The 107,414-nt window shown below is 45.2% G+C and overlaps 2 protein-coding genes across 4 annotated transcripts; one reads left to right on the top strand and one right to left on the bottom strand.

Moving 5' to 3' along the window:
* Positions 1-1,350: 1,350 nt before the first annotated feature.
* On the bottom strand, positions 1,351-28,347 carry LOC129716478 (calcium-activated chloride channel regulator 1-like). Its single transcript, XM_055666342.1, has 14 exons — positions 28,171-28,347; positions 27,504-27,641; positions 24,688-24,838; positions 20,626-20,731; positions 19,318-19,483; positions 15,613-15,834; positions 14,201-14,425; positions 13,935-14,112; positions 11,270-11,376; positions 10,960-11,181; positions 8,966-9,236; positions 6,610-6,777; positions 3,077-3,313; positions 1,351-2,417 (listed from the first exon to the last, which is right to left on the bottom strand). Exons 1-14 carry the CDS (start codon positions 28,330-28,332, stop codon positions 1,927-1,929), a joined length of 2,844 nt encoding a protein of 947 aa, XP_055522317.1. The 5' UTR covers positions 28,333-28,347; the 3' UTR covers positions 1,351-1,926.
* A 3,739-nt stretch (positions 28,348-32,086) lies between these two features.
* Positions 32,087-96,801, top strand: LOC129716479 (protein BCAP-like). Of its 3 annotated transcripts, none has more exons than XM_055666344.1 (19): positions 32,087-32,244; positions 36,012-36,117; positions 37,682-37,795; positions 39,909-40,081; positions 43,076-43,202; positions 53,005-53,079; positions 54,407-54,478; positions 54,836-54,952; positions 56,089-56,274; positions 63,200-63,309; positions 64,865-65,000; positions 67,294-67,404; positions 68,876-68,959; positions 76,225-76,341; positions 77,447-77,530; positions 82,855-82,955; positions 90,554-90,716; positions 93,073-93,198; positions 93,636-96,801. In XM_055666344.1, exons 2-19 carry the CDS (start codon positions 36,013-36,015, stop codon positions 93,936-93,938), a joined length of 2,304 nt encoding a protein of 767 aa, XP_055522319.1. In that variant the 5' UTR covers positions 32,087-32,244; position 36,012; the 3' UTR covers positions 93,939-96,801. The 3 variants fall into 3 exon arrangements, with proteins under 3 accessions (XP_055522319.1, XP_055522318.1, XP_055522320.1); XM_055666343.1 differs by lacking the exon at positions 32,087-32,244 and adding an exon at positions 33,341-33,587; XM_055666345.1 differs by lacking the exons at positions 32,087-32,244; positions 77,447-77,530 and adding an exon at positions 33,341-33,587.
* The last annotated feature ends 10,613 nt before the right edge of the window (positions 96,802-107,414 follow it).

The following is a 107,414-nucleotide window of genomic DNA, read 5'->3' as shown; positions in this document are numbered from 1 at the left end:
ATTTTGTGATGTGTACATGCCGAGATTTAATGTTCTTTCCAGTAATCCACTTGGCAATGATTAAGTAGCTGTGAACTCTGCATCCCACTGCCATTTGGAGCCCAGGAGATAATGTACTTTTATCAATAGTCTGTTAGGGCGGCACAGAGGCTCAGATGTAGTTGCTGCCCTACAGCACCAGAAAACCAGGTTCGATCCTGACTACAGGTGCTGTCTGTACAGAGTTTGTATGTTCTCCCTGTGACCATGCGGGTTTTCTCCGGGTTCTCTGGTTTCCTTTCACACTCCAAAGACGTACAGGTTTTCAGGTAAATTGGCTTTGGTAACATTGTAAAATTATCCCTAGTGTGTAGGATAGTGTTAGTGTACGGGGATCGCTGGTCGGCAGAGACTAAGTGGGCTGAAGGGCTCGTTCCCACGCTGTATCTCTAATGTCTAAAGTCTGTGTGAAAAGCATACTAACGGGAAATATTTTACCGCAATTATGCCCAATCTGTGATTCCATTTGTAGGCCACCCGATTAGCTATCAGTCCTCACACACACACCCTATTTTCTACACTAATAAGTTCATAAATGATAGGAACAGAATAAGACCATTCGTCCAATCAAGTCTACTCCGCAATTCAATCATGGCTGATCTATCTTTCCCTTCTAACCCCATTCTCCTGCCTTCTCCCCATAACCTCTGACACCCCTACTAATCAAGGACTAATAAGGACAAAATCTAATTCCTGGGCTTCATTGTCAAAGGTAAAATGTTGGACAAAGATTACTACAGTGAAGTTGACAGAAGGGAAGTGGAGACATTTTGACTTGGAATGCTTTGATACAGTTGATTATTCAAGGAAATAATATGTGTTGCCAGATTCGGAAAAAAAGTAGAGGCTTGTTCTGGCAAAGAGCCTGTCGTACCTGACAGGCAGATAGTCCACCTTTCTTGTTAGAAACTTCATTGGCAACAGGAATGAGAAGTGTAGTTAGAAATTAACCAATTGTTAGTCTATCTTGCAATTGAGGCACAATTAGATGTGAATGAGTGGCGGGCATATTTGTTTCTTTAAAAACCATAGAATGATAATTACACAGTCATGTTCAGGTTTTGCAAATAAAAAGAGTGTAGCTACATCCCAAAGATAAAGCCCAATCATAGTAAAAACCATTAGCTTACTTTAAGAAGTTTGAAGAAGAGTCTCGATCCGAACATCACCTATCCATGTTCATCTTAGATATTGCCTGACCCACTGAGTTACTCCAACATTTTGTGTCCGTTTATGATCATTTCATACACCGTTTACCACATAGCATTGGTATACTGATAGCAGGACTATAACAATACAGACATTCTGATGATGCGCATTTATTATCAATTGCCAATTTTGCAATTAACTCAGAATTGTTCACAGAGTGCAGAATATAGTTCTCAAATCAGGGCCCCAAAACTGCAGGTAATGGCTTAAACCCGGTGTTACAAGGAAAATTCTAGGACACATAGTTTGTACCCAATTTAAGGAATCAGTTGTTGTAAAATGTCAGCCCAAAACACAAAAGAAAATTGGAGTCACATAGAAAACTTAGGGCTATTCTAACAAACCTTCAAAATACTTATTTAATCCAAATTGGCTTGAAGGCTTTTGATGTTGTCGTCTCTGCTCAAACTAATTGGAGATTTATTGAGAAAAACAATCATTTATTGAGAAACTAACTATTGAGAAATGTTGTAAAATAATAAAATGAACAATCGATTTTTGTTGCTTGTGATGAATACTTAAAATGAAGTCAAGGACGACCAATTCTAACTTATGGGGAGGAGAATGGGATTGAGAGTGCAAGATAGGTCAGCCATGACTGAATGGCGGAGTAGACTTGATGGGCTGAATGGTGTAATTCTGCTCCTGGAACTTATGCATTTACTGATGGCAAGTGTCTTAACTGGGTGAGACTCTCTTACGACCTCTGGTAGCCACAATGCACACGGTTATGGCAATGATCAGAGTTACGACAACAACAAGACAACAAACTACCAGAACAATTGCTGTAACATCAGTCACCAGAGAGTTATTAGGTTGGGACGATGAGCCAGGGTGCACGGATGTGGTTCGACGAGGTGAATGAGCTGTTGTCGGTGGCTGCGACTGGTTTGGTGGGCTGATCGAGTTAGGTGGAACTGGAGGCGCCGGTACCAAGGTAGCCGGTGCTATATTCGACAACGCTGAAGCTTGATTTGCCTTATCAAATGTAATGACACCAAAGTAGATTTCAGTCCAGTTTTTCAATTGAATATTCTCAGAGATTAAAAACGATTCCTTGGAGCTTGCAGTCTGAGGATTCAACCCAGTGGTGTTAATCTTGTGAGTCGATTGAAAATGATTTTTCAGCTGTGTGAAGTTCTTGCTCATCCTTATTTCATAATGGGATGCTAAATGAAAATAAAAAAAGAAGAGAAAAAAACATGAAAGCAAGTTAATTCACAAAAGAAAGACCACTCAAACTTTGTTATTGTAACATGCTAATAAAATATTCACTCAGTTTTTGTTAGGGAAGAACCGGGTCAAGATCATAAGATCATAAGTAATTGGAGCAGAATTAGGCCTTTCGGCCCATCAAGTCTACCCCGCCATTCAGTCATGGCTGATCTATCTCTCCCTCCTAACCCCATTCTCCTGCCTTCTCCACATAACCCCTGACACCTGTACTAAGCAAGAATCTATCCATCTCGGCCTTAAATATATAGATTGGCATGACCTCCACAGCTTTCTGTGGCTAAAGAATTCTACAGAGTCACCACCCTCTGTCTAAAGAAATTCCTCCTCATCTTCCTTAAGGAACGTCCTTTAATTCTAAGACTATAACCTCTAGTCCTAGACTCTCCCATTTGTGGAAACATCCTCTCCACATCCAAGGTGCAATATATCCCCACAGTACAGAGGTACATGTGATAATAAACTAAACTCAAACGCAGGATTGTCACTGAACAGTATGCAAAAAAAAGAGTTCCAATGCACATAGGTACATCTGACAATAAAGTACCATTGAACGATTGAATAATTTATACATTAAATAATAATTTTGAATTACCATTTCCTTGATCCAGATCATCTCCTGGCGCTGTCCAGTTCAGTTGTATGTTATCGTGGACTATTGTTGCTTTAAGATCCATGATTTTACTCGGGGGGAACACGTCAGGAATAGATCCTGTAGGAGGTACTTTACTTACTAAACAGGTGCCACCTGATTTAACTCTCTGAAAACTTCCCAGTTTCTGAGTGTTGTCACCAATGGACGGTGGCCGAGATGGGTTTTGTTGAATTTGTCCTAAAAGAAAAAGAAAAGGCCACGTTTTGGAAAAAGGATCAAGATATCTAAAATCTATTGTGAAATGACACCACAGGCTGCAAGATGAAAGAACGAGTTATCGACGATTAGGAAGCAATGTGGAGTACATGCCCCAGTCGGCATCAATGGTGCCGAGGTGGAAATGGTTGAGAGCTTCAATGATCTGTCGTTGATCAACCACACTGATGTGACAGTCAAGATGCCTCTACTTCCTGAAGAGACTGAGGACATTTGGCATGTCTCCAATGACTCTCACAAATATCTACAGATGCACTGTAGAAAGCGTACTGTCGGGTTGCATCACAGCTTGGTTTTGAAACAGCTCTGTCCAAGACCATGAGAAATTGAAGAGAGTTGTAGATGTAGCCCAATCCATCTCACAAACACTGTTGACTCCATCTGGGCCTTGGAAAAGCAGTCAACGCAATCAAAGTCTTGTCCCACCCTGGTTATTCCTTATTCTCCCTGTTCCCATCTGGCAGAAAGTATCGAGCTTGAAAGCATGCACTACCAGACTCAGGAACAGCTTATTTCCTTCTCTTTACATAAGCTAGGGTACAGTCTGATTCACCTCTACCTCATTGTGGGCATTAGACTTTGTCTGTAGAAGTGATTCACTACAATGCTGAGAACTGTATTATGCATTCCATATCTTCCCCCTTTGCTCTATAGACTATACTTGATTGTATTTATAGCACGCAATGAAAAAGCTTATCACTGTACCTTGGTACACATGAAATATTGTTGATATTAAGGGGTGATCCACCGTCTTAATGGAAAGGGGAACAGTGGGAGGAGGAACCCACAAACATTTTACGTCAGAGGCAGGCCAGAAAGAGATAAATGTATGAATGACCAGCACCACAGGACTTGAGAATTCGGGTGAAACTCTTGCCTTATAGAGGCAGGGTTTTGGGGGGGAGGGGGGGCTAAGAGTTAACAAGGATTTCATCACAAGTGTGGTATTTATTTTATATTGTGATTTTCCGAGTGTTATCATGCAGTGAGGACACTGGGCAATGGACAAGTGGACAATAGGGTACTGGATGTAGGATAAAGGAACTGCAGATGCTGCTTTACATTAAAAATTACACAAAATGCTGGAGTAACTCAGCAGGTCAGGCAGCATCCCTGGAGAACATGGATTGCGACGTTTCGGGTCGGGACCCTTCTATGGATTGATTGTAGGGAAGAGGATGAAGGCAGGAAGAGAAGAAGGAGCAGGACAAAGCGCGAACACAGTCAAGGGGGGATGGGTTGATAGGGGTTCATAGAAACATAGAAAATAGGTGCAGGTGTGGGCCACTTAGTACTTCGAGCCAGCACCACCATTCAATATGATCATGGCTGATCATCCAAAATCAGCACCCCGTTCTGGCTTTTCCCCCATACCCCTTTGCCCGTAGAGCTAAATAACTCTTGAAAACATCCAGTGAATTGGCCTCCGCTGCCTTCTGTGGCAGAGAATTCCACAGATTGACAACTCTCTGGGTGAAAAGGTTTTTCCTAATCTCAGTTCTAAATGGCCTACCCCTTATTCTTATGCTGTGACCTCTGGTTCTGGATCCCAACATTTTTCCTGCATCTACCCTGTCCAAGAATTTTATATGTTTCTATGAGATCCACTCTCATCATTCTAAATTCCATCAAATATAATCCCATTCGACCCATTCTTTCATCATATGTCAGTCCCACCATCCCAGGATTTAACCTGGTGAACCTACGCTGCACTCCCTCAATACCAGTAATGTCTTTCCTTAAATTAGGAGACCAAAATTGCACACAATACTCCACATGAGGTCTCACCAGGGCCCTGTACAACTGCAGTAGGACCTCCTTGCTCCTAAACCTAAATCCTCTCGCAATGAAGGCCAACATGCCATTAGCTTTCTTCACTGCCTGCTGTACCTTCATGCTTACTTTCAGTGACCAATGTACAAGCACACCCAGGTCTCGTTGCACCTCCCCTTCTCCTAATCTGACACCATTCAGATAATAATCTGCCTTCCTGTTCTTGCCACCAAAGTGGATAACTTCACATTTATCCACATTATACTGCATCTGCCATGCTTCTTCCCACTTACCTAACCTATCCAAGTCACCCTGCAGCCTCATAGCATCCTCCTTGCAGCTCACACTGCCACCCTGCTTTGTGTCATCCGCAAACTTAGAGATGTTACATTTAATTCCCTCGCCTTAATCGTTAATATATATTGTAAACAACTGGGGACTCAGCACCGAGCCTTGTGGGCACTGACCGGACAAAGGACAAAGATGAAAAAAACAGAATGTGTGAGACCAGAGGAAGGAATGTAGGTGGAAGCAGGATACTGGATGAGATGAGATGGGAATATGAAGGATGGGAGATTGTCCTTGAGACCATGGCATTTAGAGTCATTGAGTCTTACAGTGCGAAAACAGGACCCTCGGCCCAACCTGCTCACACTGGCCAACATGTCCCACTACACTAGTCCCACCTACCTGCGATTGGCCCATATCCCTTTAAACCGGTCTTATCCATGCACCTGTCTAAATGTTGCTATAAAGTCACGATAGCACCTGGCTGTATGTTCCGTACACCCTGGCAGCTTGTTCCGTACACCCACCACCCTTGTGTAAAAATGTTACCCCTCAGATTCACATCAAATCCTTCCCCCCCTCAGCTTAAACCTATGTCGTCTGGTTCTTGAAGTTTGTCAAGTCTAGGGATAGCAAGGTAATGGGCCTGTCCCACTAAGGCAATTTTTTAGGCAACTTCAGGCGACTAGGCTGTCACCACAAGGTCCCCGGTGGTCGCCGTGGTGTCGCCTGTATGGTCGTGAACAGTCTCCTCAGTAGCCCAAAGAGTCGTAGCGTCTTTCTGGTCGCCCCTGGATTTTCAACATGTTGAAAAATGTTCGGCAACAGTGGCGACCGTGGGTTTGACGCCCATGAGCGTAGCTTGACGTAGGTGCTGTCGTAGGTTGTCGCCAGGTTAAGTAAGGTTATCGCCAGGATGTCGTAGGTTGTTGCCAGGTGACGCAGGTTGTCACCGGTGCTGACTTCGGTGAATTCTATTGTCATATTCGTCGGCAGTCGCCTAAAAATTCACGTAAGTGGAACAGGCCCATTAGTCCAGTCGCCGGTTTTTCGGCGACCTGCTACGAATATGACAATAAGTGTCATATTTCCAACTTGCATAAGTGGGACAGGCCCATAAGAGTCCCAATGGCACTTGGGCTAAGGTGGTGATACTGTCAACATCAATGTGTAGCATTTATCTATTAATACATTACCATTCTGCACATATCCAGGGATGTACAGGGCACGGCCATGCCTTCTGGCCGATAATCTTGTCACTCCATCTTTTCCTTTAACATTTATTTTGAAGCTGTACCGTCCATTTCCACCAAATTTAACAAAGTATGTAGAATAAATGCCATCGTTTTCAACCGCGTCAACACCTGAAGACAACAAAGCAAATAAAGGGTATATAATGACGTGCACAGGAAATTACGATATGTTAATTTTGTTTAGAACATCCTTTAATACATTGCTATAGTAGCAATGTTACAAAATTTTGAGATTTTAAAAATCAAGTCTTTAATTTATCCCATCAGATAAAGCATAAAAAGAAGTTTAATTTGATACCTAATTCGCTTTTATATCTTCAGTATTAAAAAAAGTTATGGCCATTTTCATACTCGGAAATTGGCATATTGTTCCCTATTGCTTTTTCATTGACTTCAAAAGCTGTGATCGAGAACATTTAAAAGCCCATAACTTTCTTAAAATTTAAGAGAACTGAAAGAAATGTTCAGTTATTATAGATTGAAGCATTCTGAAACAAATATGAAACAATCTTACTTAGATGACTTGAAATTAAAGCATATAGTTAGTTAGTTACCTAATTGTAGCTAATTACAAAATTCAATTACTAGAACATCTATCCATTTCTTAAGAATAGATGAACATTTTTAAATAGCCTAAGTGTCCAAATAACATTCACGCAAGAATTCAGAATATAACATAATTTTAAAATCTCATTGTCATGGGTTTATAAGCCAAATGGAAGGAATTTAATGTTTAATACTTGTAAATTAATGGCCATTTAAATCAGCTTGCGAGTGGGATTTTCTGGAACGGGACCATTTGGAATGTTGAGGTTGCGGTGATTTAGTCCCCATATTGGCAGCAAATACACTGCCGGTTTGTTCGGGGACTAAATCACCATTTCGCAACTTAAAATGTGAATTAAATACATCTTAAGAAACACTTTTATACAAAAAAACCCCGACTTTCTTTTACCTGTCCCCTACATGAAATCCGGCCCCGTTGTCGGCATTGACGGCTTCAGAAGCTGATTTTAAAATCATTCCAGCGATTAACATGTCTGGCGAATTATTTTAAAAACACACAGAATGGCCGTCGGAACGATTCTTTAGCAACATCTTGCACTCCAACAAAATATAATTCAGAACCAGGTTGGAAAAAAAAATGCGTTTTAACCCCGCCCCCCTCCCCACCTCAAACGCGCCAAAATCGCGCTTACGGCCAGTGGCAGAATTGCAGTGCCGCCGAAGGTAAGTATTGTAACATACCTAGCTATAGCACTCAAACCTCTGATTATCTGACCATTATCACATTGCTGCAATCAAATGGGACTATAGAGCAATCTCCACAAATGCTGCTTCCCAAAGAATTTTCATTTCATAAGTGATATGAATCAGGTATCGGATCACTTTCTCCGGGCTCTGCGACCTACCATCGCTGGAGGCCTCTTCAGATTGTCGTGAGCCCCACCGCGGGCCGTGGACTTAACATCGGAGCGGATCACTTGCCTGGGATCGCTCCCACCGCGACCACCGTGGACTTACAATCAAGGGCTCGCAGTCTCGGGAGAGGCTAGTCGGGAGCTCCAATGCAGCGGAAGGCTCAACCAGCCCCGACGCGAGGTTCGATTGCCCGGCGCGGGGGAGCTGACATCCCCCCAGATGCAGGAGCTGATCGACTCGACGTGGAGGGCCTGAAAGCCGCCGGCTACGGGAGTCAAGATCGTCACGTCAACGGAGGGCTCGAGGCCCCCGACCGAGGAAGAACAAAAGGAAGGACTTTAACTTTTTTTCGCCTTCCATCACAGTGAGGAATGTGTAGGAGTCAATGTGGTGGATGTTCATGTTAAAATGTGTTTTTGAGTGATCTGTTGCTTTTAATTGTATGACTGACCTGGCCAATGAAATTCCTCGTATGTTGCAAAACACACTTGGTGAATAAAGTGTGATTCTGATTCTGATAGGAGCAGAACCGGCCCATCTGTGGAAGAGTCTAGCTCATACACCGGCCTTATCAGTCATCTCTGAGGCCTCAAAACCAGAGAGGAAGGAAGGAAGTCATCCTTAATCCTGACGGAAGCTGAAGCTCTTTTGTGGGAAAATGCCGCGCACAAAATGGTTGCCTCATTTACTGTATTGAACCATGTCTACACTTCAATTATACCTCAAGGTCTAGACCCTATTCCTTTTCACCAGAGGTGCTGAGTAACTCCAGCTTTTTGTCTCATACTTCAACGCCTGTTATGCTCTGTAGCTCTCGGAAAGGAACAGGCATGATTCGTTATAGTCGCTTCCTTCTCGTTCTTTCACGTGCGTTTACCTGCGCCATTGTCCAGAAGGTCAACGATGATAGACTTGCCATCTGCCCGCTCCACTGTGGCTGACACTTTAGCGTCAATGACTGGCAGAAAGCCGTGACTGACCTCTGCGAAAATGACCAGGGGGCTCGGCCACGTTGATGTACCCTGATTGATGTGAGCATTGACAGTGACAGGTGGAACACCAGCATCCGCTGCGCGGGACATCACAGTGATGCTCAGAACCTGGTTTGCAGCATCCACATTCTTCATCGAGTATCTCCATGATCCTGTCTGATAGAAAATCACGCCACTTTAATATGCAATACAGAGGGCAAAGCAAAATCAACAAAAAGAGAAAACATGAAATCCAATAAGAAACATGGGTATAAAATCATGAGACGAATAGTCAAGTCAAGTCACATTTATTTATATAGCACATTTAAACAACTCTCGTTGGCCAAAGTGCTTTACATTTGTTATAAGAATAGCACAACAAAATAAACTACATACATATATACATGTAGCCCTCACTCAGACGACGTCAGGAAAGGCTTGGGTGTATAGATAAGTCTTTAGTCTTGATTTAAAAGAGTCGATGGAGGGGGCAGTTCTGATGGGAAGGGGGTTCCACAGTCCAGGGGCTGCAACCGCAAAGGCGCGGTCGCCCCTGAGCTTATGCCTAGACCGTGGAATATTCAGTTGCAGGCGGGACAGGGAAGATTGGCTGATGCCAGTGTAAAGGGAGTTGCAGTAATCTAGGCGGGAGGAGATGAATGTGTGGATGATCTTTTCCAGGTCATCAAACTGGAGGATTTGTTTTATTTTAGCTATCGTCCGAAGATGAAAGAAGCTAGCTTTTACAACGGCATTGATTTGTTTGTCAAACTTCAATGCAGCATCAAATATCACGCCAAGGTTTTTGATGTGAATAGATCAGGTAGACATGATAATTGCTCGTTTCTAAGCTTCCCCCCAGTCTAGTTTCAGTAAAAACACCGAATCTAGCACTTGAAACTACATTTTATTTTACCAAAAGTGCGTCACAGATCACACTCTGTACCTATCCCACCGCGGGTTCGATCCTCGCGTCTGCCTGTTCAAGCCCTCTAGGCCTCGCTCAGACAGAGGCACTCCAGAGGCTCTTCCAGAAGATCGACGCTGGGCCTCGTGATCACGGACTTTTATGTGTCCCGGGACCTTGAGGGGCCGAACCACATGGGGGTGGTCTCTTAATCACCCAATTACAGATATCGATTAACCCCACACATAACAGGCATTTCCCTAACCCAATGATACATCAGTTCAATACATTGTATTCACAATGGACTTCGAGATGAAGTCAACTTGGAAACATTTACCCTGATTAACAAAAAACCCAGACAAGGCTCAACACCTCATCTAATCAACACTTGGCAAAGTCAAACTCTGCAACATTATTTACAACTATTTACAAGGTGTATGTCTGGTTTGCAGCCAGCCAATCCATTCTATGCTTTTTGCACCAGATTGGCAGGGTTTGTAGGGCTTCCCATTCTTTGCAAATTGTATCTAAGCTTCAGACACACTGGCACCTCTCCGCAGCCTGTCCCAGCTCTGCAGAGAGTAATTCCAATTTGACCAAATCTCCCAGCAACCCTGAAACTTAACCGCATTTTGAAGCCCTAGCTGGTCCAATTTAGCCAGGATTAACAGACGCCCAGAGTCTCTTGCCCAGAGTAGGGGAATCGAGGATCTGAGGACATACAATAGGTTTAGGGTGAAGGGGAAAAGAATTAATAGGAATCTGAGGGGTAACTTTTTCACACAAAGGGTGGTGGATGTATGGAACAAGGTTCCAGAGGAGGTAGTTGAGACAGGGACAATCCCAACGTTTAAGAGACAGTAAGACAGGTACATGGATAGGACATGTTTGGAGGGATATGGACCAAACACAGGCAGGTGGGACTGTTGCTAGGATATGTTGGGCAGAGGGGCCTGTTTTCACACTGTATGACTCTATGACACCATGACATACCTCTGCAGTGCCAGGAATAGCAAGTCGTCCTGTATGCAAAACGTTGTCTATTTCAAAGCTTGTATCATTGTAGATCTTTCCCCGAGGATCACGAACTAAGATGGATGGTGTACCTCCCACCCACGTCATTACAAAGAACGTGTCGTTCCCAACGGTTTTATCAATGAAAACTGTACCGTTTAACCAACTATTACTGCTGATGAGCTTTCCAGAACTTTCAAGCTGTAACCAAAGAGAAGAAATGTTTTTAATCCGGTGAGGCAGTTATTTCCAGCAAACATGGTCTGGAATGTTGCTCAATGAATCAAACCTGGATTGACTGCTGGTTAATGTCACCATTGCCTGATACTAATCCGGTGAATGCATCAACTAGTCCATTTTCATCCACGTTATCTGTGGCCAAAAACCGTAAGCCATCTGATAATTGAAGAACAAAAAATTGTAGTGTTAACATAGAGGTCATAAACAATTTCGTTAATCCATTTCGGTACATGTGACAATAAAACACTCTTGACTCTTGAAAGGGAAAATGTTTACACAAGATATCAATCATGTTATCTATACATAACTAAAACTGACCTTCTTATCTTCCGGTTTGTGCAAAAACGGTGCGCGATAGCTCTACGATTTTCCTCCAGTTTACTCAATGTTCTCCTATGCTGTGATAGCACCAAGTTTTGTTCCAATCGGTGGAAGTTGGGAAGAGTTATTGAGGTTTAAAAAAAATTTTAAACCGCGCGTGCGCAGATCAATTGTCTCTCCTGCCATTCAGCGGCACGTGGATTTGTCCCGTCTACTGTCACTCGACGGGAGGCTCTGGATGGCCGGTGGAGGTCTCCAACCGGACACAATTTTCGGAGGGAGGGAGGGACCGGAAATGGCCAGACCTGACCCAACCCAACCAGGCCCAGCCAAGAGTCGGAGATGGCGTCAATGTCACCAAATGGAAAGCGGAGATTCTGATCCCGGCGGAGGAGAACAACCCTGTGAGTCCCCATCGCAACCCTAACCCCTTCCCCTCTGGTCCCCCTCGCTGGCTCCTGCCCCCCTCCCCCATGCTACCGCACTCTTCCCCATGGCTCTACCTCCATCTTTTCTCCGAGCTCTCTCCCATCCCTTTCCCCACACCCCTGCCCCCACACCCCTCCCTCCTCACACCCCCCCTCCCCACGCCCCTTCCTCCCCACACACTCCTCCCTCCCACCCCCACAACCCCCCCCCCACACCCCTTCCTCCCACACACTCCTCCCTCCCACCCCCACAACCCCCCCCCACGCCCCTTCCTCCCACACCCTCCTCCCTCCCACCCCCACAACCCCCCCCCACGCCCCTTCCTCCCACACACTCCCTCCCTCCCACCCCCACAACCCCCCCCCCCCCCCCACACCCCCCTCCCCCCCCCACAACCCTCTGCCCACACATACCCCCTCACACCCCCCCCCCCCAATCCCCCACGCACACAGCCCCCTCGCCCACAACCTTCCTCCCCATCCCCCCACACAACACCCCCTCCCCCCCCACAAGCCCCTCTCCCCCTCACAACCCCCCATCACCCCCCACACACCTCTCCCCCACCCACAACCCCCATCACCCCCACACACCTCTCCCCCACCCACAACCCCCTCGCCGCCACAACCTCCCCGCCCACACACACACACCCCCCTCTCCTCCACACCCACCCACACACACCCCTCCCCCCAAACCACCCCCTCCCATATCGTCACACCCCGCTCCCCACACACCCACTCCCCCCCCTCATCTCTTCTCCCCCCGCACAAACCCCCTCCCGCCCACATACACACTCCCCCCCCCCCCCCCCCCCCCCGTGGTGACTGGGACCCAACAGGTCCCACTTAGTCCGGTTCAATAATAAAGCTGACGAGGGATGAACTGAATGCAACGAAGATGCCCGCAAGAAATTGTCGAGTATCGTGGGCACAGCCCAGAACATCACCCAAACCAATCTCCCTTCATGGACTCCGTTTGCATCCCACGCTAACTCGGTAAGGCCACCAGCGCAGTCAAGGACGAGTCCGCACCCTGGCCACTCACTCTTCACCTCTGTTCCATTGGCCAAAAGGCACAGAAGTGTGAGAACGCTCCAGATTCAGGGACAGTTTTTTTTCCCAGCTGTTATCGGGCAACTGAACCATCCTACCACAAGTAGAGAGCAGTCCTCAACTACTATCTACCTTGTGGGTGACCCTCGGACTATGTTTGATTGGAGTTTATTGGACTTTATCTTGCACTAAACGTTATTCACGTTATTCCCTTTATCATGCATCTGTGGATGGCTCGATTGTAATCATGTATAGTCTTCCCACTGACTGGTTAGCACGCAATAAAAGCTTTTCAATGTACCTCGTTAAACATGATAATAAACTAAACTCAAACTCAAATGTAGATTGGGCATCTTGGTCGGTATGGGCAAGTTGGGCCAAAGGGTCTGTTTCGGTGGTGTATGACTCTATGAGTCTAAATAGCGGACACATTGATGGGATAATCTTGTGTGCTAGAAACTTGTGGGCCGAAGTGTTCTTCAGGTTCATTTCCAAACAACGTTGGCCCCGTCCAGATGAAAGCCACCTGTACGATTCTCACCACATCCACAATCCCGTACCTCAGTTCCCTCCATCATCAGCACAAACAGTTGCACGGTGGCGCAGTGGTAGAGTTGCTGCCTCACAGCGCCAGAGACCGGTTTCAATCCTAACTACAGGTGCTGTCTACGGATTTTGTACGTTCTCCACATTACCTGCGTGGATTTTCCCCAGGTGCTCCAGTTTCTTTAAACATTGGACAGGTTTATAAACTAATCAGCTTGGTATAATAGCAAATTGTCCCGAGTGTGTGCAGGACAGTGTAAGTATGCAGGGATCGCTGACCAGCACAGACTCGGTGGGCCAAAGGGCCTGTTTCCGCACTGAAATATACACTAAACCAAACCAAACTAAACTTTGAAACCTATTTCTTGCCTGTCATAATTGATAGTTCTCCCAGTTCTTTGGCTGCGCTTAGTCCCAATGCGATGGTGTGGACAATAGCTCCACTTTGTTCCACTTCGTTGAAGCAAGTGTTTATAGAATAGTCCTCCCCATCGGTCAGCACAACTATTTCATCGCCGTTTGTAGCATTGTCATCTCCGCGAAGGACCTGGAAATCAATCATCGCTCCGTCAATGTTGGAAAACGATTGCATCGATTACCATGGAAAGTGAAATTAAAAGTCCTCTCGGACTTACCTGGAAAGCAGATCGAACCCCTGCACAAATATTTGTTCCACCAGATGCGCTTTGAGGCAGGAAGCCTATCAGTTCCTTCCGAACCGCTTCACTATCAACTGTTTTCAGATGTGTTTCAATAGTTGCCACGCCATTAAAAGTTACGATGCCAACCTGGGACCCTTCCTCAATGATCTGCAGCAGGAATATCGACGCTGCTTGTCGGAGCCTAGGAATACGATTTCCCTGTTTTCGGAAAGATTCAAAATTCAGACTTCTGCAGAAGCAGCCAACTACATGTTTCAACAATATGTTTAGTTTAGTTTTTTGTTTTGTTTAGAGATACAGCGCGGAAACAGGCGCTTTGGTCCACCCAGTCCGCGCCTACCAGCCGACCAGCGAACCCCGCACATTAACACGATCATACACACACTAGGGACAATTTTTACATTTATACCAAGCCAATTAACCTACAAACCTGTACGTCTTTGGACTGTGGGAGGATACCAAAGTTCTCGGAGAAAACCCACGCGATCACGGGGATAACGTACGAACTCCATACAGACAGCACCCGTAGTTGTGATCGAACCCGGTTCTCTGGCATTGTAAGGCAGCATCTCTACCTCTGCACCACCATGCCACCTCTATGCCTTATGACCTTAAGATCATCAGACATACGAGCAGAAATTCGGCCTGCCATGTCTGCTCTGCCATTCGATCATGGCAGATCTATTTTACCTCTCAACCCCATTCTCCTGCCAACTCCCCATAACATTTGATGCCCTTACCTGGCAATCTTCGCTTTGAAAACACCCAATGACTTGGCTTCCACCATCATCTGTGGCAATGAATTCCACAGATTCAGCACCCTAAATAAATTCCTCTTCATTACAGAAGCCAATTAACCTACAAATCTACATGTCTTTGGAATGTTGGAGGAAACTGGAGATCCTCTGGGCCTGTACTCGCTGGCGTTTAGAGGGACGAGGGGGGACCTCATCGAAACCAAATAGTGAAAGGCCTGCATAGAATGGATGTGGTGAGGATGTCTCCACTAGTGGGAGAGTCTAGGACTAGAGGTCACAGCCGCAGAATAAAAGGACATTTCTTTAGAAAGGAGATGTGGAGGTATTTCTTTAGTCAAAGGGCGGTGAATCGGTGGAATTCATTGCCACAGTAGTCTGTGCAAGCCGTCTATGGATATTTTTAAGGTGGAGATTGACAGATTCTTGATTAGAACGGGTATCAGGGGATATGGGGAGCAGGCAGGAGAAATGGGATTGACTGGGAAAGATAGATCAGCCACGATTGAATAGTAGACTTGATGGGCCGAATGCCCTAATTCTGCTGCTAGAACTTATGAACTTATGAAGGGGTATACTAATAGATATCCTTAACTTAAACCAACACTACTATTCCGTACTGGGACATACGCTGTTCATGCTACCAGAGTCATCGAGAACTAAGCACAGCACTCGGTCCTTGACATATAGCAGAGTTATTGTCGGCACGAGGGATGGAATGTTAGCCGGAGGGTTATTCTTGAAATCATCTGACTTGCTGATCACGTCCCAAGTGCTCCTGTAATTGCACATTTTGTTCTGCATGTTGGGTGCTTTAGCATTGTGAGTCTTGTTATCACAGAATTCAACCACCTGAAAGACGAATGCAAGACTCGGTGTGAGAAGTGTCGCAGAATCTATCCAGCGAGAGAACACGCGCTTTCTTGGCATTTGCGGATTTGTTTCCTACGTTCCACTTTCTAAATGTGTAGAAAGGAACTGCGGATGCTGGCTTCTACCGGAGATAGACAGCAAGTGCTGGAGTAACCCAGCCGGTCAGGCAGCATCTCTGGAGAAAAAGGTTGGGTGACGTTCTGGGTCAGGACCCTTCTCCAGACTCTGTAGAAGGGTCAGGTCCAGACCTGGAACATCATCCATCCTTTTTCTCCAGAGATGCTGCCTTACCTGCTGAGTCTATATCCTACTTCTAAATATCAGCTCAATGGAATCATTTTCCCTGAGCCAGCAGCTTTTAAGTACAACAAGGCTCTCCAGGTAATTTGGTTCTCCCCGTCTCTGTGACAGTCGCTAGCTTTGCAAAGCCTTTGCAAGCCTTTCTACCAAGGTGTAATCTGTGGAATTGAACCAGTGACTCCACTCCCAAGGAAGCAATGGGCAAGAACATGCTGCACTGTCAAGTACTATACATTTTTATTTATATTTGATGTCCATTGGGATCTTGTAGTCCAGCTCCATATCTCCCTGAAAGTGACCACACAAGCAGATAAGAGTGGTACAGAAGGCATATTGTATGCTTGCCTTCATCAGTCGGGACATTGAACAGTCAGGAAGTCATGTTACAACTTTATAGGAATTTGTTCATGCTGCATTTGGAGGATTGTGTGCAGTTCTGGTCGCCCCATTACAGGGAGAGTGAGGAAGCTTTGGAGAGGATGCAGATGAGGTTGACCAGAATGTTGCCTGGATTAGAGGGTATTAATTATAGGGAAAGATAGGACAAACTTGGATTGTTTTCTCTGGAGTTGGAGGTTGGGGGGAGACCTGATAGAAATTACAAGAGGCATGGATAGCATAGACAGTCAGAACCTTTTTCTCAGAATGGAAATGCCAAGATCTAGTGTGCGTAGCTTTAAGATGAGGTGGGCAAAATTTATAGGAGATGTTCTTGGTTCTTGGTTACTTGGTCCTCCAAAATATTCCAACTGGAATTTAAACTGGAGGTGGTGAAGGGAGGGATTAAGCCAGAAAGGGTTATTGGGAAGAAAGTGCTACTTTAAATTTAGTTGCATCTGGTTGGGTAACTATAGTTTGGTGGAGATTATTCCATGCTTTAATTGTGCGTGGGAAGAACGAATTGCTGTACACATCTGTCTTTGTAGCTGGGATCACAAATTGGATCGAATGCCCTCGTCTGCTCCTAATTGGTTTGGGGTTGGTGTAGGTCTTGTGATCTATGTCTAGCTGACCATTTAACATTTTGTAAAGACAAGTAAAACGGTGAGCTTCACGTCTCTTGGAGAGGGTTCCACCCCAGAGAATTCAGAAGTTTGGTGACACTCGCTTCTCTCTCATAGGTGTTAGTAACAAATCGAGCGGCCTGTCTTTGGACACGGATGTGCGTGGCAAGCACTTTAATACAGATATTGGTGGGTGCCTGGAACGTACTGCCAGGGGTAGTGATGGAGGCATTTAAGAGGTTTTTAGATAGGCACATGGATATTCAGGGAATGGGAGGATATGGATCATGTGCAGGCAAATTAGATAGATTTCATTTGGGATTATGTCAGCAGAGATCTAGGCCAAAGGACCTGTTCCTGTGTTGTTTGTACTATTCTATGTTGTACGTATTTACACCAACAGATACTCCAACGTTATATTAAGAATGAAATCAATTAGCTTTTGACGTGATTAAAGAAAGACATGCAAATGATATCAAAAGCATTGCCAGCTTCCTCTATGTGCACTGTTGTGCTACTATAATATCTACATTTGTGGAAATGTAAATATTATGTAAGATAAATCATACTGTTCTACCCTGTATTAGATAGAGTGAAATCTGACATGGGTTTTTAATGGGATACCTAAAATGAATAAGGATTTTGGTTTTGAAAGAGTTTATGAATGTTTCTTTGCTATTATATAGGATGTTATAGGAAAGATATTGTCAAGCTGGAAAGGGTACAGAGAAGATTTACGAGGATTTTGCGAGAACTAGAGGGTCTGAGCTGTAGGGACAGGTTGAGTAGGCTGGGACTCTATTCCCTGGAGCGCAGGGGGATAAGGGGTGATCTTGTTGAGGTGCATAAAATCATGAGAGGAATAGATTGGGTAGATGCACAATCTCTTGCCCAGAGTAGGTGAATCGAGGACCAGAGGACATAGGTTTAAGGTGAAAGGGAAAATATATAATAGGAATCTGAGGGGTAACCTTTTCACAGAAAGGGTGGTGGATGTATGGAACAAGCTGCCAGTGGAAGTAGATGAGCCTGGGACTATCCCAACATTTACGAAACAGTTAGACAGGTACATGAATAAGACAGGTTTGGCCAAGCATAGGTAAGGTGGGACTAGTGTAGCTGGGACATTGTTTACCGGTGTGGGCAAGTTGGGCCAAAGGCCATGTTTTCACACTGTATCACTCTACGACTCTATAAATCTATTACAGAAATTGTTAAAGTAAAATATTTAGTGGTTTAATTTAGAGATACGGAGCGGAAACCGAGTCCGTGCCCCATACACTAACACTATACTACACACTATGGACAATTTACAATTTTTACCGAAACCAATTAGCCTACAGACCTGTGCATCTTTGGAGTGTGAGAGGAAACCAGTGAGAACACGGAGAAACCCCACGCAGGTCACGGGGAGAGCGTACAAACTCCATATAATATGAGTATAGGAGCAGGGAGATTCTACTGCAGTTGTTCAGGGTCTTGGTGAGACCACACCTGGAGTATTGCGTACAGTTTTGGTCTCCAAATCTGAGGAAAGACATTCTTGCCATAGAGGGAGTACAGCGAAGGTTCACCAGACTGATTCCGGGGATGTCAGGACTTTCATATGAAGAAAGACTGGATAGACTCGGCTTGCACTCGCTAGAATTTAGAAGATTGAGGGGGGATCTTATAGAAACTTACAAAATTCTTAAGGGGTTGGACAGGCTAGATGCAGGAAGATTGTTCCCGATGTTGGGGAAGTCCAGGACAAGGAGTCACAGTTTAAGGATAAAGGGGAAATCCTTTAGGACCGAGATGAGAAAAATATTTTTCACACAGAGAGTGGTGAATCTCTGGAACTCCCTGCCACAGAATGTAGTTGATGCCAATTCATTGGCTACATTTAAGAGGGAGTTAGATGTGGCCCTTGTGGCTAAAGGGATCAGGGGGTATGGAGAGAAGACAGGTACAGGATACTGAGTTGGATGATTAGCCATGATCATATCAAATGGCAGTGCAGGCTCAAAGGGCCGAATGGCCCACTCCTGCACCTATTTTTTATGTTTCTATGTTTCTTTACAGACAGCACCCCTAGTCAGGATCGAACCCGGGTCTCTGGCATTGTAAGGCAGCAACTCTACCACCGTGCTGCCCCAATCTTGGCTGTTGAACTTACATCTTTCAATCCTTGGAGATACATTATTGAAGCCGCTGTCGTTTGCGCTTTGTCCGGAAAAAACATACAATCTCTGTTTGGGAGTCCTGTGTTGCTATCAATCCCGCAGGAATCACAGGATCCTCCCCTGCATTCCGCTTGCTTTCCCTTTATCTCTTTTGAACACCTAAAAGTGAAGACAAACCCCAACATTTTTATTATTATTTGCCTGCAGAGCTCTTTCTGCAACATTCAAAATAAATGAACACAAGACTTATTCAAGTTGCATCCTCCATGTTGAAGGTTCTTTTTAAAACATTGTCACTTCTTGTTTCTCCCACTGCACGTTTTATTTCAGTTTAGTTTATTGTCGCATGTACCGAGATACAGTGAAAAGCCATTTTGGTCCGTGCTATCCAGTCAGCAAAAAGATTATACATGATTGGAATCGAACCGTCCACAATGTATAGATACATGATAAAGGGGATAACATTTAGTGCAAAATAAAGTCCAGTAAAGTCTGATTGAAGATAGTCCAAGGATTTCCAATGAGGTAAATGGGAGGTCAGGACTGCTCTCTAGTAGGCGAGAGGACGGAGCAATAGCCTCATAACAGCTGGGAAGAAATTGTCCCGAATCTTGAGGTATGCATTTTAGTTTAGTTTAATTTAAGTTATTATAGTCACGTACACCAAGGTAACACAGAAAGCATTTTGTTGAATGTTATCCAGTCTGCATTTATAGTAAACATGATTACAATCGAGCTGTCCATAGTGTACAGATACAGGAGAAAGGGAATAACGTTTCACGCAAAATAAAGTCCAGTAACGTCCGATTAAAGAAAGTGCAAAGGGTCTCCAATGAGGTAGATAGTAGTTCAGCCCTGCTCTCTGGTTGTGGTAGGATGATTCAGTTGCCTGATAACAGCTGGGAAGAAACAGTCCCTGAATCTGGAGGTGTGCGCTTTCACACTTCTGTACCTCTTGCCTGATTGGAGAGAGGATCTTGCTGCAGATACACCTCCCCACCAAAATATATAATTAAATACTCGAGCAACAGAAGACTAGGTACGGGTGTAAGTGCGCTAACTACATCCATAGAAACATAGAAAATAGGTGCAGGAGTAGGCCATTCGGCCCTTCGGGCCAGCACCACCATTCAATGTGGCCATGGCTGATAATCCAAAATAAGTACCCCGTTCCTGCATTCTCCCCATATCTCTTGAGTAACTCTAAGAGCAAACTCCCTCCAAGCCTGGAAACAACAAAAACAAATCTTATTTTATTGTCTACCTACTAATCGTGTGATTTAGGTTGAAAGGCGACTCACCCTGTGGCCAGGATTTCATCGTTAGAGAAATAAAACGGCACCAAATCGTTGTATTCATCAAACACGCCCCACTGTAGATGAGCCCATTCATGGACAAATACCCGATCTGTAGAAGCAAAATAGGGTTGACTCAACCAAATATAAAACAAAAAGAGAGTCATAGCCTCAGAATTAAAGGACGTTCCTTTAGGGAGATGAGGAAGAATTTCTTTAGTTAGTGGGCGGTGAATCTGTGGAATTCATTGCTGCAGAAGACTGGAGGGCAAGTCATTGGGTATTGGGTATAGTCACATGTGTCAGGGGCTATGGGGTGCAGGCAGGAGAATGGGGTTAAGAGGAAACGATAGATCTGCCACAATTGAATGGTGGAGTAGACTTGATGGGCCAAATGGCCTAATTCTGCTCCTATCACATGAACTTATGAAAAGCATTGCTTCCATTGTTGGAACTGCTTTAACTCAACAAGACAAACTAATGAGCTTCATTGGAACGTTAGATAGACACAAAATGCTGGAGTAACTCAACGAGACAGGCAGCAACTCTGGAGAGAAGGAATGGGTGACGTTACACGTCGAGATCCTTCTTCAGACTGAGAGTCAGGTGAGGGAGACTGGAGATATGGAAGGGTACACAGAGAATGTACGGTGTGAAAATGACATATCAAAGTTGATAATGTTCAAGGAAATGTGGAGTGGTTCTTTGTTGGCCAAGGTGAAGGTGACAATGAGGCATACAAGCAGTAAAATTAATCAGGAGGACAGTGAAACAGGTCAGGGAACTAGGGTGGGGGAGGAACGTTATTCAATTATACAATGTGATGTTAGAACAGACGACCAAACGTTTGGCCAAAGGCACAGACTTTAGACTTTAGAGTTACAAGGCGGAAATTGGCGCTTCGGCCCAGCGGTTACCCTATACAATAGCAGTATCGTACAAACTAGGGACAATTTACTATTTTTACCAAAGCCAATTAACCTACAAACCTGTACGTCTTTGCAGTGTGGGACAAATGTGGAGCACCCAGAGAAAACCCACGTACAAGCCTGGGAGAACGTCCAGGCTCCGTACAGACGGCACTCGTTATCAAGAGTAAACCCGGGTCTCTGGCGCTGTAAGGCAGCAACTGGACCACTGTGAAACCCCCTTATAGCTTTGTAAGCAGCATCTTAAAGACTATAAGAGAGGGGAAGAGGCACACCTTGCACACATTCAGCCGACTAGTTCATTAAAGTGCAACATCGCTCTCATTATCAACCTCATTGGTGATCCTCGGAATATCTTTGATTGGACTTTACTGGCTTTATCCTGCAGCAAACGTTATTCCCTTATTCCCTTACCATGTATCTGTACACTGTGAATGGCTCGATTGCAATCATGTATTGTTTCTTTTCGTTTTTTTTAAATACATTTTTATGAGAGGCATCTGCATATCATAATCCAAACCAGGTCAGACTTTGTTTAACGGTTACATATTAAGTATCCAGGTTTCCGGGGACCCAGTTACCAAAGTAGCTGGGATCCTCCTTTATCGGTTACCTATTAACATTCCCTCTAATTATTTATTTATATTTATAGATAGGAAAAAGAAAGAAAGAAAGAAATTAGAAAAATAGGATAAACTATCAATAATACAACTTTGGAGATAGGTCTGTAGGTCAGAGAACATAACTATTCATCTACTCCAGGGTTCAGGCTTCAGTCCGGCCTCCGTGCTGGTTCAAACTACCCCTTCAAATAATCTATAAATGGAGACCATATTCTAATAAATAATTCTGGTTTGTCAATTAAGACATATCTAATTTTTTCCAAATGTAAGGTCTCCAACATCTCCATAATCCACATCTTGATTATGGGGGTTGTTGGGTTTTTCCAAAATTTTAATATCAATTTTTTCCCAATTATTATACTGTAATGAAGGAAATTTCTTTGGTTTATTGTGAGTTTTAGGTATTGTTCTGATATGCCCAATATTATTAATTTAGGGTCTGAGTCCATTTATATATTGACGACTACAGAGATTATTTTTAAAATATCCATCCAGTAATTTGTAATTTTTATACAGTTTACAAAAGTATGGGTTAAATTAGCAGTGTGGTATTGACATTTATCACAGATAGGAGAGATATTAGGAAACATTTTATTTAATTTTGTTTTAGAATAATGCAATCTATATAGTACTTTAAATTGTATTAAAGAATGTCTGGTATTTAACGAACATTGGTGTATATGTTGTAGGCTTTCGTCCCAAATATCTTTCGTTATAGGTTGAGCTAATTCCTTTTCCCATGCTAGTCTGTATTATTCCGTCGACGGATTCTCACTGTCTAAAAAATTATTATAAATGTAAGATATTAATTTGACTGTGTTAGAGTGTTTATTCAAACATTCATCTAGAATCTCTGGTTCTCTGGTTCTGTATTCTCGTGTATGTGTTTTAACATAATCTTTAAATTGTAAATATGTAAAAAATGAATATTTGAATGTAATCCGTAATTCTGTTGTAACTCCTGAAACGAGAGAAAAATGCCATTTCTATAAAGATGTCCCATCTTTTTAATTCCATGATTTTTCCATTGTGCAAACCCTTTATCCAACACTGAGGGTTTAAATGGGGGATTATTTGCAATGTATTGTCTTTCTGCTGACTGGTTAGCACACAACAAAAAGCTTTACACTGGACCTGACATTAAACTAAACTGAAACAGAAGCATCAGGGCTTGAGTGCTCTGTGCAAGCATTGCATCAAAATGCAACTTTACCAAGTGACACTAACATATTGATTAAACATTGTTGTAGAGTTGTAGAGTTATAGAGTGATACAGTGTGGAAACAGGCCCTTCGGCCCAACCTGTCCACAATGGCCAACATGTCCCAGCCATACTAGTTCCAAACCTGCCCTATCAACTTACCTGTCTAACTTTCTTAAATGTTGGGGTAGTCCCTGTCTCAACTACCTCCTCTGGCAGATTGTTCCATACCCCCACCACCCTTTCTGTGCAAAGGTTACCCCTCAGATTCCTATTAAATCTTGTCCTCTATACTTTAAACCCATGTCCTCTGGTCCTCGATTCACCTACACTGAGCAAGAGACTCTGTGCATCTACTCGATCTATTCATCTCATGATTTTATACACCTCTATAAGATAACCCCTCTTCCTCCTGTGCTCCAAGGAATAGAGAACCAGCCAATTCAACCTCTCCCTGTATGTAGCCCTAGCAACATCCTTGTGAATTTTCTCTGTACCCTTTCCAGCCTGGCAACATTCTGTACCCTTGACAACGTAATGGCACATCTTTAAGGGTAAGGTAATCATGATCGGCTTTTACCCTAATCGTGATCATCTAGCACACAATGCCACTCTACACAATATATGGACCATTAAAAGACCTAAGATCATAAGGCATAGGCGCAGAATTAGGTCATTCAGCCCATCGAGTTTGTTCCACCATTAGATCTCGCCTTATCTATTTATCCCTCCCAATCCCATTCTCTGTTCAGTTTAGTTTATTGTCACGCGTACTGAGGTACAGTGAAAAGCTTTTTGTTGCGTGCTAACCAGTCAGCGGAAAGACAACACATGATTCCAAACAATCCATTTACAGTGTACACATACATGATAAGATAATAACGTTTTGTGCAAGGAAAAGCCAGCATAGTCCACTCATGGATAGTCCGAGGGACATCAATGTGGTAGATAGTAGTTAAAGTAAGAAATGTTGCTGTAAGAATACAGATTTAAAAGCGTGGAGTAATTGTAATATGAGTTTGTAGATCTGCTTCTGTGGCTCGCACGCAAAACCAGCGTGGATTTTCTCCAGGAGCTCCGGTTTCCCCCCACACTCCAAAGACACACAGGTTTGTAGGTTAATTGGCTTTGGTAAAATTGGTAAATTGTCCCATTGTCACTATTGCAGCAGGATAGTGTTAGTGTGCGGGGATCACTGGTCGGCGCGGAGTCGGTGGGCCGAAGGGCCTATTTCCGCTCCGCATATCTAAACTGAACTAAACAAGAAATTCTAATCAGTTGCACATTTGAAAATGTTTTCTTACAAAGTTGTTACCTCGTGAGCCATAAACATCGATCACACCGTCGTTCAGCATGAAGTTCGGGGTGAAGTGAATGTACCGGCCCCGTTCACCACACCTGCCGTACTGGAGAGTGTATGGGTCATCACCAAACTTCACATGTGAATCAGCAATGATCACGTCAGCCTAGGAAGATAAAGACAGGGGAGTTAAAAACAAAAAAACACTGCAAAACATGAGTAGTTAAACCACAGATAGAGAGCGGCACGGTGGCGCAGCGATAGAGTTGCTGCCTACAGCGCTTACAGCGGCATGGACCCAGGTTTTATTCCAACTACAGGCGCTGTCTGCACGGAATTTGTACGTTCTCCCCGTGACCTCATGGATTTTCACCGAGATTTTCGTTTTCCTCGCACACTCCAAAGACGTACAGGTTTGTAGGTTAATTGGCTTTCTATAAATATAAATTGTCCCTAGTGTGTGGAGAATAGTGTTAATGCTCAGGGATCGCTGGTTGGCGCGGACTCGGTGGGCTGAAGGGCCTGTTTCACACCGAGGGACAGTGAAAAGCTTTTGTTGTGGAAAGACATATGATTATAATCGAGCTATTCACAGTGTACAGATACATGATAAGGGGGTAATGTTTAGTGCAAGATAAAGCCAGTAAATTCCGATCAAAGATAGTCTGAGGGTCCGAGTGTCATCTATGAGGTAGATAGTAGTTCAGTTGTCTGTTATCAGCTGGGAAGAAACTATCCCTATATCTGGAGGTGTGTGTTTTTACCCTTTTATACTGTTAGCCTGAAGGGAGTGGAGAGAAGAGGGAGTGACCAGGGTGTGACATCCTTGATTATGCTGCTGGCCTTGCACAGACATACGAAGGCAGCAGAAAAATAAGTTAAGAGAGTTCCTTTTCAAGACAATAATAAAAGATATATATACAGACAAAAGGCACTTCAATACTGGTTACAAAAAAGATACACAACGCTGGAGTAACTCAGCGGGTCAGGCTGCTTCTCTGAAGAACATGGAGAGGCGATGTTTCCGGTCGGGACCCTTCTTCAGACCGATAGTCGTATGTGAGAGAAGCTGGATGAGAGGTGGGGGTGGGGCAAAGTCTGCCGTGATAGGTGGATACAGGTGAGGTGGGGGGGGGGGGTCATTGGCAGATGGGTGGACCAAGGCCAGAGATGGGAGGAAGACAAAAAGTTGTGTGATGGAGAGTAAAAGCACGGGACATGAAGGCAGAGGAAGTGATAAAGATGGAAGGGGATGGAGGAAGAGGAAGGAGTCACAAATAGTGAGAGAAATGGATAAGGCACAAGGTAGGGAGTTGGGGAAAAATGAAAGGGATGGCTGTTGGTTAGTTACTTAAAATTAGAGAATTCTATGTTCATGCTGATGTATTGTTAAGTACTAAAGCAGAACATGAGGTGCTGTTCCTCCAGTTTGATTGTGGCCTTACTCTGGCAATGGAGGAGGCCCAGGACAGAAAGGTCAGTATAGAATGGGAAGGGGTTGAAATGGTTAGCAATCTAGAGATCTAACAGACCTTGGCGGACCGAGTACAAGTGTTTGGACTATTCTTTTAAGCCAAGATATGTTGGTAGGTATTTAAGAAGGAACTGCAGATGCTGGAGAATCGAAGGCACACAAAAAAGCTGGAGAAACTCAGCGGGTGCAGTTGGCATATCTTGAAGAGATAACGCAGTGGAGTATACACAGTATGTTGGTAGGTATTGAGTTTGAATTTAGTTTATTGTCACGTGTACTGAGGTACAGTGAAAAGGTTTTGTTGTCATCAGAAAGACTACATTTTGAACAGTAGCTGGCAGATATTTTGATCAAAGATTGAACGATATTAAGGGAATTAATTAAGTCGCTAACAATTATTTCAGATGGTTGGGCTATTCTGAGAACAAAAAGAAGCTGCTTTCTCATTCACTAATGTTCTTCAGTAAAGTGTCACACTTAGCTTGTCTGACGGATCTGCTTCCTAAACGCATCAGGGCCGTTGACTCTACAATGGCCGAACAAACTATTCAGCTCAGGGGCAATTTGACATCGGCTTGGCCTATGACTACAGCCCATGAAGGAAAGGTTTAAGTGGGATATGGGCCAAACGTGGGCAAATGGAACTAGTTTAGATGGGGCATCTTGATTGGCATGGATGAGTTGGGCTGAAGGGCCTGTATTGGTGCTGTGTGACTCTAAATTTGAAAAGAAACAAAAGGCATAAACCAGACGGCAGCATATATCGGATGTTTCTGAAATATGGGTAATGGAATGATTTGGCTGGATGATTAATTCAGGGATCTAGGTATATTCCTTCCTTTGGCGGCACAATTCACACCTCCACTATCCTGATCACATTTTGCACTTTTTATCATTTTATCGCCGGCTTTTGTCCAGCCATCTGCCAATAAAGAAAAATGTGATTTAAAATAATCTTGGACAGGTACATGAATAGGAAAGGTTAAGAGGGAGAAAGACACAAAATGCTGGAGTATTTCAGCGGGTCAGCAAGCATCTCTGGAGTAAAGGAATAGGTGACGTTTCTGATCGAGACCCTTCATCAGATTGATTAAGGAGGGATATGGGCCAAACACGGGAGAATGGGGCATCTTGGTCTGCATGGACAAGTTGGACTGAAGAGCCTGTTTCTCTGTTGTAAAGTTCTAAGACTCTGTGACTCCAGATATTAACTAGTAAACTATAATAAAGCAAAACGCATGCTTCAGACTTTGCATTTGAGATACTGATGCTTAAGAATAAGTAACAGTGTGGATGAGGGAACATTCATGAAAATAACAAATAGTGAAACCACCATTGATAATGGTTTAGATTTTACCTTCTCGTAGGATTGCCTGGTTGGTCTTTCATTGCCTTTTAGTGTCCATGTGATGGGTATTAGAATTTTCACATCTCGAAAATAAGCTCGTTGTTTGGTGGCATTGTACAGGAAGAATGAGGCAGACGTCACCATGTCCTGGTGGAAACACAATTTTAAAAAAATCGGAAAACCATCTCACTTTTTAATGTTATCAGCCATAATTTTAATTGAATAGAATCCTCTGCTCAAGAGATGGAATAACTGACTCCTTCATACAAGAAATAAAACATGGAAGGCTCTTTGTATTTTTTCAAAACTTGCAACAACAATAGGGCAGCACGGTGGCGCAGCTGTAAAGTTGCTGCCTCTCAACGATGGGGACCGTGTTCGATCCCGACTATATGAAGTCTGTACGTTTTCCCTGTGACTGCATGGGTTTCCTCCGGGTGCTGCATTGCAAAAGAGACGTGCGGGTTTACGGGTTAATTGGTTTCTATAAATAGCCCTCAGTGTGTAGGATGTGAAAGTGGGATAACAAGGAACTAGTGTGAACGGGTAATCGATGGTCATTGTGGACTCGGTGGGCTGAAGGGCCTGATTCCACCCTGTATCTCTTATCTCTAGACTATACTCTAAACATTTATACAATTAAAAAACTTTGAAAGGTCAATTAAGAAATTCCTACCTTGATTTTTGTAATGAGGTTTTCATCTTCTGGAAGCCCAGGGTTAATAGCAATGACAACATTATCATAACCATTATTCACTAGCTTCAAGTCAGAACATCTTACAACACCAGCAAAGGTAAGGTACTCCAGAGACAGAAGAAATACTGTGATGAATTTCATAATTAGATTCTGTACCCTTCTGCGACCAAATGATCAGATTTCTGAAATGAATCTAATTTATACTGAACCATATCAACATATTTCAAGCCAGCTATAAATTTTATTACTGAACATACAATAAGGAAATCACCTTTAGCAGTAAAAACATTTGAAATGTTGATGTGTCACTTATTTTTACAGGTGCAATCGTGAGTCAGTGATGAAATCCAGTGTGAGATGTTGAGAGCAGGGCATTTAATTTTGTTTAGAGACACAGCATGCAAAGAGGCCGTTCTGCCCACCGAGTCCATGCCGACCATTGCCTGGTCACACCAGTTATTCCACTAAACACTAGGGGCAGTTTACAGAGGCCAATTAACTGACATACCTGCTCGTCTTTGGGATGTGGGAGGAAACATGAGCACCCAGAGGAAACCAGGGAAAACGAGCAAACTCCACACAGACAGCACCTGAGGTCTGGATCGAACCTGGGTCCCTAGTGCTGTGTGGCAGCAGCTCTACTCCTGTGCCAACATCACCAGTAGATCTTTTGTATTGTGAACAAGCAGAAGATTTAACGTAGAAATAACCGGTCAGTAAAAAGATTGATCAAACATATTTAGCATCGATTCTTCCATATCAATTCATTTTTCTAGTCAGTACAGCAACGAGTTAAAAAAGTCATAGCCCTTCATAGCTATATATTCATAGCCATACAGGCACAGGGATTCATAGAGTCACAGGCTCATACACCATAGACACAGACCCTTCGGCCCAACATATCCATGCTGACCAAGATAAACCAGTCCCATTATGCACATTTGACTCATATCCATCTAACACAGGCATGTTTGGTTAATTGGCCTCTATAAATTGAACCTGCAGAGTGTGTGTAGAGAGTGGATGAGAAAGTGGAATAACATAGAACGAGTGTGAATGGGTGATTAATGGTCGGCATGGACTCGCTGCGCCAACGGGCCTGTTTCTATGTTGTATCTATAAACTAAACATAATCATAGGGCCATATAGCATGAAAACTCGTCCATGTCAACCAAGATGCCCCATCTAAGCTAGTCCCATTTGCTTGCGTTTGGCCCATGTCCCTCTAAACCTTTCCTATCCATGTACCTGTCCAAGTGTCTTTTTAGCTACAGCATGGAAACAGGCCCTTTGGCCTACTGCAACCATCAATCACAATGTTTTTAACAACCAAGTCAGAGATAGATAGATTATTGATTAGTACGGGTGTAAGGGGTTATGGGGAGAAGGCAGAAGAATGAGGTTAGGAGAGAAAGATAGATCAGCCATTGTTGAATGGCAGAGTAGACGTGATGGGCCGAATGACCTAATTCTGCTTCGATCTATGACCTTATAACTCTAATCCATTTTATTGAACCCACATCCCCACCTGTGATAACTGTCATATTCTGCGGTCAGAAATAGGCTTAGCCCAAAGGAAAGCAGTATAGTGCACTTTTCTGGGATTTCTAACACCTGGGTTTCCAAGAGGATTTTCATTTGAAAGTGCACGTCTTTTCCAGTGGATGATCTCCCATTGAGTACAATGCAGCAACATGAACAATTCCACTCTGACTGATGCAGGTAGCACAGTGGTAGTTGTGCCTTACAGCGCCAGAGCCCCGGGTTTGATCCTGACTACAGGTGCTGTCTGTACGTTCTCCCCGTCACCTGCATGGGTTTTCTCAGGTGCTCCGGTTTCTTCCCACACTCCTAAGACGTACAGGCTTGTAGGTTAATTGGCTTTGGTAAAGTTGTAAATTGTCCCTTGCGTGTAGGATAGTGTTAGTGCGCGGGGATCACTGGTCGGCGCAGACTCAGTGGGTCGAAGGGCCTGTTTCCGCATTGTATCTCTAAACTAACTAATATTTGTTGATGCAATGAGTTTTGTTTAGTTTAGAGATACAACGCGGACACAGGCCCTTTGGTCCTCCGAGTCCGCACTAACCAGAGATGCACTAGCACTATCTTTGTCACCAGGGACAATTTACCATCTTTACCGAAGACAATTAACCTACAAACCTGTACGTCCTTGGAGTGTGTGAGGACACCAGAGCACCCAGGGAAAACCCATTTAGTCATGGAGAGAACGTACAAATTCCGTACAGACAGCACCTGTAGTCAGAATTGAACCTGGGTCTCTGGCACTGTAAGGCAGCAACTCTACCACTGCGCCACCGTGTCACCTAGGATGAAAGATTATATTAATACCGTGAGGTCGGGGGGAGTTTCCCCCACCACGGGTACCATGTAATCCCGTGCTACATGCTCCATGATCAGATAGTCGGTGACTAAACCGTCTCCCCCACCTGGTTTGCCAGGTGAGGAAGGGGCTGTGGACCACCAGCAGGACCAAAAACAAGACCTGTCAAAGGGCGGATGAGCTCCTAGCGAGCCAACGTCCATCCACACTTCAGTAGAAGTTGCGATCACTGTCGTACAACAGCATCGTAAGGCACTGTGCCCGTTGATGATGATGATGCATGGATGCAAGATTCTATAAATATCTAAAACAAGGGGGCACAGGCTCAAGGTGAGAGAGTAGAGATTTACAGTAAGTAGGATCTCAGGTGTAACCTTTTTTTGGATCAAGATTCCAAAAGAAGCAATAGAAGTGGGTACAATTACAACTTTCAAAAGACATTTGGACAGATACATGAATATGAGGGGTTGAGAGGAGTATGGGTCAAATGGGACGAGCCCAGAATGTCAACGTGGTCGGTATGGACAAGTTTGGCCAAGGGGCCTGTTTCCATGCTGTCCAGCTCTATGTTTCACAGCAATATTATAGTTAAGTAAACAAAGAATACATAATGTGGAACAAATGTTTGATTGTTTCTGGCAGAACGACTCTCCCCTTGATCATCTGTTTGTTTATAACAAATTTCAAACCTCTGCTGTGTGTACACGCCTCAAATAATGAAGGAAGTATCTTTGGTGCATTATAGAACAGTCTAATCGCAGTTTTAATGATTCATATCAGTGTCTTTCTGCTGTGTCATGTAGTGTGACCAAAGGCCTTATGAACCTTGCCCAAATTACCCCTCCTAACGAGGAAAAGGACACAAATTCTTAGACTGATGCTTCATTGATTTCCAGAAGTGTGTCCTCTTCGTTACGTACCCGATGCAGTTAAGAGGAAAAAGTTGCTTGATTCTACTTTTGTATCGAGTATCAAAATCCAAAGAGTAGATTTGGCATTGTCTAAGAATTTGTGTCCTTTTCCTCATTAGGAGGGGTAATTTGGGCAAGGTTCATAAGGCCTTTGGTTACACTACATGACGCAGCAGAGAGGCACTGATATGAATCATTAAAACTGCTCTCCTCCATACATGCCCTCCCTTGTGGTGACTCCCTTACACCTCCCCCTTCCTTCAACCCCTTCCTACTCTCCTTGTCGACATCTTGCCACACCCGTCCCTCTCCTTCCGAACCCCTCTCTCTCTACCCCTCCTCACCTACCCTCCAGCTCCTCCCCTCATCACCCCACTCCCCCCCATAAAACTACCTCCTCCCCACATCCATCCATCCCCGTTGAGCTGCGACGGTCCCGTGAAGGTCGGGCGCGATTACATGCGTACGCACAGCCGTCTGGAGCGCGTGACGTCATTTGAAGATGGACACAAAGCTGGAGTAACTCAGCGGGACCGGCAGCTTCGCTGGAGAGAAGCAATGTGTGACGTTTCGTGTCGAGACTTCTTCAGTTTGAAAAGAAGGGTCTTGACCCGAAACGTCACCCATTGCTTCTCTCCAGAGATGCTGCCGGTCTCGCTGAATTACTCCAACATTTTGTGTCTATCTTAAATTTTCTTGGCCCCGCTCTGGGAGTAGAAGTGGGGGCGGATCAGGACCGCAACGGCCGTGAGCCCCAGGCCGAGTTCAGCGATCGTTAGCCTGCTTCTGCTGCTGTTGGAGGTGAGACGTTGCGTCGCTCCAGGGTCTTGGACCTGTCCCACTTTGGCCGTCAGTTCCGTGACAAGCCATTGGCGTGCAAAGATTTTGTTCATTACAAAAATTTCGGAGCCCCGTGCAATGTAGCGCACAACTACATACCCCTCCGCACTTCTAAGTGGGACCGGCCCCGCGTGGCCATACGATGCCCGTGCGCCTCAACGCGACCACGAGGTCGCGTAATTTACGTGCCAAGGACACGTAAGTGGGACAGGCACTTTAGGTTGTGGTAGGATGATTCAGTTGCCTGATAACAGCTGGGAAGAAACTGTCCCTAAATTTGGAGGTGTGCGTTTTCACACTACTGTACCTTTTGCCTGATGGAAGAGGGAGAAGAAGGAGTGGTCAGGGTGCGACTCGTCCTTGATTATGCTGCTGGCCTTGCCGAGGCGGCGTCGGGTATAAATGGAGGTCAATGGAAGGGAGGTTGGTTTGTGTGATGGCCCGGGCTGCGTCCACAATTTACTGCAATTTCTTAACGCCCTGGATGGAGCTGTTCCCAAATCAAGCTGTGATGCATACTGCTCCCCTACACCAGCAATACCTCTTCAAATCCTTCCTCACCACCCCGCTTCCATATACCCCAACATTCCTGGCGAATCCTGTTGGCTCCCAGTGCCTTCCCCACATCGCCCCATTCCTTCCAAAGTCCAGTTTCCTCCCTCCATCTCCACCGACCCACTTTCCAACTGCTGATCTTTACCTATTTACCTCCACCTTCACTGGTCACTCATACCCTCCAGATCCTTCACCTGTACCTCACCTTCCATCCCTTCCCCAACCACTCCCTCCCCCTCCCTGCCCAATCCCACCCACTCTCCCTCCCCATTCCCACCCCTCCCACAAATTCCCACACACCCCTCCCTCCCATTCCCTTCCCACCCATCCATCCCTCCCATTCTACCCCCCTCTTCCATTCCCTCCATCCCGATTCCCACTCCCCTCCCTCTTCTCCCCTCTCACCCATTCCCACCCCTCTTCCCCTGCACCCTCCCATCTCCATTCCACCCCTCTCTCCCATTCGTCGCTCCCTCCCATTCCTACCCCTCTCCCTACCCCACCCATTCCCACCCCCTACCCACCTCTCTCATTCCATCCCTCCCCTCCTTGGGTCAGTCGCTGCCTTGAGGCAGACAGACAAGCCCCGGCCCCTCTACACAGCCCCGCCCGGGCTCAGCTCCGCCCCGTGTCGCGGGCTCTCTCTCCATCAGCCGCGGCGCCAGGCAACAGGCGGCCGCTGGCAAACACCCGTCTCCCGGGACGCGGCTCCGAGCCCGCCAGGCAAGGGCAGAGGCACGGGGGGGAAGGTAGGGTGCCGGGGGAGAGAGGGAGGGTGTAGGGGAGAGAGGGAGGGTGTAGGGGAGAGAGGGTGCAGAGGGAGGTTGCAGCTAGGTGTGTGGAATTCAGGAGGTGCAGGTTGGAGGAGGGGATGGGAGAAAGGAGGGGGAGGGGGAGAGGGTGAGAGGGGGGGGGGGGGGGGTGAGCAGGTGGAGGTGGGCGTAAAGTAAAAGGGAGACTGGTGCAAGAGGGAGGAGGATGAAGGGAAAGGGGATGGGGAGCTACTGGAGAGGAGGAATGGAGCGACGGGGAAGTGGGGGGGGGGGGGATGAAGGGATGACAAGGGTGGGGTAATGTAGAGGGGAGGGAGGGTTGAAGGGGAGGAGGGAAGGGGGATTGAAGGGGGGTGGTGGAGGGAGGGAGATGTGATGCAAGAGGGAGTGAAAGAGAGAGGATGTGGGAGGAGGGAATAAGGAGAAGAGGTTGTTGAATGGGGAAACAATCCTCTGAGGGGAGGAGGTGGGAGGAAGTGGATGAACAGGTTGAAGTCTCAGAGACCTGATACAACAATGAGTTGACCTGCATAGCAGTGTATCTGGTCACTTAATCCATTTCCTTCATTTCCAATTACAAGTGTATTATCTGCATTATATTTTTGCTAAACAAACTCCCCCTAATCTAAAACTAAACAAAATCCTAAACATCGACCGTCTATTTCCCTCCACTGGTGGTGCCTATCCCACTAAATTCCTCCAGCTTTGCTCGTTGCTGTGGCCTGTATCCGTGTGCATGTTGAGGTTATGGCCACATCCTTAGAGTGGGCCGAGAGACCAACATAAAACCAAGAATTAAATCAGTGTGTGTTGGGCTCAGCAGCTCAGTGTGTGGAAGGAGAAAGTTCAATATTTATCCTGATGAACGTTTATCAGATGCGAACGATAAAAGGTCCAGAGCTGCTACCTCACAGCGCCAGAGAGCTAGGTTTGATGTGCGGAGTTTGTTGTCTGTGTGGAGTTTGCACGTTCTCCCTGCGACCGCGTGGGTTTCCTCCCAGGTCTCCAAGACGTGAGGTTTTGGAGGTTAATCGGCCTCGGGAAAGAAATTACCTTTGAGTGCAGGGAGTGGACAAGAAAGTGGGATACCGAAGATTCAGTATGAACGGGTGACATGATCAGCATGAACATGATGGGCCAAAGGGCCTCTTTGCATGCCGTATCCCAAAAGTAAACTCAAGTAACAAGGGATAAAAAGGATTTGAACTGGTGTGACAAAACAAAGGAAAGCGCAAAAAGGTCAGGCAGCGTCTGTGGAAGGAAATGGGTAGGTCAAAGCCTTCCTCGAGATGGAAGGAGTAGAGGGAATGTCGTCAGTGTAAATGGGTAGGGGTGCAATCAGTGTAATGATTGCTTGCTAGATTCCCTGAAAGATGAGCACAGACCTGTGAATCACGTCATTTCAAGAAATTTGGAGAGGGAACTAAAATGGTGACAGTGAGATTACCTTCATGGGTGGAAGGGTCAAAAGTTTAATTTCTGGGACAGAAATACTGATAGATTTCGAAAGTTGACAGTGGCAACGAGAAAGCTTCACCTAACCTGGAGGAAAAAATAAACTGCTGGAAGAACATCAGATCGCTTCGCCGAACACCTCCGCTCGGTTCGCAATAACCAACCCGATCTCCCGGTGGTTCAGCACTTCAACTCCTCCTCCCATTCCAAATCCGACCTTTCTGTACTTGGCCTCCTCCATGGCCAGAGTGAGGACCACCGTAAATTGGAGGAGCAGCACCTCATATTTTGCTTGGGCAGTTTGCACCCCAGCACTATGAACATTGTCCTCTAATTTCAGGTAGTCCTTGCTTTCTCCTCACCTTCTCAGCTCACTGGCTCCACCTCTTCCTTTCTTCTCCCCCCTCACATCTGTCTGAAGAAGGATTGCCTATTTCCTTCGCTCCATAGATGCTGCCTCACCTGCTAAGTTTCTCCAGGTTTTTTGTCTACTTTCGATTTTCCAGCATCTGCAGTTGCTTCTTAAACATCAGGCCCTAATCCATGGTTTCAACCAAATTCTTCAACTTCAACGCATTTATTTTAAAATAAAAAATAAAATGCTGGAGTCACTCAATGGGGCAGGCAGCATTCCTAGAGAACATGGACCAAGCCATGTTCCCCACAGATGCTGCCTGGCTTGCTCCAGCACTTGTTTTTCATGTTTAAAACATCCACTAATTTGCCTTGCCTGATCCACTGAGTTTATGTTAGTTTATGTTAGTTTAGAGATGCAGCGTAGAAACAGACCCCCCCCCCCCCCTAGCGTTAATGTGTGGTGCGATGTGGACTCGGTGGGCCGTAGTCCTGTTTGCATACTGTATCTCTAAAAAATAAATTAAACAAAACTAAAAACCATAGATTTAAAAAAAATGAAATTTATGTTCTCTTTTGAATTTTCTGTAGAATGAAATCAAGATCATCTTTACCGGCAGTCAAAATTTATCTGAGTGAAGCTACTCCTGTTTGTGTTTATATTCAAAAACCTAAATTGCTGCCCTCTATTGTGGAAGTAAGTGAACGTTTTGTCAATTTCTTAAATAACTGTTGGAAATAATTCTTGGCCAAAGAACCAAAGAGGATGATGTACCTTTTGAATTCCCGGCATTTTGTGATTATTTGAAACGTAATGTATATGAGTAGTCAGTTGAACAGTAAGTAAGGTTTGCAGACAGCTGTTCAAACAAGGTTATCGTCAAGTAAAAAGTCCTGTAAACGGTAAATTAATTAATGTGTTTGACGGTAGTGGGAGACCAAGGTTGAACAGGCTAGTGTAGAAACAAGGAACTGCAGATGCTGGTTTACAAAAAGAAAACACACAAAGTGCTGGAAGAACTCAGCGGGTCAGGCAGCATCTCTGGAGAACATGGATAGGTGATGTTTTGAGTCGGGGCCCTTCTTGCGTTGAAATAAGTAATTGGACTGATACTTGAATCTGTAAAGCATGAAAGTCTTGAGGCAAGTAGTGGTACGCTGGGTTAGTGTTGATAGTAAGCATGGACGTAGTATGTCGAGGGATCTATTTCCGTGCTAAATTATTATATATTCCATGGTGCTGTCCAATATATGTTTCATGTTAAACTTTGAGTTATCGTAAGAAGGAACTACAAGTCTTGTCGTACTTAAATGGTCACTATAGGTATAAGTTATGCTGGTCAAGAAAGGTTTAGCTGTCGATGGCCTCATAAGGTCATAAATTGTAGGGTCATAAGTAATAGGAGCAGAATTAGGCCATTTGGCACATCATGTTTACTCCGCCATACAATCATGGCTGATCTATCTCTCTCCCCTAACCCCATTCTCCTGCATCCCCCCCCCCCCCCCCCCCCCCCCAATAACCTCCCACACCTGTACTAATCTCTGCCTCAAAAATATCCATTGACTTGAACTCAACTACCTTCTGTGGCGAAGAATTCTTTGTTTTCACTCATGTGGAATATAAGCACTGGCCCAAATGTCTTGTCATTCTGCTGTAAATCCTTTGCCATTTTATTCCCTTTCTTTTGATCAAATTGTTGCTTTTTTATCTCTTTTGTTTCTGTTCCAGGTAATAATGTTATAGTTAGGATCCACAGGAATAACCATAAATATGTAAGGCAAAATATATTATTCTTTCACTAAAATATTCTGGTAGCATCGTGAATACATTTAAAAGGCAGAGATAGATAGATTCTTGATTAATACGGGTGTCAGAGTTTTTTTTATTTGTACAGGTGTCAGGGGTTATGGGGAAAAGGCAGGAGATTGGGTTTAGGAGGGATAGATAGATCAGCCATGAATGATTGGCAGAGTAGAATCGATGGGCCGAATGTCCTAATTCTACTCCTATCACTTATGTTCTTATGATTTGTACTCTGTATCTTTTCCTTCACCTTACTCCATTGTTTTTGTGTTTGACTTGCTGGTATATCTGAGCTGTTTGGATAGCATGCAAAACAAAGCTTTTCACTGAACCTCGGTACACATGACAATCAGAAACCTAAACCTAAAATCAGCACTGTGAATAAATCTTGTTTGAAATTTCACAATTATATTTATGTTCGACATGTTTGTAATGTTTGTCTCGTATGATGCAGAGACCAGATCGACCTCTTGAAACCACCTTCGACAAGATAGAAAATGAGCAAATGAATCAGTCTGGGCACCAGGTTGACAGAGTCATGAAAGACCTGAAACAACTGAAAAACAAAGTAAGTTTAGATAACATCATTAAAAATGGGATTTGGTGAGGTTCTTGAATAGTTTAGTTTAGTTTAGTTTAGAGATACAACAAGGAAACAGGCCCTTCAGCCCTGAACATTACCACTATCCTAAACACACAAGGGACAATTTTACATTTATACCAAGCCAATTAACCTACAAATCTGTACGTCTTTTGAGTGTGGGAGGAAACCGGAGTTCCCGTGCAGATCACGGGGAGAACATACAAACTTCGTACAGGCAGCTTCCGTAGTCAGGATAGAACCCAGATCTCTGGCATTGTAAGGCAGCAATTCCAACGCTGGACCACCGTGCCTCTTGTGCTGCAAGTTACTTAGATCTTTTTTACATTTAACGTTTGACTGGAGAATAGTCGATTGCTGAAGCATGGTATAATATGCAGGTTGAACCTGAAGGACCAAAGCGCAGAGGCACCTGAATGTTTACTGCATGACAGACAAAAGGATGATTATATAGACCTGTTGAAGACTAGAGAGCATAGATTTAAGGTGAGAGTGGCATAGACAAAAGATTGATTTGAGGTGATTTTATATATATATCTAATGAAGACTAGGTTTAAGGTTAGAGAGGCAAAGTATAAAGTACATGTGTGGGGCAAGTTATTGTTTAAACACAGGGTAGTGTGTGCCCAGAACGTAAGCTAGGGGTGGTGGTGGAGGCAGACATGATAGTGGCATTTAAGAGGCTTTTAGATGGGGAATATGCTGGGAATGATGGGAGGATTGGATGAAGTGCAGGCAGATGAAATCAGTGACTCTTGGCATCAAGATAAACAAATGCGCAGGCATAGATATTGTGGGCCAAAGGGCCTGTCCCTGTGCTGTACTGGGCAAAAGGTGTAGAAGTGTGAAAGCGCACACCTCCAGATTCAGGGACAGTTTCATCCCAGCTGTTATCAGGCAACTGAACTATCCTACCACAACCAGAGAGCAGTCCTGAACTACTGTCTACCTCATCGGGGACCCTTCGACTATCTTTGATCGGACATTGCTGGCTTTATCTTGCACTGAACGTTATTCCCTTATCATGTATTTGTACCCTGCAAATGGCTTGATTGTAATCATTAGAGCTATGATGTTTAGGCACTAAAAAACTCTGAAATAGGCAGGCAAAAAGGCATAATAAAATCATGAAAAAGGCACGAAAAAGGCATTTATTGATTAAAAAAGGCATAAAAGGGCATGTATTTCCACCACCAAAATATGGTTAAAAATGATAATATAAAGGTACACTACAGTAAATAACCAAAGTTGCCTGGTTGCACATAACTACCAGCATTTTGTTCAAATGGTGTTAAACTATACCGTCTGTCAGACAGAATATGCTACAGTTGTAAAAACTTCTTTCTACCTCACTGAGGTCACTGGTGCATACCCGAAACGAGCTACAGACTCTATATTCATGTCGATATCTTGTACATTACAACTACCTTTGAGAACTTTAGCTATATTTTGTATTTCTTCAAGATCTTTGTTCGCTAAAATCACTCTCTCACATTTTCCTTGTATGTCTTTGCCTACATCGCCGGGAACTTTACGAATATCATCAGTTACTTTGTTGAAAACCTGCAAGTTATTCACTAATGTTTTGACACATTTCTCAAGGGAAGTGATAGGTTTGCAGAAGTGGGAAGTGGGAAGTTTGCAAAATTGGAAGCAATAAATAGATTTTGGTGAAGATTGAACCACCGACGGTGGCGCCCCCGGTTTCGTCCCGGTGGTGGAAATTTTATTGTAATTTATCCTGTGCCAGCACGTTTATAATAACATTAATATTAACGTGTTAACATAGGAAACATCATTGTAATCACAACCAAGAAAATAGCATGACCTTTTAGCAAAACGGCAAAAAAAGACCGATTTAGGCACTAAATCGTGAAAAGGGCATTATCTCGGTAAAATTATCAAAAAAGGCGTGAAAAGGCACATGGCATTTATAGCAAAATCCTGGCACTAGTAATCATGCATTGTCTTTCCGCTGGCTGGTTAGCACGCCACAAAAGCTTTTCACGCGACAATAATAAAAATTGCATAAATTACTCTGTTACCTCTAAAGCAAATTGTTTAAATTGTCCCCCAAAAGCTGAACACATCAGGTGAACAGTTGGCGGAAGATTTGATTGACTCGGCTAAATCGAAATGCCCGGACGAAGATCTTGAAGCTAAACAGTCGTGGGAACTTTCCAGAACAATCTATAGACATGGAGATATCTGGGAGAGCTTTGGAAAGCTACAGAAAGAACAGAATCTGAATCGGTAAGTATATTTGTTATCTGTGAGATAGTGCAAGTATGAATGCTTAGAGACATTCATGTGAAATTAGGTCGTTTGATATTTAAATCAGTATTCCAATACAGGTGCACAACCTTTTATCCGGAGTTCCGGAAACCGAAAAGCTCCGAAACCCGGACATTTTCTCCAGGATGTCGTCTGCACACCAAAGCTCGCGTTTGGCGCCATACTTGCCCCGAAACAACCCATGGTCAACCCAGGTCTTTACTACTGTAGCAGCTGCCTCCTCCCCGGAGACAGGGGAGACACTTAAACATCTGTAAATCATTGCTTAAATGTTAGTCAGTTAGTTTGGAGGGCTTTTATGTGAAGGGGGGGAGGTGAAGGGGGAAACTTTAATTCTTAGTCCCCTACCTGGTCGGAGAGGCGGGGAGCGGGCAATGCCTTACCGGGTCGCCGTGCAGCAAGCTCCGGAGCGCTGTGGCCGCCGACTCCCAACATCGCGGAGCTGGGGCTGCGGGCGTCTGGCCGCGGGCGGTGCCGGTTGGAGCTCCGACCCCGGCAACTCTACCCCTGGCTGCGCGGCGCTCCAAATCCAGCGCGGCCCGCGGCCGGACGCCCGCAGCCCCAGCTCCGCGATGTGTGTCGGCGGCCATAGCGTTCCGGAGCTTACTGCACGGTGACCCGGTAAGGCATTGCCCACTCCCCGCTGGTATCCCAGCGCTGTGACGCCGCCGACTCCCAACATCGCGGAGCTGGGGCTGCGGGCGTCCGGCAGCGCTGGATTTGGTGCGCCGCGCAGCCAGGGGTAGAGTTGCTGGGGTCGGAGCTCCAACCGGCCACAGCACTCCGGAGCTTACTGCAACCCGGTAAGGCATCGCGCGCTCCCCGCCTCTCCGACATGGTAGGGGACTAAGAATTAAAGTTTCCCCCTTCCCCCCCCCCCCCCAACCACATAAAATCCCTCCAAACTAACTAACTGACTAACATTTAAGCAATGATTTACAATGATTCCCCGGTCTCCGGGGAGGAGGCAGCCGCTCCAGACTTTTCAAGACGCCCGCGCTACCTACCTAATCTACGCTAAAAATCTTCCATTCGGAAATCCGAAAAATTCTGAAATCCGAGAAGTGTCTGGTCCCAAGGCATTCGGATAAAAGGTTGTGCACCTGTAATACACTTTTTTATTGAGAAATGTAAACTCCTCGGGACAAGTGATCTATCGAGGGATAACCAAGGGCAATAAGGCTGGAATTAAATTGAAAGGAACTTTGAGAAGAAGCATAAAACAGAGAGTGGTACAGCACATGGACAGGCCCTACGGCCCACTACCGCTCTGCCGGCCATGATGCTAAATTGAACTAATGCCAACTCCCTGTAAATGATGCATGTCACCCATACCTCATGTCTTGTTGTTAGAATCACAGAGCTCCACAGCATGGAAACAGGCCCCTTGGCCCCACTTGTCCAGGGCCAACCAAGTTGCGTAGCAACCTAGTCGCACATGTCTGTACCTGGCCCACATTCTTCCAAACCTTTCCGATCTATTTCTTATCTTTAGGTTCTTGATTCATAAGGCTGTCAAAGGTTGCGGGGAGAAGGCAGGAGAGCGGGATTGAAAAGGAAAGATAGACCAGCTATGATTGAATGGTGGAATAGACTCGATGGGCCAAATGGCCTAATTCTGCTCATATGACTTACGACTGGCACAGACAGGTTGGGCTGAAGAGATGTATCCTCACTATGTGACTTTATCCATGTACCTGCTCAAATTTCCTTTAAATGCCCAGATTGTACCAACCTGTACCATTTCCTCAAGCAGTTTGTTTCACGTACACACAACACACTGTGTGAAAAGGTTGCTCCTTTTAAAATCTTTTCCCTTTCATCTTAGACCTATGCCCTCTAGTTTTAGGCTCCCCTACCCCGAGACTATGGTTATTCACTTTATCTATGTCCCTCGTGATCTTCTAAATCTCTGTAGGGTCTCCCCTCAGCCTCCTGTACTGCAGTCAACAAAGACCCAGCCTCTTCTTGTAGCTCAAACTCTCCAGACCTAGTAGCATCTTTGTAAATATTTTTGCAAGGTTTATACATCATTCCTCTGGCAAGGTGACCAGAACAGTACACAACACTCCTAATGTGGTCTGACCAAAGTCTTTCCTGATATTCCCTTTCCCCCATCAGTTCAAGTTAGTTTATTGTCACGTGTACCGAGGTACAGTGAAAAGCTTTTTGTTGCATGCTAACCAGTCAGCAGAGAGACAATACATGATTACAATCGATCCATTTACTGTGTATAGATACATGATAAGGGAATAACGTTTAGTGCAAGGTAAAGCCAGCAAAGCCAGCGTGAGGTATAAATGGAGTCAATGGAAGGAAGGTTGGTTTGTGTGATGGCCTGGGCTGCATCCGCAGCCCGATCTATTCCTTTCTGATGGTCTCTACAACTCCTTTCACTCTTTCCCAGTCCTATTGAAGAATCTTTAACTGAAACATTAACTCTGTTTCTCCTCCCACACACTGCCTTGAGGCATTATTTCCAGCACAATGCTTCTATTTCAGTACCATTATAATCTTCGTGCCTGTGTCGGTGGTAGCCTGTATTTTCGATTTAAATGTTTTTGTCGTTTTACTAACAGATTTCCCACTGCCCACAAAAATATATATAGTTCCAACATGACATCCCAACTACTGGAGTCAATACGTCTGTAGCAAGGAACTGCAGATGCAGGTTGATACCAGAGGTAGTCACAAAATGCTGGAGTAACTCAGCGGGTCGGGCAGAATCACTGGAGAAAAGGAGCAGGTGACGTTTTGGGTGGGAACCCTTCTTCATACTGAGAGTAGAGATGGTGAGGGAGGATGAAAATAACATGGAGGCGAGGAAAGGCCAGAACAGAACTGGGTCTCAGTATCTCTCGTCATCCATTTTACATTTGCTGCCATGCATCTTAAATTATTGACTGGTGTGTAGTTGGAAACTGATCTGGTGCCTCCTTTCTCACAATTTAGGAAGGAAAATGAAAGTCTTACTGAAGAGAACAAGCTGGTGGTGGCACTGAAAGAAGCTGAAACAGCATCCATCGCTGCAGAAAACCAAGTGGCAACGCTAAAAAATTCCATTGTAGAATTAATCCAGGTGAGTACAATGTACGACTAAAGGCAAGACAAAGTGCTGGAGGAACTCAGCAGATCAGGCAGCATCCTTGGAGAACACAGATTAGGTGATGGGATTAGGTTTCGGGTCAGGACCCTCCTTCAGACTGTCGGAGAGAGGGGGAGAACGTGTTCATAGCAGGCATACCTTGGAGAGATTTTGCAGTGGAGCAGTCAGAATTTAGAAACAAAGGAACTGCAGATGCTGGTTTACAAATAAAAGCACACAAAGAGCTGGAGTAACTCAGCAGGTCATGCAGCAACTGTGGAGAACATGAATAGGCATCCTTCAAAATCCATGTTCTCCAGAAATGCTGCCTGGCCCGCTGAGTTACTCCAGAACTTTGTGTTTAAGAAGGAACAGCAAATGCTGGAAAATCGAAGGTAGACAAAAATGCTGGAGAAACTCAGCGAGTGAGGCAGCATCTATGGAGCGAAGGAAATCGAGACCCTTCTTCAGACTGATGTGGGGGTGAGGGGGGCGGGAAGAAGAAAGGAAGAGGCAGAGACAGTGGGCTGTAGGAGAGCTGGGAAGCGGAGGGAAAAGAAGGGGAAAGCAGGGACTACCTAAAATTGGAGAAGTTAATGTTCATACCGCTGGCGTGTTGACTACCACCCCACACCCCCACATCAGTCTGAAGATAGATCTCAATCCAAAACATTGCCTATTTCCTTCGCTCTATAGATGCTGCCTCACCCGCTGAGTTTCTCCAGCACTTTGTGTCTTTTCTTGTGTATGATCTATGATCGGTAAATTAGCCAGATCTTCCAGGATTTCAACGTGCACATCAAATTACTGCAGGGACGGGCTGATTTCATCTGGATATGCCTATGGAGATATGTTTAGAGATACAGCACGGAAACAGTCCCTTCGGCCCACCAAGTCCACACTAACCAGCAATCCCCGTACATTAACTACCCCCGCACACACACACACACACACACACACACACACACACACACACACACACACACACACACACACACACACACACACACACACACACACACACACACACACACACACACACACACACACACCACACACACAACTTTTACATTTACACCAAGACAATCAACCTACAAACCTGCACGTCTTTGGAGTGTGGGAGGAAACCGGAGATCCCGGAGAAAACCCAAGTAGGTCACGGTGAGAACGTACAAACTCCGTACAGACAAGCACCAGTAGTCAGGATAGAACCCGGGTTTCTGGCGCTGTAAGGCAGCAACTACCGCTGCAATGCCGTGCCACCCATGTGGTGGAGAGAAATCTCAAAACTCCTCCACAAACAAAATACTGGGAAAGAAAATCACATTTTAAGCCATTTAAAGATTTAATGTCATCTATTAGCAGTGAAAGAAATACAAAATGGTTAACGAGGATAGTTAAGATATTTAATCTTGACAGGTTAGAGACAGCCCTGGCTGACTAACAAGTTTTGAAGAGTTGTGATCAATGGGAGTCAGATAATTGAACATTTGCTTTGCAGGTTCGATGTATGAGGTGAGAGTTTTAATGGGATTAATATGTTGCCAGTCAACAGTGATTAGAAGATCGAGATTCCAAGCAGCAGATCAGATTCAGATTCAATTTTAATTGTCATTGTCAGTGTACAGTACAGACAACGAAATGCAGTTAGCATCTCCCTGGAAGAGCGACATAGAATATAATTTCAATAAATAAATCTCTTTACATGCATACAGTCATAGTGTTTTTCCTGTGGGAGGAGTATCCGGGGGGGTGGGGGGTGATTGGCAGCCACCGAGGTACATTGTTGAGTAGTGTGAGAGCCGCAGGGAAGAAGCTGTTCCTGGACCTGCTGGTCCGGCAACGGAGAGACCTGTAGCGCCTCCCAGATGGTAGGAGGGTAAACAGTCCATGGTTGGGGTGAGAGCAGTCCTTGGCGACGCTGAGCGCCCTTCGCAGATATTGCTTGCTTTGGACAGACTCAATGGAGGGGAGCGAGGAACCGGTGATGCGTTAGGCAATTTTCACCACCCTCTGCAGTATTTTCCAGTCGGAGACAGAGCAGTTGCCATACCATACTGTGATACAGTTAGTAAGGATGCTCTCGATGGTGCAGCGGTAGAAGTTCACCAGAATCTGAGGAGACAGATGGACCTTCTTCAGTCTCCTCAGGAAGAAGAGACGCTGCTGAGCCTTCTTGACCAGAGTTGAGGTATTGTGGGTCCCAGAGAGGTCATCGGAGATGTTGACCCCCAGGAACCTGAAGCTGGAAACACGTTCCACCTCCATCCCGTTGATGAGAATGGGGTTGTGCGTGCCGCCCCTAGACTTCCTGAAGTCTACAATGAGCTCCTTGGTCTTCTTGGAGTTAAGGGCCAGGTTGTTGTCAGTGCACCATGCTGCTAGGAGCTGGACCTCCTCCCCATAGGCCGACTCATCGTTGTTGCTGATGAGGCCAATCACCGTTGTATCATCTGCATACTTGATGATGGTGTTAGTACCATGTACAGGTGTGCAGTCGTAGGTGAAGAGGGAGGAGAGCAGGGGGCTCAGCACACAGCCCTGTGGAACGCGGGTGTTCAGGGTGAGGGTTGAAGAGGTGTGCTGGTCTAACCTAACAGACTGGGGTCTGTTGGTTAGAGAGTCCAGTTCCAGTTGCAGAGGGAGGGGTCGATGCCCAGGTTACCGAGTTTGGTGATCAGTTTAGAGGGTATAATGGTGTTGAATGCTGAGCTGTGATCGATGAACAGCATTCTTGCGTAAGTGTCTCTGTTGTCGAGGTGGGAGAGGGTGGAGTGAATTGCCGTTGAGATGGCATCCTCCGTAATCATTGCAATGCCATCATAGAAGAGTAGAAACAAGGAACTGCGAAAAAAAGACTGTGCTGGAGTAACTAAATAGGTCAGGCAGCAACAGTGGAGAACATGGATAGGTGATGTTTTTTGGATTGGGACCCTACTTCAGACTTCAGCTGTCCTTTGCGTTAAAGAAGGGTCCCGACCTGAAACATCACCTATCTATGTGAGTTTGAAGAAGAACTCCAACCTGAACCATCACCTATTTAAGGTAGATAAAAATCGCTGGAGAAACTCAGCAGGCGAGGCAGCATCTATGGAGCGAAGGAACCTAATTATGTTCTCCACAGATGCTATGCTGCCTAACCTGCTGTTACTCTTTATGTCTTTTTTGGAGGAAGACTATTGTGACTTTTTTAAATAATATCTAAAACAAGTCAAGATAATTTCAAAAAGTCCCCCCCTGTCAATCACCCTGCGATTCTGGTCGGTTCCAGTTACTACAAAATCAACTCAAACACTGCTTGTGAGCCAAAAAGAAATGATTTAAAAAACATTAAAAAAGGCAATTACCAGAATCAAATTTTATTCTTGACAAGAAGTTTGAACTGACAGATTTATGAATCTGACCCACACAAACTGTTGCCCCGCAACATTGATTACAGTGCGAGTCGGGTCGGGTTAGGTAGGCTCAGGTTGCTAAAATGGGCGTGGAAAAATGCCCATGATCCCCTCCATAGCGTACTACACATCAGTCCATTGCATTTAGCAGGAGTAGTCTATCTTGCTCTGCTATAAGATCTTTGGTTTTAGTGGGGTTGTCATGCAGTTATAGGTCGTCGATCTAGTCGTAAGTAGTTTTAGTTAATCGCCTTTGCTGACCGGGCGTTTTGATTGGCTCATTGTGGGAAAAAAAACATAAGCACGAGTTTTCAGAACCAAAGAGAACCGTCCGGTAATGTTAAATGTCCGCTAAACTTCACAGCTGTGTATCTCTGGTTTATTAAAAGTTGTCTGGCTTCTTAAAAGTGTCTCCACTCCTTCTGCCCCCTCCCCCCTCTTTTAAACGACTCACCGTACACTGTGTTAGCCGTCTTAACCTTCCTGTTCATCGCGGTGTGTGTCTGTATCACCTTGGCTTTGCACCGTGTGAATTTCAGAAAGTGCTCCCTCCCCCCCCTCCCTTTCCCTGGCTCCCGCCTTTTCGATGTGTTTGTGTGTGTGTGTTCCACTCTGACACTCACCGTTCCAGTTCCCGGTTTTTCAGGCGAGTGAAACGTCCGCTGAAAAATCATCTAAGTGGGACAGGCCCTATATGTTGTTGTCATAGCAACGTCTTTGTCACTAACAAAAAAGAGAATTCTAATGATCGCCTTTTGAAGTTGGAAAATATGGAGAGGCCGATTTAGAATTCAAAATAAAATGGCAACCTCGTGAGAATAGCACTTGAGATCAGAGGGAGAGGTTTTACATTTCTTTTATATAGTCAAGCAATGAGCAAAGGCAGATCGGTGGCGCAGCACTAGCGTTGTTGCCTTACAGCGCTTATAGTGCCAGAGACCCGGGTTCAATCCTGACTACGGGCACTGTCTGTACGGAGTTTGCATGTTCTTCCTGTGACCGCGTGGGTTTTCTCCAAGACTCCAAAGACATACAGGTTTGTCAGTTAATTGGCTAGGTATAAATGTAAATTGTCCCTAGTGTGTGTGGGATAGTGTTAGTGTGTGGGGATCGCTGGTCGGTGCGGTCTGATTTCCGCGCTGTATCTCTAAACTATACTGAGGGCAAAGTGTGTCATACATTAGGGAAATACTGAAAAGGACTTGAAAGGCAGGTCTTTTATTCCCTGGAATGCTCCTTTTAGGTTACTAAACATTATCTTTTTTTTTTTTTTTTATTTTAAAAAAATTTTTATTAGAAGTACGGTAAATTACAATACTACACAACACATATATCTTAATACATTTTTTGTACCGCTTCATTATTTTTTTTTGAGCTTTAAGAAAAAGATAGAAGTAAAGAAAGTAAAGAAAGTGCGCAAGAGTCGTGAAGTGCAAGAGTTTTTGGAAAAGAAAGCCCCTTAGAAAAGAAGTTAGAGAAGGAAGTGAAGTGAGAAAGTAGACCCTAGAAAAGAAAGAAAAAGAAAATAGGAACAATCGCTCTATTATAACATTAAACTACGCAGAAAGGGGACCACCAACCAAGTCTGTTTTTGTTGTTTTACCTCCCGTTACCAGGTCCTGATACCATTTATTTATTTATTTTTTTAAATTACTATTGCACCTCATACTTGTAATAGGTCCAGAAACATAGACCACGTCTTTTGGAATTGGTCTGCTTTACCTGCTAAGAGGAATCTCATCTCTTCCAGATGTAATGTTTCAAACATATTTGATATCCACATTTTTATAGTTGGTGTGGGCGCATTTTTCCAGAATTTAAGTATAAGCTTTTTTCCCATTATTAGCCCGTAATTAAATAAATTCTTCTGAAACACGTTTAGTTCAGGGTTACCTTCCGATATTCAAAAAAAAATCCATTCTGGTTTTGGTACCAGTTTTATTTTGATTAATTTTGGAAAAATATCAAATATTTCATACCAGAATTTTTGGATTTTTGTACAAAAAACAAAAGAGTGCGCTATGGTAGCTTCTTGACATAGGCATTTATCACAAATTGGTGAAACATTAGGGAAGATTTTATTTAATTTAGTTTTTGAATAATATAATCTATGTAATGTTTTGAATTGGATGAGCGTATGTCGTACGTTGATCGAACATTTATGCACCTGTAGTAAATGATTATCCCAGCTCTCTTTTGAAATTTTTATAGTTAATTCTTGTTCCTAATCTCTTCTAATTCCATCTGTTGTGGGTATTTCTATGTTTAAAATGATATTATATAGGTACGATATTAGATTAGCTGATTCCGCCTTTGTCTTCATTGCTTCATCCAGTAAATCGGAAGGCATATTATGATAGTCTTTTGTGTATTTTTTCAGATAATCACGAATTTGAAGATATTTAAAATATTGGTTATTTTTCAAATTATATTTCAGTTGTAGTTGTTGAAATGATAATAATTTTCCCAATTCATACAGATCTTCGAGCGTTTTGATTCCCATTCTTGCCCATTGTATAAATGATTTGTCTATGATTGATGGTTTAAACGATGGATTATTGACTATTGGTATTAAAAGAGATAGGTTTCTTAATTTTTAATTCTGTTTTATTTGTTTCCATGTTCTAATTGTGTTATGTATAATTGGATTTTTATTATAATTTTTATTATTCAAATTTATTGGTGAGAGGATAGTCGCTCCTATATTACTCGGGGAGCAGTCCCCTTTTTCCATTACCATCCAGTCCACCTGCTGGGCAGAATTGTCCAGCAGGTGAATCATATTTTTAATATTTACTGCCCAATTATAATACATAAAATTAGGGAGCGCTAGACCCCCCAACTCTTTTCGTTTATTAAGGTGTGCTAATTGTATTCTATGGGATTTATAATCCCATATAAAATTTGTAATGTCTGAGTCCAATTTTTTGAAAAACTTTTTTGGGAGATATATAGGTATTGTTTGAAATAGGTATAGGATTTGTGGTAAGAAAATCATTTTTATAGCATTTATTCTGCCTATTAAGGACATCGGAAGTGTTTTCCAGAATTTAATCAAATTATTTAATTTCTTGAGTAAGGGATTATAATTGGCTTTAAACATATCCTGGTAATTTCTAGTAATTTCAATTCCCAAATATTTGAATTTTTCTGTAGCTATTTTAAAGGGGAATTTCCAGAGATGTGTTGAGTCTTTTGGTTTTATCGACATAATTTAACTTTTGTTCCAATTTATTCTATATCCTGATAAGGATCCAAAGTCCTCAATTAAATTTAATATGTTTGGTATACTCATTTGTGGTTTTGTGATGTACAGTAGTACATCATTGGCATATAGGGATATTTTATTATTTGAATATTTTGTATTATAACCATAAATATCCGGGTGTGTTCTTATTTTTTCAGCAAGGGGTTCAATTACCAAAGCAAATAACAGCGGTGATAATGAACATCCTTGTCTATTGCCCCTTGATAGTTCAAATTTCGAGGATAATATATTATTAGTTAATATTCTAGCCGTAGGTTTGTTATATAATAGTTTTATCCATGCGATGAAGTTCTCTCCCAATTGGAATTTTTGCAATACTTTAATCATATAATCCCATTCTACTTGATCAAACGCTTTTTCTGCGTCCAGTGAGATGATAGATAACTCTTGGTCGTGAGATTTATGTGAGTGCATTATGTTAAGCAAACGTCTCAAATTATTGAATGAATGTCTCTTAGGTATAAATCCTGTTTGATCTCCATTTATTAGTCTACTAACGTACCTGCTTAGTCTACTGGCTAGTGTTTTCGCTATTATTTTTTGATCCGTATTTAACAAAGCAATAGCTCTATATGAACCTGGTTCTTCTATATTTTTATCTTTTTTAAGTATTAATGTGATCGTTGATTCTGCTAATGTTTCGGGTAAGCTTTGCTCTTTAAAAGCATATGTATACATTTTCTGTAATCGTGGGGTAACTATGTCGTAAAAGGCTTTATAAAATTCATTACTGAATCCGTCTGGTCCTGGTGTTTTTCCATTCTTTAGTGTTTTTATTGTGTCTTCTATCTCCTTAGAAGTAATTTGTGCTCCCAGTTCCTCTTGTTCCCTCAATTCTAATTGTGGGAGGTTACAATTTTCCAGAAATTCTGAAACTTTATTATTATCTATTGACGTTTTAGATGTGTATAGATTCTGGTAAAATTGAGCAAATCTTTTATTGATATCCTTGGGTAATGTTAATAATTCCCCTCTATCTGATTTAATCTTTAGTATTGCATTCTCTTTTTCCCGTTTTTTCAATTGGCGTGCTAGAAGTTTGTGGGGTTTGTCCCCGAATTCGAAGTGTTCTTGTTTTGTAACTTGAAATAGTGTTATAACTTTCTCTGACAATAATTTATTTAGCTTGAATTTCAATAGTAGGATTTTATTATGTTTATCCATAGTTGGATCTTTAGCATTATCTGTATCTAATTGTTTTATTTGTTCTTCTAAATGTCTTTGTTCATTCTTATTCTTTTTATTTTGATAAGCTTGAAATGAAATAATGACTCCTCTAATAAATGCTTTGAAGGATTCCCATAATAGCGTGGGGGATATATCTGGTGTATCATTTATCTCAAAAAATAGTTCCATCTGTTTTTTTAGATATACACTCCCTTATGGGTCTTTTAAAATTTGCGGATTAAACCTCCAGAACGATTTATTCATAGACATTCCTTCTAATTTTAAAACAAAAGTTAACGGAGAGTGGTCTGAAAGCGCATTAATGTGGTATTTAGGGTTCATAGTATGCGGAATTAATTTTGTATCCACAAGAAAATATTCTATCCGTAAGTATGTTTTATGCACCGTTGAATAAAACGAATAATCCCTTCCCGTCGGGTTTGCAATCCTCCACACCTGCTATATTTGTGTTTTCCATATATGTATGTAAGAGTTCACTGGTTTTAGATTTCATATTACCTTTCTGTTTTTGCATCGATTTATCTAAATAAGGGTCTAAAACACATTTAAAGTCTCCTCCAATTATAACATTTTGATAATTAAATTCTGCAATTATATTCAGAATTTTATTAAAAAATTGAGGGTTATCAAAATTGGGCGCATATATGTTTACCAGCGTAATTGGCGTATTATTGATCTCTCCTGCTACTATAAGGTATCTCCCTTCCTTATCTGAAATAGTATTCTTTGATTTAAATGGAATTCCTTTACGAATAATGATTGCAGTACCTCTGGATTTGGAAGTGAATGAAGAGTGAAATGTTTGGCCTATCCAGTTCGCCCTCAGTCTCGTCTGATCTTGATGTTTAAGATGCGTTTCCTGTAGAAACGAAATGTCCGTGTTGTATGATTTCAACTGAGCTAGTATCTTGCCCCTTTTAATAGGTTCATTACTAAACATTATCAAAATGTCTTTTGATCTATCTGTTCCACGCACACCAGCTCGATAATAATAATAATAATAATTTTATTTATAGAGCACTTTAAAAACAAACATAGTTGCAACAAAGTGCTGTACATCACTAATCATTGACAAAAAAAAAAGTTAATACACACCAAAAATAACAATCAAAAGAAATAGTAGGAAAAGACATGTAAAATAAAGAAACATCAAAAACACCAAAAACAGAAGCAAAGTCTCAGGCACGGTCAAAAGCCAGGGAGTACAAATGTGTTTTAACACTGGATTTGAAGATGGACAGTGAGGGGGCCTGTCTGATGTGCAACGGCAGGGTGTTCCAGAGTGCCGGAGCAGCAACAGAGAAGGCTCTATCCCCTCTGAGCCTCCGACTAGACCTCGGTACCTCCAGGAGCAGCTGACCAGCTGACCTGAGGGACTGGGCAGGAGTGTATGGGTGGAGCAGCTCAGAGAGGTAAGGCGGGGCGAGCCCATTTAGATATTTAAAAACAAATAACAGTATCTTAAAATGAACTCGAAAGTGCACCGGGAGCCAGTGGAGGGAGGCCAGAATTGGCGATATGTGCTCCCTCTTTTCGAGTCCCTGTTAAAAGGCGAGCAGCAGCATTCTGAACCAACTGGATATGTTAGAGTTGTCCCACATTCAGGGGAAAAAGGAATATTTCAATGTTTGAAATATTATTTCCCACGGTCAGAATCACTGCAGACTTATGCAACAGTAGTATCAAATATTTGGTATCTTTACTGCTTTGGAGGTTTAGTTTATAGATACAGCATGGAAACAGCCCCTTCTGCCCACTGGGTCCATGCCATCTGTCGATCACCCGTTCACACGAGTTCTAAATTATCTCACTTTCTCATCCACGCCCTGGACACTTGCGGTATTTTACAGAGGCCACGAAACCCACAGTTCTTGGGGATATTGGAGGAAGCCGCCCTATAATGCTACGCTAGTGACTTCATTCTAATCCTACTTTCTCCTTTCAGCCACGTATGGATTGTACCAACACACAGATGGAAGGCTTGACTCAGAAGTTGACAAGAAGTGAATCAAAAACGATCGCAAGTATTTTGCCTTCTACATTCCTAAATATCTTGCATTCATCATTCTTAAGTATTGTTTGATTGAAAGACACAGCCTGGGTACAGGCCCCGCGTCTCACTGAGTCCACGCCGCACATTGATTATCCGTTCATACTAGTTCCATGTTATCCCGTTTTCTAACCCACTCCCTACACACTGGGGGGCAATTTACAGAGGGCCGATTAACCTACAAACCCACACATCTTTGTGATGTGGGAGGAAAACAAGGAGGCAGATTATTATCTCAATGGTGTCAGATTAGGAAAAAGGGAAGTGCAATGAGATCTGGGCTTCCTTGTACACCAGTCACTGAAAGTAAACATGATGGTACAGCAGGCAGTGAAGAAAGCTAATGGCATGTTGGCCTTCATAATGAGAGGATTTGAGTATAGGAGGAAAGAGGTCCTTCTGCAGTTTTACAGGGCCCTGCTGAGACCACATCTAGAGTATTGTGTGCAGTTTTGATCTCCTAATTTGAGGAAGGACATCCTTGCTATTGAGGCAGTGCAGCATAGGCTCACGAGGTTAATCCCTGGGATGGCGGGACTGTCATATGAGGAAAGATTGGAAAGACTGGGCTTGTATTCACTGGAATTTAGAAGGATGAGTGTGGATCTTGTAGAAACGTATAAAATTATTAAAGGACTGGACAAGCTAGATGCAGAAAAAATGTTCCCAATGTTGGGGGAGTCCAGAACTAGGGGCCACAGTCTAAGAATAAAGGGGAGGCCTTTTAAAATGGAGATGAGAAAAAACGTTTTCACCCAGAGAGTTGTGAATGTGTGGAATTCTCTGCTACAGAAGTCAGTAGGGAGGCCAATTCACTGGATTAATTTAAAAGAGCGTTTGATAGAGCTCTTGGGGCTAGCGGAATCAAGGGATATGGGGAGAAGGCAGGCACGGGTTAGTGTTTGCTGATGATCAGCCATGATCGCAATGAATGACGGTTCAGGCTCAAAGGGCCAAATGGCCTCCTCCTACATCTATTTTTTATGTTTCTATGAAACCTCAGCACCCAGAGGAAACCCACACGGTGACAGGGAAAACGTGCAAACTCCATGTAGACAGAACCCAAGGCCAGGATGAAACCTGGGGATCGGGTGCTGTGGTGAAGTGATCTGAATGAATATAGAAGGGAAAAATAAACACAAATGCTGGAGTAACTCTGTGGGTCAGGCAGCATTCCTGGAGAACATGGATAGCTAACGCTTCGGGTTGACACCCTTCAGAAGCCAGTCTGGTTCCGTTATTCCCAATTGACTTTGCAGAAGAATCACTTGTTTCTTTATCAAAAATCTTTTTACAGCATTTAAAAGATAAACTCATAGAAGCGGAGAGAAATGCTAAAGAAGCCTTAGAGGTCCGCCAGAAAGAAAAGGTAAGACTTAGGACGTTAGGAATCTTGTTGTTTAATTAGAAAACGTGAATAATGAATGTACAATAATTAGTTTAGTTTTGTTTTCTTAGTTTAGAGATACAGTGCGGAAACAGGCTCTTCGGCCCACCGAGTCCGTGCCTACCAGTGATCCCCGCACACAAACATGATCCTACACACACTAGGGACAATTTTGCATTTATATCAAGTCAATTAACCTACAAACCTGTACGTCTTTGGAGTGTGGGAAACCGAAGACCTCGGAGAAAACCCACGCAGGTCTACTGCTGCGCCACTGTGCCCCTGTTGATGCTTTAAATAGTTAGCTGATGCTTTAACTAAATGTAACCTCTTTTCCAGGATAACTCGCTCTTTGCAAAGCAGCTTTCAAAATCTGTTGAAGAAACAAGAGCACGTCTACAGAGCCAGCTTAGGAATAAAGAAGCTGAGAGTGACAGATTGTTAGCGCAAACACTTGTAAGTTGAATTGCAAAATATGACAATTCTTAACAGGATGGCCACAGAAACATAAAATGGCACAGAACGGTATCCTCCGAAACATTTTGCAGGTACTTAGTTCAGAGTTTGGAGATACAGCGTAGAAACAGGCCATTCAGCTCACCGTGTCCGTATCGACCAGCGATCGCCCGTGTACACTAGTTCTATCCTGCACATTAGGGACAATTTACAGAAGGCAATTAAACCACAAGCCCACACGTCTTTGGGACGTGGGAGGAAACTGGAAAACGCACGCAGTCATAGAGAGAACATACAAACTCCATACAGACAGCACCCGTAGTCAGTACACACGACTATAATAAACTAAACCAAAACCATTTGTTGAAATGTCCCTTAGAAAGTTGTTATTGTATCCATGCCATGTAATCTGTGACTGTACTAATCATATTCCCTCTATTCATGTTTAGTTTAGTTTAGAGATGCAGAGTGGAAACAGGCCCTTTGGCTCACTGAGTCCGTGCCGACCAGCGATCCCTGAACGCCAACACTATCCTACACACACTGGGGACAATTTATGATTTTACCATGAGAAAACCCACACAGTCACGGGGAGAACGTACAAACTCAGTACAGGCAGCACCCGAAGTCAGGATCGAACCCGGGTCTCTGACATACTGAGGCAGCAGCTCTTCTAGCTGCACTGTGCCACCTTTAATCCTCCTCACATTTTCCTCAGCTAAATTTATCAATGTAAACCCTTCTAATTACTTATATGAATATCAGTCTGAAGAAGGGTCTTGACCCGAAACATCACCCATTCCTTCTCTCCAGTAATGCTGTCTGCCCACTGAGTTACTCGAGCTTTTTGTGTCAATCTTCGGTTTCAACCAGCACCTGCAGTTCCTTCCTACACTAGATAGAAAGAGTTCCTTGTGCTTTCTTCACCATTCTACAAGATTTATCTCAGCACCTGCCACATCACATGGTATTAGACCCTCAGATAGCACCTAGAGTTCGAGTCTGCGTCTGTGTGAGGCAGCAACTCTACCACTGAGCCACCTGTATCAGAAGTCCCTTTCAACACTTTCACCCGTGTATGAAGGATGTGATCTGTGGATAGTGGGCGAATTGTCAACCTGTATTCAATGTTTCAGAGATCTGAGAGGACAATAATTGGCCAGCAGTTGCAGATTGAGTGCCTCCAGACACGGTTGTCAACTGCGAAGGAAAAGGCCAAAGAGGACAAAATTGTTTTAAAGAAGGCAACACGAACTCAAAAAAGAAGAGCGGAGAGATTTGAAGCTACTGTAGAAAGCCTTCATTCTCAGATGAAAGACAAGGTAACTTTTAGACTTTAGACCAGACTTTAGAGATACAGCGCGGAAACACCGTGTCCGCACCGCCCAGCGATTTCCCCGTGCACAAGCACTATACTACACACCATGGACAATTTACAGTTTTACCTAAACCATTTAACCTACAATTTTACTTCGGAGTCACGTGAGTGACTACGTGAAGAACCCACCCAGTGCGCAGGCGCGGCATTACGCCAGCAGTTGCAACAGCGGCGGCAGCTGGAGTCAGGCTCTTCAGCTGCAGGATAAAACAAGGCCTTCAGGTAAGTGTTTTTTTGTTGAACAGGAGAAAAATTGCGAGTATGGCTACTAGGAAGCGACTCGCTAAGAGAACTGGTGCCTGCCCGACTCCCCCCCGAGGAGGGTTCGATATCTGGGCGGCAGCCACTGGCGGCGGGACCGCTTTTTGAGCGCTCCCCAACACCTGAACCCGAGCCGCTCCCTGTGCCGCCGATATCAACACCGCGCACAGGGAGGAAGTCCACTCGGAAAACGGACCGGCCGGTGGTCTCCGATTCATCGGAGGAACAGGACGAGTCTCCCCCAAAAAAGCGGAGAGACAGACGCCTGAGCTGCATGAGACAGCTCCTCGAGCAAATGCTCGAACAAGAGATGCAGGACAAGCATCCTCATGGAGGACGGGCTTATGCTTCCTCTAATCTGTCACCACACCCCTCTGCTCGCTCTTTATTCGAGGTTAACAAGGGAGGCCAGGGCTGGGCTGGCTCACACCAAGGGCAGGCGGATGACTGCACAAGCATGCCAGGGGAGCAGGAACAAGAAGAGCTGCTGGGTGTTGTCGGCCACTACGCGGCACCTCCACGAGCAGGGAGAATACTGGAACCCAGGATGGCAGCCAGTATTAATCAGCTTTCAAATAAAGCCCTGCAGGAAAAAGTCATCCTAGTAGCTCTAGAAAAATACACAGCACCTCAAAATTGCAAGGCGCTGAAAGTTAAAACCGTCAACGGACAAATCTGGAGCCAGCTGGGACAACAAATCCGCGCACAAGAGCTAAAAATGCAGCGCATTCTTAAGCTCCACACAGCGGCTATCACCGCCTTCGCTCGGTCTACAGAGAACACCGATCTGACTACCTGCCAACAGGACGTACTAGCACTCATGTGCAATACTCAGTACGAGATAAATAACCTGAGGCGGGATAACATCAGACCTGCAGCAGAAACCGAGGCACTGCTGTTTGGGGCCGACCTAACCAAAAGGCTAAAAGAACTAGAAGAGGCAGCCAAACCTGTGGGCCTCATGAGGGCAGGCCGAGGATCGAGCAGGACACAAACACCCAGCTGGCAGCACCCCTCGGCATCCACCAGCAAATATCCACGAACAAGGACTGGTGAAAGCTCGGGGACCGCTACACATTAACCCCAAAGGTCTTTTTTAGACAGTGGCCCAGAGCGGAACCCTTGGAAGATGCACCGCCCTACGACAGCACCGCCAACAGGACAACAGAGCCGCGCCTACAAGAAAAGACAACTCCAAAAATGAGAATAAAACTTGGCTGGTTCCTGTCAACATATGCTGAACAAGGGTGCTCTACTAACAGGTGGGCGATTACACTTGTTCAAAAAAGCTTGGGGTACTGTCACAAATAACAAATACATACTCAACAGTATTAGTGGATACAAAATTGAATTTAAAACAGGCATATTACCGCCGGTTCAGCATATACCCCAAAGGGTATTTCTCCCCTCTGAGAAAGAGAAACGGGAAGGACAAGCTGAACTAGAAAGGCTCATGTCAAAAGGAGTCATTGAAAAGACCAGACATGAACCATTGGAATTTGTATCAAACATATTTACCAAAACCAAAAAAAGATGGTGGATGTCGCATCATCATTGATCTAACATCACTAAATAAATCTGTTGAGTATATACACTTTAAAATGGAGACATTTGTCACTGCCAGACAACTGATCTCAAAAGGATACTTCATGGCAAGCATTGATATCGAAGATGCTTACTATCTAATACCCATACATAAGGATCATTATAGATACCTAAAATTTATCTGGATGGGGCAACAATGGCAGTATAAAGCATTGCCCAATAGCCTAACCTCAGCCCCCAGGTTATTTACCAAAATACTAAAAGTAGCCATGAAAATATTAAGAGAACAAAAACATATAGTCATGGCATATTTGGACGATATTCTCGTATTGGGAAAAAACAAGGAATTAGCTGTGGCAGCAGTTTCAGCTACTAAACAGCTCCTTGAAACGTTGGGGTTCGTCCTACACTCAGATAAATCAAAATTGAAGCCATCAACTACCATGGATTATTTAGGCTTCACTATTAATTCAATCCATATGACTGTTACTCTGCCAAGGGATAAAATGGTTGCATTAGCACAATCATGCAACAATTTAATAGTCAATAAACAACCAACAATCCGACAAGTTGCCAGAGTAATTGGAATAATTGTAGCAGCAATTCCAGCTACACAATTCGGACCTTTACACTATCAAAATCTACAAAGAGCAAAGATACATGCACTGCATCGATGTTCGGGTCATTATGACCGAAATATGTATTTACCCACTGAAGCTATATCAGAACTACAGTGGTGGGCAGACAATGTTTGGCACAGTTTCAGTCCCATTATCATCACTAATCCTAACTTAGTTATCAAAACAGATGCCAGTGCTTTAGGCTGGGTAGCAACTAACTCTATATCCAGCACAGGTGGCAGGTGGACTAATTCTGAGTCATCGTTACTACACTCACTGGACATCAACTATTTGGAAATGCTGGCCGCCTACTATGGGTTAAAAGCATATTCATCTAAAATGCAGCACGTGCATGTTAGGTTACAGATCAATAATACTACGGTGGTGGCTTACGTTAACCACATGGGTGGCATAAAATCATTATCATGCGACAAATTGGTCAATGCAACATCGAATGGATGTTAGATCCAAAAATCTTTGCGAAAATTATTAAGCAATATTGAACGCCAGATATCGATTTGTTTGCATCTAGATTGAATCACCAGTTACCTATGTATGTGGCTTGGGAACCAGACCCAGAGGCAGCAGCGGTAGATGCTTTCACGCTGGATTGGGGAAATTTCTTCTTCTATGCTTTCCCTCCCTTCTGCCTCATCAGTCGGGTACTCCAGAAAATTCAGACTGACTCTGCTTCTGGAATTTTGGTCGTACCCGACTGGCCTACCCAACCATGGTTCCCAGTCCTTCACGACATGGTGGTCGAGTCACCAATGGTTTTCCAAAGTAACCCACAACTGCTGACTCACCCAGTATCCGGCATGAGTCACCCATGCCATCAATATATTAAACTCCTGGCTTGTAGGTTCTAAACAGACCTTACCAGGGACTGGGGCTATCAGAAAGAACAATCACCACCATGTCGGCAGCCCTGCGGAATTCCACAAAGAAGCAGTACCTGACGTACGTCAAAAAATGGGAGAAATACTGCTTGGACGCAGGGACAACGTATGACACAGCCACAATCACCGACGTGTTGGAGTTCCTGGCCCACTTACACCATGATGAGAAGATGAGCTACAGTGCCGTGAATACAGCACGAAGCGCCCTGTCTGCTTATCTTAAACCAACAGGACACCAGAGCATAGGGTCCCATCCACTAGTGATAAAACTCCTAAAGGATATTTATAACAACAAACCCCCAACACCCAGGTATACCCATGTATGGGATATTAATATGGTGTTATCACATCTCAGAGGATGGCCACCAGCTGGATCCCTCAGTCTAGAGGAATCTACTCTAAAAACACTTATGCTCATGGCTCTCGTATCTGCTCAAAGGGTCCAGTCATTACACAAGCTACGACTGGACAACATGGTAACTACCCCAGACTGCATCACATTTGTTATTCCAGATCTGGTTAAACAAAGCAGGCCAGGTATGCCCAACTCACCGATAATATTCCGGGCCTACCCACCAGAACCAAGGCTATGTGTTGTGACCCATCTCCAGAACTATGTAGACACGACCCAAAAACTTAGAGGGAGTGAAAAAGCCTTATGGGTCAGCCACAGAAAACCTTTTGGACGGGTAACTAGCCAAACCATTTCAAGGTGGCTAAAGCAGGTGCTGAAAGCTGCGGGAATTGATACTAACGTTTTTAAATCACATTCCACCAGGGCAGCATCAACATCAGCGGCGGAACACATGGACGTCCCAATAGATCACATCCTAAGTACGGCAGGATGGTCGAGGGAGTCGACATTCCGTAAATTTTATAATAAACCGCTGATGAAACCAGACCTGTTTGCAGAGAAAATTTTACAAACTGCAAATCTTTAATTTAAGCCCGGGGGAGCATTTTGAATTTTTGTTATTGTTAATAAACACTTTTGTTTTTAAAAACAAACAGATTCTTTGGTCATTAAGATACCACTTCCTCCCTCAAGAACTTCGGAAGCGAGTGATATAAAGCTGTTACACGGTTTGAAATCACAGACCTTGGAAATCTTCACATAGTCACTCACGTGACTCCGAAGTAAAATAGTAAGATTAAACGAGTACTTACCAGTACGTAGTTTGATCTGTATTTTATGAGGAGTTACGATGAGGGATTACGTGCCCTCCGCTCCCACCCTCATTATATGGATCAAACTGATGTCTCCTTAATCTTTACTATCTTCACTTCAAATATTGTGTCTATCGGTGATTCCACACCGCTGCTTGGAAGTATGCCGCGCCAGCGCACTGGGTGGGTTCTTCACGTAATCCCTCATCGTAACTCCTCATAAAATACAGATCAAACTTCGTACTGGTAAGTACTCGTTTAATCTTACTAATCTACATGTCTTTGGGAGGAAACCGGAGCACCCGGACAAAACCCACACGGCCACACGGAGAACATACAAACTCCGCACAGACAGCTCCTGAGGTCAGGATCAAACCCGGGGCTCGTGGCACTGTGGGGCAGCGACTCAATCACTACGTCACTGTACCGCCCTCATGCTCATGAAATAGAGGAGCAGAGATATTCAATGAACCTGGGCCCTCACATCCAATATACAATAGGTGCAGGAGTATTCGGCCCTTCGAGCCAACACCGCCATTCAATGTGATCATGGCTGATCATCCACAATCAGTACCCCGTTCCTGCCTTCTCCCCATATCCCCTGACTCCGCTATCTTTAAGAGCCCCATCTAGCTCTCTCTTGAAAGTATCCAGAGAACCAGCCACCACCACTACTGAGGCAGAGAATTCCACAGACTCGCAACTCTCTGTGAGAAAAAGTGCTTCCTCGTCCGTTCTAAATAGCTTACCCCTTATTGTTAAACTGTGGCCCCTGGTTCTGGACTCCCCCAACATCAGGAACATGTTTCCTGCCCCTATCGTGTCCAAACCCTTAATAATCTTATATATTTCAATAAGATCCCCTCTCAGCCTTCTAAACTCCAGAGTATACAAGCCCAGCCGCTCATTCTCTCAGCATATGACAGTCCCGCCATCCCGGGAATTAACCTTATAAACCTACGTTGCATTCCCTCAATAGCAAGAATATCCTTCCTCAAATTAGGTGACCATAACTGCACACAATACTCCAGGTGTGGTCTCACTAGGGCGCTGTACAACTGCAGAAGAACCTCTTTGCTCCTATACTCAACTCCTCTTGTAATAATGGCCAACATGCTATTCGCTTTCTTCACTGCCTGCTGTACCTGCATGCTTACTTTCATTAACTGATGAGTGATGAACAAGGACCCCCAGATCCCGTTGTACTTCCCCTTTTCCCAACTTGACACCATTTAGATAATATTCTGCCTTCCTGTTTTTGCTACCAAAGTGGATAACCTCACATTTATCCACGTTAAACTGCATCTGCCATGTATCTGCCCACTCACCCAACCTGTCCAATTCACCCTGCATCCTCATCCCTCAGGTGTATTCTAATGGTGGCCAGTAGTTCAAGGACTTATCCACTGAGTCTCTAAACCATACGGATAAAAAGAAGCTCCAATTCTGTTGAATTTGATCATGTCATCAAGTGTTGTTGCTGGATGTGGATGGGTAAACCGGAGTGCCCCCACATTGTAACCTGGGCTCCCGATCCCTGCCATTGCCACAATGTCACCCCAAGGATGCTGCACCCAGCTGGATTGCCATTTTCTTGCCTAGAATCTACATCCCGGACACCTCACGTGCACTTCAACCTCCTCAGTCCAGAGGAGGTTTATGAGAACGATCCCAGGAATGAGTGGGTTAACATATAATAAGCGTTTGAAGGCGCTGGGCCTGTACTCACTCGCTGGAGTATAGAAGGATGTCGGGGGGACCTCATTGAAACGTACCAAATAGTGAAAGGCCTGGATAGAGTGGATGCGGAGAGGATGTTTCCACCAGTGGGAGAGTCTAGGACCAGAGGTCATAGTCTCAGATTAAAAGGACAGTCCTTTAAGAAGGAGATGAGGAGGAATGTCTTATATCTGTGGTGAATCTGTGGAATTCATTGCCATAGGCTGTGGAGGCGGTCAATGGATATTTTTAATACAGCTGGATTCTTAATTAGCATGGGTTTCAGGGGGTCATGGGGAGAAGGAAGGAGAATGGTGTTAAGAGTGAAAGATAGATTAGCCATGATTGAATGCAGAGTAGGCTTGATGCGCCTAATTCTGCTCCTAGAACTAATGGACTTCAACACTTGAACCACTTTCAATTCCTAGACCCTATTGCCTCATCCCTACTGTGGGTGCCAGTCCCTTTCCACCTCCATTCCCCACCAAGAAGCTCTCACGACCGTTGGGTCCTTCCTTGGGGGGAAAAAGATTCCAACATCTGCAGATCATTGTGTTGACATTTTACTTTTCGTAATCCTACTTGGTAATACGATGACTACAGGGACTACTCAAAATGACCCTTAGTGCTCTCCTTGATGTGCCTCTTCTCTCTTTAGGAACTGAAGTTATTCGAGGCACATAGGACCGTTGATACCTGGAGCAAACAGTACAGTGCTGCAGTTGACAGCAAGGCCCAATTAGAAACTAAAATTATCTCACTCTCCAGGTAAGTAGAGCTGACTTAAGGTTTGCCATGTGTTTGTAAATCTTAGTTCTTTTGTGTGACTTTTCAGTGACTTTTTGATTCAATGATACTTTATTGCCACCTGCACTTGGGTACAGCGAAATGCTTTAATTTGTATACAACCCGTTAAAATCATACATAGAAACATATAAAATAGGTGCAGGAGTAGGCCATTCGGCCCTTCGAGCCTGCACCGCCATTCAATATGATCATGGCTGATCATCCAACTCAGTATCCTGTACCCGCCTTCTCTCAATACTCCCCGATCCCTTTAGCCACAAGGGCCACATCTAACTCCCTCTTAAATATAGCCAATGAACTGGCCTCAATGAACTTACAGCGGACCTCACCTAGATGGTACACAAGAGTCGCTCATGTTTCTGGTGCTGTCAAAGTTGTATAAAGTTCATTGAGAAGACCCAACTTCTGCTTGCAATGGTGAACCAGGCCTGCCATCGCACGTGGCAGCAAGTGCCCCCCCCCCCCCCCCCCCCACGGGTCCCCCTACATCTTGGTGGCCCCAGCACCAGGTTCGCCTACGTTCCAGGCCACCTTCCTCGCTCTTGGCGGTGTGGGTCCACCAATTTTGATCTCCGATATCGATGATTAGGCCTACCTGGAGGAGGTGGCTGACCTGGCACTCTGGTGCCTCCTCTTGAATGTCACTAAATCTAAGGAACAGATTGTGGACTTTCGAAAGGCACAATAACCTAGGACGTACACACCACTGGGGATAAATGGGACCGGTGGATAGGGTGAGCAGCTTTAAATACCTGGGAGTCCAAATCACAGAGGATCTGACATGGACAACACACACTGCCACACTGGTGAGTAAGGCCTTTACCACCTCAGGCAACTGAGGAAATTCAGAGTCTCTCTGAGGATCCTTCAATCCTTCTACCCTGTTGCTGTAGAAAACATCTTGTCCGGTAACATCTCAATCTGGTTTGGCAACAGCTCTGCCCAGGACTGGAAGGCTCTGTAGAGAATAGTTTGTTCGGCCAAACTACTCTCCCCCACGCCCCTGCAGGACCTATACACCAGGAGGTGCAGATCCAGAGCCAGCAAGATCATGAAGGCCCCCTACCACCCCAGCAACGGACTGTTCCAGCTGCTGCGGTCAGGCAAGCGCCTCAGCTGTCAAGCTGCGAAAACAGAGGATGAGACGGAGTTTCTTCCCACAGGCCATCTGATCTCTGTAAACTGATCTCACTGGGGCATAATTACTGCTGTATATTGTAAATGTAAAAAATGTAAATACTGGTTCTACTCTGTTCTGGTGTTTTGTACAATCTTGCAGGCATTGCCACTTTCATTTCACTGTACATCTTATATGTGTATGTGCCAAATAAAGTTGACTTGACTTTCCATATGCAGCTATTTGTTATCCGACTTACTGTTAGTTTTTAGTTTAGAGACAGAGCGCGGAAACAGACCCTGTGTATGCTACCTGTGTTTAATTTAGTGTGCGCTTGGTGAAAGTTTCCATCTTTAAAGCTGTGTCCCTTCCGTTTATTGCACCTTCCTCTGTGAACAGGAGGGTGGATGCCGTAAAGGAGCAGCTTACGAAAGGCACAGAAAGAGCCAAATTGACAAGCCACAACCTTCTGGACAAAATGCATGCCACCAGTTTGGAAACGGCCAGTCTCCAAATGGAAAATGCACAACTAAAGGTTCAGTAGAACAATTAAACACGAAAGTCTTTTGGAATTAAGAGGCACTTAATTTTATTGTTTAGTTTGAGCACCTTGGAACATTTTTCGACATGGAAGGTGATATATTAGGAAAAAAACATAGAATAGTACAGCACAGGAACAGGCCCTTGGGCCCACAATATCTGTACCGAACATGAGGCCAAGATAAACTAATCTCATCTGCGGGCAAATCGTCCATAACTTTCCATTCCCTGGATCATTCCTGGGTCAATATAGAAACCTCCTACATGCCACGGTCATATCTCATATATTTGATGCTTCTGCACAAGTTGATTATATGTTTGTGAGATAGCCCCCTGTGGGTAATAATGCCTTTGACAAATGGTGCCATGGATTTAGAAACATAGAAAATAGGAGTAGGCCTTTCGGCCTTTCGAGCCAGCACCGCCATTCAATATGATCATGGCTGATCATCCAGAATCAGTACCCAGTTCCTGCTTTCCCCTCATATCCCTTGATTCCGTTAACCCTAAGAGCTATATCCAACTTTCTCTTGAAAACATCCAGTGAATTGGCCTCCATTGCCTTCAGTGGCAGAGAATTCTACAGATTCACAACTCTCTGGGTGAAAGTTTGACATTGATCACCTTTCTTCAAAATCTCCACAATCGCCACAACAGCTCTTTTATTTACTTCATTTCCTCCATACTATTTCTTAAATTTCTCAATAACATGGCAGGAGGCCATTCAGCCTTTTAATCCTATGTCGGCTCTTAGACCATTCCCATCAGTCCCATAACAACACTTACCTAGTAGCCTATTGAGGTTAATAAATATCATTAAGAAACTATTAACTAATAACCCCTCTCTCGTTCCTATGCCCCCTCCACCCCAGTGTGCACCCATGTCTCCCACGAGGAAAGAAGTAGAGGTTTATGGGTCTCATGCGGGTACATGGGATTGGCATCATAAACACCATGAATAAGATGGGCTGAAGGAGCTATTTTCTATGATATGCGATCCTCTAACTTTTAGCTTCCCTTACCCCTGGGATAAATATTTTTAGTTACATTTAAAGATACAGTTCGGCCCACCAACCAGCGATCCCCCATACACTAACGCTATCCTTCACGTACAATGGACAATTTACAATTTTACCGAAGCCAATTAGCCTTTGGAGTGCGGGAGGAAACCGGAGCACCCGGAGAAAACTCACGCAGTCACGTGGAGAACGTGCAAACTCCGTGCAGACAGCACCCGTGGTCAGGATCGAACCCGGGTCTGTGGCGCTGTAAGGCAGCAACTCTACCGCTGCGCCACTGTGCCGCCCCTTATTATGTCCGATAATCTTCTAGAGTTTCTTTCGTCTTCAGTTGAGACCTTTACAGTTTTAATAGATGGTTTTCATTGGCATTTAATGTCAATTTGTAGGAATTGGGCTCTTGTTTCCTGGTGATATTCAGAAAGCCGAGGTCAAGTCAATTCTTCATCCATGGCTTTGTTTCCCACATTATTTTAAATTGCATTACTTTTATCCATTCCAGAGGAGCCACTGATTTACTGTTCGCTTAGCCAGAACATTTTACACTGCAGAGACCTGTATGTGACTTTCTCCCCCGCAAAGAAATGATCCTCAACATGAAGTCAGGAATATGTGTCAGAGGCGGCACAGTGGCACAGCAATAGAGTTGCTGACTTACAGTGCCTGCAGCGCCTGAAATCCGTGTTTGAGCCCAACAACTGGTGCGTGTTTGTACGGAGTTTTACGGCCTCCCCGTGACCGTTTGGGTTTTCTCCCAGATCTTCAGTTTCCTCCCACACTCCAAAGACAGGTTTGAAGGTTAATGCTCAAGTTCACAAGTTATAGGAGTAGAATTAGGCCATTCGGCTCATCGAGTCCACTCCGCCATTCAATCATGACTGATCTCAGCCTCCCAATCTCATTTTCCTGCCTTCTCCCCATAACCCTCGACACCCGTTGGCTAGGTATAAATGTAAATTGTCCCTAGTGTGTGTGGGATAGTGTTAGTGCGCGGGGATCGCTGGTTGGTGCGGACCTTGTGGGCCAAAGGGCCTGTTTCCGGATTGTATTTCTAAACTAAACCAAAAAGGTAGACACAAAGTTCTGGAGTAGCTCAGCGGGTCAGGCTGCATCTCTGGAAAAAAATTGATAGGTAACATTTCGGGTCAGGACCGTTGTTCTTATTTGAATAGAGGTCTCCACTATATTTTTAATTCAGTCACTAACCTGTCACAGTGGCTGTGAGAATACAGAAACCCGAAAATGATGTGATGATGTTGTCATTCACAGGCCTCGCTAACAGCTTTGGAAGAGAGAGCAGTAATAACAGCAACAGAACTGATGCAGCTCCAAGCTAAAGCCAAACAACTGGAGGAGGCTGTTGTGCAATACGAAACTCAGGTATTAAACATTTATCCAGCCAAACCCAGCTGTTTATGAGGCAGCTGGAATGAGGAAATTTCTTAAAGCTCAGAAGCTAAACATTGTAAAGTCGGCATAAAATGCTGGAGTAACTCAGCAGGACAGGCAGCATCTCTGTAGAGAAGGAATGGGTGACGTTTTGTGTCAAGACCCTTCTTCAGACTTCAATCTGCACTGCAGGCTGAAGTGACTTCTTGCATGTATAGGAAAAAACAGTAGATGCTGGTTTACGCCGAGGATAGGCACAAAATTCTGAAGTAACTCAGCGGGACAGGCAGCATCTTAGGAGAGAAGGAATTGGGTGACGTTTTAGAAACATAGAAACATAGAAATTAGGTGCAGGAGTAGGCCATTCGGCCCTTCGAGCCTGCACCGCCATTCAATATGATCATGGCTGATCATCCAACTCAGTATCCCGTACCTGCCTTCTCTCCATACCCCCTGATCCCCTTAGCCACAAGGGCCACATTAACTCCCTCTTAAATATAGCCAATGAACTGGCCTCAACTACCATCTGTGGCAGAGAGTTCCAGAGATTCACCACTCTCTGTGTGAAAAAAGTTCTTCTCATCTCGGTTTTAAAGGATTTCCCCTTTATCCTTAAGCTGTGACCCCTTGTCCTGGACTTCCCTAACATCGGGAACAATCTTCCTGCATCTAGCCTGTCCAACCCCTTAAGAATTTTGTAAGTTTCTATAAGATCCCCTCTCAATCTTCTAAATTCTAGAGAGTATAAACCAAGTCTATCCAGTCTTTCTTCATAAGACAGTCCTGACATCCCAGGAATCAGTCTGGTGAACCGTCTCTGCACTCCCTCTATGGCAATAATGTCCTTCCTCAGATTTGGAGACCAAAACTGTACGCAATACTCCAGGTGTGGTCTCACCAAGACCCTGTCCAGGGAGAAGGGTCTCGAACCGAAATGTCACCCATTCATTCTATCCAGAGATGTTCCCTGTCCCACTGAGTTACTCCAGTATTTTGTGTCTTCTGTGTAAACCAGCATCTACATTTCCTTCCTACACCTTGCAAAGTTGTCATGGACCCAGTTGAAAGTTGCCTCATGAAACCCAGCGCGACTGACAGCATCTCTGGAAAGCGGGGATAGGTTCCAGGGATGAGTCCGAAGAAGAGTCCCAATCCAAAACGTTCCATATCTATCTCCTCCAAAGATGCTGCCTGACCTGCTGAGTTACTCCAGCACTTTGTCTCAGAATATAAATCATGTTCTTCATTATTTATCCTCGTAGTTATTATTATTTATTCTATTAATTATTTATTCTAGTAATTTTGTTCTTCCAGGAGCAGTGTATTATATATAGAATATGGTTTGAAACTTGCATTTATCAATCAGTAGTGTTGTGGAGACCTACAGAAGGTTATTGGACATAAGTATATATGTCACGATAGTTATATTTGTCACTACCAACATTAGATCCTGTTCTTATAGGCATCAGCCGATGAATTGAAGGCTGATCTTGAAAAGGCTGCAGTAGTAAGCAGGCGGATAAGAGATATGGGAGATACAGAAAAAGTAAGTCATCAACTGCATCTTGCATTTAAAGGTGTCATTTTCCTTTAATATTCAGATTCAAATTAGGTTATTGGGTTTTCTCTTACACTTTACAGGGCCAGTGGACACAGGAAATGTCTCAAATGCTTTTCATGAATGACTCAAACATCTATTCCAGAACACTGTGTAGTGTTGAGGCTTTATAAGGTGCTAGGAGGGAACGATGGACCAGCATTGGTTGAATGGCGGTAGATGGATGGGCCAAACGGCCCAATTCTACTCCTATCACATATGAACTTATCAACATTTGAGATATTGTGAGCAGTTTTGGGCCCCATATCTGTGGAAGGATGTGCTGACGTTGGAGAGGACCCAGAGGAAGTTTACAGGGATGATTCGGTTAATGCATGCGGAATGTTTGAGGGCTCTGGGCCTGTAGTCACTGGAGTTTAGAAGGATGAGGGGGATCTCATTGAAATCTACCAAATAATGAAAGAGTGGATTATGAGAGGATGTTCCCAGCAGTGGGAGAGGTTTGGACAAGAGTGGCAAAGCCTCAGAATATAAGGGCATAGCTTTAGGATGGAGATGAGGAGGGATTTCTTTAGACAAAGGGAGGTGAATCTGTGGAATTAGAAACATAGAAACGTAGAAATTAGGTGCAGGAGTAGGCCATTCGGCCCTTCGAGCCAGCACCGCCATTCAATATGATCATGGCTGATCATCCAACTCAGTATCCCGTACCTGCCTTCTCTCCATATCCCCTGATCCCCTAAGCCACAAGGGCCACATCTAACTCCCTCTTAAATATAGCCAATGAACTGGCCTCAACTACCCTCTGTGTCAGAGAGTTCCAGAGATTCACCACTCTCTGTGTGAAAAAAGTTCCTCTCATCTCGGTTTTAAAGGATTTCCCCCTTATCCTTAAGCTGTGACCCCTTGTCCTGGACTTCCCTAACATCGGGAACAATCTTCCTGCATCTAGCCTGTCCAACCCCTTAAGAATTTTGTACGTTTCTATAAGGTCCCCTCTCAATCTCCTAAATTCTAGAGAGTATAAACCAAGTCTATCCAGTCTTTCTTCATAAGACAGTCCTGACATCCCAGGAATCAGACGTCTCTGACTCCCTCTATGGCAATAATGTCCTTCCTCAGATTTGGAGACCAAAACTGTACGCAATACTCCAGGTGTGGTCTCACCAAGACCCTGTACAACTGCAGTAGAACCTCCCTGCTCCTATATTCAAATCCTTTTGCAATGAAAGCTAACATACCATTCGCTTTCTTTACTGCCTGCTGCACCTGCATGCCTACCTTCAATGACTGGTGTACCATGACACCCAGGTCTCGCTGCATCTCCCCCTTTCCCAATCGGCCACCATTTAGATAATAGTCTGCTTTCCCGTTTTTGCCACCAAAATGGATAACCTCACATTTATCCACATTATACTGCATCTGCCAAACATTTGCCCACTCACCCAGCCTATCCAAGTCACCTTGCAGTCTCCTAGCATCCTCCTCACAGCTAACACTGCCCCCCAGCTTAGTGTCATCCGCAAACTTGGAGATATTGCCTTCAATTCCCTCATCCAAATCATTAATATATATTGTAAATAGCTGGGGTCCCAGCACTGAGCCTTGCGGTACCCCACTAGTCACTGCCTGCCATTGTGAAAAGGACCCGTTTACTCCTACTCTTTGCTTCCTGTTTGCCAGCCAGTTCTCTATCCACATCAATACTGAACCCCCAATGCCGTGTGCTTTAAGTTTGTATACTAATCTCTTATGTGGAACCTTGTCGAAAGCCTTCTGGAAGTCCAGATACACCACATCCACTGGTTCTCCCCTATCCACACTACTAGTTACATCCTCAAAAAATTCTATAAGATTCGTCAGACATGATTTACCTTTCGTAAATCCATGCTGACTTTGTCCAATGATTTCACCACTTTCCAAATGTGCTGCTATCCCATCTTTAATAACTGACTCTAGCAGTTTCCCCACTACCGATGTTAGACTAACTGGTCTGTAAATCTCCATTTTCTCTCTCCCTCCCTTCTTAAAAAGTGGGGTTACGTTTGCTACCCGCCAATCTTCAGGAACTACTCCAGAATCTCAAGAGTTTTGAAAGATTATTACTATTGCATCCACTATTTCTGGAGCTACTTCCTTAAGTACTCTGGGTTGCAGCCTATCTGACACTGGGGATTTATCGGCCTTTAATCCATTCAATTTACCCAACACCACTTCCCGGCTAACCTGGATTTCACTCAATTCCTCCAACTCCTTTGACCCGCGGTCCCCTGCTATTTCCGGCAAATTATTTATGTCTTCCTTAGTGAAGACGGAACCAAAGTAGTTATTCGATTGGTCCGCCATATCCTTGTTCCCCATGATCAACTCACCTGTTTCTGACTGCAAGGGACCTACATTTGTTTTAACTAATCTCTTTCTTTTCACATATCTATAAAAATTTTGCAGTCAGTTTTTATGTTCCCTGCCAGTTTTCTTTCATAATCTATTTTTCCTTTCCTAATTAAGCCCTTTGTCCTCCTCTGCTGGTCTTTGAATTTCTCCCAGTGCTGCTTTTTCTGGCTAATTTGTACGCATCATCCTTCGCTTTGATACTATCCCTGATTTCCCTTGTTATCCACGGATGTACTACCTTCCCTGATTTATTCTTTTGCCAAACTGGGATGAACAATTTTTGTAGTTCATCCATGCAGTCTTTAAATGTCTTCCATTGCATATCCACCGTCAACCCTTTTAGAATTAATTGCCAGTCAATCTTGGCCAATTCACGTCTCATACCCTCAAAGTTACCTTTCTTTAAGTTCAGAACCATTGTTTCTGAATTAACAATGTCACTCTCCATCCTAATGAAGAACTCAACCATATTATGGTCACTCTTGCCCAAGGGGGCACGTACAACAAGATTGCTAACTAACCCTTCCTCATTATTCAATACCCAGTCTAAAATAGCCTGCTCTCTCGTTGGTTCCTCTACATGTTGAATTAGATAACTATCCTGCATACATTCCAAGAAATCCTCTTCCTCAACACCCCTGCCAATTTGATTCACCCAATCTATATGTAGATTGAAGTCACCCATTATAACTGTTTTGCCTTTGTCGCACGCATTTCTAATTTCCTGTTTGATACCATCTCCAACTTCACTACTACTGTTAGGTGGCCTGTACACAACACCCACCAGCGTTTTCTGCCCCTTAGTGTTTCGCAGTTCTACCCATACCGATTCCACATCCTCCAAACTAATGTCCTTCCTTTCCATTGCATTAATCCCCTCTCTAATCAGTAACGCTACCCCACCTCCTTTTCCTTTCTCTCTATCCCTCCTGCATATTGAATATCCCTGGATGTTCAGCTCCCAGCCTTGGTCACCCTGGAGCCATGTCTCCGTGATCCCAACTATATCATAGTCATTAATAGCTATCTGCACATTCAACTCATCCACCTTATTACGAATGCTCCTTGCATTGAGACACAAAGCCTTCAGGCTTGTTTTTACAACACTCTTACCCCTTATACAATTATGTTGAAAAGTGTCCCTTTTTGATTTTTGCCCTGGTTTTGTCTGCCTGCCACTTTTACTTTTCACCTTGCTACCTATTGCTTCTACCCTCATTTTACACCCCTCGGTCTCTACGCTCACACATTTAAGAAACCCTTTCCCTTTAACTCCATCCTCCACTATCCCATTCGACACCCCACCCCCCTTATTCAGTTTAAAGCCACCCGTGTAGCAGTGGCAAACCTGCCTGCCAGAATGCTGGTCCCACACCTGTTAAGATGCAATCCGTCCCTTTTGTACAGTTCCCCCTTACCCCAAAACAGATCCCAGTGATCTAAGAATCTAAATCCCTGCCCCTGCACCAGTTCCTCAGCCACACGTTCAGGTCCCGTATCTCCCTGTTCCTGCTCTCGCCAGCACGGGGAACTGGAAGCAAACCGGAGATAACAACCCTGGAGGTCCTGCTTTTCAACATTTTTCCGAGCTCTCTAAAGTCACGCTGCAGAATATTCATCCCCTTTTTTCTGACATCGTTTGTGCCGACATGCACTACCACTTCCGGATGTTCACCTTCGCCCTTGAGGATTTTCTGCACTCTGTCCGTGACATCCTGGATCCTGGCACCGGGAAGGCAGCACACCATCCTCGCATCCCCATCTGTTGCTGCAGAAACCGCTGTCCGTACCTCTCACGATGGAGTCTCCCACTACAATGGCCTTGCCTGCCTTAGGCCTTTTTGGTTTTGGCCCAACAGCCCTATTCGCATCGCAAGCCAGTCCGCCACTCACGTCTTCTGTCCCAACAGCTTCTAAGCGGATGAACCTGTTTACAAGAGGTACACCACCCGGGGACATTGGCATTCCATGCTTCCCTCCCTTTCTCACTGTCTCCCACCTTCTCTCTTCCAGTACCTTAGGTGTAACAATCGTACTGTAGGACTTGTCGAGGAACGACTCAGTTTCTCGTACGAACCGGAGGTCATCCACTTGCTTCTCCAGTTCCCCAACACGGCCCTTCAGGAGCTCTACCTGGATGCATTTTTCGCATTTGTAGCAGCCAGAGGCACCAGCGGTGTCCTTGACCTCCCACATACTGCAAGCATCGCACTGAATCAGCTTGCCTGACATCTCCTTCTTTTGTCTCTACCTCTCAAGCGTATTGCGTGGTCTCCTCTCCGAAGACTCTCGAGCCAAAGACTCACACTTTTCTCACAGGGCACTTCCCTCACTAGGCCGTTCACTCACTGCCGCTTGCTAAGAGCTGTCCTGCTTAAATTGACTGATAAATTGCCTGATTTACCAATTTACAAAGCAAATTCCTCAGTTTTCAACTGTTTTCACCCCTCTGACTCACTTCTCTCCTCCCACTTGGGCTAGAGCCAATCAGTCGTATTTCTTGCTAATCTGCTGTTGCTGTTGTTCCTCCCAAATCTACAGCAGTTCTGAACAAAGACTGTCCGTCCTTGGCCTTTAACCGTTTTCACCCCTCTCCTCCCACTTGGGCTAGAGCCAATCAGTCGTATCTCTTGCTAATCTGCTGTTGCTGTTGTTCCTCCCAAATCTACAGCAGTTCATTGCAACAGATAGCTGCAGAGGCCAATATAATGGCTATTTTTAAAGCAGAGACATAGGCTTGTGTGTAGTAAGGGTGTCAAAGGTCTTGTCGAAGGGAGGGGCAGGAGAATGGGGTTGAGAGGGAAATATAGATTGGCCATCATCAAATGGCCAAAGGGCACTCGATGGGCTGAATGGCCTAATTCTGCCCCTGAGTCTTTTGACCTTAGTGCATCAGTAAACAATTTTTATGATTGCACTTTAATTTCTTAAACATTTGGGAATATTTGTTATTCTCCAGAATTTGTTCTCTGAACGGGTGAAGGGAGTGAATTTGACAGCAACGTTCGAAAATAAATTGAATGGCGATGTTAACAAGACAAGCATTAGCAGGGCTGAGGGAACCAGGCAGTGGGTGCGATTGAAGTGGCTCATTTAAAAAGCTGATTACCTGTACTAGCCTTGATCCTGCACTGTGGATGCCTTGATTGTAATCATGTATAATCATTTTTTGGTGACTGAATAGCAGATAACAAAAAAGCTCTTCATCAGTAACATGTTCCCTATGTTGGGGGAGTCCAGAACCAGTGGCCACAGTTTAAGAATAAGGGGTAAGCCATTTAGAACGGAGATGAGGAAACACTTTTTCTCACAGAGAGTTTGAAAAATGGTGCCATGGATTTAGAAACATAGAAAATAGGTGCAGGAGTCGGCCTTTCGGCCTTTCATGGCTCATCATCCAGAATCAGTACCCAGTTCCTGCGTTCCCCTCATATCCCTTGATTCCGTTAACCCTAAGAGCTATATCCAACTTTCTTTTGAAAACATCCAGTGAATTGACCTCCATTGCCTTCAGTGGCAGAGAATTCTACAGATTCACAACTCTCTGATGTGAAAAAGTTTGACATTGATCACCTTTCTTCAAAATCTCCACAATCGCCACAATAGCTCTTTTATTTTCTTCATTTCCTCCATACTATTTCTCAAATTTCTCAATAACATGGCAGGAGGCCATTCAGCCTTTCAATCCTATGTCGGCTCTTAGACCATTCCCATCAGTCCCATAACAACACTTACCTAGTAGCCTATTGAGGTTAATAAATAACATTAAGAAACTATTAACTAATAATTCCTCTCTTGTTCCTATGCCCCCTCCACCCCAGTGTGCACCCATGTCTCCCACGAGGAAAGAAGTAGAGGTTTATGGGTCTCATGCGGGTACATGGGATTGGCATCATAAACACCATGAATAAGATGGGCTGAAGGAGCTCTTTTCTGTGATATGAGATTCTCTAACTTTTAGCTTCCCTTACCCCTGGGATAAATACTTTTAGGTACATTTAAAGATACAGTTCAGCCCACCGACCAGCGATCCTCCATACACTAACGCAATCCTTCACGCACAATGAGCAATTTACAATTTTACCGAAGCCAATTAGCCACTGATTTACTGTTCTCTTAGCCAGAACATTTTACACTGCAGAGACCTGTATGTGACTTTCTCCCCCGCAAAGAAATGATCCTCAACATGAAGTCAGGAATATGTGTCAGAGGCGGCACAGTGGCGCAGCAGTAGAGTTGTTGCCTTACAGTGCCTGCAGCGCCTGAAATCCGTGTTCGATCCCAACAACTGGTGCGTGTTTATACGGAGTTTTACGGCCTCCCCGTGACCGCTTGGGTTTTCTCCGAGACCTTCAGTTTCCTGCCACACTCCAAAGACAGTTTTGAAGGTTAATGCTCAAGTTCACAAGTTATAGGAGTAGAATTAGGCCATTCGGCTCATCGAGTCCACTCCGCCATTCAATCATGACAGATCTCAGCCTCCTAATGTCATTTTCCTGCCTTTTCCCCATAACCCTCGACACCCGTTGGCTAGGTATAAATGTAAATTGTCCCTAGTGTGTGTGGGTTAGTGTTAATGCGTGGGAATCGCTGGTCGGTGCGGACTCAGTGGGCCAAAGGGCCTGTTTCCGGATTGCATTTCTAAACTAAACCAAAAAGGTAGACACAAAGTTCTGGAGTAGCTCAGCGGGTCAGGCTGCATCTCTGGAAAAAAATTGATAGGTAACATTTCGGGTCAGGACCGTTGTTCTTATTTGAATAGAGGTCTCCACTATATTTTTAATTCAGTCACTAACCTGTCACAGTGGCTGTGAGAATACAGAAACCCGAAAATGATGTGATGATGTTGTCATTCACAGGCCTCGCTAACAGCTTTGGAAGAGAGAGCAGTAATAACAGCAACAGAACTGATGCAGCTCCAAGCCAAAGCCAAAGCCAAACAACTGGAGGAGGCTGTTGTGCAATACGAAACTCGGGTATTAAACATTTATCCAGCCAAACCCAGCTGTTTATGAGGCAGCTGGAATGAGGAAATTTCTTAAAGCTCAGAAGATAAACATTGTAAAGTCGTCATAAAATGCTGGAGTAACTCAGCAGGACAGGCAGCATCTCTGTAGAGAAGGAATGGGTGACGTTTCGTGTCAAGACCCTTCTTCAGACTTCAATCTGAACTGCAGGCTGAAGTGACTTCTTGCATGTATAGGAAAGAACAGTAGATGCTGGTTTACGCCGAGGATAGGCACAAAATTCTGGAGTAACTCAGCGGGACAGGCAGCATCTTGGGAGAGAAGGAATTGGGTGACGTTTTGGGTCCAGGGAGAAGGGTCTCGAACCGAAATGTCACCCATTCTTTCTATCCAGAGATGTTGCCTGTCCCACTGAGTTACTCCAGTATGTTGTGTCTACTGTGTAAACCAGCATCTACAGTTCCTTCCTACACCTTGCAAAGTTGTCATGGATCCAGGTGAAAGTTGCCTAGCTTGACCAACAAAAGAAAATCAGGAAACTCTTGCGTGCATGAGAAAATATAGCTGAATTTTGATATTCAGTTTAACTTTTTGCAAGTGTTAAACTATATCCAAATGTAAACGGCTTGGTCTGATTGGTCAGTTGTACTTTGAGCTTGGGTCATATCAAGAATGGCGGAGAAAGGAACTGCAGCGGCTGGTTTTGAAAAAAGGGCACAAATTGCTGGAGTAACCCAGCGGGACTGACAGCATCTCTGGAAAGCGGGGATAGGTTCCAGGGATGAGTCCGAAGAAGAGTCCCAATCCAAAACGTTCCATATCTATCTCCTCCAAAGATGCTGCCTGACCTGCTGAGTTACTCCAGCACTTTGTCTCAGAATGTGAATCATGTTCTTCATTATTTATTCTCGTAGTTATTATTATTTATTCTATTAATTATTTATTCTAGTAGTTTTGTTCTTCCAGGAGCAGTGTATTAAATATAGAATATGGTTTGAAACTTGCATTTGTCAATCAGTAGTGTTGTGGAGACCTACAGAAGGTTATTGGACATAAGTATATATGTCACAATAGTTATATTTGTCACTACCAACATTAGATCCTGTTCTTATAGGCATCAGCCGATGAATTGAAGGCTGATCTTGAAAAGGCTGCAGTAGAAAGTATGTGGATAAGAGATATGGGAGATACAGAAAAAGTAAGTCATCAACTGCATCTTGAATTTAAAGGTGTAATTTTCCTTTAATATTCAGATTCAAATGAGGTTATTGGGTCTTCTCTTACACTTTACAGGGCCAGTGGACACAGGAAATGTCTCAAATGCTCTTCATGAATGACTCAAACATCTATTCCAGAACACTGTGTGGTGTTGAGGCTTTATAAGGTGCTAGGAGGGAGCGATGGACCAGCATTGGTTGAATGGCGGTAGACTGGATGGGCCGAACGGCCCAATTCTACTCCTATCACATATGAACTTATCAACATTTGAGATATTGTGAGCAGTTTTGGGCCCCATATCTGCGGAAGGATGTGCTGGCGTTGGAGAGGGCCCAGAGGAAGATTACGGGGATGATTGGGTTAATGTATGCGGAATGTTTGAGGGCTCTAGGCCTGTAGTCACTGGAGTTTAGAAGGATGAGGGGGATCTCATTGAAATCTACCGAATAATGAAAGGCTTAGATAGAGTGGATTATGAGAGGATGTTTCCAGCAGTGGGAGAGGTTAGGACGAGAGTGGCAAAGCCTCAGAATAAAAGAGCATAGCATTAGGATGGAGATGAGGAGGAATTTCTTTAGACAAAGGGGGGTGAATCTGTGGAATTAATTGCAACAGATAGCTGCGGAGGCCAAGATAATGGCTATTTTTAAAGCAGAGACATAGGCTTGCGAGTAGTAAGGGTGTCAAAGGTCTTGTTGAAGGGAGGGGCAGGAGAATGGGGTTGAGAAATATAGATTGGCCATCATCAAATGGCCAAAGGGCACTCGATGGGCTGAATGGCCTAATTCTGCCCCTGAGTCTTTTGACCTGAGTGCATCAGTAAACAATTTTTTATGATTGCACTTTAATTTCTTAAAAATTTGTGAATATTTGTTATTCTCCAGAATTTGTTCTCTGAACGGGTTAAGGGATTGAATTTGACAGCAACGTTCGAAAATAAATTGAATGGCGATGTTAACAAGACAAGCATTAGCAGGGCTGAGGGAACCAGGCAGTGGGTGCGATTGAAGTGGCTCATTTAAAAAGCTGATTACATGTACTAGCCTTGATCCTGCACTGTGGATGCCTTGATTGTAATCATGTATAATCATTTTTTGTTGACTGAATAGCAGATAACAAAAAAGCTCTTCATCAGTAACATGTTCCCTATGTTGGGGGAGTCCAGAACCAGGGGCCACAGTTTAAGAATAAGGGGTAAGCCATTTAGAACGGAGATGAGGAAATACTTTTTCAGTTGTGAGTCTGGAATTCTCTGCCTCAGAGAGCGGTGGAGGCCAGTTCTCTGTATACTTTCAAGAGAGAGCTAGATAGGGCTCTTAAAGACAGCGAAGTCAAGGGATATGGGGAGAAGGCAGGAACGGGGTACTGATTGGATGATCAGCCATGATCACATTGAATGACGGTGCTGGCTCGAAGGGCCAATGGCCTACTCCTGCACCTATTGTCTATTGTACCTCAGTACATGTGTCAATGACGATGAGAGGTCAATAAATAGGTCCATAAATAACAAACAGAACACCGAAGAAGGGTCTTGACCCAAAACGGCAACTATTATTTTCCTCCAGAGATGCTGCCTGTCCCGCTGAGTTACTCCAACATTTTGTGTCCATAGTTGGTGTAAACCAGCATCTTCAGTTCCTTCCCACACAGGCAACATCCGTGGAGGCAAAAAAGCCTATCAGATGGCGCTGAAGCCAGGCAACGCATTGCGTGCTGTTGGTCCCAGATGTGGATCTGCTATCACTCATTACAATCACTCCACTATTTTAAATCTTTATTTAACAGCATTATTCCTGACACTAACTAATCACTTCTCAATCTCAATACTTTAGACTTTAGAGATATAGCCTGGAAACAGGCCCATCGGCCCACTGGGTCCACATCGACCAGCGATCACACCGTACACTAGCACTATCCTATACAATAGGGACAATTCACCAAAGCCAATTAACCAACAAACCTGTATGTCTTTGGAGTGTGGGAGGAAACCGGAGCACGCGGAGAAAACCCACGCGGTCACAGGGAGAACATACAAATTCCATACAGACAGCACCCGTAGTCAAGATCGAACCCGGGTCTCTGACGCTGTAAGGCAGCAGCTCTACCGATGCGCCACCGTGCTGCCCAGTCAATTCTCCAACTAATCAGTCTCTACTGGACTTTGTCTTGCACTAAACATTATACACTTGATCCTGCACTGTGGACGACTTGATAGTAATCATGTATAGTCCTTTTGCTGACTGGATAGTAGATAACATAGAAGCTTTTCACCAGATCTTAGTACACGTGACAATAGACTAGACTAAACTGAAAAGTGGATGTTTTGGGTTGGGACCCACCACTCACTGTGTGAAAAAGTTGCCTTTCAGGTTCCAATTAAACCTATGTCTTCTGGTTCCTGATTCCCCTGACCTCGGGGTAAATTACTCTGCGTATTCATCCTATGTATTCCCCTTGTGATTTTATACACCTCTATAAGATCATCCCTCTATAAGATCTTACAGAGGTGTATAAAATCATGAGAGAAAAAGATTGGGTAGATGCACAGAGTCTCTTGCCCAGAGTAGGTGAATCGAGGACCAGAGGACATAGGCTTAAGGTGAAGGGGAAAAGATTTAATAGTAATCTGAGGGGTAATTTTGTTCACACAAAGGGTGGTGGTGTGTGGAACAAGCTGCCGGAGGAGGTAGTTGAGCCAGGGACTATTGCAACGTTTAAGAAACAGTTAGACAGGTACATGGATAGCATAGGCTTGGAGAGATATGGTCTAAACGCGGGCAGGTGGGACCAGTGTAGGTGGGACATTGGCCGGTGTGGGCCAGTTGGGCCAAAGGGCCTATTTCTACGCTGTATGACTCTATGACATCCTCCTGCACTCCAAGGAATAAAGTCCAAGCCTGTCCAACCTCTCCCTATAGTTTAGGGCCTCAAGTCCTGGCAACATCCTTAAATTGGTGCATTCAAACTGATTTGCCATGCTGTTGCGTAAGATGGTTAATTCTATTGGAAATAATTGTCTAAAGGGGATTGTTAATGAGCCATGCTTCACCTTTGCAACATGCCCCATAACCCCTGATACCCATACTAATCAAGACTCTGTCAATCTCCGCCTTAAAAATGTCCATTGACTTGGACATAAAACAGTGTTTTATGCAGATACTGTTACAGTATCTTTGTCATTGGAAAAACATTGCAGAAAATGGCACCGTAAAACAGTATTACTCTCATCGTCCCTCTCTTCCATTGACCATCTACACTTCACGCTGTCTCGGCAAGGCCAGCAGCACAATCAAGGACCAGGCTCACCCCAGTCACTCCCTCTTCTCCCCTCTCCCATCAGGTAAAAGTTACAGAACCATGAAAACTCACACCTCCAGATTCTGGGGCAGTTTTTTTCCAAACCGTTATCAGGCAACTGAACCATCAAATCACCAACGAAAGGGCAGTCCTGAGCTACCATCTACCTCATTGGAGACCCCGGTCTACCTTTAACACAAGAACGTACAAACTCCCTACAGATAGCACCCGTGGTCAGGATCGAACCCGGGTCTCGAGCACTGTGAGGCAGCAACGCTACCACTGCGACACCGTGCCGCCCTTTCTAATCAAAATTTGTACAAGACGAACTGATCTAAAATGCTAACTCTGTGTTGCTCTCCAGAGACAACGCTTGAATTCCAAATACGTCCAAGAATTTGCTGATTGTGGGCGTTAAAAGCTGTTTCCCGTTGACCTTGATTGTGCGTTTCAGAAGGAAGAGGCCAGGGTTTATCAACAGCAACCAAATTGACGGGCCGAATGGCCCAATTCTGCTACTATAACATGAAGATGTATTTTAAAACATTGCATTGTGACGATCCTTTCATTGTAATTGTTCTCGCTGGTTCACTCGTTTAAGAACAACTTATTTTTCATCCACCTCTCTGCACCTCTCCTCCCGTCCCCCTATTTCCTTCCCCACCTCCCCTTTCTCCGCCTCGCCGACCACTGACGTCATGGTGCAGGTGACGAGCGAAGTGCAAGGTCACCTGAAGGTATTGGGAGCCTTTCCCAAGCTGCTGAGAAAGGTTGAACAAAGGCTGCATGACTGTGAGGAACAGCTTTTGTACCGCAAGCGAGGCCTCTTTGATTTGTCCAAAGCACTGGTGAAGGTGCCTTTGCTAATGCAGGTGGCATTATTTGGTGGATGGATGTTAGCACGTTGTACTCAGTCGAGTCCCTCCTCTGCCCAGCATTTCCTCGCTACTGTCTTGTGTACAAGGGTTTTTTCTGGAGTCTTAAAAATGGCACTTTGCTACATTCCTGCGTTTGGTTTACTTTAGCGTGGAAATAGGCCCTTCTGCCCACCGAGTTCTATCCTATACACTATGGGGCAATTTATCTGAAGCCAGTTCACCTAACATCCTGCCAAATGCCTCCCATTCTTTTTTCTCCAGAGATGCTACCTGATCCGCTGAGTAACTCCAGCAATTTGTGTCTACGCACGTCTTTGTAATGTGGGAGGAAACCAGAGCATCCAGGGAAAACCCACATTAATCACAGGGTGAAAGGGCAAACTTCGTGCAGATAGCACCCGCAGTCAGGATCAAACGCGGTTCTCAGATGCTACCACTGCGTCACCATGCCGCCCCAGTATTGGGCAGTGTTAATTAATTGAATTGATTGATTGAAACAGGCTCTTCGACCCACCGAGTCCCTGCTGAACATTGAACACCCATTCGCCACAATAAATTGCCACTTGTATAGATTTGATTAGTGTTGAATTAGTCTGGAGGGTGGGGGGTTGATGTTGAGCATGGACTATGGGCCAGACACCTTATTTCCATGCTGAACCTCTCAATGACTGAATGCACTCCCTGGCAACTGAGTGAGATTGCAGAGAATGCTAGTTCCATGTTACGCACTTTCTCATCCACTCCCTACACGCTAGGGGCAATTCTACAGTTGCCAATTGACCTACAAACCCACACGTCTTTGGGATGTTGCCCCAGGGACAATGTGCAAACTCCACACAGATAACACCCATAGTCAGGATCGAACCTTGGTCTCTGGCGCTGTGAGGCAGCAACTCAACCAGCTATTGTGCCACATTCCAAGTTTCCAAAAACAACATGCTGAATATTGTGGAATTAACATAGTTACTTGGCTTTCCAAATGCAATCTCCCTTTGCACTCTATTTCATGTTTGTTCTGTGTGCTCGATCCACCTTGTTTGGCGGTGTTACTTGCTATCGTTTTAGTAGGTGTTTATTTATTGGTAATCTCTTGTATTTTACAAGTGCTCTAACTGTAGCCATCTTCCAGTCCAGCTACCAGAGCTACAGCGGGAAATCCTCTTCGGAAACACTGGACTCCTTGAGGGAAGAGAAGCACACGTTACAGAAGGCCTTGGATGTTCTCTCTTGGTAACAGCTCCGCCGTTTTCCGATAGTTTTGTTCACTGTGTAAGCTCGTCAGACTAAGTGGGCCTCACAGTGACGCCCAGGTTCAATCCCGACCTCAGGTGCTATCTGTTTGCACGGTCTCCCTGTGATCCCATGGGTTTCCTTCGGGTGGCTCCGGTTTCCTCCCACGTCCCAAAGACGTGCGGGTTTGTAGGTGAATTGCCCCCTCCGTAAATTGCCCTGAGTGCGTGAGGAGAGGATGTGAAAGTGGGATCAGGTAGAGGTAGCATTCTCTAGTAGCTCATTCTTGGTGCTCTGGGATTGCATTCAATCATTGAGTGATGCAGCAAGTAAATAGGCCCTTCGGCCCATCAAGTTGGCTTCTGTAAATAGTCCCAAGTGTGCAGGGAGTGGGTGAGAAAGTGGGATAACACAGGACTAGCGTGCACGGGTGATCAATGGTCAGTGGGAACGAGGTGGGCCGAATAGCCTGTTTCCATGCTGCATATTTAAACTAAACTAAATACCTTCTAGCTTTGGCATTATGGATGTCTCCACAAGTAACATATAATTCTGCAGTGAAGCGGGTAATGTTATCTCGTAACCCGCTCTTGGTGATCCGGGATTGCATCGAGTCATTGAGAGATGCAGCGTGGAAATAGGCTCTTCAGCCCATCGAGTCCATGCTGACCATAAACCCCCTTCACAATTAATTCTCCACGAATCAAATCCAACCTTATTCCCTCCATCCTGTCACCATTTTCCCCTCGGGTTCTACCACTCATCTATCCAGGTGAGTTTAGCAATTTACAGCGGCCCAATTAACCTACTAATTGCACATCTTTGGGATGTCAGGGGGAAAACCGGAGCACTTGGAGGGAACCCACGCGGTCACGGGGAGAACACGCAAACTCCACACAGACAGCGCCCGTAGTCAGGATCGAACCCGGGTCTCTGGCGCTGTGAGGCAGTGGCTCTACCACTTGCTCCACTGGGCTGCATTCTATCCTGGGCACTTGATGAAGCGCATCTGGTGTTGACTTAAAAGTTTGGACAGGTGGTCTTGCATGCTCGTGACCCCCAAATTGGGTACATGAAGGATGCAGATGCTGGTTTACACCGAAGATAGACACAATGCTGGAGTAACTCAGCGGGACAGGCAGCATCTCTGGAGAGAAAGAATGGGTGATGTTTCAGACGGTCTCGACTCGATTCCTTCGCCCCAGAGATGCAGCCTGTCCCGCTGAGTTACTCCAGCATTGTGTCTATCTTCGGTGTAAACCAGCATCTGCAGTTCCTTCCTACACAATCTTCAGAGCCTGATGGGATCTATCCCCGGTTATTGAGAGAGGAAATAGCTGGGGCTTTGAGGAAGATCTTTATAATCTTAGCGCTGTTCCTTTGTGTAAGACGGGAAACTGGGAAAATACTGGAAATTCCAGGCAGCTGAGTTTCACGCCCACGTTGGAGAAGTATAGGAGAGGATTCTTGGGAATTGGATTTACCTGTATTTGGAAGGGGCATGGAAATCGTTGCCAGGGGTGGTGATGGAGGCAGATACGATAAGACCATAAGACATAGGAGCAGAATGAAAACATTTGTCCACCATTCCATCATCACCTTTCCTGCCCAACCCCATTCTTCTGCCTTGTCCCCGTTATCTTTGCCACCCTTAATAATCAAGAACTTACCAACCATCACTTGAAAAGTACCTAATGTCTTGGCATCCACAGCCGTTGGTGTCAATGAACTCCACAGATTCACCACACTCTAGCTAAAATTCCTCCCCATCTCTGAAGAACCAGAGGTATGTTCTTTTATTCTGAGGCTGTGCCCTCTAGTCCTAGACTCTCCCATTACTGGAAACCGCCTCTCCACCTGGGCCTATCATTATTTGGTAGGTTTCAATGAGATCCCCCCCATCGACCTTATGAACTGCAGCGAGTAAAGGCGTAGAACCATCAAACGCTCCTCATACGTTAACCGAGTCAATAGACAATAGGTGCAGGACTAGGCCAGCACCGCCATTCAATGTGATCATGGCTGATCATCCACAATCAGTACCCCGTTCCTGCCTTCTCCCCATATCCCTTAACTCCACTATCCCTAAGAGCTCTATCTTACTCTCTCTTGAAAACATCCAGAGAACTGGCCTCCACTGCCCTCTTGAGGCAGAGAATTCCACACACTCACAACTCTGTGTAAAAAAGTTTTTCCTCATCTGACTTGCCACTTAATCTTAAACTATGGCCCCTAGTTCTGGACTCCCCCAACATTAGGAACATATTTCCTGCCTCTAGTATGTCCACACCCTTAATAATAGTAAGATTAAACGAGTACTTACCAGTACGAAGTTTGATCTGTATTTTATGAGGAGTTACGATGAGGGATTACGTGAAGAACCCACCCAGCGCGCAGGCGCGGCATACTTCCAAGCAGCGGTGTGGAATCACAGATAGACACTAGTTGAAGTAAAGATAGTGAAGACCAACGAGACATTAGTCCGAATTTGATCTATATAATGAGGGTGGGAGCGGAGGGCACGTAATCCCTCATCGTAACTCCTCATAAAATACAGATCAAACTTCGTACTGGTAAGTACTCGTTTAATCTTACTATTTTACTTCGGAGTCACGTGAGTGACTACGTGAAGACTTCAAAGGTCTGTGATTTCAAACCGTGTAACAGTTATATCACTCACTGCCGAAAGGTCATCGAGGGAGGAAGTGGTAGCTAGAGACCAACAAGTTTGTTTAGTTATAAAAGAAATATTTATTAACTATAACAAAAACAAAATAGCTCCCATGGGCTTTAAATCATAACTTTGCGGTTTGTAAAACAGTATCCGCAAAGACGTCCTGTTCCTGTTCCATCAGCGGTTTGTTGTAAAATCGTTGGAATGTCGATTCCCTTGACCATCCCGCTGCTCTGAGGATGTGGTCGAGGGGAACCTGCATCCTATCCGCCGCTGAGGTGGACGCTGCCCTGGTTGAATGGGATTTAAAAACATTAGTGTTAATCCCTGCCATGCTGAGGACCTGTTTCAACCATCTGGATAATGTTTGGCTGGTTACCCGTCCAAAAGGCTTCCTGTGGCTAACCCATAAGGCTTTCTCTCTCCCTCTTAGCGTTTGGGTAGTGTCTAGATAATGTTGAAGGTGGGTCACCACACACAGCCTAGGTTCTGGAGGGTAAGCCCAGAAGATCATCGGGGAGTTTGATGTACCTGGTCTACTTTGTTTTACCAACCCCGGCATAGTGAAAGTAATGGTATCTGGGGTGGTCACCATGTAGTTTAGATTAAGCTGATGGAGCGACTGGACCCTTTGAGCTGAGACAAGCGCCATGAGCATGAGGGTTTTGTAAGTGGCCTGTTCCAGGCTCAGGGATCCCACCGGAGGCCAACCTCGAAGGTGTGTGAGAACTACACTCACATCCCACATGTGAGTGTATCTAGGCGTAGGGGGTTTGGTATTAAAGATCCCCTTAAGGAGTCTGATGACTAGAGGGTGGGATCCCACACTATGCTGTTCTATCGGCATTAGATATGCGGACAGTGCGCTCCGAGCCGTGTTGATGGCACTGTAGCTCATCTTGAGATCATGGTGCAGGTGGGCCAGGAACTCCAGCACATCCGAGATCGAAGTCGTCGTGTAGGATGTCCCTGCGTCCAGACAGTACTGTTCCCATTTCCTGATGAAGGTCAGGTACTGTTTCTTGGTGGAAACTCGCAGGGATGCCGACATGGTGGTGATTGTTCTGTCTGATAACCCCAATCCCCGGTAAGGCCTGTTCAAAATCTGGAAACCAGGAGTTTCAATTTTTGGTGGCATGGATGGCTAATGCCAGTTACCGGGTGAGTCAATAATTGGGGGTGGTGTTGAAGGACCATTGGTGTCTCTACCACCATGTCGTGGAACATTGGGAACCATGGTTGGGTAGGCCAGTCGGGCACGACCAGAATGCCAGAGGCTGAGTCTGCCTGAATTTTCTGGAGTACCCGACTGATGAGGCAGAAGGGAGGGAAAGCATAGAAAAAGAAATTTCCCCAGTCCAGCGTGAAGGCATCTACCGCTGCTGCCTCTGGGTCTGGTTCCCAGGCCACATACATGGGTAGTTGGTGATTTAACCTAGACGCAAACAAATCTATATCTGGCGTACCATATTGCTTGATAATTTTAGCAAATGATTTTGGGTCCAACATCCATTCGATGTTGTCGTTGAATTTTCGTGACCTGGTGTCCGCCACTAAATTTAGCTTGCCTGGTAAATAGGCAGCTGATAGCCAAATATGTCTCTCGACACACCATTGCCAGATTATAGCAGTTAATTTGTCGCATGATACTGATTTAATGCCACCCATGTGCTGGATATAAGATACTGCCGTAGTGTTGTCGATCATAATTCTAACATGCACGTGTCGCATACCAGATGCATATGCTTTTAGCCCATAAAAGGCGGCGAGCATTTCCAAAAAGTTAATGCCCAGTGAGTGTAGTAGCGATGCCTCTGAATTAGTCCATCTGCCACCTGTGCTGTCTTTGGAGTTAGTAGCTCCCCAGCCTAAAGCACTGGCATCCGTTGCAATGGTTATGTTAGGATTGGTTACGGTGATAGGACTGTGACTGTGCCAAATATTGTCAACCCACCACTGAAGTTCTAATTTGGCTTCAGCGGGTAAATCCATTTTGCGATCATAATGCCCCCTATGAAGGCGTAATGCATGAGTCCTTGCTCTTTGGAGATTTTGATAATGCAAGGGCCCATGTTGGGCAGCCGGAAATGCTGCTACTATAGAGCCAATAACTCTGGCTACATGCCGTATTCTAGGTTGCGGTGTGGCAATTAAATGGCTACAAGCTTCAATAAGTGAAACTGTTTTGTTTCTGGGCAGAGTGACAGTCATGTGAATCGTGTCAATAGTGAAGCCTAAGTAATCCATGTTAGTAGTAGGCTCCAATATTGATTTATCTGGGTGGAGGATAAAACCCAAAGTTTCAAGGAGTTGTTTAGTGGCTAACACTCCTGCGACAGCTTGATCCCGTGTTCTTCCTAATATGAGAACATCGTCCAGATAGGCCACTACTAAATGTTTTAATTCTCTCAATTTCTTCATGGCCACTTTAAGAATTTTCGTAAATAGTCTGGGAGCTGTCGTTAAACCATTGGGCAAAGCTCGGTACTGCCATAGCTGGCCCCTCCAGATAAATTTCAGATATTTAAAGTAATCTTTATGAATGGGTACCAAATAGTAAGCATCTTTGATATCTATGCTTGCCATGTAGTATCCCTTGGAGATCAGTTGTCTGGCAGTGACAAATGTCTCCATTTTGAAATGTTGATACTCAACAGACTGATTAAGTGATGTCAGGTCAATAATAATGCGACATCCACCATCTTTTTTAGTTTTGAGAAAAATATTTGATACAAATTCTTGCGGCTCGTGTGTGGTCATTTCTATGATGCCTTTAGCCACGAGCCGATCAAGTTCAGCTTGTCCTTCTACCTTCTCAACTGCCGAGGGAAGGAACACCCTTTGGGGCATGTGCTGAACTGGCGGTTCTACGCCTGGTTTGAATTCAATCTTGTATCCACTAATACTGTTGAGTATAAACTGATTGTTAGTAAGGGAGCACCAAACATGCTTGAAGAACCTCAAACGTCCCCCTGTTAATACTACACCCTTTGTCTGTGTATGTTGACAGGAACCAGACCCACCTACCTCCATGTTCACTTGTGGGGTCGTTTCCGGTGGGTCTGGCCCAAGGTTGTCCGTGTTGGTGCTGCGGTGGGGCGGCGCATCTTCCCACGGCTCCGCCCTGGGCCCCGCTCTAAAAAAGAGCACTGGGGGTAGTGGGAGGCGGTCACCAGGCTTTCACCAGCTCGGTATCTGCTGGTGGCTGCCGAGGCGTGCGGCCAACTGGGTGTCTTCGCCCTGCTCGGTCCTGGCCCTGCCCTCATGAGGCCTACTGGTTTTGCCGCCTCTTCCAACTCCTTGAGCCTTTTGGGCAGATCCGCACCAAATAGCAGCGCCTGTCGTTCGGGCGCTGGAGCTTTACAGAGGCCCGCATATGTTGGGTTGAGGGCAGGCCTGATGTTGTCCCGCCGTAGGTTGTTTAGCTCGTACGTGGTGCCGCACATCAGTGCGAGGGCATCTTGCTGGGGTATGGTCAGGTCTTCCTCCCCAACTGACCGAGCAAAGGCGGTGACGGCTGCTGAGTGTAGCTTCAGGACTCGCTGCATTTTTACCTCCTGAGCCCTTATGTGCTGCCCCAGCTGGTTCCAGATCTGCCCATTTACCGTCTTGACCTTCAGCGCCTCGCAATTTTCGGGCGCGATGTAGTTGTCAAGGGCCTGCTGGACAGCCTTGTCCTGCAGCGGGTTGTTGGACAGCCTGTTTATAGTTGCCGCCATTCTGGGTGGCAACACCATCCCAGTTGTTGGTGGTGCCGCATATCGGCCCACTACACCCAGTAGCTCTTCTTCCGGCACGCCCGGCATGCTGACGATATCCTCCGCCTGCCCTTGGGATAGGCCAGCCCAGTCCTGGCCTCCCTTACTGCCCTCGAATATAGAGGGTACAGAAGGGTGTGGAGAGGAGGAGGCCAAAGCCCGTCCTCCTGGGAGATGCCGCATCTCCTCATTAATCATACGTTCGAGGAGCTGCCTCATGCAGCTCATCCGAACGTCTCCCCTTTTCGGTGGGGGAGAGTGTTCCCGTTCCTCCGAATCATCGGAGGACACCGGCCGGTCGGTTTTCTGTGTCGCCTTCCTCCCTGTGCGGGGCGTCGAGATTTGCAGCACTGGGGGCGGCTCGGTGTCGGGTGAGCGGGAGCGTTGAAAAAGCTCCTCCGCTGCGAGAGGCTGCCGTCCCGCTATGGACCCGTCCTCGGGTGGAGTAGGGCAGGCAGTCCTCCTGGCTGGTCGCTTGCGAGAGGCCATTATTCTCTCCAGCGCGACTCTGAAACAAAAAAGGCACTTACCTGAGGTCTCGTCTTTATGCTGCAGCTGGAGAGCCTGGCTCCAGCTGCTGCCGCTGTTGCACTGCTGACGTAATGCCGCGCCTGCGCGCTGGGTGGGTTCTTCACGTAGTCACTCACGTGACTCCGAAGTAAAATCCTATATGTTTCAATAAGATCCCCTCTCATCCTAAATTCCAGAGAGTACAAGCCCAGCCGCTCCAATCTATCAACATTTGACAGTCCCGCCATCCCGGGAATTAACCTTGTGAACCTACGCTGCACTCCCTCAACAGCAAGAATGTCCTTCCTCAAGTTTGGAGACCAAAACTGCACACAATACTCCAGGCGTGGTCTCACTAGGGCCCTGTACAACTGCAGAAGGACCTCTTTGCTCCTATACTCAACCCCTCATGTTATGAAAGTCAACATGCCATTCGCTTTCTTCACTGCCTGCTGTACCTGCACGCTTACTTTCAGTGACTGATGAACCAAGACTCCCAGATCCCATTGTACTTCCCCTTTTCCAAACTTGACACCCCCATGATCGTTCTCGTAAACCTCCTCTGGCTTTGCTCGGAACTGCATGCAACTGCATTTAGACAGCCCTGCTTGTCTTATTTGAGTCTACCAAAGAATTTTGATTGTTATTGACCTAAGGAAACTAAAGGAGGTTGACATACAAAACCAAGAGCTGACCGAGACAATAGTGAAACGAGAAGAAGAGGTTTCACTGAGCAACGGCCAACTGCAAACACGGTCCATGGAGTCTGCGGCGTTGAGTCGGCAGCTGGAAGCTGCATTGCAGGACGTCAGTAAAAAGGTACAAACTTGGCGAACATACCCTCTCTGGCGAACATTCATCTTTGTCTCGGACTCTGTCATGCACAATGTTGTGTATAGTGATACCTGTACTGAACTGTATTGAATAGGTTTAGAGTTTGTACATTCTCCGGTTACCTCCCACACTCCAAAGACATACAGGCCACACAGAGGAAGATGACTGAACTGTATTGCCTTCCATCACAGTGAGAAACGTTGATTGCGCTGTGATGGATGTTTATGTTAAATTCAATTGTGTACTGTGTTCTTTTTATTCGCGTGGCTGTATGGTAACTCAAATTTCACTGTACCAATTGGTGCATGTGACAATAAATGTAACCTTGAACTTGAACTAATTGGCTTGGTATAATTGTAAAACTGCCCCTAGTGTGTAGGATAGTGTTAATGTTCGGGGATCGCTGGTCAGCGCGATGTCGGTGGGCCGAAGGGCCTGTGTCCGCGCTGTATCTCTAAACTAAACTAAACTGAAAATGAATTTTGCTTGTACCCCGGAACATGTGACAAATAACATACCATACAAGTAAAGTACAAATAGAAAGAGCACAAAATGCTGGAGTAAATCTGTGGAATTCTCTGCCACAGAAGGTAGTTGAGGCCAGTTCATTGGCTATATTTAAGAGGGAGTTAGATGTGACCCTTGTGGCTAAAGGGATCAGGGGGCATGGAGAGAAGGCAGGTACAGGATACTGAGTTGGATGATCAGCCTTGATCATATTGAATGGCGGTGCAGGCTCGAAGGGCCGAATGGCCTCCTCCTGCACCTATTTTCTATGTTACTATGTCAGGCAACATCTCTGGAGGACAATTCAGACTGGCGCAGCAGTAGCGCTGCTGACTTACAGCGCCAGAGACTCGGGTTCAATCCAGACTACGGGTGCTGCCTGTACAGTTTGTCCGTTCTCCCCGTGACCACATGGATTTTCTCCAGGTACTCCGGTTTCCTCCCACACTCCAAAGACGTACAGGCTTGTAGGTCAATTGGCTTTGGTAAAAATTGTAAATTGTCCCTTGTGTGTAGGATAGTGCTACTGTAACGGGGATCGCTGGTCGGCGTGGACTCGGTAGGCCAAAGGGTCTGTTTTCACGCTGTATCTCTAAACTGAACTAAACTAAACTCGACATGTATAGGGACAATTCAGGTTATGATCCTTCCTCAGAATGCTGGAGCAACTCAGCACGTCAGTAGGCATCTCTGGGGGACATGGATAGGTGCTATTTCGGGTCGGGACCCTTCTTCAGACTGAATCAGTCCCGACTTGAAACACCGCCAATCGATGTCCTCCAGAGATGCTGCCTGGCCCGCCGAGTTACTCCAACACTTTGTGTTCTATGCAGTATCTGCAGTTCCTTGCATCTTAATAGAGAGTGCAGCTTGCTATTGGGAGGCTGAAATGCAGCCCAATATTCCCCAGATGTGGTTGATTGGAGTAAGAATATTTGACCTGCACATTTTGCCGAAGAACATGGGAAAATAGAAAGCAGGAATAGGCCACCAGGTTTGTTAGAATTCAAGAGTATTAATTGTCATATATACCGACAAGTTACCTGCCACTTTTTGTCTGGCCCCTCTTCTTTCCCAGGTCCCTTTCTCCCCACCCCCTGCAAATCAATCTGAAAAGAGTTACTCCAGCACTCTGTGAAACATCAACTGTCCATGTTCTCCAGAGATGCTGCCTGACCTGCTGAGTGACTCCAGCACTCTGTGAAACGTCATCCATCCATGTTCTCCAGAGATGCTGCCTGACCTGCTGAGTGACTCCAGCACTCTGTGAAACGTCAACTGTCCATGTCCTCCAGAGATGCTGCCTGACCTGCTGAGTGGACTCCCGCACTCTGTGTCAACGTCTACACTGTCAATATCCTGTAGGATCTTGTATGTTTGGTTAAGACCACAAACCAATTTGTCTAAACTCCAAGTAATACGGACCCACGATATCCAGCCTCTATCTGTAGAAACTATGGTGCATAAGTAAAGTTTGGGTGATATTAACGTAGAAACAAAGAACTGCAGATGCTGGTTTATACCAAAGTGAACCACAAAGTGCTGAAGTAGTTCAGCAGGTGAGGCAGCATCTCTGGAGAACACGGATAGGTGAAGATTTGGGTCGGGACCCTTCTTCACACTGATTGTGCGATTGTGAGTCTGAAGAAGGCTTCTGACTTGAATGGCCACCCACTGAGTTACACCAGCACTTTGTGTCTATCTTGGGTGATCATACCCATTATCTGTTCTCTTGTTTCGGTGGCATGGCTGTGTGAGTCCAAAGACTCCCCTTCCTTTTTGGTTGTTTTCTTCCAAGTTCTCGTTCATGAGACACGTTCCCTCCCCTTCACAGGTCGCGGAGGTGAAAGAACAGGCCTTAGCCAGGGAGCGAGCTTTTCAGAACAGGATCCTTGGACTAGAATCAGAGTTAAATCGGAAGACAAAAGACCTGAAACAGATTCAACAGAACAAGGAGTGGGTGAGTGCTGTGTTTATCTCTCTGAATAGGAGACCCCAGACCCATCTCAGGACCCATCTGCAAATTCAATGGTTTCTTCATTATCACATGTACCAAGGTACGGTGAAATACTATTTCTGCATAGAGATCGGAGGGACGAGTTAGTTGAGTTTAGTTTATTGTCACGTGTACCGAGGTACAGTAAAAAGCTTTTGTTGCGTGCTAACCAGTCAGCAGAATGACGATACATGATTACAATCGAGCTATTTACAGTATGCAGTTACAGACAGCACCCATGGTCATGCTCGAACCCGGGACTCTGGCGCTGTGAGGCAGCAACTCTACCGCTGCACCACCGTGCTGCCCTGTATCAGTGTAGCCTGAGATGATTGGCCTCTTCAGCCATAAAGAAGAATCATTTTGGTCCCAAGCTCAAGGTATGCTTCTTGTTTCCTCAGTCTGACGGGATCCATAAGACGCGTCTTCAGGAGTTGAAGCTCAGCCTCGAACAATCTGAGAATCAGAATCGTAGCATCCAGAACTACATTGAGTTTCTCAAGACGTCCTACACAGCCATGTTCGGCGAGAGTGCAGCAGCAGAATTTCACACCGAGCCGATGTTAAGATTCGACAATGTTTCCACGAATGTCTTAGGTTGGACACAGTGTCTTCAGCCCACTGAGTCCACGCCAACCAATGATCACCCGCACACTAGTTCTATCCTACTACACACTTGGGAGAATTTTACAGAAGCTAATTAACCTACAAACCTGCACTCCTTTGGAATGTGAGAGGAAACCGGAGCACCCAGAGGAAACCCACGCAGGTCATAGGGAGAAGGTACAAACTCTGTACGGACAGCACCCGTCGGTCAGGATCGAACTCAAGTCTGTGGCGCTGTGTGAGGCAGCAACTCTACCGCTGCGCCACCGTGCCGCCATCTACATAATGATACATCTGCTACAACTAAGTGCTAAGACAATCTTACCAGATATCTCAAAAACTGGTTTATTTAAGATCATGGAAACTATGTAATGACAATCAAACTGCTGTATAATGTGAAGATTCCAGTTTATGAAATGAATACCTTGAATTTTTTAATATTTTGAAATTGATTGCAGTAATTTATTTTAATAGATTTCTATAATTTATTTTTGTTTTTTCATAATTTTATTTATTTGTTTTCCACAAAAACAAATTGCCCCTTAGCTATCACTGGGATAATATTCTCGGTAAATAACTCGTATCGTGCTTTTAAATTTATGTGCTAAAATAATTCTGTACATTGTTTGCAATATATTTGACGTACAATCTTTAGTGAACTCGTGAGCTGAGTGATATATTTGACTCATTTTATTGCATTTTTATATTGGACAATTGTGCCCTTTGCCTGTCTTTGAGTGGGTTGACAATTAAACATGATGGTCACGAGGAAATTCAGAATCTCTCTGAGGATCCTTCAATCCTTCTACTCTGGTGCTGTAGGAAGCATCCTGTCCGGTAACATCTCAATCTAGTTTGGCAACAGCTCTGCCCAGGACAGGAAGGCTCTGCAGAGAGTAGTGCTTTCGGCCGAACGCACCACGGGAACTACACTCCCCCCCCCCCCCCCCCTGCAGGAACAATACATCAGAAGGTGCAGTTCTAGAGCCAGCAAGTTCATGAAGGACCCCTACCACCCCAGCAACGGACTGTTCCAGCTGCTACGGTCAGGCAAACGCCTCCGCTGTCACGCTGCGAAAACAGAGAAGATGAGACGGAGTTTCTCCTGCAGGCCGTCAGGGCTGTAAACACTGATCTCACCGAGGCGTAAATAGAGTTGTGTCTTTTTTTTAAATGTAAATACTGGTTCTGTTCTGTTGTTTTGCACAATCCCACAGGCATTGCCACTTTCATTTCACTGTACATCTTGTATGTGTGTGTGACAAATAAAGTTGACTTGACTTGAATAGTCCTGACCCGAAACGACCCAGCGCTATGATTTTATTTCTCAAACTTCAAGTAACCCCTACATCCCCTCTCTCTCTCTCTCTCTCTCTGTCCTGCCCCCACCTTAGTCGCCAAACTAGTTTACCTGTCTGTATAACTCGTTATCGCCTGCCCCAAAGCCAACAATGGACCATTGTGGGCTCCACCTTTCATAGATTGCTTTTTGCATATCTTTCACACATTTGCTCTGTATCTCTAAATAACAATCTGTATCTCGTTTCCCTCTCCCCTGACTCTCAGTCTGAAGAAGGATCTCGACCTGGAACTTCACCTATTCATTTTCTCCAGAGATGCTGCCTGACCCGCTGAGTTACTCCTGCGCTTTGTGTCTAGCTTTGGTATAAACCAGTACCTGCAGTTCCTTCTTACAGAAGGAATGGAAGTGTTCTTCACATGCATCTTTTAGAGACGCACAGAGAAGGGCCAGCAGAGCGGTGCAGCAGTCGAGTTGTGGGTTCAATCCTGCCTACGGGTGCTGTCTGTCGGGTGTTTTATGTTCTCCCTATGACCGCGTGGGTTTTCTCTTTATGCAGAGGAAGGCCCAGGATCCACAAATTGATCAATGGTGGAAAACTTCAAATTAGAGTCAGTGATACAGTGTGGAAACATGCCATTCGGCCCAACTTGCCCACACCCCACCAACATGTCCCAGCTACACTAGTCCCACCTGCTTGCGCCTGGCCCTTATACCTCCAAACCTGTCCTACCCATGTACCTGTCTAACGGTGTCTTAAACGTTGGGATTGTCCCTGCCTCAACTACCTCATCTGTCAGCTTGTTCCGTACATCCACCACCCTTTGTGTGAAGATGTTCCCTCTCAGATTCCTATTAAATCTTTTCCCCTTCACTTTAAACCTATGACAACTTGTCCTCGATTCACCTACTCTGGGCAAGAGACTCTGTGCATCTACCTGTTGAATTCCACTCATAATTTTATACACCTCTATAAGATCACCCCTCATCCTCCTGCGCTCCAAGGAATAGAGTCCCAGCCTACTCAACCTCTCCCTATGGCTCAGACCCTCTCGTCCTGGCAACATCCTCGTAAATCTTCTCTATACCCTTTCCAGCTTGACAACATATTTTCAACATTTCAACATGGTGCCCAGAACTGAACACAATATTCTAAATGCAGCCTCACCAATATCTTATACAACTGTAACATGTAACATGACCAGGGGAAATCCTTTAAAACTGAGATGAGAAGAACTTTTTTCACGCAGAGTGGTGAATCTCTGGAACTCTCTGCCACAGAGGGTAGTTGAGGCCACTTCATTGGCTATATTTAAGAGGGAGTTAGATGTGGCCCTTGTGGCTAAGGGGATCAGGGGGTATGGAGAGAAGGCAGGTACGGGATACTGAGTTGGATGATCAGCCATGATCATATTGAATGGCGGTGCAGGCTCGAAGGGCCGAATGGCCTACTCCTGCACCTAATTTCTATGTTTCTATGTTTCTATGACCTCCCAACTTCTATACTCATCGTCTGACTGATGAAGGCCAATGTGCCAAATTCCTGGGCATGCAATTCTCTGAAGATCTGTCCTGGACCCAGCACATTATTGCAGTCATAAAGAATGCCCATCAATGCTTCTCCTTCCATACAAGATTGAGGAGATTCGGTATGTCAACAAATAATCTACAGCGTACGGTCGAAAGCACATTGCCTGGTTGCATCAAGGCCTGGTTCAACAACACAATACCCAGGAACGTCGGTCATTACTAAAGTGGCGAACACCGCTCGGTCCATCAAAGGTACTGGCCTCCCCACCATCGAAGGCATTACCTCAGAAAGGCAGCCAGCAACATCAGAGACCCACACCACCCCGGCCACGCTCTGCCACCGGGAAGAAGGTACAGGAACTGTAACGTCCAGGTTCAGGAAGAGCTTGTCCTAACAACCATCAGACTACTGAACACCACAAATACCAATTAATCTACTAAATATATCACTTGCACCAGGGATTTTGAGCTTTTGTGTCATTCATGAGTACTGTGTTTACGGGCATGCTGTGCCATACAGGAAAGAAAGAATGTCATTGTTTTGTGTTTGGTACATATGACAATTAAATTCTTAACTCTGAGAAACGAACAAAACTACAAACGCTGCAATCTGAACCAAAAAAACAGAACACGCTGGAAGAACTACGAGCCGTTGCTCAGGGCTCGAGGCCTGAGCTTTTGGGAGAGGTTAAAGACTCTATTCCTTGGAGCGCAGGAGGATGAGTGGTGATCTTACAGAGGTGTACAAAATCGTGAGAGGAATAGATCGGGGTAAACGAACCGAGCATCTTGCCCAGAGTTGGGGAATCGAGAACTGGTGGACATACGTTTAAGGTGAAGGAGGAAAGATTTAATAGGAACCCGAGGGGTAAGTTTTTCACACAGAGGGTGGTGGGTGCATGGAGCAAGCTGCCGGAGGAGATAGTTGAGGCAGGGAGTATCGCAATGTTTAAGAAGCATTTGGACGGGTACATGGATCGGACCAATTTGGAGGGGATATGGGCCGGTGGGACCAGTGTGGATGGGTCATGTTGGCCGGTGTGGGCAAGTTAGGCTGAAGGGCCTGTCTCCACGCAGTGTGACTTTATGAATCTGTAACTCAGCCAGTTCGACAGCATCTGTGGAAATAGAAACTAGTCAACGCTTCAGGTCAGGGACCCTTCCTCAGAAGGGGGGGGGGAGGGGGGGGGGGTGGAGTGTGGAGTGGTTGCACATTTAGGAAATGGTTTTACTGGAAAGCTACCGTAGCCCTCTGCTCTTTCTCCACAGTTCTGCGGAAGGCTCCTTGATCCGAAATTTACCACTGGTTACTCTTTCCACAGACACCGCTTGTCTGTCTGAGTTCTGCTGTTGTTTCAGTTATAGACTCATAGTGTTCCACAGCACAGAAACAGGCCCTTCAGCCCAACTTGCCCAGCCAACCAAGCTGCCTTATTTACTCACATTACGCCTGCCCACGTTTGGCCCATATTCCCTCTAAGCCGCACCTGTACATGTACCTGTCTAAGTGTCTTTTAAATCTCGTTATCATAGCAGCTAGTTCCATATACCCACCATCCTCTGTGTGAAGATGTTGCCCCTCAGATTCCCATGACATCTTCCCAGTCTCACATGAGTTCCATGTCCATTTCTTTCTTGTTTCAGAAGGAACTGCAGATGCTGGAAAATCGAAGGGACACATAAATGCTGGGGAAACTCAGCGGGTGCAGCAGCATCGATGGAGCGAAAGAAATAGGCAACGTTTCGGCCCAAAACGTTGCCTATTTCCTTCGCTCCATAGATGCTGCTGCACCCGCTGAGTTTCTCCAGAATTTTTGTGTACCTTTGTTTCTTGTTTCAGTTGTGTGGTATGTGGCTCCCTCTGCTGGTGGGGAGACTTCTTCTTTTTCAGATAACCCACCGTGGTACACCTCCTGGAGATGCTGCCTCACAGAGCCAGAGACCCGGGTTCGATCCTGGCCTCGAGCGCTGTCTGTGTGGAGTTTGCACTTTCTCCCCGTGACCGCGAGGGTTTCCATCACAAAGATGTACAGGTTTATAGGTTAATTGGCCACTAAAACATGCAGGCAGTGGGATAAAAGAGAACTAGTGATGACCGATGATCGTGGACTCGGTGAGCCGATGCGGTCTGTTTCCATGTTGTATCACTAAACTGAACTAAACTAAGATCCGCTGAGTTCTTCAAGCTGCTCTTGTTTTTGTAGGAAAAACTGCAGATGTCAAGTCAAGAGAGTTTATTATCATGTGTCCCAGATAGGACAATTAAATTCTTGCTTGCTGCAGCACAACAGTATTATAAGCATAAATACCGAACAGATCAGTGTGTCTATATAGCATAGACCATATAGATACACACATAAATAAACAGATAAATTGCAATAGGCTGTTATAGTTCAGAGTTTGTTTGATGACATGTTTAATGGCCTGATGACTGTGGGGAAGTAGCTATTCCTGAACCTGGATGTACCAGTTTTCAGGCTCCTGTACCTTCTAACTGATGGCAGCGGAGCGATGAGTGTGTGTCCAGGATGGTGTGGGTCTTTGATGATTTTTGAGGCAGCGACTGCGATAGATCCCTTCGATGGTGGGGAGGTCAGAGCCGAGGATGGACGGGATAGTGGTCACAACTTTCTGCATGGTTTTCCGCTCCTGGACGCTCAAGTTGACGAACCAAGCCACGATGCAACCAGTCAGCATGCTCTCTACTGTGCACCTGTAGAAGTTCGAGAGAGTCCTTCTTGACATACCGACTCTCCGTAATCTCAGGAAGTAGAGGCGCTGATGTGTTTTCTTTATAATTGCATCAGTGTTCTGGGACCAGGAAAGATCTTCAGAAATATGCACGCCCAAAAAGTTGAAGTTCTTGACCCCTTCCACCATCCTCACGTTGATATAAACAGGATTGTGGGTCCCTATCCTGCCCCTTCCAAAGTCCACAATCAGTACCTTGGTTTTGCTGGTGTTGAGAGCCAGGTTATTGTGCTGGCACCATTTGGTCAATCGACCGATCTCACTTCTATACTCTGACTCGTCACCATCAGTGATTCGTCCCACAACAGTGGTGTCGTCGACGAACTTGATGATGGAGTTCGCACTATGTCCAGCTACAGTCATGAGTATAGAGTGAGTATAGCAGGGGGCTGAGCACGCAGCCTTGAGGTGCTCCCGTGCTGATTGTTATCAAGGCTGACACATTTCTATCAACACGGACAGTCTGTGGCCTGTGGATGAGAAACTCGAGGATCCAATTGCAGAGGGATGCGCAGGGACCCAGATCTGAGAGCTTGGTAACCAGCTTGGAGAGGGTGATGGTATTAAACGCCGAGCTGCAGTCAATGAATAACAGCCTGATATATGAGTTTCTGTTATCCAAGTGGTCCAGAGCGGAGTGGAGAGCCAGTGAGATCGCATCCACCGTTGATCTGTTGTGGCGGTAAGCGAACTGCAGTGGGTCCAGGTTCTTGTCGAGGTAGGAGTTGATTTGCACCATGATCAACCTCTCAAAGCACTTCATCATCACAGACACCAGTGCTACTGGTCGAAGGTCATTGAGGCACGTCACCTTGCTCTCCTTGGGCACCGGTATAATTGATGCCCTTTTAGAGCAGGTGGGAACCTCAGACCTCAGAAGTGAGAGGTTGAAAATGTCCGTAAAAACTCCCGCCAGTTGGTCCGCACAGGTTTTTAGAACACGACCGGGTATACCATCAGGCCCGGGCGCTTTTCGAGGGTTCACTCCTCTGAAGGATTTCCTGACGTCGGTCTCTGTGACTGTGACTGAAATACCATCACAGCGAATTGGGGCTCGGGAAGGCACATCAGTGTTCTCCCTATCAAGGCTACGAAAAACGCATTGAGCTCGTCAGGGAGTGATGTTTTGCAGACATTCGAGCTGCCTCCTGGTTTCGCCTTGTAGGAGGTGATTGCATTCAGGCCCCGCCACAGCTGCCGAACATCCGTCTCATCCTCCAGCTTGGAGCAGAAGTCCCTTTTGACCTTTTTGATGGCCTTACCAAGGTCGTATCTGGACTTCTTGTAGACCTCTGCATCTCCAGACCTGAATGCCCTGGATCTGGACTTCAGAAGAGTGCGGATCTCATGGTCCGACATCCAAGGCTTCTGGTTAGGAAACACTCGTGTTTAAATGCTGGTTTAAATCAAAGACACAAAATGCTGGATTAACTCAACAGGACAGGCAGCGTCTCTGGAGAGAAGGATTGGGTGACGTTTCAGGTCAAGACCCTTCTTCAGGCTGAAGTCAGGGGAGTGGGCGGGAGAGAGATGGAATATAGTTGGAGATAGTAAGACTAGTTGGCGAACTGGGAAGGGGGAGCGGATGGAGAAAGTAGGAAAGCAAGGGCGACTTGAAGTTGGAGAAGTCAATGTTCATACCACTGGTGTGTAAGCTGCCCAAGCGAAATATGAAGTGCTGTTCCTCCAATTTGCGCTGGGCCTCATTCTGACAGTGGAGGAGGCCCAGGACAGAAAGATCAGATTGGGAATGGGAGGGGGAGTTGAAGTGTTGAGCAACACTCTTGCTCCCCCTCCCGCCATTCATAACAAGGACAGAGTCCCCCTTTCCCTCACCTTCCATCCCATCAGCCATCGCATACAGCACATAATCCTCTGACATTTTCGCCACCTCCAACGGGATCCTATTACTGCCCACATCTTCCAATCTCCACCCCTTTCCGCTTTCCACCAAGACCGTTCCCTCCGCAACTTCCTGGTCAACTCGTCCCTTCCCACCCCATCCCCAGGTACTTTTCTGCAATCGCAGGAGATGCAACACCTGTTCCTAGACCTCCCCCACTCAACTCCCTGCAAGGACCACGACAGTCCTTTCAGGTGAGGCAGAGGTTCACTTGCACCTCCTCCAACCTCATCTACTGTATCCGCTGTTCCAGGCGTAGACTCCAGCATATCGGCGAGACCAAGCGCGGGTTTCTGCGATCGTTTCACTGAGCACCTCCGCTCAGTCCACTTAAACCTACCTGACCTCCGGAGATGCGACCAATCCCACTGAGTTTCTCCAGCATTTTGTGTCTATATCTTTTATTTTTACAGATCCACTTGGATATGCAGGGTATGGAGGGAGGGGTATGTGCTATGTGCAGGCAGTTGAGAGATGATCTTGGCATCATGTTTAGCACAGACATTGTGGGCTGAATGGCCTGTTCGTGTGCTGTACTGTTCTATGTTCTATACTGGTGAGTCTGTTCTGCACCTTCTTCAAAGCATCCACAACAATCCTGTAAAATGACACACAATACTCCAAATGTGACCTGTCCAGCGTATTATACAGTTGTAACATGACTTCCAGACTTTTATATTCCCTGTTGCGACTGAAGAAGGCAGGTCTGGTACACCTGTGCACCACACTGCTTGGTACCTGTCTCCCTCTGCTGGTATTTCCCAATATTACAGTCCGTCACATTGTATCTACCTCCCTCTGTTGATACTTGGCTGTATTACAGTAATGGGCTTGCTCCACTGTCCCACTTAGGAAACCTGAACGGAAACCTCTGGAGACTTGGTGCCCCACCCAAGGTTTCCGTGTGGTTCCCGGAGGTTCCCGGAGGTTTTTGTCAGTCTCCCTACCTGCTTCCACTACCTGCAACCTCCGGCAACCACCTGCAACCTCCGGGAACCGCACGGAAACCTTGGGTGGGGCGCAAAGTCTCCAGAGGTTTCCGTTCAGGTTTCCTAAGTGGGACAGGGGCATTAGGCAACTGCCGGTAGCTGTCATAGTCGTAGCAGGCCGCCAAAAAACCGGCGACAACCTACGTCATCCTGGCGACAGTCTACGACAGCACCTACGCCAGGAGAAGTCGAGCTACGCTCATCGGCGTCAAACCCACTGTCGGCAAAAATCTTTCAACATGCTATCAAAATTTAGCGGCGACCAGAAAGACGGCACGACTTTTTGCGACTACTCCCGCCAACCACCGGCGAACATGTGGGAACAAACTAGTTGTTCATCTGTAGTTGTCTAAAATATCGTCTAAGTGGGGCAGGCCCATTAGTCACATTACATCTGCTGAGTTCCTCCAGCACTTTGTGTTTTGCTCAGGATTCCAGCATCTGCAGTTCTCTGTGTCTCCAATTAACTAATGCATTCTGTACTTTCTCCTTTGCTCTATCTTACACTCTGTATATTCCTCTTTGCTCTATTTATTGTACTTGACTTTGAACTGATTGTGGTTATCTTTAGTGTAGGATGAAACTGCAGCTTAAACCGAAGATCGACACAAAATGCCAGTGCAACTCAGCGGGACAGGCAGCAACTCTGGAGAGAAGGGATGGGTGACGTTTCGGGTTCGAGACCCTTCTTCAGATTTTTAGACTCAGCCTGAAGAAGGGTCTCGACCCGGAACCTCACCCATTCCTTCTATCCCGCTGAGTTACTCTGGCATTTTGTACCTATCTTCGGTTTAAACCAGCATCTACAGTTCCTTCCTACAACATTGTATTGATGTACAATATATCTGATCTGTTTGGACAGCATGCTAAATAACATTTGACAATAATAGACCTAGATTGCAATTAATAAAAACAAATTTTCTGAACATTGCTTTCTATTGTTTTTTTTTGTTATTTTAACAAATCTCTTTGTCAATGTTTCTGCATATTGTTTGTGAATATATTGCTGAGCAGAGAGGTCCCAGTTGGATGTAGACTAGTCTTTCTCTCTAGCCTGAGATACGTGACACATCTTAAGTTCTGCAACTGGATACTGGACTTTCTAACCAACAGACCCCAGTCTGTGAGGTTAGACAAGCACACCTCTTCAACCCTCACCCTGAACACCGGCGTTCCTCAGGGCTGTGTGCTGAGCCCCCTCCTCTACTCCCTCTTCACCTATGACTGCACACCTGTACATGGTACTAACACCATCATCAAGTATGCAGATGATACAACGGTGATTGGCCTCATCAGCAACAACGATGAGCTGGCCTACAGGGAGGAGGCCCAGCACTTAGCAGCATGGTGCGCTGACAACAACCTGGCCCTTAACTCCAAGAAGACCAAGGAGCTCATTGTAGACTTCAGGAAGTCCAGAGGCGGCACGCACACCCCCATCCACATTAACGGGACGGAGGTGGAACGTGTTTCTAGCTTCAGGTTCCTGGGAGTCAACATCTCCGATGACCTCTCTTGGACCCACAATACCTCTACTCTGATCAAGAAGGCTCATCAGCGTCTCTTCTTCCTGAGGAGACTGAAGAAGGTCCATCTGTCTCCTCAGATCCTGGTGAACTTCTACCGCTGCACCATCGAGAGCATCCTTACCAACTGCATCACAGTATGGTATGGCAACTGCTCTGTCTCCGACCGGAAGGCACTGCAGAGGGTGGTGAAAATTGCCCAACGCATCACCGGTTCCACGCTCCCCTCCATTGAGTCTGTCCAAAGCAAGCGCTGTCTGCGGAGGGCGCTCAGCATCGCCAAGGACTGCTCTCACCCCAACCATGGACTGTTTACCCTCCTACCATCCGGGAGGCGCTACAGGTCTCTCCGTTGCCGAACCAGCAGGTCGAGGAACAGCTTCTTTCTGGCGGCTGTCACTCTACTAAACAACGTACCTCGGTGACTGCCAATCACCCCCCCCGGACACTTATTATTTATTATTTATTTTTTATTCAAATCGTTTGCTATGTCGCTCTTCAAGGGAGATGCTAAATGCATTTCGTTGTCTCTGTACTGTACACTGACAATGACAATTAAAATTGAATCTGAATCTGAAGTTCCAACAGTGACCATAGCAATGCGACCTGTAGCAATGTGCTGCCAGAGGCATCACATCTGGGACTTTGTGTGCAATGAGCATCTTAGCAGCTAAACACTGGAGGATGCTCTCCCTCCTTGACAATCTGTCAACCATAGATGGAGTGGCTACCCAGTTGTCCCTTGATGTCTGCAGCATGACTTCAGGAAGCGTGTTGGAGTACATGCCCCAATCAGCATCAATGATATCAAAGATAGACACAAAACTCAGCGGGACAGGCACCTTCTCCAGACTCCCTATTGACCCTAATGTGAAGGATAGAACCAGTGTGCGGGTGATCGCTGGTCGGCACGGTGAGCTGAGGAGCTTGTTTCCATGCTGTACGTCTAAATTCTTCACATTGTCTGAAGAAGGGTCTCATAGAAACATAGAAACATAGAAATTAGGTGCAGGAGTAGGCCATTTGGCCCTTCGAGCCTGCACCGCCATTCAATATGATCATGGCTGATCATCCAACTCAGTATCCCGTACCTGCCTTCTCTCCATACCCTCTGATCCCCTTAGCCACAAGGGCCGCATCTAACTCCCTCTTAAATATAGCCAATGAACTGGTCTCGACTACCCTCTGCGGCAGAGAGTTCCAGAGATTCACCACTCTCTGTGTGAAAAAAGTTCTTCTCATCTCGGTTTTAAAGGATTTCCCCCTTATCCTTAAGCTGTGACCCCTTGTCCTGGACTTCCCCAACATCGGGAGCAATCTTCCTGCATCTAGCCTGTCCAACCCCTTAAGAATTTTGTAAATTTCTATAAGATCCCCTCTCAATCTCCTAAATTCTAGAGAGTATAAACCAAGTCTATCCAGTCTTTCTTCATAAGACAGTCCTGACATCCCAGGAATCAGTCTGGTGAACCTTCTCTGCACTCCCTCTATGGCAATAATGTCTTTCCTCAGATTTGGAGACCAAAACTGTACGCAATACTCCAGGTGTGGTCTCACCAAGACCCTGTACAACTGCAGTAGAACCTCCCTGCTCCTATACTCAAATCCTTTTGCTATGAAAGCTAACATACCATTCGCTTTCTTCACTGCCTGCTGCACCTGCATGCCTACTTTCAATGACTGGTGTACCATGACACCCAGGTCTCGCTGCATCTCCCCTTTTCCTAGTCGGCCACCATTTAGATAATAGTCTGCTTTCCTGTTTTTGCCACCAAAATGGATAACCTCACATTTATCCACATTATACTGCATCTGCCAAACATTTGCCCACTCACCCAGCCTATCCAAGTCACCTTGCAGTCTCCTAGCATCCTCCTCACAGCTAACACTGCCCCCCAGCTTAGTGTCATCCGCAAACTTGGAGATATTGCCTTCAATTCCCTCATCCAGATCATTAATATATATTGTAAATAGCTGGGGTCCCAGCACTGAGCCTTGCGGTACCCCACTAGTCACTGCCTGCCATTGTGAAAAGGACCCATTTACTCCTACTCTTTGCTTCCTGTTTGCCAGTCAGTTCTCTATCCACATCAATACTGAACCCCCAATGCGGTGTGCTTTAAGTTTGTATACTAATCTCTTATGTGGGACCTTGTCGAAAGCCTTCTGGAAGTCCAGATACACCACATCCACTGGTTCTCCCCTATCCACGCTACTAGTTACATCCTTGAAAAATTCTATAAGATTCGTCAGACATGATTTAACTTTCATAAATCCATGCTGACTTTGTCCAATGATTTCACCACTTTCCAAATGTGCTGCTATCCCATCATTAATAACTGACCACAGCAGTTTCCCCACTACCGATGTTAGACCAACTGGTCTGTAATTCCCCGTTTTCTCTCTCCCTCCCTTCTTAAAAAGTGGGGTTACATTTGCTACCCGCCAATCCTCAGGAACTACTCCAGAATCTAAAGAGTTTTGAAAGATTATTACTAATGCATCCACTATTTCTGGAGCTACTTCCTTAAGTACTCTGGGATGCATCCTATCTGGCCCTGGGGATTTATCGGCCTTTAATCCATTCAATTTACCCAACACCACTTCCCGGCTAACCTGGATTTCACTCAATTCCTCCAACTCCTTTGACCCGCGGTCCCCTGCTATTTCCGGAAAATTATTTATGTCTTCCTTAGTGAAGACGGAACCAAAGTAGTTATTCAGATAAAGGGATACAGGGGATAATGTGAAATCTATCTACAGTATTACTAAAACTCTCATCTTGACCACTTCCGGTCTGCATTGTAATCAAATTTGCGCAAAAACCATACTCTATATCGTTAGGATTTATTGCCACCTTACTCACCCGTTCTCCTCTACTCCAAGACACCAAGTTTTGTTCTGATCGGTGAAATATGAGAAAAGTTATGAAGGTTTAAAAAATTGTGAGATCAGCAGATTGATCTTCTCGCCTGTCAGTCACCACAGAGGTAATGCCCCTTCCGGCACCTGCTGGAAAATCTACCCCGGAGGCGGGGATGAGTAAACATGCCGTGCTAATTGAGTCCACAAGAGTGGACTCGGGAAAGCCGCTGTGTGTAGTTGGGGAAAGCAGCTGTGTGGAGTAGGGAAAGCAGCTGTGTGGAGTCGGGAAAGCAACTGTGTGGAGTCGGGAAAGCTGCTGTGTGGAGTCGGGGGAAAGCAACTGTGTGGAGTCCAGAAAACCGCTGTGTGGAGTCAGGAAAGCCACTGTGTGGAGTCGGGTAAGCCGCTGTGTAGAGTCGGGAAAGCTGCTGTGTGGAGTCCGGAAAACCGCTGTGTGGAGTCGGAGAGTGCTGTGTGGTGCCGCGGCCGGTGGCTGCTGAGAGGCGTACTTCCCCCCCCCCCCACCCCCCTCCCCCCACACGCTCCCCTTACCCCCCTCCCCTCCTGTGGATTTTGCATGTTCTCCCTGTGAATGCATGATTTTTCTCTGGGTGACAATAGACAATAGGTGCAGGAGAAGGCCATTCGGCCCTTCGAGCCAGCACCGCCATTCAATGTGATCATGGCTGCTCCGGTTTCCTCCCTTATCC

The sequence above is a fragment of the Leucoraja erinacea genome, unplaced genomic scaffold, assembly GCF_028641065.1.
Source record: "Leucoraja erinacea ecotype New England unplaced genomic scaffold, Leri_hhj_1 Leri_243S, whole genome shotgun sequence".
Classification (NCBI taxonomy): domain Eukaryota; kingdom Metazoa; phylum Chordata; class Chondrichthyes; order Rajiformes; family Rajidae; genus Leucoraja; species Leucoraja erinaceus.
Note: the sequence above shows the minus strand (reverse complement) of the source record. Positions and strands in the feature narration are given on the sequence as shown.

Bases quoted from the DNA above. Each gene is read 5' to 3' on its own strand.
- LOC129716478 (XM_055666342.1), bottom strand. From the start codon at position 28,332: ATGAAATTCATCACAGTATTTCTTCTGTCTCTGGAGTACCTTACCTTT. The intron at 9,237-10,959 runs GTATGTCATGGT...ATTTTCTATCAG, and splicing joins CTATTCCTGGCACTGCAGAG to ACAGGATCATGGAGATACTC. The intron at 2,418-3,076 runs GTAATTCAAAAT...ATTTTCATTTAG, and splicing joins TGATCTGGATCAAGGAAATG to CATCCCATTATGAAATAAGG.
- LOC129716479 (XM_055666344.1), top strand. From the start codon at position 36,013: ATGAAATCAAGATCATCTTTACCGGCAGTCAAAATTTATCTGAGTGAA. The intron at 54,953-56,088 runs GTAAGTTGAATT...TCAATGTTTCAG, and splicing joins GATTGTTAGCGCAAACACTT to AGATCTGAGAGGACAATAAT. The intron at 56,275-63,199 runs GTAACTTTTAGA...TTCTCTCTTTAG, and splicing joins ATTCTCAGATGAAAGACAAG to GAACTGAAGTTATTCGAGGC.